Source organism: Haliotis cracherodii, unplaced genomic scaffold (assembly GCF_022045235.1).
Source record: "Haliotis cracherodii isolate W230 unplaced genomic scaffold, xgHalCrac1.p SCAF_16, whole genome shotgun sequence".
NCBI classification, from domain to species: domain Eukaryota; kingdom Metazoa; phylum Mollusca; class Gastropoda; order Lepetellida; family Haliotidae; genus Haliotis; species Haliotis cracherodii.
This window is the reverse complement of record NW_027266271.1, coordinates 21,410,141-21,554,319: the sequence shown is the minus strand read 5'-3', so window position 1 is coordinate 21,554,319 and position 144,179 is coordinate 21,410,141. Positions and strand designations below refer to the sequence as shown.

The 144,179-nt window shown below is 40.2% G+C and overlaps 5 protein-coding genes across 6 annotated transcripts in view; 2 read left to right on the top strand and 3 right to left on the bottom strand.

Annotated features, from left to right (window-relative positions):
* LOC139463472 (sensorin-A-like) overlaps positions 1–15,611 on the top strand; it is a 20,036-nt gene extending 4,425 nt beyond the window's left edge. The window contains exons 2-4 of the mRNA XM_071244744.1: positions 10,821–11,033; positions 12,647–12,735; positions 15,276–15,611. Coding sequence (XP_071100845.1) covers positions 10,837–11,033; positions 12,647–12,735; positions 15,276–15,310 — 321 coding nt within the window. The 5' untranslated portion in view covers positions 10,821–10,836 and the 3' untranslated portion in view covers positions 15,311–15,611. The remainder of the gene's footprint in view (positions 1–10,820; positions 11,034–12,646; positions 12,736–15,275) is intronic.
* A 20,264-nt stretch (positions 15,612–35,875) lies between these two features.
* Positions 35,876–49,385, bottom strand: LOC139463471 (uncharacterized). Its single transcript, XM_071244742.1, has 4 exons — positions 49,280–49,385; positions 38,427–38,634; positions 36,958–37,055; positions 35,876–36,411 (listed from the first exon to the last, which is right to left on the bottom strand). Exons 2-4 carry the CDS (start codon positions 38,624–38,626, stop codon positions 36,365–36,367), a joined length of 345 nt encoding a protein of 114 aa, XP_071100843.1. The 5' UTR covers positions 38,627–38,634; positions 49,280–49,385; the 3' UTR covers positions 35,876–36,364.
* Positions 49,386–68,213: 18,828 nt separating this feature from the next.
* LOC139463469 (uncharacterized) lies at positions 68,214–88,808 on the bottom strand. The gene is made up of 4 exons (XM_071244740.1): positions 88,678–88,808; positions 72,738–72,927; positions 70,098–70,189; positions 68,214–68,690 (listed from the first exon to the last, which is right to left on the bottom strand). Exons 2-4 carry the CDS (start codon positions 72,917–72,919, stop codon positions 68,644–68,646), a joined length of 321 nt encoding a protein of 106 aa, XP_071100841.1. The 5' UTR covers positions 72,920–72,927; positions 88,678–88,808; the 3' UTR covers positions 68,214–68,643.
* Positions 88,809–103,040: 14,232 nt separating this feature from the next.
* Positions 103,041–126,315, top strand: LOC139463470 (uncharacterized). The gene is made up of 4 exons (XM_071244741.1): positions 103,041–103,070; positions 114,435–114,669; positions 114,957–115,048; positions 125,916–126,315. Exons 2-4 carry the CDS (start codon positions 114,452–114,454, stop codon positions 125,963–125,965), a joined length of 360 nt encoding a protein of 119 aa, XP_071100842.1. The 5' UTR covers positions 103,041–103,070; positions 114,435–114,451; the 3' UTR covers positions 125,966–126,315.
* Positions 126,316–131,289: 4,974 nt separating this feature from the next.
* On the bottom strand, positions 131,290–136,975 carry LOC139463467 (uncharacterized). Of its 2 annotated transcripts, none has more exons than XM_071244738.1 (4): positions 136,896–136,975; positions 135,676–135,897; positions 132,744–132,835; positions 131,290–131,595 (listed from the first exon to the last, which is right to left on the bottom strand). In XM_071244738.1, exons 2-4 carry the CDS (start codon positions 135,885–135,887, stop codon positions 131,534–131,536), a joined length of 366 nt encoding a protein of 121 aa, XP_071100839.1. In that variant the 5' UTR covers positions 135,888–135,897; positions 136,896–136,975; the 3' UTR covers positions 131,290–131,533. The 2 variants fall into 2 exon arrangements, with proteins under 2 accessions (XP_071100839.1, XP_071100840.1); XM_071244739.1 differs by having other exon boundaries at positions 135,676–135,917; positions 136,896–136,962.
* Positions 136,976–144,179: the final 7,204 nt, after the last annotated feature.

Below are 144,179 nucleotides of genomic sequence, written 5' to 3'. Positions count from 1 at the left end.
AGGAAGTTACTTAAAACACGTTAACTGTTCCTGTCTAAACTACAGATTCAATGTCTGGAAGAACAGGCGCACACATCAGATAGGAAACAACTCGCGGATCCAGCGGACGGGATTGGGTGCAGCGGGTGGGATGGGGTGCAGGGGGTTCATGGGGATGCAGGGGATGCATCCTCCTTTTGTAAATATAAATTGTCAATGCAAGAGAATAACCAGCCTAGATTTTCTGTCCATTTGGCGTAAAGGTCAAAATACCTGTGGGCGTTCTATGAATGAACCATCGATAATCAGTGATGACACCGGGTGAAAAGGGTAAAGTTGTCCTCCGCTACCAGTAGCAGCCGCCTTTCATACAATTTGGACAGCAGAACTCCTTCCATGCGACGTCAGTCTGTAAAACAAACCAGACAATCCAGTGACACGATAGTACCATTAAACTAATTAGTTGAAACTAATACAAAGGACACTATTCATGGTGACGCAACTAAATAATTTGAATGGTTTCTGAACATTCATGACATCATGAGAATCGATCCACGCAATTGGGATACGATGACATGCATCAGCCAAGTCAGCGAGCCTGACCACCCGATCCCGTTTGTCGCCTTTTACGACAAGCATAGTCGCCTTTTACCATTATGTGATATCAAATGAATGCTTAAATTATGTTTGTTTTTGCTTAACGCCGCACTCAGCAATAATCCAGCTATATGACAGCTTAAATTAAGAATGACTGTTTGAGTGGACATTACGAGTAATCCCTACTCAACTTCAAACGTGTTTTATCTCAGAATACGAAAGAATACAGCTATTACTCCTAATGTTTAGGTTCTTAAACAATACATGACAGGAATGTATTCACAATTTACGGTATAAATAATAATGATATGGCATCTCTGCTAGTTTAGATGAAGGAATTATACAAGTTGAAATAATATAATCTTGAAAAAAATCTTTTCGTTTGATACAAAGAACTTCAAAGCCAATGACAAAACACCACCGTCTTCATTCTCAAGAAACTGGGCTCTCCTCCCACAGCATACAACGTAGTCATCGTTACTGAAATAGACAGATGTCGTTATAACCTCTCTAATGTTCTTAGGTTAGAAAAGGTCGGTGGAGTAATTAGAGAGAAGTACAACCACAGAATTGACGCCATTGCTTTGTGTGTGAAGGAAGGTGTTGGGTGGTAATCGCAGAGTGCCCAAGCCCCAAATCATTGTCTCAGGTCGTGTCGATTCTGGAAACTGCTAAGAGTATAGTTATACCAATATTAATAGCAGACATGAATGGATTTGTCCACTGGAGGCTATAAACGCCGTAGAGTCTACAATTTTACTCTGCATAAACAAAATGATGTCTTGTGGTTATTTCCATACACTGCTCCATCAAAAGAAAATCATTATCTTCAAATAATATGTAACTTGAAATAAGTAATGAAAGTTTTGATGAGCTATGCTGGACAGTGTTATCACGTATTCCAGACATTTATTTAACTTAACTCATTTACCCAATTGTCTTTTTGGAATTATTCTGACCTAAACTGGAGGAATCTTTCGACGTTTTTTGTGAAACCCATTTTGCTTTATGCCTACCGTGATTGTAAATGCAGTATTGATCAAATCAGAAGTATTAAATCACCTATTTCTATCATGTAACTGAAACATTCCTTTGCAATTATTGTAAATACGCATGCCCCATTGATAACAGCGATAATCCTTTCCATCATGAGCACGTGTTTATGAATCATTTACATATTTTTGAAACCGTTATTGTCGATGCCATCGTATTTCGAAGACATAGAAAAACTAATTTATCACGTAATGGGATAGATTTTCCGCATGCTAGTCTCTACACACATAACATTAATCACTGGATGATCTGGTCCAGAATCGATTATTTACAGACCACCGTCATAGAGCTTAATATTGCTGAGTGTGGCGTTAAACAATAAAAAAACAAAAATAAACTAATTTTGCTTGAGTTCAGTCACTAAAAAATACACACAATAAGACAAGTAATTATAATCATATCAATTTATTGATAACTGAAAATTGATACTAAGTATGATAATGAGGGCATTACAGTTTTACAGACTGATAGGGATATAACCAGATATTTCATCAAAACTTTGATCAGGAATTTTAAATTTCAATACATTTTAATTGAAATGAAAATAAAAAAATGAATAAAAAAGTAAAATTCTATTTTGCCTTTCCATAGCCAAACTAAACACCAGTATAATTAATATATTCAAAGAAAAGCGTTTCGAGTTTTGTTATTCTTAACATTTATAGCATAATAATAAGAATATGATCGTAGTAATTTTGTCTTTGACTATATAAAAGTTGAAGGGTTATAAGTTTTGGTCTCGAACATGGTTCTGTTGAAATTGGCTTTAACATCGCGTTCAAGACTGTTTAACTCACGTAGCGATGTAAAACTGCTTGTACCGGTGCAGACTAAAGCCACTTTTATGCAGTGATACTTCACTCTGACACATTATACCGATTCCGTGCCGACCAGTCCTTGTTTTGTCTCGTTAATGCCAAGCCCCAGGCAGGGAAACAGCGAGTACATTCCTTTAAAGTATTTTGGTATGACGCAGCAGGGGGATCGAACCACAAACCTTCCCCTCTCCTCTGTAACGGAAACTCCCGCAAAAACTTCACACTTTATTACTTATTATTTGAAAAATAGCCTATTCCGCAAAATTAATGTCAACCGTACACCTGCTTTAACTCAGGCAGTAATGTGATAGCCGTTAAAGCATAGGCATTATCAGTATGCCTGGTTAGGCTAAACGATATGAAACTATTACTCTCACCGTAAATACTGTCAAAAAATTGTAAAAATAACACTTCTTATTTTAAACCTTTTTACTTTGTGTTTGAAGTTGAATCTATTTCTTCAAGTAGCTTGTTATAGCCATTCTGAGCGACATTATCGACGCCTAGGCGCTAAAGTTTCCTTTAATAAAACTCTCAACATCGCTTTACATTGAGCTTTAATGGAGTACGCTTGTCCGCGCCCTTTACGGATATCTTGTCCTTAAATAAATCGATCTCTGACTCTGAAGCAACAATTTGTGACATAGAAACACAAATCTCAAGTCTTAGTAGAAATTCACATGACTCTTTCCTTCCAAGAACGTTTGATTTGAGAACTTCTCTGTCCACACGTGCCTTTGTACTCCCGCCTACGATTCCGTTCAAAGAATCGTTTGTCATGCCATTGTTGCACAATTCAAAGCTTTGGCGGTGCGTAGATCTAACAGTGGTGTTTAACGCTGATGTTAAACATCAACACTTAAAAGATGGCATGGGTTCTTTAGTTCCAAGGAGTTACCTTGCATGTTACATATTTCAATTTTTGCTTTATACGGCTGACTGGATACTTTTATGAAAAAAATATTTCAATTTAGTTTGTACTATAAGATCAAAGTCTATAGATTCTAATTTCCTCCTTGTTTGAGCAATTGCTAAATTTGACCTTTCCAAGTTAGAGAGAAATAGAGATATAGAAACAGGTATCTTGAAAACTAAAGTTGCCATGATCACTGTACCAACCTTTATATTGCTGAGGTACTATTTGGCTGCAGTATATACGATGCGACTGAAATGCTTTTTTGTTCTCGTGAAGGAAAGAGATGATAAGGACCCCCCCTCCCCCCCTTTGGCTTACAGGATCCTCATGATTTAAGAAATGAGCTAAACCTTTGGAAATTGTTATGAACGTTATCAGAGATGTCAATATGAATGAAAAATATACCTTGTTCTTTACAACACTAGCATGTTTTGGATCAATGTATTTTTTCTTAGTTGATAATGACCACAAACATTAAAAAATATCATCCATGTCACATGGGTGATTTAGTGAGATTTTCTGAAGTGTCACTCATTTTAGTCATTCTTATGTATTCGAGCAATTTAATTTGACCAAGAAGTGTAACTTAAGCTTCGGGTGTATGGACGATCTTATCTCGTTCAATAACTGCAAAATAACCAATTCCCATCCGTTCATTACCAACCTGAACTAGAAATAAAGGAGACCAGTGAGACCGCCTCGTCTGTTTCGTGTCTACATCTATGCATAAAGATTCAGAGTGACAAAACATTCTCCACAAGACAGTATGACAAGTGGGATAACTTCAACTTTCAAATAGTCCACTTTCCCTTCATGTCTAGTAAAACTCCAGCAGCCTTTGGTGTCTACATTTCACAACTTCTGAGTAACGAGCATGCTCTTCCAACGAAGGTTTCAAAGAGCGCCAGACTCTTGCTCAAAGTTGATCAAGGTTACTTATTCATGGCCTTCGCAAGCTTTCCAATCGTTTCATGATAGACACGTGGAAAACATCTCTAAATGTGACGCATCAGTGACAAAAATGATGTCCGATGCAATTCCCTATCGTACCCCCACGTCAGAATGATGAGATCTGATTGGTCCACGTGACCTTGATAAAATACTGTGTAACATAGTCCCGCGTTTGTTTCTCAGGTGAACAATTGACTTGCCTTTGCAAGAGACGAGTACCACCTGGTACCATCACTATTTGATAGTGCTACATAAACACATGCTTTGTGATACAGTCGGAATCGTACAAATAAACTCAGCTTGCTGTATAGACTTCTTATGACTCTAGAAATGTTTTTTTCGCTTTTAATTTGTAAGGAAAAAAGCATCTTTCCGTGAATTTTTAATATAAATAAATTGAACTGAGTCCTGAACCCCAGGTCTAGTTTTCCTTACAATAGCTGAATACAGTAACAAATTCCAGATTTACAGATCATAGATACCGACCGCAGCGTCTTTGAACATGTTGGGCTTTAACACTGCTTTGAACAGTATTCCTGTTATATCATGGAGTGTATCTTGATGTTTGAGGAAATTCCGAAGTAATGCAGGTCTTAGACGAGCACAGGTGTAGTGCTGACAAACCCCAAAAGATGATCGGGGCGAACCGGGATTCGAACCCAAGATCGTAGGTTTCTGGCTCATCTCGGCGAACTGTAGCGCCTTAGAAGACATTGATCAATCGGAAGGGGTGCTGATTGGGATTGTTCACTAGCCAATATATTAGCAAATATCGCCGTTGGCGCTTATTAGAGCGGAGCGCTTATTACGTCGACTACGGTATATTTAATGATTAAAAACGTAATCTACGTCACAAAACAATGTTTGGGTATGTAATTACACACTAAGCGACTCCTGAAACGGAGATCCCTGTCACAAACTAATGTCATAAATGCAGCAAAATGATAAAAGTCCGTATATAAAATCTCCCATTGTAAACTTAACAAAAGCAAACAGGGAAACACGCACATGAAAGAGAAATGTTATGTGATGTTAAAGTAACAAGCACATCAATACACTTTAATGTCCTTAGTGTAAACCATTATCAGAGATTGGCGATGGCTCATTAATTCTAATGGACACACACGTTAAACAAGGCACATGCGAATGAAAAGATCATAGGGGCAGCAACGAAACATCTGACCCGTTTACTTTATGTGCGGAATTGATCAGTTTGTATTTAATTATGAATGAGACATTGTGTAACACTTCACTCATAGTTCCTTGGTTTCAAGTGAATATAAATTTGATGGAGTCAGACTGACGCCTTGCTAAACGGCTTGCCCTCTCTACAAAGCATGAGTGTGGTTTGTAATTCTCGAAGAGATTGGGATATGATTTTTCAAAATGTGAGAAATTGCATTATTGTGAGACAACATTTCAGGGCATAGGGTGAGGTGGTTAGGGTGGCCTTGCGGTTCATGCCTTCGCTGAACTGAAGTCAATTCTCTAACGAAGCTTGATTAATGAGCTCTGATCCTCACACAGAAGACTGGACCTAACAGACATGACATTACCAACAATGTTGGAAGGTTTTTAACCCAATTTCTTGGAAGTCACTCTCTCGGCTATTCAAAAAGTGCTCAAGAGATGCTATCGTTCGAATATAAATGATGTCTGGTTGGAGGTTTCTTGGGCAGGACATGCTTCCCCTTTTCGGGAACACCTGGTGTCATCACTGATTTTCAGTGGTGCATTCATATAATTTCCACAGCTATTTGCCCTTTACGCCAAGTGGGGTCTGGTTTGGTAGAAAATAACGGCTGGTTATTCTCTTGCCTTGACAATTTAGATTCATTTTTGAGAACAGCTTAAAATCCTACGGCGTCAGACCAGGAGAATAAGATGGTGCTGTAAGAGTTCCAAGTCACACTCTTGGATTGCAGTCATGACAATGACTGATTTCTGCGCTGAAGAGTACACCTTTTCTCAGCTTCCCCTGCCTCGTGGTCTTACTGTCATCCCGTAATTGTCTCAAACGTGCAGCTGCGTTTGTTGTGTGGCCATTTGGAAGAAAATCCACCATGACACCCAGAATGCATCCCAGAACGCATCCCAGAACAGTATTTGACAGTCTTTGCCTTCTTTGGTGGTGAAGATGTCAAATGCTTCCACTGTTTTCGTTGTTGTTTGTCAGGAAGTGGTGAACCCAGGTTTCATCCATAGTTGCGAACCGGTACAAGAACCTTCCTGGATCAGCTTCAAACAGAGGTAAATTACCAAGGGACATGTTTTTCTTGGTACGTGTTTTGGAACCCAACGAGCTGATATTCTCTCCATTTCTGTGATAACAGAATGGATTCTCCCTTAGGAAATGCCTGCCGATCAAGCAATATGTCTTTCGGTTATCACCATATGGTTGATTCTCTGGAACATTTCTGTTTGTGACCCCTGCTCATTTTACTGATTTGTCGCAACAATTTGCCAAAATGACTCAAGTTTGATGGATATATAAAATATGTTATGCAATTCCTTATATGTGAGGCTCCGAACTCAACCGTATGTCAATTCTTAAAGTCCCCATTTTGTATGGTCACACAAATGGTTTTCATTCATGTCATTTGCTTATCCTAAGTAATTCTGGTGCTTGTATCAATGTAAAATAGTTTCAAAAGCTATATATATATCCTTTACTGCAGGGGTATCCCTGCTCTACGAAGCATGTTCAGATCTTAAAGAAAGCCATCGACCAATACACAGGGGCTGGAAGACCTTACGTCACACGTGATCTCAATACGCCTCAGTAGAATTCCGCTTTCTCTCACGACAACTAACTCAATTAATTGAATCTATTTGGCAAAAAATGACGTGGGTATAACACACAGTAGCTCTAAAATACCACAATAATGTCAGCCTAGATTGGGGATTAAACTTCGCTTGGAATTAGCGTTCTTTGGCCGACCTTCAGGCTTAAGGCCGTTAAGGATAAGATCGTTATAATGCGCATATCGCAAAGAAGCACGTGGAATGTGCTTACGTTAGAGAGGAATCGTAAGTGAAAATATGTGTTCCCTTGGGAAGTAATACCTGCACAACAAAGTTAAACCGAAGTCCATAATTGTAATGAAATTTCAAATTTCAAGGCAGCCTGTAAGTAATCAGCCTGTAATGACGTTAAAGTGTCCATGGTTACAGCGGACCTACTTTACCTGGTTGAATGGCGTAACTGTGCATGTAGGGATGTACATAGGAATCATAAATATTTGCATGCTTAACACGTAAATACATGCTTAACGGGACCCTCTTAAGGACGTTAGGGTGGTGGGATGATTGGGTGGCAGTATGACGGGGTGCATGGGTGATGGGTAGTCCTATGGTTAAAGGGGAAGTGTACACGCAAAAATCACTTTCTTTCTTTTTCTAAACAAAACGCAATTTTAGAATTAGTTAGTATCTGTGTTTGAAAATATACACTCATTTTTTTTCACAGTGAAAGTAGGAAGCTCACAATAGTACGAAAGTGATATGCCGTTATGAGACCTTCGTTTTACGAGCAAAATAGGCCTGAGTTATCCCCCTTAGATTATGACGTAATTGGTGCCAATTCAACTGGGTCCCTGTCTATTCTCAACGCAAAAGATATCAAGGACCAGTTTGCGGTAAAACAACTTGGTCTACGACACACTCCGGCGCAGTGGTGACTAAGCATAACACAATTCTGGCTGGCATCTGAGATGCTAGAATCACAAAACTGTACCTACACCACGTGAAGCGGCTCTAACAAAGCATGATGACGTCATAATATTTATCAATTGGCACCAATGACGTCATATTGCAAGGGGCATAAGCCATGGTGTTTTTGTTATGGAAATAGAACACTTGGTAAATGTGAAAAATATAAATCGTTTTAGTGCAAAAAATATGTTAATTAAATATGATGTTTTCATATTTTTGTCTATGACACTTCTATGTTAACACTTTTAATGTGGAAAAAGTACAAGAAAAAATGGTTCATTTCCGTGTGAACTTGCCCTTTAAGCGTAAGGCCCGGGTAATTGCCTACATGAGGTTAAGCCGATTTTTGGCGTCCCCCGCCGCCGTCACTTACTCACTCACCATAATAATACTTACACTCGTAGTCATTTTAGATAAATTTATCCAACACATTTTATATAATTATAGCATGTTAAAATCTCGTAGATATTCTAACCAGTATCTACTCGGTGTTAATATGAAGAACTATCGTAGTGATCACTAATCAGGTGAAGTTAAGCAACGTCCGTCTCGGAGAGTAGATGGATGGGTGACCACGTTCAACAGCTTGACTCCTGAGAGTTTCTAGGGCTCCTAGGGTCCGGCCCCAAACTGCTGCACATGTACCACATGTGGTTTCTCCTTTGGCAAGTGACTTTGTTCGAAATGTGCCTCTGTTCACCCAGCAGTGAGTGGTTGTTAACCTTCTAGCGCCTCACAGGCTCCCCAGGGAGCTGAAAATTAAAATCAAGTGCTCATTGATCCATTGACTTGGATAAAAATGTAAGCGCCATGAGCACACGAGCTGGTATGGAGTTTGGCGCCTTACAAACGGATTATTATTATTATTATTATTATTATTATTATTATTATTTAGCATGACGTAGATATTCCTCTCTACGCGATACACTCAAGTTCCGTGAACAGAAAGAGCATGTAAGTGTTGTAATATACAAGCCCTCCCCATATACTTATACTATGCACTGTTGCCTAGAAACAAATATGTCAATCCTGGTTAGAATAGTCTGTGGCCTTTACGTGCTTGAATAAAGATTGATTTATCTATTAATATAATAGCATGGATTTCGCAATAATTTGTCCTTTCGGTATCCATCAAAATAAGAAGTAGATACTAACCATACAATTTATCCGCATATACAATATATCTTCGCTTTTAATTACCGGTTAAATCAAAGCAACAAAACACAAATTTCCTGCAAATATGTCAAAAAGCAGCGTCGATTTTTACGATTCCAACACTAACATGAGAATGTGTTATAGGAATGCGCTCTGATACCATGTGTTCGCGAAAAGGTGGGCGTATTTTGACCCACCTGTTGCATCTGGACACAAACACACGTGAAGGCAAGTCAATTATTCACGGGAATTACGCAAAAGTGAATGTATCCATGAAACGGAGTGATTAACATTCGCGCTCATAATTCCATTATAATGACAATATATACGTGTACAATAAAATACACTTTGACATAATGACAAAAAGCACTTTCACTAAACGTATTCCGAGATGCTTTTAGTAGACACGCCGAGGACTTATACCAGCTTATTACGCCAAAACGTCCCCAATGCGCCTCATATGTTACTGGTCTCACTACATCAAGCAATCACATTAACGTAGGATAATAACTCCGGACATTACACAGACCTGTGGCAAGGTATCGTTGATTATTAAACTCACAGCATGAGAATAACAATGACAGGCAATAAACTTACATTATATATGTTCTCGTGTCCCGCGACACTTCCTCATAACGAGGCGTAGAGGGAGAGGGGTCTTATATTATTTACGCTCTCGTGCGTCGGCGTGACGTCGAAAAGGGAAATAACTATTTCGGTCTTTTTGACTCTACATGGAACAGTTGGTGGGTAACTACTATTTTATTCATTAGTAGCTTTTGATAAGTGTTGGTAGCATGCAGAGAATGGAGATAGCATCGAGTGATCAGTAGGTTTGATACGTGCGTGAATCTGACAGAGCTTTCTAAACTGGCAATATAAACCCCTATGTTTGACGGTGGCTAAAATGAAACAAATTCGATGGGGATGTATTTGATAGGGTTTTGTGGACCTTAAGTTTCCCGTGTTTCTGTTTTCAGTCAAATAACGTTTTGATAACGTTTGTATGTATTTTGTTTTCAAATCCAGTTTTCAAGAGGGTACTTTCTTTTGCCCGGTAGTGTATACAGTGTATAGCTTTTTGTTTGATACTATGCTCCTTACAACACTGATGGTTTTACATTTTGTTCAGTAGGTTATCTCCCATGATAACACCCTTTTTGAATGCTCGATTTGCACCTATTTTGATGCTAAGCCACTTACGCGGTTTGCGTTAAATTAAGAAAAATACTTCATCGATTTACTTCACTTCCCCAAAACGCCCTCCCATCTCCCACCCACCCCTGGCACTCTGCGAGGTTAACCCATCCCACTCACCCATCCAATATGATTGAAATATTGCTGGCAAATCTCTTTTAAATTTCTACATCGTCCGTTTCGGGTAGCTTAGTCCCGGGTTCGATTCTCTAAATGGGTAAAGTTTCTAGCACATTCTTGCTGCCTCCGGGTTGGTAGGGTAGCCAAGTGGTTTAAACTTTAGCTCATCACGCCAAAGGCCCGGGTTTGTCCCCAAATGGATACGTTGTGTGAAGCTCATTTATAGAGTCACCTGCCGTAATGTTGCTGGAATAATGCTAAGTGCGGCGTAAAACTATACTCACTCACTCACTCACTCACTCAAATGCTTTGAAATCTAGTTTCAGATCCATCATCATGGCGTATACGACGTTATTCCTCTTCGCCTGCGTTTGCATTGTATACGTCACAGAGGGAAGATCACTTGACCAATCAGAACGACGCTTGGTAGCGCGTGGCGCCAGGAAACCACGTGCACACTATGGGATTGGCGGGTATCTGTATGGGAAAAGGTCACAGGTCACGGAAGACGATCTACTACAAACAGTTTCAAGGTGATTGCAAGGTTTCTCAGAAGATAAAGCTTATATATACACAGCGGAAGTACTTTAATCCGAGTTTAATCTCCAATACCGTTCCCTGTAAAGAAGATCGGATTAACCGATTTCATCGATTCATTACATAGACCGAGATTATTAGTCGAATGTATTTCTGTATCGTAATTGTCAGACAGACGCGTGAAGATCCGGTGTAGAATAGGTCTTCAGCAACCCAATCTTGCCATAAAAAGCGACTATGCTTGTCGTAAGAGGCAACTAACGATACCGAGTGGTCAGGTTCTCTGACTTTTTTGATGCATGTCATCGTATCCCAATTGCATAGATCGATGCTCATCATGTCAATCACTGGATTGTCTGGTCCAAACCAGTTTAAGAACTAACTGAAATATGTATCAAATGTTAAATTATGTGATCCATGTGAATGTGTGCATAGTATCAGTGGTGGTTACATAGATCATTTCACAACGAGCGGCCGTGATATACAGTGAAACCTCGCTTATCCGGACGGTAGCTTTCGTACTGAAATCATTCGGATTGATACATTCGTGACCAACTCGTGTTATTCCGGGACGAGCCGAATTCTTCTTGCAGGTTACGGAAAGGGGCGAGTGGTGACGAATGGGATTGATACTGTTCGGATTTGCGAGTATTGAAACAGACGGGATCTAGACGGGATAGAATAGGTCCTCAGCAAGTTATGCTGGTTTGCAAGAGGCAACATAATGGATCGAGTGGTCAGGCTCGATGGACTTAGTTTATTGCTTGCCATCGAATCCCGACGGCGTGAATGAGTGAGTGAGTGAGTTTGGTTTAACGCCGCTTTTAACAGTATTCCAGTTATATAACGGCGTGTCAGTTTAATGTGGGAGGAAAGCCCGAAGTGATGCAATTCGGTGAAACCAACGAGCACGGGTATGGTGCTGAAAAACCTAGAAACATAATCGTGGCGAACCGGGGCGATTCGAACCCAGAATCATAGGTTTCTGGCGTGTCCAAGGGACGCAACGCTGCACAGCGAATCGCGGCGCCTTAGACGAATGGGCCACCCGTGCCACCACGGCGTGGATGAGCGTGCAAGGATTAAACCTCGTGGATCCAAATGGATCGGGTAGTCAGGCTTTGTTGATTGCGTATAATCGTTCCCCGCACGGATCGCTCTCCCAATATCAATCACTGGGTTCTCTGGTCTAGAATCGATTATTCACAGGTTGCCATCATTTAGCTGGAATATTTCTGACTTCGGTGTCAAACAACAAACAAACGTATATCGTCCGGTATATACAGGTTTCCTGATTCATATGGCCCGGAGGGGCGGTCGGGTAGCCTTGTGGTTAAAGCGTTCGCTCGTCACGGCGAAGACCCAGGTTCGATTCCCGACATGGTTACAATGTGTGAAGCCCATTTCTGGTGTCCCCCGCCGTGATATTGCTGGAATATTGCTAAAAGCGGCGTAAAACCATTCTCAGTCAGTCAGTCATATGGCCCGGACTAACGAAGGTTTAGTCAACTGTAATATTTCTGTCTGTGACTTAATAAAACACCCCCATTCAATCAAATTTGCATCAAATTTGCATAATTTAATGTAATCAAGTCTGCTTCCACCACAGGCAATACATGACACTACAGGAGGCGGCAAACATCATGCAGAAGGACCACGCCTTTGCCATGCTGGTTGCCAAAAAGATGGATACTGACGGTAAATATCCTTACACAATATCAACAATATCTTGTGGTCTCAACACATATGATTTAAAAGAAGGTTTATTATCGTTGAGCGCATTAAATTGATGTTTGAAATGAAAGCCAGCAAGTCAAAGCTTACATGGAGACGTTGCATCCATCACTGGCCTTGAAATATAGGCTTTCCTTGATGTTAAAAACTAAAGTGGCTCTTACAAGTCAGCAAAACATATATATTAAAAGAAGTTTGCGAGTGATACCGACAGTCTCCGTGGTCAGAGAGTCTGCCCGGAGAGAGAAAGGTTCGACACCCGGCCGCGTCATACCAAAAACACGTTAGATGTTACGGTGCCTGGCTCTTGGTATTAAGGGGATAAAACAAGGGTTGGTCGGCTCGAGACAGTATACTTTGTCCGAGTACGGGATTCATGTCAAACTGAGGCATGGCATCTTATAAATATAGCTTGATAAAACCGGCATTAGTCTTGACTAGTACGAGCACGCACACACACACACACGCACACGCACGCACGCACGCACGCACGCAACTCTCTCTTTGCGTGTCTCTGTCTCTGTGTGTGTCTGTCTCTCCCTTTCTCTATGTGTGTGTCTCTCTCCCTCCCTCTCTCTCTGTGTCTCTCTCTGTCTGTCTCTCTCTCCCCCTCTCTCTCTCTACTGCGTTCCCTATTCCCTGTTTGCAAACGACGCTAGTGCCTTCACAACCATTAAAACATCCTGACTGAACATATCTTCCAAAAGAAGGCGTTATGAGTATAAAACACCGTGACGCTAAAATGTGATAAATATAGTCTAATTTTGGGAATGAGCAGCGCTTGGAATGAACGCTCGATAGTTACCGTTAAACATTGCCTATTTATTATTCTGCAGTCACAGATCAAATGACTGTGTACTCTAGGCAGAGGCACTGTATTCCAGACAATCCCTTTTTGCTCTGGAAATGAAAGTCGCTGACTTCCTTTTTGTCTAAGTGTAACGATAGCATATCAAGTCCAGACACAAACAATAACATTTACACGCTCCTGTAACAGATCGTTATGGAGCGCAAGCACATCTTATTTAGTCTCACTTGGTGTAAAACGTTTTTCGAAAACAGCACATAAAGGTTGACCTGGGTTCGGTACATCTCCCCTACCATTCCTTGGCAAACAATACCGTCCATTGCCACACAAATGTCAAAACAATTAAATTGGACATCATTTGTGAAAAATGATAACCGGCAGTTTGATCCATCCCACATCTTGCTATTTGGCTGTTGGGAGTAACTTTTAGGCGTCAAACATCCAAACACATTGTTCTGAAAATGGGCGATTAAAATCAAATAGAGACATGTGTTCATGTTTATTTGAAATGAATTCAGTGATCAATCGTTTAATATTTTGGGGGTAGGGTAAGAGAGATGGGGTGGTGGTGTGCGCAAGACATATATTTCGTCAGTCAGAGGTTTTGTTTTCAACATACATTTTTCTCAAATATATGACTAAGATCATATTCGCTTGATTTGAACCCACACTCAAATTGTACGCTATAATAATTGACATAAAGGTCTATGTCGATACCCTTGCATACACAGCAGCTGATGCAAGTATAACACTGAAATCAATAATGTGTGCTTAGATCCAAGCCAATTTGGGATGAAATCATTATAATGGATTTGATTACAAGAAACGAGCATGGAAGCTTTATGAAAAACTATTTTCATATTAGGACCAAGAATTATGCTCCTTGTTCTCAACTGCAATCTACGCGAAAACATATGTTTAGTTGCTAATGGATTTGTGCCCAAGGTTAATAGTCATCCCTTGTGAAATGAAGTACGCTCTTTTCTTAAGACGTGAATAATGCTGAATGGGTATCAGGTTTCCAAATGAAAATGAGACACAATCTTGTGATTCTAGATGTACTTAATTAAACTAGATGTTGATAAATAAGTTTCTTATGATCTCAAAGTCGGTACCTAAAAAGATTGAAATGAAGACAGCTGATCTAAATTAAAGCGTTTTTTCTCAGCTAACTGATCTTTTCTGTCATGTGACCTTATGTTGAGAGATAATACAAGGCAATGATAATGGAGTAATTAAATTCAATTGATGAAAGAAGTAAAATCCTTTACCAGGTGTGTATTGATTTATGTAGAAGGCAATTAAATCCAAGCTGACACTGCCATGATATCAACATGCAGACAACAACAAGTTCTGAAGTTCATTGTGACAACATTTGTCGAAGCGTCTAAATATAACACTGTGACCTTTCGTCTATAACATTTATAATAAATCATACATATTGCCTTTATACAGTATACAAGACATATTCATAGGTAAGAAATGTTAAAACGCAGAATGATATTTGCACCAGGATATGCCATGCGTGTACACAATAGATAAAATTCCACTAATGAGCAATAAAGAAGTTTTTGAAAATGTTACTTTGCCATGAAATAGGAACATTAGAGTATATTTAATCTTAGGTTTGAAGTGACACCATAAAAGGGACGATTAATTAACTCAACTGAATACGTGTGTTTTTTTTTTATTGTAGGTGATGGCTTCGTGCAAGTAACGGATCTACTTTAATGACGTCATGAGTAACTGACGTCAGAGCCTGATGACGTCATGAATCAAGGACCCCCTGCGTGCCTTTTATTGCCCTTATGTGTTTGTCATATCTAAGTGCTATGTACTGGCCATGTGATGAGAACAATATCAACTGATACACTGCACTGCTCCTAAATAAGAAAGAACATTTTGTCCGACAAATGATCACGCAGATCATTTCAATGTGAAAATTTCAAAGGCACAGCGGAAAATATTTGGACTGGACGCATCTGCCAGAACGTAACCCACGCAGTGGTAATAAAATTCACTTCGCTCGGAATTCCGTTGTCTCCAGGCTAATCTTTATAACAGGTAAATCAAGGCCTACAACTATGTACATAAACAGAAGCCTCATTCTTAAGGGTCAAATGCAATATTCTTTTTATTCTACAATAATGTTACTTCAAAGTGTATTTGAAATTCGGGCATTTAGAAACACTTGGAAATATTACAGAAAATGATGCTACATATACTTCTAATACTTCTATCTGTAGCATTTGAGAAAGGTATGTTTAAAACATTTATTTTTTTTCTTTTAAGAACCAAAATAAAACATTTATTTGAAATATTATTATCAATTGTCATCACTTTATTGCAATGACTGAAGTAGCAATATGTACTAGTATACGCATTTGGATGAATCATAGAACGACAAAGGATGTGGTCATTGGTGGTTGGTACCTTCTTGCCTTCTCTGGGTAACACATGATGTCGTCTCAATCAGGGATTGACATGAACAAATATTTCTCGAGTAAGACGACGACGAAGAAGAAAATGAAGACGTTTATTCTTTTGAATCACATATTTGTTTGTTGGTTTGTTGTTTAACGCCGCACACAGCAATATTCCAGCTATGTGGCAGCGATCTGTAAATAATCGAGTCTGGACCAGTGATTGACATCATGCGCATCGATCTACGCAATAGGGATACGATGACATGCATCAGCCAAGTACGAGAGCCTGACCACCCGATCACGTTAGTCGCCTTAGACAAGCATGCTCTTGAATCACATAGTCAACATACAGCTCTTGTATAGTCATTTACAAAATACATGAATAAACAGTACAGAATAAATATTATATAAATACTTACACAAATCTGCCTAGATATATGCAGCTATTTGTATCATTAATGGATGGAAATTACATTCCATAAGAAAGATATTTTTTTCTTGAGTTGGGTGTTTACAGAAATATTATGAGGGTTCTTAAGTACGAAAGACTTGGACACTCGATCTTAAGAAGGATGACTTCAAGTTTCCAATTTTCAACTTTCCATTTATGTGTACCAATTTTCATCCAGAGGTCTACGTTTCGCTACGAATATTTAAAAAAGCAATATGTGATTTTTTCTCACAAAGGTTTACAACATTCAACGCCTCAGGAAAAGTTTCAAAAAGGTCTTATAGTGGACATGTGGAGGACATTTTCTTAAAGCATCAGTAACAAAAAGGTTGGGATGTTATCGACAACAATACATTGTCCCCGAAAATACTTGAAAACAAAAATTATGCTTCAGACTGTTGAAAAATATGAATTTGTCTGCCACAAAAATTACATTGTTGCACCATGATCCTTGCACAGTCAGGCTGGTTAGGCTCATCATCAGCTCAGGGCATTTAGTCAGAGCAGTGAATCTACTTCAAGCTATACTACTCGTCACCTACAATAGTTCTACTTCATGTATGAAGCATACATACTCTTCGTGATATATGTAAAAGCGACCCTAACCAAAAGAAACTCAGCAGAGTCAGTTGTACGGTTCCCACTATATGTGTCGAATGAGATGAAAAGGCGAGCGTATCCTGCCCCACCGCTGACACCCGTCACAAACACATGCAAACACGGGAAATATAATTATAGTATAAGTTAAAATATTCAATTGCATCGGACATCAGTTTGGTCACTGATACTTAGAAATGTCCTTCACATGTCAACTTTTGAAAACTTAACTATGACACTGGATGCCGAAACACTGCTCAAGCAACTTTCGAGCAAGAGCAAGTGAATCATAGATCATCAAGGGAAAGCTGACTATTGGAAAGCTGGATTAATCCTGTTGTTATACAGTTTCGTTGGTAGTATTTTTATGCGTTAAATCTAAACATGAAACGGATGACCGGCTTCACAGGTATCTTTTATTTCTAGTTCATGTGAGTGAGTGAGTGAGTGAGTGAGTTGGGTTTAACGCTGCTTTTAACAGTATTCCAGTTATATCGCGGCGTGTCAACTTAATGTGGGAGGAAAGCCCTAAGTGATGCAGGTCTCAGACGTTTACCACTTCGGTGAAACCCACGAGCACGGGTATGGTGCTGACGAACCTAGAAACATAATCGGGGCGAACCAGGATTCGAACCCACAATCATAGGTTTCTGGCGCGCCCAAGGGACGCAACTCTGCACAGCGAATCGCGGCGCCTTAGACCACTGGGCCACCCGTGACCCCTCTAGTTCATGTGAGTTAAGCAGTTGAAGAGAACTTGCTTTTTGACCGTTATTGAATTATGTCAGATTATTGAAATTCCTGAAGTTAAACGTCTTGACCAAATTCCGTTGTTTTGATTTTGCCAATCCGAGCAGAAATTCCGATTTGTTGGCATAAAGAAACAGATCACTAAGGAGGGGACGCAATTGGTGTCCGAAGCTACTTCTTGTCGAAATGTCTAATCCCCAAATTTCACAAATAGGTTATCAATGAGGAAGTCCTACATTTCACATATTTTTTTCTCTAAGTAAACTTCATATAACATGTGCTTTCATTTTTGAGGTTTTGCCGCTGTCAAAATTAAGTTCTTCAAATGCTATCTTCAGATGACGGTGACTTTACCAAAGCAGCTGGTAAATGCATCTTTTCTCAAGGAAGTTCAGAGTTTGTCATCGTAGTCTGAAAATGATTGACATTGTACATTTTGATAAATAGATCAATATAAAATGGTTTAAGAGACCATTAGCATCAAGCGGCCTATGGCAACTATTGGCAAACGAAATGCTATGGAAAAAAGGTACTATCTTCATTCTTAAAAAAAAAAATTCAAAAGATAAGTTAAGATTTGCAAATCAAATTCTGGCAAGATGACAAACAGATTGATACTTGAAACTTCCAATTCTCAATTTTATAACATTACAATATTTTAAGTTTCTTTCCGTCAATATAAAATCGACCAGCTCTGATGTTGTTACACGTCTTTTAACATTAAAAGACAGCAAGCTTATCTATCAAATGTTGTGTTATAAAACGAGTGAACCACTTTGCCACCAAATGGGAATCTAAAGTGGGAGAACCGCTATCAAATGAACACCTCTCCATGTTTTCTATGGTCCAATGAATACAGCATCGTTTGTATCGTTTTTATACAGAATAGGAATATCTACAGACTTTAAGTGAAACTTCTGCAATGACGAATATGAGACGTTGGAGCATCTCTTCTATGACTGTCATCCAGTTTATTTCAGTCATTTGATCAATCAATTTCAAACTTGGTATCAAGCATGTTACTGAATTACTTATTCAAAATTTATAAAACACTATGTGTGCATATCTGTCTGTATGTATGTACGTATAGTGAAACTACACTAATTATCAATCAACAAAAGAATATGATAAGACAAAATTCTTTCATTTAAAAAAAAATCGAACATGGTTGCGACAACGCATCATGTCCAAACAAATGGTCAGGTGTCGCTACATATCTACAAATATATAAATACAACAATCTTCTGCATATCTATATTTCCATCTCCAATCCACTGTCACATCTATCTGACTTTAATTCTTAAAGTCCCCCGCCGTAATATTGCTGGAATATTGCTAAAAACGGCGTAAAAGCATACTCACTCACTCACTCACTCACTCACTCACTCACTCACTTCTTGAAATGTCAAAGACAAGTTCAGATCACGGTGACTAACTACTTCCTTACACGAAGTTAAGGATTTGTCAACGTTAGAAACACATTTAGGTCCAGTCATCTGAGAGTGATAGTCAAAAAATGAACATATATGATATATTATGCCACCTAACATGGCCTATCTTTATCTCACAAGTAGTTGGAGGAACTTGAAGAAGATGGACGCGTTTATGGATAAGAACTTCTTTGTTGATAGTAACGACGTCTCAAGGATAACCACAACACACTGTGAGTAGTTTTCCAGCAATATTACTGCTTCACTTGTTGTACAATGTGGACACCAGAAATGCTTTTCACATATCGTCACCATGTGAGGATTCGAACCGGGTCTTCGGCGTGACGCGCGAACGCTTGAACCACTAGGCTACCTCATCGCTCCAGTATTAAATGATGGACTTCACACGTTTCATGATGACAGAGGTCATGGTAGACAGTGGTATGAGCAATGCGCATATATCTGCTTGGTGTGTGCACACTCCATGAGCCATGAAGTAAAAACATACACATGTTCCCAGGAAGGGACGGAGCCGCTATTCTAACACTAACCAAAACAAGTAAATGTGCTTCATATTCCGTTCAATAAAAAGAAAAGTATTTTGAAATTTAATAAAACACCTTCCATTTCACATTCATGAATACATATCCTCGACTTAAAAGGTCGCTATTCACAATTTGCTGGTGCTTGTTAATTCCGGTGCACAATCTGGATGTTTGCGTGTTTGTTGGGGGCTTGATACTCACACACCTGGTTTTTGAATGTGAACAGTACATAATTGTTGTTAAATGACTTATACTCGTATTTAACTGTACATAACGTTAACGCAATGCCACGACTTGATAAAAATCGCCGGTGTAGACAGCATCTGAGATTCAGAAGACAAAACTTGGACAGTATGGTTGGTTGGTTTGTTGTTTAACGCCGCACTCAGCAATATTCCAGCTATATGACGGCGGTCTGTAAATAATCGAGTCTGGACCAGACAATCCAGTGATTAATATCATGAGCATCGACCCACGCAATTGGGATACGATGACATGCATCAACCAAGTCAGCGAGCCTGACAAACCCGATCCCGTTAGTCGCCTTTTACGACAAGCATGGTCACCTTTTACGGCAAGCATTGGTTGCTGAAGACCTATTCTACCCCAGAATCTTCACAGATGAGTCCAGGTTTCATCTGACAGCTCTGATGGTCGTGCTAGGGGCAACTGATACCCTCAGGGTGCCGTTGTACAAAGCGATCCTTGAGTGAGTGAGTTGGGTTTAACGCCGCTTTTAACATTATTCCAGTTATATCAAGGCGTGTCAGCTTAATGTGGGAGGGAAGCCCGAAGTGATGCAGGTCTCAGACGTTTACCACTTCGGTGAAACCCACCAGCACGGGTATGGTGCTGCCAAACCTGAAAACATAATTGGGGCGAACCGGGGTTCGAACCCACAATCATAGGTTTCTGGCGTTCCCAAGGGACACCAACTCTGCACAGCGAATCGCGGCTCCTTAGACCACTAGGCCATCCGTGCCCCCTACTAAGGTTGAACTTAGTTACTAAGGTTAATCTAAAGGCAAATTTAGTACTGAGGTCGTTTTGTACAACGGCACCTAGGAGAACGTTTTCGCGACAACGCATGGAGAACACAACTCATCATGTTATTTAGAATGTAAATGTCGTACGCTATCGGGACGACACCATTCGAGATCATATGCACGTTCAACCCGTTGTGCATATGCAGGGACGTAACGTCACGTTGCAGCGGCATAATGCCTCCCAGTAACATACTTTTTGAGCCAGCACAACATTGATGTACTGTCAAACCGGAAGTTTCTCCAGGCCTTTCCCCCATAGAACATATCTGGGATGGGATGGGTTGACGCCTACGCCAGGCTCAGAATCAGCCGATAACGCTAAGTCAGTTGGGCCAATCTTTGGTTGTTTGTTTTCAATCATCAATGCGCCGCCACTGTCTCGCTTGTACCAATACAAATGGTAGTCACACCCGATATTGACATTGTTAATTGTTACATTGTCACACCACCCTTCTTTAAGACTAAACCTGGCCAGGCGCTGCAAGAGGAACGGGACAGACCCCCTCAAATCTCTAATAGGGACTCATACTCGGTATGCCTCGTCGTTTAAATGAATGTTTGGCAAATCGTGGCAATATTAGACACTACTGATCCAAAAGCGTCAGCATTGAAATTTCCCATCTTTCCCTATCGTCCTTTAAGATCGTTGGCGGTCATAACCTCTTCTGTCTTACTTCACTTCTGTCTGTAACGTATTCCCAATATGTTAATTATAATCCTACAACTATTACCAGAAACTAGTAATTCTGTCAAGTTTGGAAGTTTTAAGTTATTTCTGAGTATACCCAATAACCTGTGCCACCCGCCTAGTTGCTTCTATTCCCATCCCCGCCACTGTGTTCTCGCTGTTTATCATGATGCGCTCATCTATATATTTATATTTATTGATTGTCTATGTCGAACCGCACTGTCTGTGGTTAAATACTGACTATAAATATGATAGGAACTGTTTTTTTTATCAAATGTCTGTTGCTGGGAGGATGAAATAAAACAAACTCGACAACATATAAGGATTGTTAACTGAACTTGTTTTATTAACCTCAAGAGGTTTGTCACAATCGTAGACACAATCGTAGACATTTTTATTGCTGACAGTTGATACACAGTGATGAGTATATGTTTTCTAAAACCCTGGACGGAGAAATTGATTATTCATGATGTTTATTATACAGAATTTCTAATATAGAGAAACTCATAGTTATCCAATTCTCTGAAACATCTTGACGGAATGCAAATAAACAAAAGCCTTTCTGACCGGAAGGCATGGTACTCGCTACATACCCCAAGGGAGCTAAAAAATACTCACCACTAATGAGAAGAAACAATAAGCGCTACTAAAATATCTTATTTATACACTGATACTGACTACAGTTACAATGAGGAATAACAAGTAAAACAAGTCATATGAAAGCGGTGGTTATCCATTAATCGCATATACCACTAATTATCACTACAGTAAACTACGGTTATAACGAACCCAAATGGACCACTAAATTCAGTTCGTAATAACCGTAGTTCGTTATAAAAACATATAAACAGCATATATGCAACTAATGGCTGGGACTTAAAAAAAAGTTCGTTATATCGTTCAGTTCGTTATAAGCGTGTTCGTTATAAACGTAGTTTACTGTATTTTACTTTTTTTAGCACATGGGAACTGTTTCATCGGATACTCGAAACTGGTTATGATCTGGCGTTGACGTTATATATATATTTTGCAACAAAACCTGTTTCCAAAACCATTATATGAATTATAGTCTAGATTATCCACCGAAACAGATCCCATTTGGCGTCCAGGGCAAAACAGCTGTGAAAATAATATGAATGGACCGCTGAAAATCAGTGATGACACCAGGTGTTCGCAAAAAGGGTAAGCATGGCTTACCGGTAACACCCGCCATTCACACAATTTGCAAAAAAAAGCGACGGCGTCCTGTAAACAAACCAGACAATCAAGTGACTGATGAACCAGAAAATCAAGTTACACGATAATGCATTTACTGCTTTTGCTGAAACTTACAAAAACGATATGATAATGTTGAACTACATGCTGTGTACAAGAGTTTCTGCTGCTAATAAGTAATGAAAAACGTTTTAAGAAATATATTCGTTTTGCAACACAGCGTGGGGCAGTGTTACTGTCTCGGCTCAAACATTTTGTAGCTGCCTGAGCACAGATAAATGCTACTAAGCTCATGACGAAACTCGCGGGTTTCAGTCCACCAGAAGAAACATCGACCCAGTTGTTCAGGTAAATATAAACTGTCAGTGCAAGAGAATAACCAGTCCATACAATCCGCCGAAAGACATTCCATTTGGCGCATAGGACAAAATAGCTGTGAAAATGGACCACTGCCAATCAGTGATGCTACAAGGTTATCACATCCTGCTTTATCGGTAGCACCAGCAATGCACACAGTTTGCATAAATAGTAAACATTTATTGCTTGCGGCGAACATTAGGGCTCCTGCCATGCGACCAAAATGTCATCTCTACGAAAAGCAGAGCCTATGGTTGATTCCAACTATATAAGCACGTGTCTATGAACCACTATTAAACTGGTGTTCGCGAAAAGGCGAGCGCAGCCAAACTGACCGGCGCCACCACATGAAACAACGTGGAAGAGTTTGCTACAAGTTGTTGACACATAAGTGGGTTTCTGTGTACTTTGTAAACTTGTATCATGTGATACATGCATTCCTGATGACTTCTTACAGTGGTGTAGGACGCCACAAATAGATGCGTAGAGTTGCTTCCCTTAGATATAACAGTATCCGCTGCTCTTGCTCGTGTCCATTATAATCCTAAATCCATGTTTTTCCTTGTTCATGAGACATGGGTTGAGCTGTCAACTCAGGTATTAATGTCTCATGTGGAACAAAGATGACGACGACGACGACGACGATGATGATGATGATGATGATGATGATTGTGGTAGGTATTGCGTATTTCGTAGACGCAAAACACTTTCGAGAAAACCCCAACCATGGGTATATATAGTGCGGCCAAAAATCAAGCATCATAATCAGGATGTAACTGAGATTCATCAAACCCGCGTTCAACGGAACTTTGCATCACTGCACCCAACAAGGGCGACATGTTTCTTGGTTTTATTGCTCCGTCGCGTAACCATTCCCCTTGGTGCGTGGATGGAGTGTCTGTCAGGGAAGCTGAAGGTCGGTTGTTCGGTCCCAAGCCGTGTCATCCCCAAGACGTTAAAGGGGCGGTCGGGTAGCCTAGTGGATAGAGCTTTCTCTCGCCACGCCGAAGACCCGGGATCTATTCCCGACATGGGTACAATGTGTGAAGCCCATTTCTGGTTTCCCCCGCCGTGATATTGCTGGAATATTGCTAAAAGCGGCGTAAAACCATACTCACTCACTCACCCCAAACGTTAAAAGATGGAACTTGTTGTTACCCTGCCTGGCGCTTGGCAATAATGCGATAAAGAGACGGTTGTCCAGTTCGGAGTGTAATGTGTATGAGTGGGTATCAATGTTTATCTGCGGCATGGTATTTCACCCCACTTCACCTTTGAGAACTTGTTTGCTTTGAATGGTTATTTACCTTATGTGTAAAGAGAGTCTAACTGATAAATATCCCCATGGGACCAGGCCGTTGTCACTTTTTATGGGTTCTAATGGCACTCAGCCAACGTTGGAAGGCGTGCGAGATAGCAACTGTTTGATAATCTCTTGCCAGTTCAATTTAATGGCGCAGTCGTTGCGGCTAGCATTGGTGATGGTGATGACTCTCAGAAGTGACAAAGTTAATTTGTCCAATCCTATGTGATACGCTACACATGTATGCATGACGGCTAATTCAATAACGTTAACAGCGTGGTTTCCATTGGAATATCAAAGAGTTGTACATCAAAGATGTCTCTTGGGGAAGACGCCAATGTCAAGTTCTGACCACGCGTAACGTTCCGGTAGAGTGAGTAAGTGTAAAGCCGCTTTTGACAGTATTCCAGTTACACGACAGAGTGTCAGCGTAATGTTGGAGGAAAGCCCGAAGTGATGTAGGTCTCAGACGTTTACCACCTCGGTGAAACCCACGAGCACGGGTATGGTGCTGACAAAACTAATCGGGGCGAACCGGGTATTCGAACCCACACGCAGAGGTTTCTGGCGTGCCCAAGGGACGCAGCTTTGCTCAGCGAATTATTGCGCCTTAGACAACTAGGCCCCCCCCTGTGTCCCCCGTTCCGGTAAAGATAGAGCAGCTCGTGTTCTACAGGGGTGAGCGAGTGTCGTTGTCTTATGCCGTTTTAGACCGCCTCCGTGGTCTAGTGGTAGAGCGTCCGCCCGGAGAGTGGAAGGTCCGGGGTTCGATCCCCGAACGCGTCATACCAAAAGACGTTAAAAAATGGTACTTGTTGTTAACCTGTCTGGCGCTCGGCATTAAGGGGCTAAAACAAGGACTGGTCGGCTCGGAGTATATTGTGTCTGAGTGGCGTATTCATGTTAAACTGCGGCATGGTATCAGTGAGCTAGCACTATAAATCGTCATCAGTCCGGACTAGTACAAGCAGACACACACACGAGCATGCACGTCGCTATATGAGTGCAATAATCTTGGACGCGACGTTAAACCCCATATCACCTCACCTTATGCCGTTTTAAACAAAACTTCGTCAAAATCACCATACAGACTGGGCTTCTTTTGTATCCCCGAGGAAGATATTGACCAATAAACAAAACATACTTTTAAATAAATATAATGAACTCGGAATACTAGAGAAGACAATCTATTTTCGCATCGTATTACCAGACGGGGAGTGTTTCATGTCACTACATAACTGTTTTGGGTTAGTACATAACAATTTCACTTCACTTTCGGATTTCACTTTCTGCTCAGGTCACCGGTGTTATAGCTAACAGTTAGGACTGGTGTGTAGGAAAACACGTGACAACTGTAAAGATAGTGTAAGCCTCGTTTTAGGATTAATCAACGTTTGGAATGAACGTTCGATGACTACCTCTAAAATGCTGACATTTGCATTCCCGGCCAGTTTGATTCAAGTCTCCATATTGGTATCTGGTCACTGGCCTATAATGCATAAGAACCTCGCTATCCGTTAATAACTCTCATAATTACACAGGTCACAAGAAGGTGACACAGTCTGGTTCCAAAATACGGGAAATAGTAGAGGGTTAACTATTAGTGAAAAAATATTAATAATGAAAGCGACAAAATGATTTTCATATTTATAGTCCGTTGTCCGATTCCTGCTGAATCATAGCCATGTGTTTATGAATCACTATAAAATAGAGATGGCATCAAGTTTTCGCAAATAGGTGGGCGTATCCTGTCCCACCGGTGACAAACACATGCAAAGGTAAGTCAAGTGTTCACCTGAACACATGGGAATATATATATATATGGTAAAAGTCAAAATAGAGATTTGAGACCCGTGAAGATCAGGGGTAGAATAGGTCTTCAGCAACCCATGCTTGCCCTAAAAGGCGACTATGCTTATCGTAATTACGAGGCCATTATTTACAGACCGCCGTTGTATATCTGGAATATTGCTGAGTGCGGCGTTAAACAAGAACAAACAAAACAAACAAAGTTAGTCGTCTCTTACGACAAGTATAGTCGCATCTTACGACAAGCATAGTCGCCTCCTCCGACAAGCATGGGTTGCTGAAGACCTCCTCTGACCCGGATCTTCACGAGTATCAATGGTGTTTAAACTATTATATGCCCTGAAGTAGTAAAATGCCTTCGATCGGCAACCACAGGCACAAGGCGTCCTTCTTTGAAATATGGAATATGATCGTGACGGCTTCTATATTTCGCTCAACATTACATTATATTCAGTGTTCAAAACCACACTCAAACACATCGGCCACGGGACACCTATAGGCGCGTTTCTATATTGGTAATGTGTAGAGCTAAAATAATCATTTTACGTATGGTTCATCAAATTGCTTTCATGACTATGTTTGTTTGTTGTTTAACGCCGCACTCAGCAATATTACAACTAAAGGACGGCGGTCTGTAAATAATCGAGTCTGGACCAGACAATCCACTGATTGGCATCATGAGAATCGATCCACGCAATTGGGATACGATGACATGCATCAACCAAGTCAGCGAGCCTGACCACCCGATCACGTTAGTCGCCTCTTACGCAAAGTCGCTTTCCTAAGTAAAGGGATCTATGAGGTAAAATGGGCTTTTCATTTTGCTTTAAAGATTGGTCACTTGCATTTGCTTCAAACAAAATGGCGGCGCCTGGTCAAGATGATCTGATCAAGTTATTCAGACACCCAGTGGATTGTAGCAAAACACTCGCACGTGTTGATTAAAAACAAAAAAAAAAGATTTGGAAAATATCTGTCGACGCCCAGTGGACGGTACACATGCTTTGCAAATCCTGCAGTCGCCGAAATCTGCAGTCGCCATGTTGTTTACGAACAGGGTGTCGATTTCGTTGCGCGATTTTGATTGGACTGTGCATAGACTCGCTAGTCCAGCCAAAATATAACTCCTAAATTCCAGCCAAGTTCGGCAAGGGTGGATATTCTTGAGCAATTACAAGGTAGACACATTTTTTTATGGATAACAACTTCTTTAATACTGTAAAAAGCGACGTTTCGGTATAGATCCTTATACCGTTGTCAAGCAAGACTGAATGAGGGACATAGTGCAGAATATATATAGCAAGTGGAGGATTAACAGTAGAGGATTAACAGTAACAACAAGGGCATACATGAGTGGGATAACATAGGTAGGTGTGACAACAAAGGATAATGCTATCACAACACGATGGACAGAAAACACATAGCTAGAAGCCAATGGGGCATGAAGCCAATTACAGGTGATTATTGTTTGATGAGTTCATAGTAGGCGGATGGGATGAAATAGCCTTGATCTCTGTTGATTGATGGCTTGTGGCGGCGAATGTGGACTGCTTCTGTTAGTTTTCTTTTGGTGAAATCATGGAGGTTGTTGGCGAGGATTTGGACGTTGTCCCAGTTCATGATGTGATTGGGACATGTCCAAAAACTACATTTTGTCTCCAAAAGGGGGGAGGGAGACCCCCTGGGCCGCCCTTCTGGATCCGCCAGGGGCGTCTGCCCGGAGGGCGGAAGGTCGGTGGTTCATCTGTAAATACGTTAAAAGATAGTACTTGTCCTTACCCTGCCTGGAGCTAGACATTAAGGGGATAAAACAAGTAGTCAGCATAATGTGTCTGGGTGTGGTTATCGTGTCACTGGATTTTCTGGTTCATCCGTCACTTGACTGTCTGGTTTGTTTACAGGCTCACATGGCAGGAGTACTAATACTTACTTCTTTATGCAAATTGCATGAATGGCGGGTGCTTCCGGTGGGTACACGCTTATCCTTTTCGAAAACACCTGGTGTCATCACTGATTTTCAGTGGTCCATTCATATAATTTCCACCGCTATTTTGCCCTTTGCGCCAAATGGATTCTGTTTCGGCAGAAAATCTAGGCTAGTTATTCTCTTGCATTGACAATTTATATTTACATGTCGAACTGCGGCATGGCCTACCAGCAGCCACACACACACACACGCGCGCCTGCGTTTAACCCCATTTCACCTCAACTCACTTCACTTGATGGGTCAGAGAAACATCATTATCACGAGCCAATTCCGAAGAGCACGTAAAAGATTAAGACTACGCCCGTTCATGATGTTCTCAGCCTCAACGATGAACTGTGCACGTTCCACAAAACCATATGAGCTCTGAGACGATCGTAGCTCCCACACTTTAACACAGATTTACGACAATCGTAGCCCTAAGATCGCTTTGCTGAACAGGCTCCTGGTCTATTTTCTGAATGTCCCAACTCATGGGAATTCCGGGCAGGACCAAAGTTCAGTACCTCATGTTCACGGTAACATCTGGTTTGTTTATTCGTTGTTTGACGCCGCACTCTGCAATGTTCAAGCCATAATACGGCGGTCTGTAAATAATCGAGTCTGGATCCGACCATCAAGTGATTCACATAATGAGCATCGATCTACGCAGCTGAGATACGATGACATACATCAACCAATTCAGCGAATATGACAACTGATTCTGTTAGTCGTCTCTTACGACAAACGTGGGTTGCTGAAAAACAATTCTAACCCGGATCTTATCGTGTCCTAACGTCGTGGATCGTTGCTCATTCTGCCAACCCCTGGTTTGCATTACCTATACTCGATTATTTATAGGCAGCAATGATGTAAATGTTGTATTGCTGACTGCGACGTTACATAACGTTCATTCACTCACTCCGCTATCTGTTCGTCAAAGGGTTGACACTGACTGACAACTGGAAGGTATCATTACCAACCCATGAAATAATTAGTGAAATGCAGCGGAGGCCCGTTTTCCCGGTAACCTCACAATCCGAAAGTGTACTTTTCAATGTAAGGGACATACAACGTCCTACGGTACGGGAGAGCTGGGATAACCCAGTGGTTAAAGCGTTCGGTCGTCACGCTGAAGGCCCGGGTTCGATTTCCCACATGGGTACAATGTGTGAATCCCATTTCTGGCGTCCCCCGCCGTGATATTGCAGGAAAATTTCCAAAACAATGTTCACTCACTCCTACGGTACAGTCAAGGTGAGGTGAAGAGAGGTTTAACATCACCTTCAAGATTCATGTAGCGATGTGCGTGTGCGTGTGCGTGTGCGTGTGCGTGTCTACCAATGCCGATTGTATTGTGCCAGCCCACTGAGATACCATCCCGCAGCTTAACATGAATACTCCACTCAGACACAGTGTACTAACTCCGAACCGACTAGTCCTTGTTTTAGCCCCTTAATGCAGAGCGCTAGACAGGGAAACAACAAGTACCATCTTTCAACGTCTTTCGGTATGACGCGGCCGGGGATCGAACCCCGGACCTTCCGCTCTCCGGGCGGACGCTCTACCACTAGACCAGGGAGGCGGTCCTAATATATTTCGACTGATCAGTAGTTCGTGATAAGCGGGATACTACAATATACACTTTTGCCGAAGATGATGCTATCGGAGCCTCAATGAGACATTAGAGGTTGCAGCGTACACTGTACGTGATTTGTTTGACACATGCACACGTTATTTTACTCTCATGGTTCATTTACAGCTTTGGGTGCAGAATAATGTTGTTTGCTCGACAAGCAGAAGACCGGATTCAATTCCCAACATAGGTACAATAAGTCAAACCATTCTTGGCGATTGCTGAAACTTGTGTATGACAATACTCACTCAAAGAAATGTAATGTATACAAAGACGTTTATGTATATGCTAAGGACAATATTTAAGGGAAGCCCTGTCATTTGAGCTATAAGAATGTTTGTTTATTTGTTTGTTGTTTAACGCCGAATTCAGAAATATTCCAGCTATATGACGGCGGTCTGTAAATAATCGAGTCTGGACCAGACAATCCAGTGATTGACATCATGAGCATCGATCCACGCAATTGGGATACGATGACATGCATCAACCAAGTCAGCGAGCCTGACCACCCGATCCCGTTTGTCGCCTTTTACCACAAGCATAGTCGCCCTTACGGCAAGCATGGGTTCTACCCAAGATCTTCACGGGTCAGCTATAAGAATGAAATGGCCAGCTTTGTTGCACGAGACACAGTTACTGACAGCGGTTTAAACAGGATGACACATCCGGGTTACTTGCATGTGCCAATAAAGGTCACAAGCACTAAGTTCACTGATCGAGTACAGCAAAGGGAACTGTCTCCAAAAGTGAACATGACAGAAAATGAAAACAATGCGCGCAATTGGTATGAAACTGGACACAATAACAGAATGCAGTTACCGGACACTTTGGTAGATCTAAAAGTGTGCTATCCCGACTGATGGAAAGCTACCCTCAAACGGATGGGGTTAAGATTAGGATGGGTAGAAAGACTACTCCCAGGCAGGTATTGTCGCACAACTGCGTCACCAGAACTGAGGTACAACTTCAGGGCAGCCACAGGAATCCGACTTTCGACGTCAACGATATGAAACAAGTTGAAAACTTCGGTTTAAAACCAAGACGTCCTTTCAGAGAAATGCGTAGCAGACGTGCGCCTCGGATAACAATGGGCAAAGCCGCTGGGGATTGTTAACAGCGGCATTGGGCACATACCATGTTTCCTGAAAAATCGAGGTTCTGTTTACCCTTTACAGATGGTATACAACGTGTTTGAGGACGGCGTGGAGAGAGTTACTATCCGACAGCAGTCCAAGAGCATGATGGGTAGGTGTGACAGCATTATGGTCTAGATTGGCATCACTTAAAACAACAGGACGTTTATGACTGGTCAACGTTATGTGGACCACATTTTACGTTCAGTGGTCATCCCAGCTGCCAGTGTGAAGGTCAGAATGTTGAGTTCCAGGATGACAACGCACGTCACCACAGAGGTCGAGTTGCAGTCGACTGTCTAAGGCAGCAAGGTGTCAAAACATTGCCCTGGCAAGCCAGATCTCAAGACAGGTCACGGATTGAACACCTTTGGGTATTTTGGGGTCAAAGGGTTCGCAACCGACCAAAGCTTTCCCAAAATTTGAACATCCTGGGTATGTACATGAAGTATGGCGAAGGATACCACGGGAGACAATCCGGTGTTTGATTTCCAGTATAACGGGAAGATGTCGTATCCGCATTGATGCTCACTGGGCATGGGCCAGATATTGGCTTCATCATGAAGATTAATTTACACACTTCTACAACACAGGTCATTTCTGATTAAATTCTTTGGTTCTTAAATATTGTACCTGGTATATATAAAATGCATAGAAATTCCTTTTTGTATCGCATTTCCGATGTATCCCTCCTGCCTGTGTATATGTCGAATATTGCTACAATTTAGACTCATATATTCAACTAATCAATCGATATAGTTGTTGAACTCTGAATCCGATTGTAATGTGATAGAGGTGTTATAGGAACCCTATCCATTTCTCCAGCAATTCTACAGGTATAGTCACAGATGAGACCAGTGTCCAGGTGTTATAAAGACGAACGCTGTTTTCACGTTATTGTTTTACAAGAAAAACTCCTTTTTACGTATCTTATTTCAGTCGGTAATAGTGTCCAATTTTATGCAAGGATAAACAGCAGTACTAATGTTCTCATGACGGTCTGCAGCTTTTGATTTTGAAACAAGATAATTGTCAAAGTTACCATACACAACGCCAGTACGTTATAATGTTACATGTATTTTGTATACTGTTTCATCTGAATTGAAAAGCTTTTTCGCCTGACCTGATAGAAGTATTGGTTTGCAGACATTCATTCAATACACGTACTTTTGAACAGCTTACCTAAGCATATAAGGGTTATGAAATAATAAATAGTCTTTGTGCACTCTATTCTGATTTAGATTCTGAATTAGTTGTTCTACTAATGTTTCCTTTATCTGCCGTATCCTTCTGTAGTGAAATCTAGATTTCCATACCCATCCATATCTTCCCGTGCTTTTTCCATAGTTATCCGTATTTTCCCGTTCCTAAATCTATATTTACACACCTGTCCTTATCTTCCCATACCTAAATCTGTCTTGAAATACCTATCCTTATCATAACTTACGTAACTGCCTGTCACCATCGCCAGCTCCGTTTATAACAGCCCCTAAGATTTCACCATATGTCAGAGTTGGGTCTTTGTGTTGTTAAACTCCGTTCAAAATGGTCATTGTTTGTTTGTTTGTTATTTAACGCCGCACTCATCAATATTCCAGCTACATGTATATGACGGCGGTCTGTAAATAATCAAGTCTGGACCAGACAATCCAGTGACTGACATCATGAGCATCGATCCACGCAATTGTGATCGATGACATGCATCAACCAAGTCAGCGAGTCTGACGCCCCGATCCCGATCTTAATTTAAAGTTGCACTGTAACGCCTATAATTGCAACCACTTCCGTAGTTTAGTGGATAGAGCACCTGCACGGGGATCGGAAGGTCGGTGTTTCGGCCCCTGGCCGCGTCATATCAAAATAAAAGATAGTACTTGTTGTTACCCTGCCTTGCGCAAGAGAAAACAAGGACTATTCTGAGTCACACACACACACACACACACACTCACACACACACACACACACACACACACAGAGACACGTCGTTAAATACTTGATGCAATCTTGAAAGTGAAGTTAAACTTTAAGTACATTTAATAAATGAAGTTCTTATTTTGAGGTGTGTTAACTGAAGTTTGTGAACAACCATTATTTATAACCTGAATATAATCACCGAGAGCAGTGATACAGATCACAGCCGTTAAGCCAGCAAGGAGTATCGTTACAAAGGAACCAAAAAAAGAAAATAACAACAAAGATTAGAAATATGAGAGAAATACGACTTTAGTACTCAGATTAGGTTCTGTTGAAATGTCGAGCCTATACTTTCCTTTCTAAACTATAAACTGTTTAGATTAACGTATAAATGTATAATGTTTCTGTTCGCTGTCTTTTCGTTTTTTGTATGATTGTACAATTAATGTGTTACTAGGTATATAAAATATAAAACATCAACGTCAGAGAATAATCTGTCTCGATTATCCTACCAAACAGATTACATTCGGTGTAAAAGGCAAACTAGAGGTGAAAATGATATGAATGGATAACTAAAAAAATGTCAACCCGTATACCCTTTTTAACCGACACAGTAATGTTATAACCCTTAAAGAGTAGACATTGAAATAAACTAGATGGCAAAAGAAAGTATAGGTCGAGTTCCATGATCGATAAAAAAATAACAAGATGAGGTTTTGTTGTGAATTATAATATAATCTAGGGAGGGGTAACAAATGATTGATCAACCACAGTTTGAATGAAATTGTGCAATCACAGGTAATGTAAGCTCAAGGTAAACAATGGTGGGGTAGGAAATTTCATTTTCAAAAGTTGTCTGAATTGTCACCCAAAAAATGTCAGACACACTACAAGTTCATTGTCGACACAGTTGCCTTCAATAGCATGTATGACCTCCAGCTGCTTCAATGCATGCTGTGATACGCCGCCTCATTGATGACGTCAGTCTTCTGATGACGTGGACTGGAATCCGTTGCCACTCGTCCCTCAGGGCCTGCTGCAATTATTGTCTGTTGACGGGAGGCTGATGGCGTGCTCTAATCTGTCTCACAAGATGGTCCCACAGATGTTCTATAGGATTCATATCGGGTGAGTGGGCAGGCCAGGGCAAAACGTCAACGTTCTGCTGGGTTAGAAAGTTCCGAGTCAGTCTTGCAGTATGGGGCCTGGCATTGTCGTGTTGAAACAATGTCCCCTGCTGTTGGTTTTGTAAGAACGGAAGCACAACTGGCTGCAACACTTGGTCTCTGCATAGCGTTCAGGTTTCACTGTATAATCACCAAATCAGTCTTCTGACCTCCACAAATACCACCCCACACCATGACACCTCCCCCGCCGAAAGGATGAACCTCTCGAATACACGCAGGAGCCAAACGTTCCCCTCTGCGTCGATAAACTCGTTCTCTGCCGTCATTTCGAAACAAGTTGAACCGACTTTCATCAGTAAATAGCACTCGACGCCAATTTCTCACTTGCTAGCGTCGAACCTGCCTCGCCCATCGCAGTCTTAGGCGTCGATTTTGAGCAGTCAGTACCATTCCTCGAAAAGGACGATACGCTCGGATTCCAGCAGCACGAAATCGTCGTATTACTGTACGTTGGCTAATGGGATGTCCCAACGCTGTTGCTACCGTCGCCGTCGCCGTCGCCGTTACGAATCTGTTTCGCAGGTGAATGAGCCGTATCTGACCGTCTTCCAGTGGTGTTGTCACTCGGGGTCGTCCGGTTCTAGGCCCGTCCTGTGTCCTCCCTGTCTGCCTGTACCGTTGAATCACCCTGGCTACTGTCAATGGTGCACAACCAAACCATCGGACGTGTGTTGCCCCCATTTCGGCCATACCGATGGCTCTCTCTCTCTCCCCCTGCTCCTATGACAGTCGTGGCATTTCTTTTGTGTGCCTTCATCACGTGTGGTTATACCCTGCAGACGAACGCATTTATACAGCTAACACGCACGTGCAGTTTATGCCATAGGCGGGAAACCTGTTTCACCATTTATTTGTCACCGCACGAGCGCCGTCAAAGGTGGCCCGTTCGGGTGAGGTGTTTTTTGGTACCTGTTCCTGGGCAGTCATATTCCCAATCCCTACTTTCCACTAGTTATCGCTGTTTTAAAGAAAATTACAAATTGCCAACCTATACTTTCTTTTGCCGCTTAGTTTACATTGTCAGTGTGCCTGATGAGGCTCAAGAAAATGTTACTATCACCATCAAAGGACTTTAGAAATGAAACACGTCTTTCTTTTGGCCTTTTAACTTAGTGTTTGAGGTTGAATCTATTTCAAGTCGGCTTCATGCCTTGCCGCACTTTAACATGGTTATCCCAGACAGATTATATCAGTCCGAAAGACCAATCCTTGTTTTATCTCCTAAATGCCGACCACTTGACACGGTAACAACAAGTACTATTTATAGACGTCATTTGATAGGACACAGCTAGAGGATCAAACAACCGACCTTCCGCTCGACCACAGAGGCGGTTTCTTCCACTTTGAATATCGGAGGGCCATGGTACTTTATATAAAGCCTTGTTTGCAAATACGACGATTTAAATTTATTTGTTTTTATACCCTTACCTTGGAATCATTTCTTATTTCACAGTCCTGTATTGTTGAACGAAAGAATATGGAAAACTGTACACAATTTACTAACTGTGCCAGACATGAATTTATCCTGACATTGAAAACCAAAAGTACTTGAAAGCGACTTGAAGAGGTCCAAGTTACGTTGATTTGAAACACGACTTGGAGAGGTCCAACTTACATTAATTTGAAATATGATTTGGAGAGGTCCAAGTTACATTAATTTGAAATAAGACTTGGATATGCAAAAGTACATTTGAAAGGTCCAACCTGAATAGATTGGAACAATACCTGGAGAGATCAATCTTTCATGTCTTGGAACAAGACTGCAAACCGCCATTTTGCTTTTTAAGTTTAAAAAGTGTTCTTGGTTCCTCAGAGGATTATGTAAATCACTGTTAGAAATGAATGGAGTACAAAAGAGATTTGGCTGTATACATTTCATTTTATTTTTTCAAAAAGGAAAACAAAAGATTTTTATGAGAACTAACATATGGTATATATATATAAATATATTGATGACAATAGAATGTGATCATCTAAGGCATTGTTTTGCTGCAGATGCTATGTCATAACCTGAACACCTTTATAAGAGCAACAACTACCACCCTGCCACCACAAGTATGTTGGACAAATTGCTGACACGACAGTTTAGCTTTCCAGCTTTCGAAAAACGTTCACACATACTGTGGTGTGTTCTTACAGTTCATACCAGTAGGCGGAGTGAGGTATAATCACAGTTAGAAGAAACACTAGTATGTGTCATTGATACATACATACATTCAGTTTTAATCGATCTAAATTCAAACTAATGTTGCTGAAGCGGGCTCATTCATGCAGACATACAGTCAAGTGCTTCGTATGCGAAACAGCTAATCGTATAAGGCACATCTGGAACCGTCTACTTCATCCTTCTTAAGAACTCCGCTTCGTTTATGAAACCATCACCTTAAGAAAAAACGAGACATCATGTTGCATACATAAGTCTAAACATTGAATAACGCTCAGAACAATTGAAGACATTTGTGATTATATTATTTGTTTTCGTGTTTTTGTGTGTGTACATATGACATTTGCCTGGTGACTGATCCACATAAATCAACTCTAGACTCGAAGGAAAATATTATTTCTAATTTCCAAAAATATGATTAAGTTAATAAATGTCGGTTCGCCCAGATTATGTTTCTTGGTTTGTCAGCACTATACCCGTCCTCGTGTGGTTCACCAAAATAGTAAATGTCTGGTAAACTTCAGGCTTTCCCCCAACATTAAACTGACGCGACGGGATATATAACAGGAATAGTTTTCAAAGCGGCGTTAAACCAAACTCACTCATCCACTTATGTATGACGTACAACGTATGTTTTTTGTCAATTAACGATTGTAAAGTAAATTTCTGAAGTTCAATGTTAATTACACTTAACGTTTCACATTTACAAGTAAAATAGTTGTGGACTGCTTGAGCATTACTTGTTATAAATTGAAAACACAAACCGTTTTGGTCCACAAATTCCCTGACCAAGTAAGATGCTAGTTCTGGATCCTGTGTAAGTTGGAGTACCATTTCTCTAACAGGTATTGGAATTGATGCACTGGAAAGAGAGAGGGTAATATATTAGTGACATGCAGCCAACATGTCACATATGTTTGATGTTAATGATTTACTTCTGTGATTCCAGCAGATAATTAAGACACGTGAAAACACTTGATTCTAGCATGTATACACAGTTATGCATAACATGTACCTGCATGTCTTGACTATATTGCCCAAATTTCACAAAGTTATAAATAATATAAAATCCCAAACAGAGCTCACTTCCATTAATAAAGTTATATATACTCACAGGTCAAGCCAACAACCACTGCCATTTCTTACAAGGTGAGGCTTTAAAAATTGCAGCTTGTTAGTGTCCTTCTATCTCCCTGCCCTAGAGGTGCTTACCCCCTCTACCTTCCCTACGAAAGGGGCGGGGTAATTAAAGTTTCAAGTTGTTAGATCCTTCCCTAAAACAACCCTCTTCTATCTCCCTCCCCTTCAAGTTTTTAGCCCCTCTACCTTCCCTTCAAAAGGGGCGGGGTAATCAAAGTTTCAAGTTGTTAGATCCTTCTATTTTCCTTTCCTTAAACAACCCTCTTCTATCTCCCTCCCCTAGAGATTCTTACCCCCACTACCTTCCCTACAAAAGGGGCGGGGTAAATAACGTTTCAAGGCCGTGTGCGAAATACGCATCAGTCGGAAAGCGCACGTTAAATCTCCAAAGTAAGTAAGTAAGTAACATTTCAAGTTGTTAGACCCTTCCACTTTCCTTCCCTAAAACAACCCTCTTCTATCTCCCTCCCCTTCAAGTGCTTAGCCCCTCTACCTTCCCTTCAAAAGGGGCGGGGTAAATAACGTTTCAAGTTGCTAGACCCTTCCACTTTCCTTCCCTAAAACAACCCTCTTCTATCTCCCTCCCCTAGAGGTTCTTACCCCCACTACCTCCCCTACAAAAGGGGCGGGGTAATTAAAGTTTCAAGTTGTTAGATCCTTCCACTTTCCTTCCCTGAAACAACCCTCTTCTATTTCCCTCCCCTTCAGGTGCTTACCCCCACTACCTTCCCTACAAAAGGGGCGGGGTAAATAAAGTTTCAGCTTATTCGATCCCTTCCCCTTAAGCAACATCTTCTATATCCCCCTCCTCTATAAGGTGACATTACAAGAGAAAGTCCATTTGCTTACGTTTGGAATGGTGTTGGCACAATGTAAACACACAATGTTTCCAAACATCCCAATTCATCTGGTTACATTCGCAAGCATGTCTACTTTAGAATGAAGTTTTGAAATTTCAGCATGTTAGCCCTTCGATATATGTCCTATAGCAAAGCCTGGCGTTGAAGTTTCAGGTTGTTAACCCTTTCCACCTTCCCTCTACAACAAGGTGAGGTTTTCAAGTTTAAACTTGTTAGCAGCAAATGCTTCTTACCTTTGATCAGAAGGGGTGAGTAGCATAGCGGACAGCCAATCAGGTCGCTGCTTGAAGAGGTCATTAGCGATGTTCCCCCCTGACCTTTTGAACCCCCAGTTTTGCCTATATGCACTCCCTGATTTGAAGGCACCACATGCTCGTTGAACCCCCATCGTGATGACCAGTGCAAGACAGCCTAAAACTAGAGTTAACTGCATCGTCGGGTCTGAAACATAAGAACCGCCTGTAAAATATGTTACACTGCATTTCGCATAAGCTGGTGGAAAATGGGGTTTAATATGCAAAGGCTGGTCAAAGTGTTCCCCTGAATAAACACGGGAACATATCGTCCAATTAGAGAATTTCATCAGACATAGGTTGGGTCACTGATGCTTTAAAGTTGGAAATATGCACTCCACATAAAACCCTTTGAAAGATTTACTATAGCATTGGAATATTGCAACCCTGCAACGTTTCAGCAAGATTCGTATGACGCCCTTTGAAATTGTTGTAGAAAGCGTATGTTCAATTGGACCGAAAAGTAGACATGAAGCTGAATGAAGCCCCAAATACATGTTAAATTTCAGTAGTTCCAAATATTACATCTCATACTGATAGGTTATGAAGGCAGCGCCATAATTAACATCAGTATTTTCTCATTAACTAATGACAAAATAAGATTTGTTTAGCAAATAAAATGCAGGATGCAGAATGCTGTATTCAGTTTTCGGAGAGAGAGAGAGAGAGAGAAAGAGAGAGAGAGAGAGAGAGAGAGAGAGAGAGAGAGAGAGAGAGAGAGAGAGAGAGAGAGAGAGTGAGACACACACAGAGTCATACAGACATTCCACTATGCTATACTATGATTCATCCAATCACGCACACAGACACACAGACATAGAGACACACACAGAAACATACATTCAATTATGACGGTGCTACTATCCAATGATTCGTCCAATTACACACATACGGACACACAGGGAGACACCTGCATTTACACACACAGACAGACATTCCATTATACTATCTAATGATTCATCCAATTACATACAGACATACAGACAGACAAACACATTCACGTCACTGTCTGTTAACATGTACAATATATTGTAAAATATGTAGTTCATAATTTTGTCATTTGCTCCTTTTATATTAGAACAAACATCTGCTGGCACTTATGCTGTAATCAATATTAACATGTTTTAAAAGCGACCCGACCCAATAAGGTAATCAAATATTTAAAATGTATTAGCTTTCAGTGCACAAACGTTTAAAAGTTATATGAAATACAAACGTGAATACCCTGTAGTATACACCTCGTGCCACGCTGTTTAATCTCCATGACCACCTTTCAATACCCAATACAAGGATGAACCCAATTTATATTCGCTCCACTAAGCAAACAATGTTAAGTGATTGGTGTTATTCAAAAAGCCAGGAATCACTTATGCGAAGACTATAACGGGCCACGAGAGCAATCAACGATGCATCAATACATAAATCTTCATATTTCACACTTTGCCATTTGTAGTTTGCAGCAGCTTAACTGAATGAAAACAGCCATTATAAAATCTGCGATATTAAAAACAACATCAGAAATCCATTTTGGATGAGTATTAATTATTTTTTGAAAATTGTTGAAAATACCGTCGACAATGAGGTGATACGAGTAACTACTGAAGACCAAGAATATCAACGGATGTAGAGGTTGTAAAATTTGTTACGTTTTTAACGAACATTATTTTGGACAACAAAATGCTCAGTTTAATTGTACGGTCCAACACATTGTCAGTGAATGCCCATCTTTGGAACACACACAGCATCTTAAGCGACATGATGGAATGGCTCGATCCTTTTATTACTGTCTTTGCCATGCTTGTTTGTGGTTTGGACACAGAGGCCCATCCATGGTACGACCCACAATATGTAGAGGGTGTCATTGATAAATACTATTCTCTGGAATAGGCCCTTATACACCCTCAGACCTATCCAGATCAACACACACGACCTTGTCCATTTTGATAAAAACAATATATGCATTTATATCATTGAATTTTCTGCCCCTTTTGACACTAATGTGATTGACAAGATTCAGGCAAAAACATGGAAATGTGCAGACCTCGCTTTCGAAATGTCACGCATGCATCCCATGTACCAAGCTGGCAGACTCCGGGATCCTCATTGTCTTAGGTTTTGTACCTCCCAATCTGTTGACCGACACTGGGAGAGTACCCAGGTTTGCTGCTAGTAATACAGCCCTTCTGACAATCTGGGTAATGCAAAAGGCTGCTCTTTTGGGGAGTCTTCACATTCTCGAAAATGTTCTGGGTGGGTTCGATTAGCCTTCGTTTCATGGGAGAAGTCCCATTCGCTGTCTGGGCTGCGTGCAGAGGGGGCAAGTACCTAAAGCTGATGATGAGCCTGACTGCCAGGATCACCGAAAAAAAGTACGATAATCTGTACTTAACTAAAAAAGTGTTATCCTAAATATCACATGTGTTACATTTGACCACTTTCTAAAGTGGCATTGCATGTTCACAGTAGTCCAGCTATATGACGGGTGTCTGTATATATGCAGTCAAGACAGAGCTTGATAATGACTGTGAGTATCGATCCACGATCAATAATGGTGGCAATCATGGTGTTTATCTATCAACTTCCATAGTCCAAAAGGTTTTGCATAGCTATGATTAAAACTGTACAGCAATTCAGTTCTGCCTCCGATGTTTGACTGATGTAGGTATGTCCAATCATTATGTAAACTGGTTTATGTCATATTCCTGACATTTGCCTTCATTATCGATTGAAACCTATATGTACTTTCCATCTATCATTTTCTCTCGCGAACAAACTTCCTCATTTTGACGATCCTTTGACATCATGTCTTTCGTCAAATTGACACGACATGGACAGCTATCTCAGAGAAATTGTGAAAAAAGCTTTATTTATTACCGACGACGTTCATTGAAAGGCATGCACGGCCCCTTCCCTGCATATTAGCGCGCTAGTTTAGTAAAAATAATTATATCACAAAGATGTCCAATTGACGTGAGAAGGTCTGCTTAGCGTCACAAGCCGAGGACGATTACCACATCTGTGAACTTTCTGATGAACCAAGGATCATAATGCCAGAGAATTCTGATCATCGGATCCTGGAAAGCTAAGGGACACTACTCTACACATTGAATTGGTCCAATTATGTTCAAAAGCGATGCCCGCTTACCAAATGCTGTCCTTCGGGATATCACGTGAGGAGAGGTGAAATGGGGTTCAACGTCGCGTCCAAGATTATCGAAATTGCATATAGCGACGTGTAATGCTGGTTTTATAGTGCTCTTCCACTGAGATACTATGCCGCACTGTAAAAAGGACACTCCACACACATACTGACTCCGAGCCGACCAACTCTTGTCGTATGCCCTTAATGGCGATCGCCAGGCATCAGTTATGATGCGGCAAATGGATCGAACTACCGACTTTCCGCTCTCAGGGCAGGCGCCCTGTCCAGTAGACCACGGATCCGTTCTGGGGATATAATGAACTCTATCTACCTTAAATATTAAGGCAACATGAAGGCAACTACTATTAAAAATGAAGTCCATCTTCTAACACCACCAAAATATGCTAATTATATCATCTTTAAAAATTTCATGTTTAAAAAGATATTGCGAAAAAAACATTAATTATGACCTTGCTAGTTTTCAGCTGGCTCATATCTACACTTTAGGTGCCAGTTTGCACAAAAATTGGGAAATTGTAAATCCTTTCTGGAAAGATACCCTTATAGCCTGGAGTGACTTTATGCAATCATATGACTTTGAAGACTTAGAAAAAGCAGAAATTGCTTCCCAACCCATATGGTTAAACCATTATTTAGGAGAACCAGTATTAATTTTTAATGACTGGTTTAAAAAAGGTATAGTTACGATAAAAGACTTGTATGATGAAAACAGATGGATCCCTTTCCCACGTTTACAACAACTTTATGATCTTAAAGGGACTTTTCTCGACTATAACCGTATGTTTTTTAATTTTCCAAGAAGTTGGAGACAAAATATTGATAAAAATCTACATTCCTCTTCTAATCTCACAGTATCTCCTTGGATTTATGATCTTACACGTTCTATTAAAGGAACAAAAGTGTTTTATAATAAACTGATAGGGAATTCCCTCCCTCTCCCTAAATCTTGTTTGAAATGGGAAAATCAGTTGGGATGTTCTTTTCCATGGAATCAAATATTCAGTGTATATTGCCATGGGTTAAGGGACACAAAACTCATGGATTTCCAGTTTAGATTTATTCATAAAGTAATATTTACTAAACGTGAGTTATTAAGAATGAAACTTATTGATAACGATGAGTGTTCTATGTGTCATACTCACAAAAAAATGTTTTTCATGTTTATATTGAATGTCATGTTGTTAAGAATTTCTGGTCAGATTTCTGTATTTACTTGACTCATATCTTGCATAGAAAAATCCTTATAACTGACAACGAGCTCCTCTTTGGTACCTCTGATGTATTAATCAACCATTTGATTGTAGCTGCTAAAAGATTTATCTTTGTCCAGTGTATTAAGAATGAAAAGGTTGACTTTGTTGCTTTTAAGAACACAATAAGAAGTATTTATGACGTTGAATATCATATTGCACGTAGGAATAACGACTTCTCTGCCTTTAATAGAAAATGGGCTTTGTTTACTCAAACTGTAAAATAACTTATTCACTTGATGTTTGCAACATAATTTGTTGTACCATAAATACCGCATCTTCTTAATTGTATACATAAATATGCCTTCATCTATAACATGATGTGGATTATGCCTTCATCTGTACCATGATGTGGATTATGCCTTCATCTGTACCATGATGTGGATTATGCCTTAGGCCTCCTCTGTACCATATCCTTTTGAGAAGAACCTGTATTCATAAAGCTGTATTGCTTTCCGAGTGCATATGTATCCTGTGTATATGACTGAATAAAAATTTATAAAAAAAATAAAAAAATATGCTAATTAAAGTTGGAGGAAATTGTTATTTCTGAACCATCACCATGGAGTATTTTTCATGTGGCACAAAATAGTGCAAAACTGATAAACTGATAATTGATCCTGAATTCAAGTCTAACGTTACAGCAAAAAATATACTGCACAAAACCTTTCGAAGATCTGTCATGTCAAACTAAAAACGTTATTGAAGACATTCAATGTACACTTTGTGTATTGATTTACGCTATTTAACATGTATTATAACCTTTAGACAAAGAATAAGAGAACGAATGTTATGAATGTAGCTGTCGTTCATGTACATTTACAATACCGGGGCGTTGCATCAGAACGGACCATCTGATCACAATGGAATTTTTCATCATGCATGTAATGCACGTGATGCACGTGCACACAGAAGCCCAAGTGTGTGCGCCCATAAAGGAACAATCACTGACGCAACTGATCTAAGCATACACTTAATTGCTTCCGAGACAGTATCTCAATGAACATACCAAATGGCGAATTGTGGTTCGATAAAAAGCGGGTACGTCGATATCCCAAGCTGCCCAAATGTTTGGCAAAACTAAACAGTGTAATTTATCGACTTTGGGTGGGGTTGCAATGGACGTGGCAGTCCCAAAAAACGACACCCAGACAAGATTGTCTCATCAAATTAATTGCACTACGCAAGTGATTCAAATCTACTCCTGTTATCAATAGCGAATTCCGTACAAAAACAGGTCGGCGAACTTAAACAGTTGCCGTTAAGAACCGGCTCTATGCAGCCCGCCTGACAGCAAGGTGTCCTGTGGAGGGTGTGACCCCGACAGCTTAGCATAGACGACAACACCAGGGACGGACTGTGCGCCGATGGCTTTACAGCATGTTGACAGACAAATCAAGGTGTTGCCTCCGATTCACAGATGGTAGAAAACGTTGTTAGCGACGTAGTGGCGAGCGGTAACCCAGGACACCAATTCTTGATCATGGATGAGGTATCACACATGACAGGCGAATGATTTGATTATTGTGAATGGTTATTTGACTGGCCAGCGATATGTTGACGAAATACTGCGTCCTGTCCTTGTTCCATTTCCAAATAATATCGGCAGACCTTTTGAACTGCTAGATGACAATACCAGACTAGATCGTGCAAAAGTTGCCACCGATTATCTCCGACAAGAAGGCACAGAGACATTGGACTGGCCCGAGAAGTCCCCTGACATCTCCCCAGTAGGGCAACTGTGAGATGTTCTCGGGCGGAGATTGTACGCCAGAAACACAGTACCCACCCACGTAGCCCAACAGGCAGAATGGCGGGCTATACCATGCATATGGGCAACCATACGCATGTTAATCACTAATAAGCCCAGTGGTTAAAGCGTTCGCTCGTCACGCCGATGACCCGGGTTCGATTCCAGACATGGGTACAATGTGTGATGCCCATTAGTAGTATAGGTAGTGGGGGTTCTGCCGCAAGTCCACTGGAGCCAGATTTTTATACCTATACTGCTACTACAGGGGGATTTTTTTATGTGTAAACGCTGATGCGATTTAACGATAGTCATAAGTCATATTAAAAGAAGCATCAATATTAATTAATAATGAATAAAATTTACTATAGCCCACGAGGATATTGGAAAGGTATAGGAGCAAAAAAAAAAAAATTAGCCACCGCGGCTAAGGTATCTAAAGATGTGACCAAGGATTGGGTAAAGAAACAAGCGATGCGCCAAATATACTTACCAGCACCGCGTTATATACCGAGGAAGAAGTTTGTTAGTTTTACAACGAATGAAGTTCATCAGGCTGACCTCTTGTTTCTTACCAAAGATAAGGTAAGACGCAAAACGTATAAATACGCTTTAACCGTAGTGGATGTGCCTAGTCGATACAAAGAGGCTGAGCCATTAACCTCGAAAGATTCAACAGAAGTAGCTTATGCACTGAGCCGCATATATAAACGCGGACAATTAAAATTGCCTAAGCCATTTCAAGTAGATCCTGGTCGCGAGTTTATGGGATCGGTTACTAAACTGTTAACAAAGCACGATGTCGAAATCAGGCGTGGTGAAAAAGAGGCCCAACGTAGTCAAGCTATCGTTGAAAGATTTAACAGGACATTAGCGGAACGTTTGTTTGGCTATCAGTATGGGATCGAAATGAAATCCGAGCGATTGAGATCATCCGAATGGGTGACACGATTATCAGCGCTGAATAATGAAGTAACGAGATTAATCGGGAAGAAACCATCAGATGTGATTAAAATGAAATCTGTGACTTCCGAATTTTCAGCACCGAGGAGAGGCAAAGAACATAAACTTCTGGATAGAGTAAGCGTAAGATATTTATAAAAGCCCGGTGAACTCGAAGGAGTCCTATGTCGCGCAGCCGATCCGATTTGGTCCTTTAAGACATATAACGTTAGTCGATTGGTTATGAAAGAAGGAGAGCCTATTCTTTATTATCTTAAAGATGGGCCGTGCATGGCATTTGTACGAGAAGAGTTGCTCATAGTTCCAGACGATACAGTATTGCGACCATAACCATAAGCATTACCACAAGGTATATATTATATCAGTGATGTCAAACCAACCAAATACGATCATCAATTTTTCTTTCCAATTACCGAGAAGAGTATATAGTCTGGTCTTCTAGTAAAATGAACGAATAACTTAGTAAAAATGTTGAATATCACTTCGTTAAAAATAATCGTATACCTATGAATAAAAATAATAGAGAATATTTTCATTACAATTTAGTTTAGCCTTATGACTATCGTTAAATCGCATCTGCGTTTTACACACACAAAAATCCCCCTGTAGTAGCAGGATAGGTATATACATCTGGCTCCAGTGGAGTTGGGGCAGAACCCCCATTACTTATACTACTCCATTTCTGGTGTTCCCCGCCGTGATATTGCTTGAATATTGCTAAAAGCGGCGTAAAACCATACTTACTCACTTATCACTAATATGCCATCAAGGCGTCGTCAATATGTCGACAAAAATGGTGGACACACCAGATATTGATCTCCGTGCTCGAAAATAATTTTACAGACATTTATCGTCATTACCTCTTCACTATCATTTCATCCGTCCCCCTATTCTCTGTCGGTTGTAACTTAATTGAATATGAACACCAGTCAACCAGCTCAGATCTGTCATCAACAGAAAATATTTCCAATTGTGTACACTAACATTTCAATTCTCACTCAATCCGTCGTATGGAAGTAAAGACATTAGCGAAAATATACCATTAATCTATTAGCATTGTATGCAGATGGGCTTATAGGATGTGTACTAACAAAACAAAACAGAACCTTTGGAAGTCGTTCTAACCGACGAACTGCCAACGATAATGTAGTTAGACGTCTACGCAGTCATGGTCACATGAAAGAACGAAGGTTAAAAGATGTCGTTGCTTTGGAAGAGTTGTTGCCCTTCCTTCTATAAACACTGGGACTGAACAAGGTACAAACATCACGATACTCTCTGTCGTTGAAAGAAATCAAACGACTTCACTAACTTTTGCCAATGAATGGGCCCACAAACAGTAAGTATGGACTAGCTTATCGCCCTTCCTTTTGAAACGTTTGTCCAAACTACAGATTACTCTACTTAAAAAAATACCGACTGTTTTCCCAATTGTCTCCCAATATTTCAGAGACAAACAACATGTTCCAATACAAACCCCTTATAATCGAAGTTGAATCATAGGAACGTGTTGCAGAACGCGGATGTAAACCCAACTACTTGTGGCTGCACAGGTTAAACATACTGCCACCAATCTCTTGGTCATAAAGGTCACCGGTAACCTATCTTATGTTGACAAGAACCTTCGCCATTTATTCAAATATAACACACACTATCGTGAACAGCCTTCTTTCAACTGTAATTAAAACATTAAAAGCATTATGTATTTGGTCGAAATGAGTCAAATATAATATGAACCTGTTGATTCTCTTTCGGAGTAGGTTAAATCAGTTGTTGTTATTGGTAGAATGCACAACCTAAATATGAGAAAAAAAAGAATTGGAGTAAACCTATTCTGCCTCCAACAGCTGTCATCCAAAGTCATGAAACATTTGTAGACTAGACCTGATACACATATTCGTTTCATGTAACAACCACTACATTATTTGTTTGATCACATACCGTGGCATAAGTGACACATCAAATAATGCCACATGAAAGACCAGTATATCAACTGAGGAGGACATCTACCAAAGCCACCCATCGTTGCTATCGATTTTTGGCTTAAGTCTAAGGGCATTACCATGAGCACAATACTGTTTCCATCCGAACTGATCTGTTTGTTTACAAAAGTCAACTTTCCCTTTTCCTTGTGCGATACAACAGCAGCTCCAGCTTTTGTCGTATACATTTCACATCTTTTGAGGTACAATTAAGCATCTCTTTCTATAGATATTTCAAAGAGAGTCAGTCATACGACTCTTCTTAAACAATTGTTTGATCAGGACTACACCACTCAAAGTTTTGGTAAAGTTTCCCAAATGTTTTATGATGTACCATTTGTTCCCGTATAATATTGTCGCAGTCGTACATTGGACTCGGTTTTCAACAGGGATTTCTGTCAAACATGAAAGCAAATGCCATCTGAAGTTTATTGAGAAAACAATACGTAAAATACTGGACTTCTTCATTGATACCATCTACGTAATAGTTGGGGTAAGACATTAAGGCAAGACATAGGCAAATTGTGCTCCCCTTCTTGCGGATCTGTTTCTTTCTGCTTATGGATCAGAAATTCTGTTCGAATTGGCAAAGTCAAAACAAGGTAATTTGGCCAAGAAGTGTAACTTAAGCTTCAGGTATATCGATGATCTGATATCGTTCAATAACAATCAAATAGCCAATTCCCTTCACCCACCTGAACTAGGAATAAAGGAGACCAGTTATACCGCCTCATCTGTTTCATAATTATATCTTTGCATAAAGATTCAGAGTGAAAAAACGCTTTCAACCAGACTGTATGACAAGAGGCACGACTTCAACTTTCCAATAGTCAACTTTCCCTTCATTCCGGGCAATATTTCAGCAGCCCCAGCCTTTGGTATTTACATTTCGCAGCCTTAGAGATACCATCGAGCATGCTCTTTCTACCAAGATTTCAAAGAGCGTCATACGACTCTTGCTCAGAAGTTGTTAGATCAAGGTAACAACATTCAAGGCCTCAGTAAAGCTTTCTATGGTAGACGCCCAGTGAAATCAATGAAATCTGTTTCGGCAGATAATCGAGACTGATTATCTTCTGCCGTTGACGTTTAATATTTAATTTACATTAAGGTATTAATTTTTGAATTACACATGGTGCCTGATTAGTACTCCGACAGTTTAGATCTTGCCAATCATCCCAAATCGTCACCATGACCACCACACTGGCCACTCTTGAATGAGTATTCATAAACTACGACCCTCCGCTTCACACATTAGTAACATAAAACTAATAACATCTATACTTCAAAATCGCGAACAAAGTCAATTTGGAGTTTATGACCACCCAATATAAATGGTCATTTAATCCGGTGCATCGGTGTCATGCTGGTGACTGATGCTGATTGCTTCAGCGATGACTGGATAGCCGTCCTGATTATCGGACGACTGCTGGGAGCCAAATGTTACCGCCCTGTATAGTGACATCGCTCAGCATGCACATGCACGGACCATCCAGCTTTACGTACTGTTACTTACTGGTCTGACCGGATGGGAGCCCAGTGGGGAAATATCTCTCTGATAATAAGCAATGTTTTGGCCGTAATGACTATTTGGTAATGGCATTATTTGGAACATTGGGCAAATGGTCCATCGTGTTTTAAAAGAATAGAATTTGAATCATATGTATAACGCAACCAGCTCTTACCTTCAGTGTACCTGGCTTGTTGGTATCTCCTGGCAATCGGAACAATGAGGAAGAATGAAAACGTGCGCAGGTTTTAAACCAATTTGGACAAAAGTAGGAGACGAGTGAATGATTCTGAATTATTAATAGATATGAGACATAATGGTTTCATTTTCGCATGTCGTTAAGGCGACTTCCTGTTGAAGTCATTATGCAGCGACAACTGTGAATGAGATGATATGTCGCACAACTCTAGGGAATGATTGCTACGTGGGACGATTGCAATATTAGGTAGAGGAACTCGCAGAAAACGAGAAAACATCCATAGGATATTTAATGAGTTGCAGCTAATTCCCATGGTACAAATTGAGAGGGAATGGGTTTGATGATGACAAGAGTGCCTGCGTTATTTGATTGACAAATACATCATATCCTCTTCAGTCTGAATGCTTTATCCGAAGATACAATAAATTTGAATGCATGTCATATTTCCATCAAATCTATAGAACACAAATTTTTGAATTTATTAAATGGTTACAAATAAAAGTTTGCTATTGGAAATCGACAGCCATACACGGGGAGGGTCTTGATTCCTGAGACATGAGGACATAAAAAACATTTATCCCTGGAAATGTCATGCTTGTTGATATGAAAGATTAAAAGGTAATAAACATTCAGAACAAATTATCCTTCTCTTTTAAAAAAGCTAAGCAACTCATGACCTACAAGTATAATACTAATTACTCACACACCCAACGTTGTTGACGTCATTCACCTTTCATTGTTGACGTAAAGTCTAATGACGTCGCAGTGGATAATGTACGTTTGAATGTAAATGCATGTTGAAGCCAAACATCCTTGTTTGTCAATGATGGAACTGGAACTGGATGAAGGTTACAACACTCCAGGCCTCAGTAAAGCTTTCAAATAGTTTTATGGTAGACATTTGAGGACATAACCAAATTCCACGCATCCGTGACAAAAATATTTTGTCTTGTACCAAATGTTCCCATGGTTTTTCAGGTGAACAATTGACTTGCCTTTAGATGTGTTGGTGACGGGTGCCACCGGTAGGGCAGGATACGCTCACCTTTTCGCGAACACCTGGTATCATTACTATTTGATAGTTATTCATAAACACATGCACATGATATAATCGGCATCGTGCAATCGACTTTGCTTTGTGTAGATATTTGTATTGGCTATGGAAATGGTTTTGTCGCTTTATTTACAGGATTGACTAATCAAATAGCAAGATTTTAAGAGGAGTAATGATGAAAACGTTTACCAAAACCGAGTGAATTGGAAAAGCACAAGTATGGGGCAAACAAAGCAATAGTCTCTACTAATCTGGGATTCCACGTTCAGTGGGTCCAAAGGGTTAATTCCGGATTCAGGATGAACGTATTCAACTATGATTACTGCATATGTTTCCTTTAACGCCACACACAACAATATTCCATCTATATAACGGCGGTTGGAAATAATCGAGTCTAGACATGACGAACCAGTGACTGGTATTGTGAACACCCCAGTGACTGGTATGGTGAACACGGGTCCACGCTGTCGGGGTTCGCTTAGGACAAATTCTAACCGGAAGTCCTCACGATGGCTTAAGGTAAAAACATAGAGTACCAACAGCCAGTTGCCCTGCTAAGAATATAAACCCACGAACAAGGATATCTGCATGTATTGTGGCACGTTAAATAATCCCCGTGGAAGAAGGGTGAGACAGGGTTGGATTCGCGTGATCTACTTACCCTCACAGACAGTTCATGGAACACAAATATAAATATAAATCAGAAGCAAGTACATGTATACAATACTGAAGACTTCTTCTGTATCATTCTGAGCTTCTTTCTTATATATATTATGAAGACATTTTAACCCCAAAGCATATTTAAATATGTTCATTTCAGAGACTAAATGTCAGTTTGATAATGTCATTGTCTGAGCTCCTTTCTGTTATGTATTAAAAGATCATTTAACTAAAAAACCCTATATTTTCATTTTCATGTCAAAGTGTTTGAACACCGAGAGGGAAGTCACTATTATCATTTCGTTATCATTAACAAAACTGTATTCGCCTTTTATCTAAGGGAAAGTAGCAATACAAAATTTAGCAATCATGTTAATTACGTTATTTCAAATGGCAACTACTGTCCGCTTGCTATTAAATAATATCGATGAATTGCAATGTATTTGGAGAAAAATAGAAATGTATGTAGGAAACTAATTTGCAGAGGTTGATGAATGCCGTGCTCCATGTCATATTCGAATTTTGAAAAAGTGATTGTTTGCACATGTAACCAAATATATGTAATACATCCGTAGGGTCATACAAAAAGAGATTAAAAAGGTACAGAAAAGTACTTGTCTGTATATTGGTTGCTTCCATTTTATGTGGACTAGTACAAGCGCATACACACACACGCGCACACACACATAAATATTTCACGTCACCTCACCAATGACACATATTTGCATTTAGAAAAAAGGTTATTGCTTTGATCTTATTTATCTTGTGCTTTTCTGATTGTTTTTTTTTTATGGAAGCTGTTGAGTTTATCATAACGAATCAAAGTTTGTGTTTTGAGATGGCTCCTACCCGTGTTACTCCTCAAACGGACCAGCTGTTTCTGTTTATCTGTTGATCTACAGACTTGAATCACGCTCCACATATTTATTGATGGCATACAATTATTTGCCGCATTCGCTTGCGAAAGATATAAATCACCCTGAGCTGAAAAATCATTCAAACCTAGCGTGGATCTGATCACAGGGGCTTGTTACGCCAAAAAATAGTAGCTACAAGATATATAGTCACACACACACACACACACACACACACACACACACACACACACACACACACACACACACACACACACACACACACACACACACACACACACACACACACATATATATATATATATACTATATACAAGGACAGAGATGTAATGAGGCCAACTCACCAAGTTCGTTCGAGGACAACATTCAACAATGTCAGCTGTAAATATCCCTATAAAACTATGCACTCCTATCATGCCAATTCATTTAGCTACACAATGAGACATAGATGAAGACAATCGAAGCCGTACTTTGGGAGCTGGCGTTTTCAGAAACTCAAAATACCGTGGTTTTTCGATTCCGAGCCAAAATCCCTGTGTTTATTTGGTCGTGTACACAATTACCACGCGCCAAAAAACATTGAATATATGGCACCTGTCAGCCCGCCCTTCGTCATTCTTTGCGCGACACATAAACCCGATGGAATAATGAGATTAGGTGCATCTGTTCGTCTCAGTTAGCCCATTGCCGTGCAACGTCCGCCATAGACGACCTTGGCCTTGACATACCCCGCACTCAAAAAAGTCGCGCCATTCATGTAGTTTAAAGGTGTAGAGGAGAAAAATTCTTCGTGAATAATTTATTTATAGCCAATCAGATGGCTGGCTGTTTTTCGGGGAATGTCTAGGCCAAAAGCGTCTATGGCGGACTGGGCATAGCATCTATATTTTTTTAGATATTGTAGGGGCCGTCACCATAGGCCTGTTGGTATCATAACCGTCATACTGAAACTGTCAGCGTTCAGGATTTGTGTTGTTTCCTCCACATCACAAACAATGTGATCATTTGCATAGTCAATGCACGAGTAGCACGGTTTGCAATCATATTAATCAATAACCCAGAAGGACGACAATGAACTCCTCAAACAAACCTTACTTTTAGAAAACCTCATGGCGATGTGACGTAGTATTTATTTAACCTAATGCATCTGTAAGGGATAATGACAATAATAAACCTCTCTTCACCCAAGTCTTAATTAAGTTACACATTCTCATAAACAGAGGTGCAGATCAATAGGATTAAATCACATACTTGCCAAACTTTGTAAGAATATAATACATGTTCTTAAATATATATAACCCTGAGAGCGTTGTTTACCAAGAATTCAGACGTTAGGGTGTCAGCCCACGTCATTGCCAGCACGTTCAGGATGTCTGTGACGGCGCCCACTTCCTCCAATCGTCGTTTTGCCTGCTATTGTGGGACATTGTCGCCAATACTGGGCGTTCATTTGTTAAATGGTTTGGAATGATCGTATGAAATAGAACTCCTATACTGATTTGGGTCATAGAAGGTGATACACAGATGCTATTTCACAGATGTGATACATTCTTTCGCGAACACCTGATGTCGATACTGATTTTCAGTACTGTTATAATATTTATCACTATTTGGCTTTACGCTGAATGGAATCTGTTTCGGTAGATAATCTAGGCTGATTCTGCTTGCCGTTTTGAATTTGAATGAATTTGAACTTGATAAAATCCGACCCCGATGGAGACATGGCAAGTAACTGATAGTTGTCACTTAGACGTGTATATATCTAAGTGTCATTTTAATACTGTGTCAATAAAGACAGATTTATGACATATATATTCTTTATTCTTACAATGCGAGGTAAGGTGATTAAGAAATGGATAAGACTTGGTTATATCTACTATGCAAATGAACACATGTTATGTGTATGTGTATCAGCGACAGAGAATAAGCTTGATTATCCGATGAAACTGATTCCGTTTGGCGTAAAAGTCAACAAGGAGGCGAAATGTATATGTATGGTTCATTGAAAATCAGGGATGACACCAGGTGTTACAGGGAGGCAAATGAATCCTCGTGACGAACCCGGTAGAAACAAGATGGATGATTGCAGGGTATAGTTACATGCTAACCTTTTTCGCAAGCACCTATAGCTAGTGTCATCCCTGATTTTCAGTGACCTAATCATTTAACGTTCATGGCTATTTTGCCTTTACTCCCTATGGAATCTGTTTTGGCGGATAATTGAGACTAACTAATCTTTATCACTGACGTTTTATATTAAAAATAGAAAAATGAAAGTAGAACTATTTTTTATAGTAATATCGCCAGTCTGAATACGTGGCGCAGCTTCTTTGCGACTGACAGTGGTAAAGTTGCTTTGCTTTGATCGACATCACATATGGAACACATAGAACTTCAGACGCCAATCAGGAAGGCGTTCAATTTTTAATTTACAAAACAATTATCTCCAGGTTGACATAATGCAACCATGTCCTTCTGTGTATGTCTCCTTGCAAAGACAGTACTGGATGACATGCATTTCAACCTTCAGCAAATTATATAAAATATGTTATAACACACAGCGTGTACACACACAACTGGCCATATAGAGACTAATGGCACTCCTAAAGACCGTTGCGGAGTGATATTGGAGCTGTCCGCTAACACATCAGTGTATGATAGATGATATAAAACTATTGCCGAGTACGCCAAGACGCTATGATGTGAGGTACACCTGTAACATGACGAGGCGGAAGGGGATTAACCAGGAACTACAGTTTTCATGATGATATCTTAACTGATATTTTTTTAGCAGTTAAACATTTCTATGAATTGAGACATATTTGATTATTTGCTCTATTTACATGGACTATGCAATTTTCGAAAATAATAAAAATATGAAGATTCATCACCATCGTACCCCATATATAATATATGAACATAATTCATATCACATATTAATATCGCGAACACCAAAATTATGGTCACTACTTTGCCTTCTACTCTCAATGGAATCTGTTTCGTCGGATAATCGAAATTGACTTAGCGTTCACGTTTTCATATGGTGGAGTACGATGCCACGCTCCATCGCATCACCATTTCTTCATACAAGCGAGTGAGTGAGAATGATATTACGCTGCTTTTATTAATATTCAGCAATATCACGGCGGGGGGCACCAGAAATGAGCTTTACATTGTGTACCCATGTGGAGAATCGAACCCAGGTTTTTCGCGTGACGCGAGAACACTTTGGCCACTAGGCTACCCTACCGCCCCTCACTAAAAGTGACTACAACATGTGGATGATAAAGATATCATAACATCCGTACCGGAATCCTACCGAGCATGCTTACTTGGGGTAGGAATCTATGTAATACAGAGCTCCTGACCCCGTTCAGTAAAACCAGTACTGCACGCACGCTCATAAGATAATATGAATGTAATACGCTCTCTGAATGTAACTGCTGTCACAGGTGGCTCATTCATACAGGCGTAATTCGTTATGCATAACTTCGTCTGTTTGGCGTTGAAGAAATTATCTCGGATCCTGGGTTCGATTCCCGTTTTGCCCTGATTATGTTTCTCGGTTTGTCAGCATGCCTGTGTTCGTGGGTGTCAATAAAATTGAAGTATTCAGACTTTCCAAGCTGACACGTAGTACATTAACTGGACTACTTTTCATAGCGATATTGAACCCAACTAGATACGGTATGTAAAAGTTGACAACAGACAGATTTAAGCTGACAGATGGACAGGCCAGAATTGTATTTTGGGGAGCATGTTTTGGAAATAATATGAACTACAGAGCAAGTCGAGTTTTTCACACCTGTAAACAGCGTCCCCTTTGATGTTTGGTTCAGATCTGGAACAGGTAAACCAGCGTTGATCCTCCAAGTACAATATCAAATACAGATGTTTTATTTTCATAATTTGTGTATTTTTCGAGAGCATTTACACAGTTTTGCATGACAAAATATTCACAGAAATAAAGCATGACAGCTTATAGTCTCTAAAGCAATTAATGACGGAAGTGTACTTTGTTAGCTTTTAAGATTCAGTGAGCTCCTTCTGTATTAATTGTAATGTTGGTGGATAGTATAAAATGATTCGTTTTGATAAAATAATTATAAGGTTTAAAGGATTGTTATTTTAAAATAAAGAACATTTTCTTTTGATAGTATTACCAGGTTTTGCATTTGATTTTGCGCGATATCTAAATTTCCATATCTGGATGGAGCTCACTTTGTTACATTCCCAAAATATATGTATAACATCTTCCGTTTCATTAGAACTGTAGCTACAACTGTCTACGTATCCCACATCTTCGCAAGGTTGGATTGAAAGCCAGGAGACAGCATTTGTTGGTGTACTAGCGTTCACAGCAGGAATCTGCGACAATGGAGACGAGGATGGTTTAGGGATGAATCACGTTTATCTCGTACAAAGACGGGTTTGCAATATTCTACTTGACGTCACCACTGACCATCTGCACGTCATTCGCGTGTTATTAAATCCATATGGACAAACCATATAGACAAATTTTGTCTGAATTTTCATGTTTCACAAAAATGATGATCATTCCCTTTCATGCTTTAAAACAAGCCCATTAACTGTTGAATTTATCAGCTACGCATTAAATGTTTTGGAGAGCATATTTTCTGCATCACACGTTGGGACTTTTAATTCAACTTAAACAAAAGAAAATTTGCGAAATACATGTACAGCCCATGGCTAATCGCATGTGCCCTCTTGGACGTAAACCATATAGAAGAAATCAATATACAATTCATCTTGTAAACGTCACACCCAATGAGATACACACACAGGTATACGACAAACACAGTAACAATTTCGTGACAATCCCACATATTTCTAAGTGCAATCGAAATAATATTGTCACAATACTTCTTAAACAGTATCCTCTACACCTAGATGTCTGATTGGTCAATGTCGTTACATTGTGACCTCCGTCTGGGTGGGAATGTGTGTTTTGGTCAGTAATTGCCTCTCCATAGTTGTAAATTCATCCCACGTGGTCCCCCTTCTGCAACCCCCATCACTTACGGACGCGTGAGATGTCCCCCGCCATCAGTGTAGTGTCAATACCAGCGATCAAGGTTCAATGTGAAATTAAGAATGCGCCCTGTTGCAATTGTTTGTCGCACGACCGCGGACGCACTAGCGTAAAATCATATCCCTTCGGGCCAGGAGTTAAGTCGCTATGCTTTCAATATTAAGTTTCACGCTTTGTTAGGTGTATTGACTGTTCATTTGAAGTGTAAATCGAGTAAGGAAACGCTCACTTCCCCTTGTTTTGCCACAAGTCATTGTGCATTACGCTGAAGGCTATATAGTTTTCAGTGTCGACATTAACTTGAGAAGCAGAGCTGCAGGATTCATCAGGTAGGGCGATAATTTACTTTCGTCATGACAACGTATAGACATAAACTTGCATTAGCTGTGAAGGAGCTTTCTCCTCTTTCAAAACTGATATCTTAATGTGACACGATTCTCAAAATGATTAATCAATGGATGTATGGACACATTATGAATCACCAAATTGAAAAGCGTGTTTCTTTGATATCAAAACGGGTATTCGCATTCATTACTTTAAAGTGTTGGAAACTTAAATTTACTTAAATTTAGGTGTTGAACCGCTTTCATGATAGTAGCTTGTGTGAATGTGTATATATATTTACAACTGACAAAAATATGTGAAAAACCTATTCAACATTCACGGATAACGTCAAAATCAGCTCAATTTGGTGAAATATACAACATACAAATTGTTTTTTTGAAACAATTATACTTTTTTATTCCAGTTAACAAAGATTAATGGTTAACTGGTATAACGTCTATATACAAACAAGTTCCCTAAAGAAGGCGTTGAAAGAGCCAGATTAATATTTTTCAGATCCTTGATCAGCTAGCATTTACTCCTAAATCATACCCTCACTAATGAAGACATAATTGTCATTACAACCAATAATCCGGCGCTTGTCGATTACACGCTGCGTAATACGTTTGATTTGAGTAACGTTTAATAACTTTTAACTTTTTTAACTTTTATACAGATATTTTGTATATATGATTTATATTATGTCAGTAAATGAAGCAATGTACAATGATAGCCACTTTGAATGTAAGAAATATGCGGGAACTATATAATGATTACTTAACTGTGATATTTACATGTAATATTATTGATTTACAACATCAAAATGGATTCCGAAATTAATACAGATTATAGAGGACTTAGACTTGTTGTACTATTAACAAAGTATTAAATATACAAGCAGTTTAACAATATTATTAAAGGAATACATATAGTAGAAATATAGTGATAAATAATTCATATTAATTAAAATAAAAATATGTTTTACACATTAAATTGATGAAAATATTTAAACATTGAATCATTTTGTTCTTAATTACGTGTCACATATTGCAGCAGTACACAGAAGTAAATAAAATGTGTTACATATCATGTATGTAGCACTTTGTTAAACCGCAAGGACGAGTAGTCAGCGAAACCACATTAATCTGATCAGACACGAGTGCAGTGTATTGTTGGGTGCCGCAAAACTTTACTTTTATATACAAATTTTGGCGGCTGCTACTGGTAGAGCAGGACACGCTTAATCTTCTGGTGAACACCTGGTGTCCTCACTGATTTTCAGTGATCCATTCATATATTTTTCACCGCTATTTTGCCTTAAGCTCAATAGAATCTGTTTCGGTGGATAATCGAGACTGGTTATTCTCTGGCGTTGACGTTTTATGTTTACATGTAAGACATGGTGAATTATTTCGTAATTTCATTCCCCATTTGTGATGTAAGCAATTCGAAAGTTAAAGAAAATTGATACGGCTTTATTTACCTATTGTGCAAATAATGTCATCACGCTACTCCGGTCTGTCTTGAAGAGTGCTTCACTTTGTTCACGGCTGGACTGATCAATCATTATTTTGATATCAGTTGTTCAAGTGACAAGGTGGCACTCGTTGGCCACTACGGTCTTTGCCCTTCATCATAAGTATGATGGGTTGATGAACATTACCTTTCCAGTTCCACACTCTTAGCTATGGTGCCGGGAGAGCTGTGCTTTAGACGTTGGTTCCTTAGTTATAAATAATGTGTATTAAGATTGCATTCGCATATTGTTTTGGGCATTGAAAATAAATATCGGTTAATTCCTTCCTGTACTCATATCCCTGTAAACTGTCTACTTTGTTTTCATCTGCTGTCATAGACATTTTGTACTGGAACCGGGTTGTGGCAACAGTGCAGATTAATACAGTTAGTATAATAAGCCTACCTACCATAGTACCAAATACAACTGCAATTGTTACCGTATTTGAGTCATGGGCCTGGTCTACAGTCGAAGGATTTTTGTGTTTCTCCTGACATGAACCATTTGCTCCTCAGACCAAGACTCGATGAATTTCCCCACATTCATTTTCTATAATATAGCAGAGTTCGAGGCAAACCACAATCGTTTCGCTCATTTTGCCAATGGTTACTGTCATTCAGCAACGTTCATGATATGTTACGTTTCGGCACATTAATAATGAGCTTGACACACATAGTGAATCGAACCTAGACGAACCATGGCTTTAACAAATAGCGCCCACACCCCTCTTGCCAGAGTAGATAACATTGGAAGAGAATGTCTTGATCACTGAGGCTGAGAACTGATTTTGAATAGTGTCTGCCACATTTCAAGCTGTTTCAAATCTGCTCCTTCAAATCTTCACATTTCTTACAACACATATATTCTCAGTCATTTATCAATTAGATTCTTAGTCTCTTCGATGCCTAATAAAAACGACAAAACCTTTTTCCCAGCCACAAAAAGTCTCTGCTAAAAGCAGAGTCCATTGTTCGATTCCGACGACATGTACATTATTTTCATGTGTTTATGAAACACCATTAAGTAGTGATAATACCAGTTGCTCTTGATATGGTATTACTTCCCATCGGTGGAAGCCGTCACAAACATCTGATAAGGCAAGACAATTGTGGACTTGAAAAAACACAGGAGCATATGGTAAACGTCAAAATAAGGAACTGCATCATATCTGTCACTGTTGACAATTTGGAAATGTCCTCCACATGTCTACCACAAAACATTTTGAAAGCTTTACTTAGGCCTCAGCTGCTATCACCCAGATCAAACAACTTTGGAAGAAGAGTCAAAAGTTGTGATATTTAGATACCGAAGGAAGGACTTGCTGGAATATCAATTTCATAGATAATTTAGCTTCACTGGTGGACATTGGCGGAACATTGCTAAAATTGACGTAAGACGTCCTCATTTGCCTGGCTCTTGTACACCTCACAAATATTTATTCTTTCCATTAAAAAATATTGAAACACTATACCGATTACGTGTAACCTGGTTTGAGCTCATTTTCAACACACGGCGTCAATACGCGCAGCAGACCGCCTCCGGGGTCTGATGAAGTCTGCCCGGGGAGTTGAAGGTCGAGGGTTCGATCTCTGGCCGCATCACACCAAAAATATGGTACTTGTTGTTACCCTGCCTGGCACTCGGCATTAAGGGGCTTATACAGGGACTGAGTCAGTGCAATGTGTCTTGGGGGGGGGGGGGGGGGTGCATTGATGTAACATTGCGGCATGGTTTCTAAGTGGGCTTGCACTATAAATTATTCGGCATTACCCCTGACTAGTAGCTACAAACACGCACACACACACGCACACACGCACGCACGCACGCACACGCACACGCACACACACACTGACTTGGTTGATGCATGTCAATGTCAATCACTGTATTGCCTTGATTATTTACAGACCGCCGTCATATAGATGGAATATTGCTGAGTGCGGCGTTAAACAACAAGCAAATAAACAAACCGATTTCAGAAATCTATCACATGAACCAATTTAACAAATGTATGACATGTACCAATTGAACAAATGTATCACGTGTATCAATTGAACAAATGTATCACGTGTACCAATTGATCAAATGTTTCACGTGCACGAATTGAACAAATGTATCACGTGTACCCACTGAACAAATGTACCACGTGTACCAATTGAACAAATGTATCACGTGTACCAATTGAACAAATGTATCACGTGCACCAACTGAACAAATGTATCACGTGTACCAATTGAACAAATGCATCACGTGTACCAACTGAACAAACGTATCACGTGTACCAATTGAACAAATGTATCACGTGTACCAATTGAACAAATGTATCACATGTATCAATTGAAGAAACGTATCACGTGTATCAATTGAACAAATGTATCACGTGTATCAACTGAACAAATGCATCACGTGTATCAATTAAACGAATGTATCACGTGTACCCACTGAACAAATGTATCATGTGTACCCACTGAACAAATGTATCATGTGTACCCACTGAACAAATGTATCACGTGTACCCACTGAACAAATGTATCACGTGTACCCACTGAACAAATGTATCATGTGTACCCACTGAACAAATGTATCACGTGTAGCAATTGAACAAATGTATCACGTGTACCAATTAAAAAAAATGTATCACATGTACCAATTTAACAAATGTATCACGTGTACCCACTGAACAAATGTATCACGTGTACCAATTGAACAAATGTATCACGTGTACCAATTGAACAAATGTATCACGTGTATCCGCTGAACAAATGTATCACCTGTACCAATTGAACAAATGTATCACGTGTAGCAATTAATCGAGTGCATCACATATCTCAGAGACCTGTAAATACTCGAGTCTGAACCCTACAGACCGGTGATTTACTTTACATACTATTTAATACATTATTTTACACGTCCAACACTGTCGGGATATTATTACACGGAATCAACCAAGTCACCAAGCCTGACCACCCGTTCGTTTAGTCGTTTAGACAACTGAGGACCTATTCCAACAAGGAATCTCACGGTGGCGTGTTGAAACATCAGACGATTCAATGCACTTTCGCCCTAGACTTCAGATGATAATTTCCCACATCATTAATCAACGCAAGGCGTTTGCAAAGTTTGTTTTTCTTGGGAGAAAACTACACACAACCATCAGTACAATGAGCAGATATAAAAACCGATTGTGATCTCACACGGAAGAAGCCTACTTGATGATCTCCTGTTTCTTTGAGGTCACGCAAGCACTATCCGCCCTCTTCGTGTATCTACCTTTATTGACCTCAAGATAAATGTCTCATTATTAACTCAAACATAATCATCTCGATATCGCTTTTTCAATGATACAGTTAAGATGAATGTCAGTTATTCTGAAATGTTTGCTATTTGCTTAAAAAACCTAATTCGTATGATAATAAACAAGCAAGGGTAATGGCATGCAAATATGAATACGGCAGCATAAAATATTCATTGTTCCAATGTTTCTCAATATTGAAGACAATTTTGAAGATTAAAGAGCCCCATTATAATTGAAAGGCTATAAGCTAAAAGGAACATTATTCCATTATTTTTGAAAAAGATATTAATGTAACTCGCATAATGCGCAAACGTGTATTTGGTGTTGATCTCATAGCTAACGTATGACGTCACAGATGTTAATTTCAGGAAATAGATTGTTTGTTTCAAACTTATCAGTAGCATCGCTGTAACACTGTATTGGCGAGTTAATAGATGGACAACATCTCGCATATCTGGTCAACAAATACAGCGACAAAACCGTTTCCATATCCAAAGGAAATCTCTGCATAAAGCACAGTCTATTGTACAAGTCTGACTATGTCATGAGCATGTGTTTATGAATCACTATCAAACAGTAATACCACCAGGCGAAAAGGCGAGCGCACCCCGCCCTACCGGCAGCGCCCACCACAAACACACGCAAAGTGAAGCCAACCGCCCACTTGAAGAAAACGCTCACTTATATGTACAATGTATTAAAAGTCCTGTTGCCTTGTATAAAAACAACAACCTTTTTTCAGATTCATTACAATTTCGAGAACACAATATTTCCACTGATCAATGCATATAATTTTCCCGAAGTTTGGCCTTTAACGCCCAATGGAAACTGTTCCGGCAGATCATCGAGACCGAATATTCTATGGTGATGACGTTGTATGTTCACGCAATCTGCATTAAGAGGTTCAGTGGATGGATGTATATTGTTCCAACAGGCATATTCGCAAGAAAACAAACAAGATCGTTAAATGCAAGTGCACATCTCTGTAATTATATGTGATGGGTGAGTTTTGTGATTACACTATCAACCCATTTATTATCAGTACAAAAAAGACAAAGACTCTGACCCAAGACAAAGGAAGGTTCAAATGTATAGCACCATCTAACACGGTCTAATCACGCTTTTAACCCGCATTTATATCAATAATTAAACTAATATTCATACCCATCAATGTAATCATACGCCTTGGCGTGAACGATGTGTTGCCCGTGTTTAATAATTAAGCACGAGGCGTCCATTGATCCAGCGTATTTAGCGTTGAGGAGGGCAAAGGTTTTCATTTCAATTTTCGTCTCGTTATTTCGATGATCTGTAAACAGGTTGGTGTTTTTCATGTGTCAAGTAGGATGGGAAAAGACAACAAACATCTTAGAATCAATAACACGCCACGAAACCTTGTCAAATGACCTAAATGGTTACAAACACGACGTTGTATTATCATTTACCGTGGAGAAATAACTACGCATGGTGTCTTTTGTGCGTTTCTTTGAGGGTATGTATCAATTATTTTCGTTGCAGATGACGGGTGTTTTTAAAAGTCTTTGAAGTTTTTAGCAAGCCGTTATCACAAAGTGGTTTTGAATCGAAAACATGAAGTCTCTCCCGGATTTAGTTTGGAATCCCAAAATAATCACTTTGAGAAATTCAGTGGTTCTTTAAATTATATTTTTTGACATGATGAAGAAATGTACTGAAACTACATTGTATAATCTACATGTATCTCAGTCTGTTATCCGTGTAACTCTGTTTAGGTCGTCATCTTGTTAATAGAATTTTCTATCTAATTTAAAACCAAAGCAAATTTGATATACACCAAGTTCCTGCCACACCGACACTTTTTCTGACCCCAAAGAAGGCTTCTGTTGAAAGAAATCATTATTATTCTGCACTCCATCTTCGGTCTATATTGCAAACTAGCAAATGTCACATTCATATATGTTGAAATATAAAGCTGCATGGAACTATGTAAAAACAAACCAGTCGTGTCTGAAATGTGAGGAGATATGTTTTCAGTATTTCTAATCAATACATGATATGTTTTGAAATCGGAAAGAGCAGGTCCATCTGACTCAACATTCTACATAAAACAGGATAAACCCTAATGGCTGACAAGCCTTCGTGATATTATATCCATGCTGAGGTACTTTCTCTCACGATGATAGATACAACAGGTTTCAATGCACAACAAAGTCGACGTGAATCATATCACTCAAAGGAGGATCCAAAGGGGGTGGGGGGTGGGGGGGGGGGGGGGGGGGGGGGGTGATTGGTGGTGGTGGGGGGGGGGGGGGGGGTGGTGGTTCCCCTCCCCCTTTTAAAAACCAAATGCATTTTGTTGTAGGTAGTCAAATTATTTTAGAGGGGATTTTGATATTTTGGACGCCTTCCATTTAAAACTGCATTGTCAGTTGTGGGTCGAAGGGTTACCTTGCCGCCACTGACCGCTGTGCATGCTTGAGCCCTTAGGCGTACCAGAAGAAAATGCATTGGGTTCGAATCCCAGTCGCCATGAATGTGTTTCTAGGTTTATCAGCACCATATCTTAGATCATATTTCACCCAAGTGGTAAACATCTGAGAATTGCATCAATTCGGTGTTTCCTCCCACATCAAACTGACAGGTCGTGAATTAAATGGAATTTTGTTCAAACCGGAATTGAAACTACTCACTCATTGTTAATATGTTCTTCCCATTTACCTTGTTTTTTTGTAAGAATTTGTTTTCTGCGATGAATGCAAAATACTGTACAGTCATTAAGGTGATAACAAATCTAAACAGCTGTTGAAGAGCCATCTGAACGTATTATCATTATTCTTTAGTAGTGAGAAAAAGTCATGCTTTTTAATGCCCCCTGAATTCGGGTTAGAAGTTTTGGTCCCTAGCAATCTGTGAATATATCGGGTGATCAAGCTCAGTGACTTGGTTGATTGCGTGTCATGGTACCCCACCAAAAGGGGACATTGTTGAGAATCTCAATTACTGTTTTATCTGGTCCAGACACTGTTACACAGCCATTCGTGATACAGCTGTAATGTTGGTGAGTGCGATACAAACAAACAAAAGTCCGAGTCATATCAACATATAAGCCCAGCATATGCCACAACTACATACAGTAAACTACGTTAATATCGAACACGCTTGTAACGAACTGACGGATATAACGATCATATTTTGGTCCCGGCCAGTTGCTGTGTATATATGCTGTACACATGCTTATAACGAACTACGGTTATAACGAACTTAAATTAGTTTGAGTTCGTTATAACCGTAGTTTATTGTATACACTATTAAAGAGCGACAACTTCTTACTCCATTTTGTAACGGTAGGTAGAAGGAACATAAACCTTCCATGTCTCCCTGTATCACTCATTCCACGCTGACGACTTCTGTTTCAAATGAAATAGTTACAGTCGGTGAATCTCATAATTGTAATGAAAGTGACCTTTAAAGGAGCTTCACATGTGTCTACCTTAATGAACGATGCACTATTGCCAATAAGAAATGATTTGGTGTACGAAGGTGCGTGATTTGAGGCAATTATCGTGTATTGACCGTAACATTTTACCTTGTTAGAAAGGTGTGTAGTCGGTCAGTAGTATCTACTACAATTGTAAATTGATGCTGATAATCTACTTTGTGCTCAGAATGACGCCATATACGGTAAGAAGGTAATACGTGTTTTCAGCTATTTCTTATCAAACAATCATCAACCTTTGGATCTTATGCCCCAAAGAAGCACTCAAGCACACCTATCCTTTGTCTAATCGCTACCTTGGGAAATTCTTGGAAGTCAGTGCCGGAAGGAAATGACCAAGGGGATCCCCATAAGTCAAGAACACTATTTAGTACAAAATCGCATGTCCTACACCAATGCTTCTATGGTTAAATCCATTTGGTAAAATGTTTCATACCAAATCGTAGGAAAACGCAAACCACATATAATTATCTCAATGACATATCTGTTTTGACAGTCCTAACTCAGATAATCTTACAACAACAGGGTGGCCAGTCCTGATGCGAGACATGCGCCATGTAACGTATGATAAGCCCAGATGGAAACAGTGACTTAAGTATTGACCGGTTTTCCTGAATGTATTTGGACACTGAAAAGGGTAACTTGAAAGTTCTATTGATTGCAACTGAGAGGCGATCATATGACAGTGGAGACCCTGTGACTGGATGCCATCGATATCCCACGCTCCTATCTGACATCTTATAGCTTTACCTGTTAGGTAGATCTCGCGACTTGCCGTGAACCAGTAAGGAGACAGGACGCACAGGTGAGGAAGGTTTCTTTCATTTGAGACATATTTCTTATTTCCAGGATTTGTACATGTCGATAGTATAGGCATCAGTTTAAGGTAAGACCAAAGTTACTTACAGTAATAAGAGGAAGTGGTGCAGGATGTCGTTTGAAATATGATATTTATACTGATTGCAGGTGCACGTCGCTTATAAAGATATGGTATACTTTGGTGTCATTTGATATTTATTCCTTTTCGCGAACGAGAGACTTAAAAAATACTAATCTATACGATTGTATTTTTTGTCCCAACCAACGACGGATGATAAAACTATAATAACACAATATATGTGTTTTTGTTTGTCTGTTAAGTTGACGTCTTACCGTTTACTGACTGCATTCGTGCTTTGATCCCCCGAGAATAGGGCATATCTTGTGTAAAAAAAATGAAGTTGATTGAAGTATTTGCTCAGGATTGAATAAGTTGTTTCAGTGGTGCCATGTTGAAACATGTTTGAGTTTCTAAGGATATAATGTGTATACTTTCTTAATCGTGTTGGCAAATGACTCTAGCGCTCTAGAAATATGATAAACGCATCTTACATCACACAAAATGAGATGTAATTTACATTAATGGTACAAATGATATAACACGCATATAATTCATAAATAATTAATCAGATACTCTATATCCATTACACAGAACCCACTTTTGAAGTAGCATCAAATTAGAGATGCCATGCTTATGCCTTTTACCCCCAATGGCAATCTGTTTCGACTGATAAACGAGACTGTTTATTCTCTTGCGGTGAAGGTTCATGTTATATTTGATTAAAACATTTTCAGCATTACGGGCGAATTTGTATCCTGATAGGTTAAACCGTAAGTCCACGATATGTTATACGCTACATGATACCTTTTCAATGGAGCATTACTCTCGGATAAAGTTCATTTGACACAGCAGGTTACAACAGTCAACTTTCACTTTACGTCAAGCAATATTCCAACAGCTTCATCCTTTGGATTCTACATTTCACAACATCTTTGGTACAATCGACCATGCGCTTTCCACGAAGATTTTAACAGCATCATGAGGCTCTTGCTTAAACAGTGTTTGATCATGGTCACAGAATCCAGGCCTAAGTAAAACGTTTTGAATAAGATATATGGGAGATATTTCCAAATTTTACGCATTAATGACAAAAATGATGCCCTACTTGTACCATATGTTCCAGTTTGTTTTCAGGTAAGAATTATTGGTTTAAAATTGACTTGCCGTTGCATGGGTTTGTGACGGGTGCAACCGGTGGGGCAGGATAGTAATTGAGTGAGTGAGTGAGTATGGTTTTACGCCGCTTTTAGCAATATTCCAGCAATATCACGGCTGGGGACACCAGAAATGGGCTTCACATATTGTACCCATCTCGGGAATCGAGCCCGGATGACGAGCGAACGCTTTAACCACCAGGCTATCCGACCGCCCCTAAATAGTAATTGATAAACACATACTTATAATGTAGTCGGAATCGTAAATCGTTTTTTGTCAATACCATCCGTCTAAATTGTAGATCCGCATCACCAGATATGTGAGTACCAAGCCTGTACTGTATAGACTCTCTAGGAAGTAGATGTGATTGGTAAATGTTTTTGCAGTCATGCCCCATGTCCGAAGAGATAACGTGGATGCAATCAATTTTACATATGAGCGTCCTTTGAGTAATGGCAAGTAAATAAAAGCGTCGATACCATTCCCATAACCATAAGAAATATATGCTGGTTTAGAGTTCGACTACACCATAAGCATGTGAATCCGTATCAAATAGGGATATACCTACATACATCATTTACAACATACATCACTTTACAATAAGGTTAAAACAAAGTAACGGAAACTATCGACCAAATTTCTTTATTCGTGTTTTCACTACAAATGGTAATAGTTAATGCTGAAGGTACCATCAAATAAAATTTACCGTTATTATCAAACGGGTATATGTTAGATTGCCTCATATGGATTTTCAACAATTTTCTATGTAGACAACAAAATTTACTTCTATAAAGCAATACTATGTACTCCAAATCCCATACAGTAAATGTAAGAAATATAATTTTATGGAATATGTAAAGTCTGTTTTTTTAAGCGGATACTGTCCGGGTTAGAATGGGCAGGGTTTTCGTGTAGAAAGGGGGATGAGACTGATTGCTTACAGTCAGACTCGATGGTCTTTTAAGTATAAAAAGTCCATCGGCTATGTCTTGCGATTTCACATATTTTCTCCGAATATACATAGTGGCGTCACATTATATCTGCGTTACGTGAGTGTCATTTCCAAAGATCCATCAGTTCTTCTTCGCTTATTAGTCCGTCTCCTGGAAACAAAGACATGTCATCAGAAGGGCTGAATGATACATAGATTAAATGCTCACTAGTACAGTAAACTACGTTTATAACGAACACGCTTGTCACGAACTGAAGGATATAACGAACTGTTTTTTATGTCCCGGCCATTTGCTGTATTTAAGCTTATAACGGACTTCGGTTATAACGAACTAAAATTAGTCCCTGAGTTCGTTATAACCATAGTATCATTCGTGAGCTGACAATGAATTGTATTAAAGATGGATCTTATGGTATCTTAATAAAGTATTACCTGCTTATCGATAGAAGTGTTTTCTTCATGTTTGTGTGTTCCGTTTTTGGAAACGACTTATATTAGGATTTGAAAGGGATTTTGTTTTCGTAATAACCATTGTTCGTTTTATTCATAAATATATACAGCATATATGCAACACAAAGCCGGGACTAAAACATAAGTTCGTTATATCTGACAGTTCGTTATAAACGTAGTTTCCTGAATAGAAATTCTCTGTAACAGTAAACTAGCTGTATGCAAGAACTTTTATTCAATATTTCAATTTACTTTGGCTCATTACATGACTTACTTTACATTTTGCAAGAGTTTGGATAATTTTGGCAAATAATGTTCCTCCGCTTTCTGACAACTGACTCGGCCTGTGATTAAAGCACGTTCGTAGGTTTCACAAAGCACTCGGGTTCGATATCCCACATGGGCACAATGCTTTGAGCCATTGTAGGTATCCCCGTCGTGATATTGCTGTGTTAATGCTAAAAACGACGTAAATGTATATTAACGCACTTATAACCGGGTGGTTCGGTGGTCGTTTTTGCAAATGTAGCCCACCTATTGTTTCATGAGATTGTTGTAATGCCATTTTTCATTTACAACTATTTCAATCATGCACCAAGAGAGAAAGCAAAAATAATTCCCGCTTATAAAATACTTCATTTTCACCTGCAAATTGTTTTCAAGACATAATGTTTAACGTTCATTTTCTCAGTAAAACGTAGTTTTAATCTTAATAATCCTGAAATCAGGACTTCCAGTTTCCGGAAAGGCTTCGTGCTGCTCCAATGGACACAAGATACCTTCATTTGTCAATAACATCAATTGCAATAAATTTAAAATTAACAGGGGTACTTTGTAATAATAACATTAGAAAACAACACAAGCACAGAAGCATAAAATGAATGGAACATATAACTAACTACCTTTGCATGTAAATCAATTTAAGTATAATTATAACCCCGGTGTTATCGAAATAGAGCTTTCAACAGCCAAATGATCAAAAACCAATAAAGGCGAACTGATTTTAGCGTAACTATAATATGCGATTTTAAACTGCATCGTAAAGTACTTGTAGGCAAGACAAAGAAATAAACTGGAATGCATGACAGAAGGTATTGTCTTGAAGTACCGTCTCTATCCACGAAGCGCTGGACTAATGCTTTGGCCATTGCCGGGACTTGTGATATCAGATCGGCCACGTCCTCCACAGTTACGTCAGATCTGTTAGAAAAAAAAGGAAAAGGAAAGATTTTAAACATTTACTTAGATCAACACCAAAGTTCCCCTCGTTTGCGTTCACCTAATGGACGTGATTGGGGACGTTTGTTAACGCAGTACGTTTCGCGGACATGACGCGAACATTCCGCGTCCCGGCCGCGATCATGTGAAGGTTTGTTTTGAACAGTAGTGTAACTACCTCGCGACACAGACGTTACAGAAAAACTGATAAATGGTATATGGATCGTAATACGGAAACACCACATAGAGTCCTCCTGATTTTATGTTTACTTGTGTTGAAGGTGGTGGGATGACAAAAGGGTTTAATATAATAAAAATCATTGCACTTATATAGCGACATGCATGCACGTGTTTTTGTGTGTGTGAGCGTGTGGCTGCTTGTACTAGTCAGGACTAATACCTTGTAATAGTGCTAGCCCATTGAGATATTATGACGCAGTTTAACACGAATACCCACTCAGACACAGTATACTGACTCTGATTGACCAGTCCTTGTTTTAGCCCCTTAATGCCGAGAGCCAGGCAGGGTAACAGAAACCTCTAACGTCATTTGGAATGATGTGGCCGAGATCGAACCCCCGACCTTACGCGCTACGGACAGACGTTCCATGGACTAGACCACGGCATCGCTTGTGTAAAAGACCAGATAGCAAAATCCTCTTTTAGCTTGCCACATTCAAGGCATCATAAAATATGGGTCCTTCTAGTTCATCTTCATGTCATTATGACGGTATTTGTATCGATTACGGTCCATTTATTGAATACAAAATACATCACGGAAAAAAATCACATTTATTGTTTCGGTGTTTAATAGGTTAATGAAAAACACTTAAAATTCAAATTTCCTATAAGAAATCGAAGCCAGATTTTTTAGGAAATAAATTGAGAATTACCTGACATGATGTGTAATTAAAATGTACATTGGCTATGAGACACTTGTATCCTAAGCCGAAGAGCGATCTTGAAGTTGTTAGCGTACTGCTGGCGTTTGCAACCATGTTAAACGGGCACTAAGGACTGAGAGATGACCACTTTACATTCAAATCATGATACAAATAATCAGAAGGTTGTCAATTTAAAGATTCACTTTACCGAACAAATCGCTTTATTCGCGCACAAGCTGAAGATGCTGAATTCAAGCAAGTGCCCGGAATGTGTATCAGTTGAGTCTCCAGAGACATATATGATCAAACTTTAACTGAATAGTCACAAAAGGTAAAGTATGTTCTTGTATTTAATATGCCGTATCTATCATAGCATGACGTTTCCTTGGTTGTTTGGTGAAGTTTACAGCATTCAAGTGCTCAGTAAAGCTTTCAAAAGGTTTTATGGTCTGCATTTGGACGACATTTCCAAATCTGGAGCATCAGTTACTTTGACGTGTACCACATGTACCCATGTTTTATTGGTTTACAATTGACTTGCTTTTGCATGTGTTTGTGACGCGTGTCACTGATGGAGCAGGATACACTCACCTTTTCGATAACACCTGATATCATCACCATGTGATTATGATTCATTAACACATGCCGATGATAAAGCCAGAATCGCACACTCGACTCTGTTTTTAGCAGAGAATCCTTATGAATATGGAATACGCTTTGTCGCTTTTATTTACTGTTGAACCCAAAGGTTCGTTGTGTAAACCGAAATAGTAAACTAAGCAATATGGTAAACAATTCGATGACACGATTCACGCCAAGGAAAAGCCTAAATTAGAACTCGAATCACGATAACTCGATTTCGGTTAAAGCGATGTAACAATTTTGCCCCGTCATCATCTTTAAGGGCACTGTGGTTTAATTCGGTAAATTGAAAACGTCAACGCCAGAAAATAATAAGTCTTGAATATCTGCAGGAACAGATTCATTGGAGCGAAAAAGACAAAATAGCAAGGAAAATAATGTGTATCAATAATTGAAAATCAGTGATGACACTATGATTATTGTGTTCACTGATCCAACTAATGGATAACACCCCATGCTGATTCGGGAGCAGATCAGGTCCCTTGTTACCCCTAGTCCCGAGTAATGGGGATCGACCCGTGAAGATCCGGGGTAGAATAGCTCTTCAGCAACCGATGCTGGCTGTGAAAGGCGACTGTGCTTGTCGTAAGAGGTATCGGGTGGTCAGGATCGCTGACTTGGTTGATGCATGTCATTGTATCCCAATTGCGTGGATCCATGCTCATGATCTCAATCACTGTATTTTCTGGTCAAGACTCGATTATTTACAGATCGCCGTCATATAGCTGGAATATTGCTGAGTGCGGCGTTAAACAACAAAGAAACAAATTTAAGGGGATCAGATGGACACCTGAGGATCGGCTGGCTACACTGTATTACAGAGCGGAAGGTGCGTCATCGTGCCCGGATCGGCGCTCATGCAGTCAACCACTGCATTGCCTGGCCAAGACTGTATATCCCGTCCTCCTTGATGCAACGGAACTTTAAAGGTTTGGGCGTACAGAAATATTTGCTTTCACACTAAATAGTGACTATTAATCATACATAATGCGAAGACTACGCACCGATCTGGTGGAGACAGCAATGCGCTCAGGGACTGCATGTCGCGCTTCTTGTATGGTTGTCTTCCCGCAGCGTTGTCCCAGAATGCAGCACGTGTTTCCGTGGAGTCTGTCGGCTTGATGAGACATTGAGACAAAGCAGCAACGGCGAACACGTACGCCAACATTCGGCTCCACTCAAGCATTCTGGTAACTGAAACAAGAATGCAAAATAATAATTGACTTACTGAAAGTAAGTAAGTAAGTAAGTAAGTAAGTAATGTTCACAAAACCAAATCTGTGCAAGTTGGGAACTCGTAATGATAAGATCGTTAAGTCCGTGTGCACGTGATGCTGTTATTGGTACAACGCAGAAACTACAAAAGAGGAAACAGAATTGGAATAAACCCATTCTTAGCATCAAAACATTAATTGTTTCATTAAAGAACTTGGTATAAGTGACATGTATAGCATGCATTTGGCATGTATAAAGCCTGTACTGCGATCTATATGGCCAGTATGTTAACTTAAGAAGAAACAAACGCATCGGTGCTATCAACTTGTGACTAGGCTTTAAAACCTGAAGACATGTCAATTCCTCCTTTGTACCCGTGCTCGTGGGTTTCACCTAAGTGGTAAACGTCTGAGACCTGCATCACTTCGGGCTTTCCTGCGACATTAAGCTTACACGCCGTGATATAACTGGAATACTGTTAAAAGCGGCGTAAAACACAACTCACTCACTGACTCCTCCTTTGAGACAAGTGGAGTTCATGCTATATTGATTCCCAATAGCTCAAATGTCAAAACATTGATGTTTCAACTTTGTACACCACTATCCCACACGACAACCTTAAGGAACATTATTCCGATATAGTATCATTCCCGTGTTTTAGGGTGGATTATGAACTTGCCTTTGTATGTGTTTTGTCTGGTGCTACCGGTGGGGTACTATACGCTCACCTTTTCGCGAACTCTTGATATAATCCCTCTTTGCAAGTGATTTGTAAACCCGTGGTTATGATATAGTAAAATAAATATATTGTCATTTAGGGTATAGAATTATTCAAAGGACATTACATGTAGTTGAACGTTCCTGCACTCCCACTGACCTTTTGCATCGTGGTCTCTCATTCAGTTTATTCAGGTCTTAAATCCTGTACGTCCCGCTGTTAACTTATGATACGTTTACACGTCCGTGGTGTACATATTGTCGAGGAAAAACATGATTTCTAATAAGAATATTGTACAATATTTATCAAATAAATAACGCGCCTATAATTGCTTCAGCCGTGTTGACGTATAGTATCATCCTCATCAGCCTAACCGACATCCTCCTCCTCCTCCTCCTCCTCCTGTTCCTCCTCCTCCTCCTCATCATCATCATCAACATCCTCTGCAGTGAAGTCGTTAGATACGACGTCAACGATGATATATGTATTAACAATGCTGCATGGCGCGTGAATTATTACTAGTATTACAATTATATATTTTTTCCTCAACTCGCTTAACGTAAACTATATGGATTATAATGAACTACGTTGCATTATATCCGGAAGAATCCATCCAAAGGGTAACTGCTGATAGACGCTGTATCACCTGCTGTAAAGCGGACACTACGTTTACACATGCATGAACAAGTATAAGCATATCCGTCTTGTTGATGTCGACCAAACTGACAAGCACAACGTAATCGAGAACAAACATTATGAACGGTTGAGGTCAAATGGGGTTTAACGTCACGTTAAAGATTGTTTCAGTTATACCGCGATGTGCATCCACGTGTGTGTACCAGCCCTGGCTTATGCCAGTTTGAGATACATGTACCCTGTATCAGTTTTAACATGGATACCCCACTTAGACACACTATACTGACGCCAAGTTTGCCAGTTTGTTGTATCCCCTTATAGCCGAACGTCGGGCAAGGTAACAACAAGTACCAGCTTTAAACGTCCTTTGGTATGACGCGGCCAAGGGATCGAAACTCGACCTTACGTTATCCGGACAGACGGTCTCTACACAAGACTACGGAACTATGGAATACTATGAACTGTGGTTAGGATAACTGACTTTGTAAAGCACGGTATGGCATTTGTCATGGTTACCGGACATATTTTGTTAGAAATAGCAGTCTGTTGTCATCGTTGTGTTGCCGACCAAGACCCTGAATTGCCTGTTTCAAAATTACACAACGAAAGCGGCAATACAGAATTCTAAGTAATTCGTGCTGCTTTTCTCCGAAAATTTACATTTTTATATCAATGATTGATTGGAAAAGAGAATCTGAGTAAAATGTTCCCGATATCAAATGTAGCAAACGTTTAATTCTATTCATTTTCCAAATACTGTGCTAATATTTTAACTTCTTTACATATCCATACAAAAACATAATATATTATATGTATACTGAGTCAAATTAAAAACTTCACATTTTTAAAAGTAATCCCATATATGATATACAACGGACAAATGTATCAGAGAAGGTATTTTTTAATCATTAATGTCCAAAGAAGGATTTTAATTAATGGTTGTAACCATAATTTGTTCCAAGCACCTACGGTATTCGGTAATAACATCAACAGTTTAAATCATAAGTCCCAAGCACGAGAATCTGATGGCGTGTTTCAGTAGCGTGTATGGCCACCATGTGCGTTGACAACTGCCACACAACGCCTCCACATGGACCTTGTGATGCTTGTGAAGAGATGATTGGGAAGACAACGCCATTGTTGCTGCAAAATGGTGCCAAGATCTTGCAAATTCTGTGGTTGGTTCTGGAGAGTTCACAGACGGCCAGTCCATGACGTTGACTCCCGCATTCCGAAGGAAATTCCTTGTCAAAATTGCTGTGTGGGGTCTGGCATTGTCGTGTTGGAAGATCAAACCGGGTCCATGTGCTGCCATAAAATGCAGAAGTTCTGGTGCCAGTACCTGGTCGCGGTAAGCAGCAGCGTTGAGGTTGCCACGGATGACAAGAAGCCTGGAACGTGCATTGCCACAGAAAGCACCCCACACCATGACACTTCCGCCTCGAAATCTGTCAACTTCCTGTACACAACACTGGGCGTAACGTTCATGACGGCGCCTCCAAACCCTCGCCCTACCATCAGCAAATCGAAGATTAAATCGGGATTCATCACTGAGGACGACTTGATTTCCAATTCCTCTGAGTCCATCGTAAGTGTCGCTGTGCCCACAATTGTCGTTGACGTCTGTGTAATTGAGTCAGAATCGGCCCGCAGTATGGCCGTCGTGCTTGAAGGTGAGCGATTCTCAGACGGTTTCGAACAGTTTGCGCACTCAGTCTACCCCTAAACAGTTCATTTCTGGTTGATGTAGCCGTCAAAAATCGGTTACGGGGGTGACGTAATACAATCTGACGATCCTCTGCATGTGACATCACACGTGGTCAACCTGGCCGAGGGCGATCGGCGGTGGTACCCGTTTGCTGTAGACGCGTCTGTAAATCATAAACAATCCGTCGACTACAACCCATCATCCTTGCGACTTCAGCTACGGACGTTCCCGTCTGCAATATGCCGATGGCACGTTCACGTTGCACATTTGAAAGGCGTGGCATGACAAATGGCCGTAAAGACTTTTGTTTTCTTGTGTTTTCCTTTTTTTGTTAATGACTGCTAGCAAGTATGGCTGAAAACACGTGCGGTATTATGGCCACGTGACCAGTTGCACGGGAAAAACCACTTTTGCCACTATAGTGCTGTGCACATGATTTTGATCGATTCACCTGCACAAAACGGGTGTTATCTGAAGACAATACGTGGCCATTACTGTTTAAATACACAATAAGGGCCCACAATGATAACTGGTCAAAATGTTAAAATTTTAGGATTGTGAAGTTTTTAATTTGGTTCAGTATATTTTAACCTGCTCATTGGGCAGTCAAAATGCCAAATCATGGTTATTCTACATTGCTGTCTTTTAACCTTTCGCCGACATTTTCTTTGCCTTTATTTCGGATACTGGGCAGAGTGCATTCTCTCCAATATCAACCTGTCGATTGTGGCTCATTCTTATCAGCACTTTATGTACCCTCTATGACAATTCTGACCTAACAACAGAAAACTGATAAAAAAAAGTTTGCTTAAAAACACGTGACACTGACCTCGAACACTGACAGCCATATGAAAACTATAGGCCTGTCACATGATCAGTATTTACTTCGTCTGCTAGAAAACAACATGGCGTCTGCGAGCGGCAATATACTTTCGGTCGATATTTCTTTCGAACAAGGTCAAAGCTCCGATGGGGTCAGGTTCGAGCGTCCTTGTCATCGCATTGTGACCTGGCTGAGAGCAGTTATTAGATAATTACCAATCGAATACAGCGATTCGATTACAGCGAATCGCGGCGCCTTTGACGACTGGGCCACTCGTGGCCCCGAAAATCAGTAATGACAACAGGTGTTCGCGAAAAGGGTAAACATACCCTGCCCTTCCAGTAGCACCCTCCACTCTCACAATTTGTATAAAAAATAAGCGTTTGTTTCTGCCTTACGCCGCACAGTTGCAATCCTCTTCTGCATTTGTCGTTCCGATAGCTTAACGACATTCGCATTGCTTCTCCTTAAGTAATATAGCTGGCAATGACAATACGGAAACCCGTCAAATAAGAAAAATCTCTCCATCTGCTTGAGTGCTATGAGATTAAAGTCGTGTTTTATGTGACAGAAACATCCTTTTGCGGATCAATAGAATTAAGTCTCGTCAAAGCGACGACCCGAAATGCCGTTTGTAAATCAGACCATTGTCAACCAAGCCTTCAGTAATTTATCGTTGAAATTGGATGCAATAATAATTTACGTAATAGATCAAAGTTTCTTCCAAATAATGTACGTTCGGGCACGTACTTTAGTGTAGATAACTCCAGCTATGTTAAAGTTGCACATAAAGCCACAATGCGTCACCTTGGCAGATATGTCGGTAGTTTATTGCTTTAGAAAAATAGATTGTAGGCTTTGAGTATTAGAATTCACGTTCTCTAACATTTTGATACTGATGCTGACGCTGTAACAGTAGAACACAAACGTATACAGAAATAAAATGTGTTTCGAGTTAACTGTTTTTTAGCTATTGTTACGACCACTGTTATATCACAAGGGTTTCAAATTATCACGCGAGAAGAGAACCATTAAAAACATAGATACGAATATACATTTAATCACCCGCACCAGTCTTTTCAGGTGGTCACTGATCCTGTAATATGAATCTTGAAGTATCGTAAAGACTTTGACTCTTATTGATGCACAACAGGAATAGCTCCTTAGTCTATCCTTTAAAATGTCCTTATGATTCAAGCCCACTTTTACGATGTTAGCACTTTGAGTGAGCCTGCGTTTCAAGCGCTTATTGAATGTAATTATGGTAGTTGTGATCAGCAATGCAATATTAATGTTGTCGTCATTCCTTCGAATCGTTGTCGAAGAGAATGCATTCGCTCCCACCTGGAATAAGGGGTATATAAGTATGCATATCGAAAGCAGTTACTTGATCATACTCCCTATTTCAGACAATTTTTGGGAAGTTGCCTTGTTATATTGTGAACTGTGTCAATGTCAGTTTTTGGCTTTAACCTTTTAAGATGATGCTTTGCTATGAACAGCCTAAGATATTCTTACATGTACACATTTGTGGTAAGCAGCAGTAGGTTATTCCAAATGTATCGACGTGGTGCCAGTATAAAGCTCAGCTAAACCTGCATTATGTCGGTAAAAAGTTTAGCTACACCTACATGATATCGGTAAATAGCTTAAGATACACCTACGTGATGTCGGTAAATAGCTTAAGATACACCGACATGATGTCAGTAAAAAGCTTAAGATACACCTACATGATGCCAGTAAAAAGCTCAGCTACACCTACATGATGTCAGTAAAAAGCTTAAGATACACCTACATGATGTCGGTAAAAAGCTTAAGATAAACCTACATGATGTCCGTAAAAGGCATAAGATACACCTACGTGATGTCCGTAAAAAGCATAAGATACACCTACATGATGTCAGTAAAAAGCTTAAGATACACCTACATGATGTCCGTAAAAAGCATAAGATACACCTACATGATGTCAGTAAAAAGCTTAAGATACACCTACATGATGTCCGTAAAAAGCTTAAGATACAGCTACATGATGTCAGTAAAAAGCATAAGATACACCTACATGATGTCAGTAAATAGCATTAGATACACCTACATGATGTCCGTAAACAGCTCAGCTACACCTACATGATGTCAGTAAAAAGCTTAAGATACACCTACATGATGTCAGTAATAAGCTTAAGATACACCTACATGATGTCAGTAAAAAGCTTAAGATACACCTACATGATGTCAGTAAAAAGCATTAGATACACCTACATGATGTCAGTAAAAAGCTCAGCTACACCTACATGATGTCAGTAAAAAGCTTAAGATACACCTACATGATTTCGGTAAAAAGCTTAAGATAAACCTACATGATGTCGGTAAAATGCTTAAGATAAACCTACATGATGTCCGTAAAAAGCATAAAATACACCTACGTGATGTCAGTAAAAAGCATAAGATACACCTACATGATGTCAGTAAAAAGCTTAAGATACACCTACATGATGTCCGTAAAAAGCATAAGATGCACCTACATGATGTCCGTAAAAAGCATAAGATACACCTACATGATGTCAGTAAAGAGCTTAAGATACACCTACATGATGTCAGTAAAAAGCTTAAGATACACCTACATGATGTCAGTAAAAAGCTTAAGATACACCTACATGATGTCAGTAAAAAGCATAAGATACACCTACATGATGTCAGTAAATAGCATTAGATACACCTACATGATGTCAGTAAAAAGCTCAGCTACACCTACATGATGTCAGTAAAAAGCTTAAGATACACCTACATGATGTTCGTAAAAAGCTCAGCTACACCTACGTGATGTCAGTAAAAAGCTTAAGATACACCTACATGATGTCAGTTAAAAGCATTAGATACACCTACATGATGTCAGTAAAAAGCTCAGCTACACCTACATGATGTCAGTAAAAAGCATAAGATACACCTACATGATGTCCGTAAAAAGCTTAAGATACACCTACATGATGTCAGTAAAAAGCATTAGATACACCTACATGATGTCAGTAAAAAGCTCAGCTACACCTACATGATGTCAGTAAAAAGCATTAGATACACCTACATGATGTCAGTAAAAATCTTAAGGTACACCTACATGATGTCAGTAAAAATTTTAAGATACACCTACATGATGTCAATAAAAAGCATAAGATACACCTACATGATGTCCGTAAAAAGCTTAAGATACACCTACATGATGTCAGTAAAAAGCTTAAGATACACCTACATGATGTCCGTAAAAAGCATAAGATGCACCTACATGATGTCCGTAAAAAGCATAAGATACACCTACATGATGTCAGTAAAGAGCTTAAGATACACCTACATGATGTCAGTAAAAAGCATAAGATACACCTACATGATGTCAGTAAAAAGCATAAGATACACCTACATGATGTCAGTAAATAGCATTAGATACACCTACATGATGTCAGTAAAAAGCTCAGCTACACCTACATGATGTCAGTAAAAAGCTTAAGATACACCTACATGATGTTCGTAAAAAGCTCAGCTACACCTACGTGATGTCAGTAAAAAGCTTAAGATACACCTACATGATGTCAGTTAAAAGCATTAGATACACCTACATGATGTCAGTAAAAAGCTCAGCTACACCTACATGATGTCAGTAAAAAGCATAAGATACACCTACATGATGTCCGTAAAAAGCTTAAGATACACCTACATGATGTCAGTAAAAAGCATTAGATACACCTACATGATGTCAGTAAAAAGCTCAGCTACACCTACATGATGTCAGTAAAAAGCATTAGATACACCTACATGATGTCAGTAAAAATCTTAAGGTACACCTACATGATGTCAGTAAAAATTTTAAGATACACCTACATGATGTCAATAAAAAGCATAAGATACACCTACATGATGTCCGTAAAAAGCTTAAGATACACCCACATGATGTCAGTAAAAAGCATAAGATACACCTACATGATGTCAGTAAAAAACATAAGATACACCTACATGATGTCAGTAAAGAGCTTAAGATACACCTACATGATGCCAGTAAAAGCATAAGATACACCTACATGATGTCAGTAAAGAGCTTAAGATACACCTACATGATGTCAGTAAAAAGCTTAAGATACACCTACATGATGTCAGTAAAAAGCATAAGATACACCTACATGATGTCAGTAAAAAGCTTAAGATACACCCACATGATGTCAGTAAAAAGCATAAGATACACCTACATGATGTCAGTAAAAAACATAAGATACACCTACATGATGTCAGTAAAGAGCTTAAGATACACCTACATGATGCCAGTAAAAGCATAAGATACACCTACATGATGTCAGTAAAATTCTTAAGATACACCTACATGATGTACGTAAAAAGCATAAGATACACCTACATGATGTCAGTAAAAAGCTTAAGATACACCTACTTTATGTCAGTAAAAAGCATAAGATACACCTACATGATGTCAGTAAATAACTTAAATACACCTACATGATGTCAGTAAAAAGCTTAAGATACACCTACATGATGTCAGTAAAAAGCATTAGATACACCTACATGATGTCAGTAAAGAGCTTAAGATACACCTACATGATGTCCGTAAAAAGCTCAGCTACACCTACATGATGTCAGTAAAAAGCTTAAGATACACCTACATGATGTCAGTAAATAACTGAAATACACCTACATGATGTCAGTAAAAAGCATAAGATACACCTACATGATGTCAGTAAAAAGCATAAGATACACCTACATGATGTCAGTAAAAAGCTTAAGATACACCTACTTGATGTTAGTAAAAAGCTTAAGATACACCTACATGATGTCAGTAAAGAGCTTAAGGTACGCCTACTTGATGTCAGTAAAAAGCTTAGGTACACTTACATGATGTCAGTATAAAGCTTAAGGTAAGTCTACATGATGCCAGTAGAAAGCTTAAGGATTAATGACTAAATACAACTACATACACCTGCATGTACGTAATACATCCTGGATTTGTTTCCTAATATGGTTGAGATCACATCTGGTAATGGTAAGGATGAGCCAAGTTTTTTTAAATCAACACCTTTGTCTTTAAGACATTGTAAAACTTTACAACCTACGACAGAAATATCACAGCTGACCCCCACCTCGCCGATCGGTCACTAACGCAAAGCGCCAGACAAAAGCTCACTTGCGTTTTTCCTGAATGGGCTGAATATCGATTGATATTCTGGCATGTATCCATGTATTTAAGTGACACAAGGGATGAGAAGCATGTGTGATAGTCATGTTGGCTCCATCACTGATCATTTATAAATCCCACCTCGCTAAGACCTTCGCCAACATCGCCATACATGTTCCGGTAAACCATTTCACATTAATTTCATTAAGGGTGAAATCGAAGGTGCAACGAAAGAGTATTTGATACTAATAGCGCGATATCCCACGCATGTTTTATGCAGCAACAAATCCAAAACACGTACTCCAATTTTCGTATTAGCTTTGTTGCGGAGGGCAGTTTTAACCCGTCGAGAGCGCAGAGCAAGAGTTGAAACCTTATGTTCGGCGGATGATAATAGACAGGCTGATTATTTACATCATTCTCAAATATGTGCAGATCTAGATTGAAGAGATCGATATTTTATGTGTGAAATAAATATTTATTTTGACCGAGTCCATCTTAACTTAAATGTCGTTGGAATGTAAAGTGCGATCCTTGTGAAACATGTTCCTACTTGTGATTTTCATGATGTCAGATGCTATTAATTCTGTGGTTATTAGGGCTGAGAACTTTTACACGATAACAGAAATCATGACTACCGTCCGAACGTGTCATGTTCATTTTCATCGAACACACTTCTTGCTGTCAATTACCAAATAATATTAGGGCGCGTTGCCTGGGTGTGTGCAGTGTCCAGTGTGTAAGTTGGGCATGTTGGTGGCTTGTGTGAGCTTGGCGTGTGAGTCGCGTGTGTGAGCTGGGCGTGTGGGTCGCATGTGTGAGTTGGTCGTGTGGGTCGCGTGTGTGCGCTAGGCGTGTGGGTCACTTGTGAGAGCTGGGCGTGTGGGCCGCGTGTTTGAGCTGGACGTGTGGGTGGCGTGTGTGCGCTAGGCGTGTGGGTCGCGTGTGTGAGTTGGGCCTGTGGTTCGCGTGTGTGGGCCGGGCTTGTGAGTCACGTGTGTAAGCTAGGCGTGTGGGTCGCGTGTGTGAATTGGGTATGTGGGTCGAGTGTGTGAGCTGGGCTTGTGACTCACGTGTGTGAGTTGGGCGTGTGGGTCGCGTGCGTGAGCCGGGCTTGTGAGTCACGTGTGTGAGCTAGGTGCGTGGGTCGCCTGTGTGAGTTGGGTATGTGGGTCGCGTGTGTGAGCTGGGCTTGCGAGTTGCGTGTGTGAGCTGGCCTTGTGAGTCACGTGTGTGAACTAGGCGTGTGGGTCGCGTGTGTGAGTTGGGCTTGTGGGTCACTTGTGACAGCTTGACGTGTGTGTCGCGTTTGTGAGTTGGGCGTGTGGGTCGCGTGTGTGAGCTGGCCTTGTGAGTCACGTGTGTGAACTAGGCGTGTGGGTCGCGTGTTTGAGTTGGGCTTGTGGGTCACTTGTGAGAGCTTGACATGTGAGTCGCGTGTGTAAGTTGGGCGTGTGGGTCGCGTGTGTGAGCTGGCCTTGTGAGTCACGTGTTTGAACTAGGCGTGTGGGTCGCGTGTGTGAGCTGATCTTGTGGAAAGCTGGGCGTGTGGATCGAGGATGTCAGCTTGGAATGTGTTCTGCGTGTGTGCCGCGTGTGTTAACTGGGCGTGCGTGTCGCGTGCTTGAGCTTAGCGCACGCACACGCACACACACGTGCATAATCGTTGTAATAAAAGTACAATAATCTAGAATGCATCCTTAAACCCCTTCAGGAAACTTCAGTCACAGTAAATGTGGCTGTTCAAACCAAACGTATTTACTCTCCCTGAACCATAAGAGAACAGGTCGCCTTAAGAGCCACGTGACCAGACCATATGATTTTCCAAACGGGGACTGATCAGGGGTTAAAGCCGTGGTATTGCTGTCTGTCATTTCCAGTCATTTCAATCATCATATTCCCATTTGTTCCTGACGCAGATGAGATTTCACGACCATCATCCAGTCGCCAGCTGTTTCATAGTCAATTCAATGCCCTTAGCTGTCGGAAAGCGGTGCTATGTACATTTCTCGGTAAACGCTATTCGTTCTAAATTCAATATAGAGCACTGGCTTTGATACAATGGCAGGGCAGATACCCTAGAGAATTGTTGCGGATTTCGCATGAAATAATACCTTATGACTATTGACTGTATACAGTGTCAATATGCATATAGACACAGACGGAATATCATGTTCCAAACTGCTATCTTTGTACATGAACGTTATGAGCTGATACCAACACTAACGCAGTCTTGTTTCTTGTGGCTTACATGATATCATTAGGTGGATTAAGCAACACATATTGCTCACAACAGAATGTGATGTCTGACATTGTATAAGCTCCGATACAACGTTTTAGAAAATAATATTTCGTTAATGTTGTAAAAACGTATCACCAAATGTAAAAACAAGCCTTCTTACTTATAGTATCCGCGATCACCTATAACGCTGTCGAATGTATGAGTGTTTAATATGTTTAAATAATAGGAGGGGAGGGGGAATGGACAACCCTGTAGCTCTCCTCTCGATCCGCATATGCTAAATATAAGGTTCTATTTTAAGATGACAACCATTCAAATTTCTGCCAAAGCTTTTTTAAAAAGTGGAAGTTCTTTTTAAATTAATAAAATAGTCAATTTAATATTCTTTTTTCGCGGGTATCACCGAAGTGGTAACCGTCTGAGACCTGCATCATTTCGGGCTTTCCTCTCACATTACTGTTAAAAGCGGCGTTAAACCCAACTCACTCACTCACTCACCTCCTCTAGGTCCGCGTACACTGCCATGTATAATGATAATATCACTAAAATATCAGTCAACACAATTGAATCATTTAGCCACAGGCTTGAATGCCACAAGGTGCCATCTTCGGGTGGCCGACAAACTCTTAAAGGGGAGCTAGGAGGTGACAAATGAGCAGTCCCAGCAAGTTTGATTCTAGCCGTTTAAACATAATTTTCTTTGTCTCGTACTCAATATTATGATGTACAACAATATATACAAATTGAACAGTTGCCTAATTGCATAGAAACAATGCATTATGTTCACACAAGGCACTTAATATAACTTCGGTTCCGGTAGTGAAGTGGGCACATGACCCAGGGCAGTGTGATCCTTTAATGATTATTTTATTCGTCACATCAGGGGTAGTAATTCATCTAATGACACTCGCGACCTGTGGTATTATTACAGATTCGTCACAGTTAACATATTCTGCATGTTATAGGCCTGAATTCAATGGAGTTTCCTCAAACCAGGTAGAGATGTTTTTCCTTAGCTTTCACCTACAGTATCAGTAGTGTGTGCTTTTTGCACATGAGACGAGGCATAGAGGTAATTGAAGTATTGATATGATATGAACAAAACTTAGACGGATTATTTGCAACATCTGTAACAACGATTTTCCCCACTCGTACATCATGAGTCCCAATAATCAAGGGATGACAGAAAATGTTCTGGGACAAACATGGAAAAATTTGACCTGAAGACATAAAATTATGTATTTTTCACCATTATCCGCAATGATTCACTTTTGCCAACGTTATAGGGGAATTTTATTCAGTTTCGAAGAAGTCCTTCTCTTGGTTGTTCAGAAGTTCTCCACGGCTGCTTTGACATCATATTTCGATTAGAATGGGTTCCGGCTTGAGCTTTCTTCATGTTTGGGAACAGATGCCATCTGACAGAGCCGGTCAGGGAAATAAGGTGAGTGCTGAAGGTGTTCAAAGCCACACCCCTGCATTGTCGAGATGGACGAGCACACCTTTTCTCAGATTCAAACGTCCCTTGGTTTCAAGTTCATCCCGTAATCACCTTAAAGGCGCAGTATAATATTTTCCGTTTATTTCCTGACCTTTTGGAAGATAATCTACCACGATGACACCTTCGGCATCCGAGAACAGGTGGGCCATAACCTTTCCAGCTGATGGGAGAGTCTTTTCGTTCTTTGGTGGTTATAACAGATGTCTCCAATCTTTTGACTGTTGTTTTAAACCCAGGTTTCCTCCATCGTCACAAATCGTTGCATGGTTCAGCTTCTAACAGAGCTAGAGTACCACGCGACGTGGGTTTGGTGAGTTTTTGATCAGATGGCGGAAGCTTTGGGTAATGCATACTGAACTAGCAGCATGACGCTCATTCATTCGGCGGTCGGTCATCTCCATATTGTGGATTCTCTGGAGTTCTGGTTGTGCTGACCGTCACAGGCCTTCCAGGCCCGAGATCGTCTTCAAGACTCTCTCTGCCACGTTTAAACTCTGCTCTCCACCTCTGTACGGTGTCATAGGAAGAGGCATCCTTCCCATCTGTTGTACGTGTTTTGCAAGTACTTGATCACTCCACGTTCCTCAAGTTTGTCCACATTCCAAACGTGATAGACCCCCTACTTATTTTACTGGACATTTATTTTGTTCCATTGCCTCAAGTTATTTTGTGTCTATACCTGTATGATATCATGTACTGTTCACAACATTTCTCTCCAGATCGAAGAATATACTTTGACATTTTGAAAACATGGGATACCGTATCTCTTCAAGGTGAGATGAGGTGAAATGGGGTTTAACGTCGCGTCCTAGATTATAGCACTTATATAGCGACGTGCATGCATGTGTGCGTGTGGCTGCTTGTAATAGTGCTAGCCCATTGAGATACCATGCCGCAGTTTAACATAAATACCCTCTTAGACACAGTATACTGACTCCGAGCCGACCAGTCCTTGTTATAGCCCCTTATTGCCGAGCGCCAGACAGGGTAACAACAATTACCATCTTTTAACGTCTTGGCGGACGCTCTACCTCTAGACCACGGACTATACATCTATAATATGTGAATATATCAAAATACAATTGAACTATATTACTAAATCTGTACAATACTACCTTTATGCGTTATTACTTTGATAACATTTAGTCAATACAACGGTGTTCTGGAATGACAAGAACTAAAATGAACAAATGAGTGCTTTTAAGTATGAAGTTCTTAGATTCGCTCACATCCAGTTCTGGCATTACAATGAAAAATGGCATAAATGAACCGGTGTCTGGGGAAGATTTATTGCCTGTTACACTGAAATGCTATGAAATCCTACTTGGAGGCGAAGCAATCCGTTCCACTGCTTGGCTTAGCTCTGCCATTCAACGTATTTCAAACTGAGTCAAATACACCAACTCACATATACACTAACATTTTAAAATGAAGAGAAACGAGATGTGAATTTGTTTTCACCCAGCATCAATTAAATTCACATGAACGTGAAGAAACTTAGGATTTAAAGAATAGATGTTTCCAACATACAATATTCTAGTTGATGTAAGAATGCTAAAAAGGGATTGCCAATTAATAAGTTATAAAGCCGTTTTCATTTAGAACCTACTGACTGGTGAACATTGCCTTACCTAAACTGTTCTATAAATATGTGTTTGATACGAGCTCGCACGACACGAATTAATGTTTGGCGATGGCATGACAAATTAAAATTAGTTTTTCAGCGTCTGAATCACAGGTGTAAACAAGAAAGCTAAATATCAAATTCTGTGGCTTATAATATTCTCGGCACTTTATTCTAAAGGACTGCCAATATTATTATGTTGTCCGTAAGGCTCTGTTCAAATAAAAGCAACAAACACATTTAAAAGCTTTGACGCAGATGCACTTAAATATCCAGCGTCCATCGAAATGCGAATAGAAATCACAAAACAAAGTAAATAAGTTTGTTCTTTAATATTTACCACATTATAGCAGGAGATGTTATAAATCAGTTTCCAGGCGAATTTTAACTAAATTAATGTTTTAGAATATTCAACGGAGCTGATCGACAAGAGATGTTGCGAAAAAATAGCATTTCTCGGCTAACCTACTCTTTTCGACGTGAGACGGCAGAAAACGTTTCTCAAACGTTAGAGCACCTTTATCGTCTTAAACGGCTTGGATGACAACCGAGTTCGACGGCATCCATGTATGGTAGAGTTGGTAAAATATAATTAACATGTAAGTAATGACTGACATTTCAGTGGTTTATTGTTTTGTTTATGTTTTTTGTCATGGTAACTACAAACTGTTAACAATGACTGTTCTGGCGTCATATGGTCACATTACGTTATTAATGATGGACTCCAGGGCAACCTCCTCACATTTTTGCAATAGCTCGCAATATTGCCGATGCGACGATAAACATGATAACTGACTCACTCCAGAATGATAATAATAATTTAGTACCCTGACTGAAACTGTTTGGGATTAACAAACCGCGGTTGTGCCAATTTCAATTACCCAGAATAAATTATCACACATGATTTTGAAGATAATATTTTAAAATTGACTTTTTAATTTCATTTCAATCTTTAAAGAGTTATCTTTTGTATTGTAAAAGAAGAAATTGTATTTTACAACCATAGTATCATTGTTTTTCCAGAAGGCCGGCCACATATATAAGTTAATCCATGTAAAAAGGACTATACCAATCTTTTAAAAAAACAATTAAGTGATACATTTTGGCTAGAAATCTGTAGATGTACGTGCATTTAACAAAAAAAATGTACAATAACAGATTGGATTTACCATGGCCAAAAAACTTCAATTCGCTCAGTTCTTCACCCGGATTCCTAACATCCTAAAATAATTTCCTTGATATATTATTCTCTGAAATTTGTACAAGTCCTCGAGCGTATATACATATTTAAAAGAAATGTACTGCTTCGAACTCACCTGTAGGCTGGACTGAAAATTGGATGCGGAGAAAGCTTGTCAGTGTTTTCTCATGGATCTAGCGTTGTAGTATAAGGACCCTTCTCAAGTCCATAGGCTCATGAGCTTCAAGGAAACAATGAGGGGTTCGTGTACATTTGGTAGAGATGCATGGAGCGGGTGAATAATTTATAGGAGCAAATGTGCATTCAGTAGGAGTAGTACTTGGGAACATATCTTAACCCTTCCCACGTCAAACGTCGAGATATTCATGCGCCGTCCGAAAATATTTCTAATTCATGTCTAATTAACTGATGAACTACTGAGAGATGGCGAGAGGCCAATACATTCCAAAGATTGCTCAATTAAGGTGGTAAGGTTTCACAAATATACACATGTGTATGTATCTATCTTCCAAACCTTTTATTAACATATACCCAAATGTACAAACTTTAAGATTATCAGCAAAATGTAAAAATTGGAAAAAAATAATGTACCTACATTTTTAATAGATTGTGAACAAAACATGACTGACGATTTGCGAACTTTCAGCTATGTAGGGGGCGGTCGGGTAGCCTAGTGGTTAAAACGTTCGCTCGTTACACCGAAAACGCTGGTTCGATTCCCGACATGGGTACCATGTGTGAAGCCCATTTCTGGTTTCCCCCGCAGTGATATTGCTGGAATATTGCTAAAAGCGGCGTAAAACCATACTCACTCACTCAGATATGCAGTGTAAAACATAACAATCCGACAGAAATGATAAAGTTAAAATGACAATAAAATAGCCTTGGTCCGTCAGAACTGTACCCGTTCTTGTGGGTTTCGCCATTTGTGAACATGTACGGCCTGCACACGGGAACACGCAGTGATATTACCATATTATTACGAATGGTTACTACTACTACTACTACCATTACTACTACTACTACTACCATCCAGGCCAACAAACCCGATCTTGTCCTTTTTGATAAAGCCAATGAAATCATTTTAATTTATTGAATTTACTGTCCTTTTTGACACTAATGTGATAAACAAGATTGAGGAAAAACATGGCAAAAATGCCGAGCTCGCTTTCGAAATGTCACGCTTGCATCCCAAGTACCAAGTTGTCCGGCTCCCCATTGTTCTCCGTGCCTTAGGTTTGGTACCTCTCAATATGTTGACTGACATTGTGAGAGTACCCGGGTTTGCTGCCAGGAATACAGCCCTTCTGACAATCTGGGTAATGCAGAAGGCTGTTGTGTTGGGGAGTCTTCACATTCTCCGAAAATTTCTGGGTGGGTTTGACTAGGCAGCGCTTCCTGGGAGAAGTCCCATTCGCTGTCTGGGCTGCGTGTAGAGGGGGCAAGGGCCCTGAGCTGATGATGAGCCTAACCAGCCTGACTGTGCCAGGATTACCCAAACCCTCTTTGCTGCATTTAAAAAAAATTTAATCTGTAAATACTAATAATAATATGAAAAATTATTATTTAAGCCAAACTTATTGTTTCAATCTGTGTTCACAAAGAGAACCTCCACATTTACCAGCGAATGGGCAAGAACTCGACACTTAAAATTACGTTTTGATGCGTAAATGTACCAATGACAAATAAACATTTTTGTATTTTATATGTTTCCGAAGTCAGAGGATGTTTAACTCAACAAGGGAAGGGGTAGGAGGGTTAACTTATGTGAACTCCTGTCATCGCAATTTGTAGTAATGAGAATGCTGGATAGAGCATTTACCAGCACGAGTTCTCCGTCCCGTGGCACAAGAGCTGCTGCTGATGTTGCTAACAATGTCCGCGTGCTGTTCCCGACTGAGCGAGATAAAGGAGGAAGGTTCCTCTAATTGAATTAGCGTATAATTGTTTTGTGAGACATGTGTATAAAGGAGCACCCTGCGTTGGCACATTGTAGTTATACGTGGGAGGCAAATTGATGACTTGATATTCACAATGTCGTATTTGAAATGGACAATAAAAGCGACAAAACCTTTTCCATAAAGATAAAAAAATATCCATTGTAGATTCCGACTATCATAAGCATAGTCAAATAGTGATGATACCACGTTTTGCGAAATCCTGTCCCATCGATGGCACCGCTCAGACGCATATGAAGGCAAGTTTTTTGTTTTTTTGTTTTTGTTTTTGTTTTTGCTCAGCTGAACAGACCCGTGAAATCCGGGGTGGAATAGATCTTCAGCAACCCATGCTTGCCGTAAAAGGCGACTAACGGGATTGGGTGATCAGGCTTGCTGACTTTTTTGATGCATGTCATCGATCCTAATTGCGTGGATCGATGCTCATGATGTCAATCAGTGGATTGTCTAGTCCAGACTCGATTATCTACATACCGCCGTCATATAACTGGAATATTGCTGAGTGCGGCGTTAAACAACAAACTACAAAAACAAAGTTCAGTTGAACAAACACTGGAACATATGGTACAAGTCGAAATAGGGAATCGCAGCAGACATTTTGGTCACCGATGAGTCTAATTTGGCAATGCCCTCTACCATATGTCTACCATAAAAGGCTTTACTAAGGCCGTGCATGTTACAGATCTGATCAAACAACGTTTGAGCAATAGTTACATGACACTATTTGAAATCTTCGAAGAAAGAGTATGCGCAGTTGTACCTCAAAATTTGTGAAATGACGGTGAGGTGAGGTGAGGTGAGGTGAGATGGGGTTTAACGTCGCGTCCAAGATTATTGCACTTACATAGCGACGTGCATGTACGTGTGTGTGTTTGTGTGGCTGCTTGTACTAGTCCGGACTGATGTCGATTTATAGTGCTAGCTCACAGAGATACCATGCCGCAGTTAAACATGAATACCCCACTCCGACACAGTACATTGACTCCGAGCCGACCAGTCCTTGTTTTAGCCCTTAATGCCGAGCGCAAGACAGGATAACAACAATTACCATCTTTTAACGTCTTTTGGTATGGCCGTCGGAGATCGAACCCCGGACCTTCCGCTCTCCGGGCGGACGCTCTACCACTAGACCACGGAGGCGGTCTTTGAAATGAAGACTGGAATAATGCTCGACGTATTAGGAGAGTTGATTATTGGAAAGTTGAAGTCATATAGTTTTGTGGAGATTGTTTTGTCACTCCGAATCCTAGTGTATATATCTCAATAGGAATCAGAATAGGCCATTAATCTCTTTTATTTGGACTTCATGTGAGCAAAACAGTGAAAGAGAATTAGCTGTTTCGCCGTTCTCAACTGATATCAGATTATCGATATACTTGAAACTTTAGAGGATTTACATAGAGGAAAAGTTGACTGTTGGAAAGTTGAAGTTCTCCATCTTGTCATAAAGTCTGGGTTTGAATCCCGATTCGACCCGATTATGTTTCAAGGTTTGTCAGCACCATACCCGTGCTCGTAGGTTTCAGCGAAGTGGTAATCGTGAGACCTGCATCACTTCGGGCTTTCCTCTCATATTAAGCTGACACGCCGTGATATAACTGGAATACTGTTAAAAGCGGCGTAAACTCAACTCACTCACTCACTAAGAAAATCTTGTGGATAGTTTTTGTGTCACCCTGGATCTTTATGCATTGATCTTGTTATAAAAAATGTTAAATGTTACAAAATTTAGATTTACATAATATTCTTCAATCTCAAACAAATAGTGTACTAAAAGTGATTGAAAATAGAGGACGTTATTGAAATTTTCAAATTCACTGTCTTCAACTCTCAGTAACATTGCGCTTATGAAAATACATGCAGATCGAAATATATTAATCTGTATTTGCAGTAGACACATGTTCTAACAGACATGAACAGCAATGGCGTTAACGTGAAATTCAGCTACGTCATCAACTAATCAACGACGCCGTATGTTTCCATGACAACAGAAGCGTTTAGTTAGTAGAATGAATAGAGAAATGAACTATAAAATGGTTTCCCGTCAGAGGCTAATAACATTTAAGATTAATAATGAAGAGTCATTGGTAACTCTCTGCCGAATACTGTGAATGGTCATGCACATTATAACGTCCTGAAGCTGTAAGAAACTTTTAGAACAAGGAGACTTATCGAAAATGATCAAGCATATATGGTTCCAGAGTTTATGGGAGGCTTGGAAGGGACCATATTTGTCTGGAAGTATCAATAGAGTACACTCTTTGGAACAGTCAGATTCTACAGTAATCAGCTTAGATTCTACAAAAGTCAGAAGTGTATTAAAGTAAGACGAGTTCTATGGATGAACAACTTCTTTATTACAATTAGCACTAATTGTAATTAAGAAGTTGTTCATCCATAGAACTCTTCTTACTTCATCACTCCAACTTCTAAATGCCACTGAAAGAAGTCAGAAGTGTATTGGTGAATCGACTGAAAACGAATGAGGATACTACTACTACTACTACTACTACTACTACTACTACTACTACTACTACTACTACTACTACTACTAAAGTCAAGCCGTTTCGTGACAGGTATAGGGTCAGTTGTGCACTTTGTGATAAATTCAAGAAACTTGGCACAGTTGTAGGTTATGATATTCCAAATAATTTAAGATATGTCTAAATATACGGCTATATGTCAGCCGTATATTTAGTATACATAATTGCATCGCAACATACAATTTATCTTGAAAAGGTAATCTAAAGTTTGAGAGAATCTTTATGACTTATCTCATTAAAGCCCCTTACATAGCTACAATGTAATGGTTTGGTTAGCTAGTTACAATTAATTCGATCACAGTCGCAACCGCATTTGCAAAGTGGTTCACAAATCGACTGTGTCATTCACGCCTTGCTCTGCTCCCCTGTTGGCATGACCTAGAAGCTTGTGGTAGTGTAGTCCACAAAGGCTCGTAGCCATGTGCCACTGATCTTACACATTCCCACTCATTCACGCCTTGCTCTGCTACCCCATAACTACCCGGAAACTGTTGGCATGACCTAGAAGCTTGTGGTAGTGTAGTCCACAAAGGCTCGTAGCCATGTGCTACTGATCTTATACATTCCCACTCATTCACGCCTTGCTCTGCTACCCCATAACTACCCGGAAACTGTTGGCATGACCTAGCAGCTTGTGGTAGTGTAGTCCACGAAGGCTCGTAGCCATGTGCTACTGATCTTACACATTCCAACTCATTCACGCCTTGCTCTGCTACCCCATAACTACCCGGAAACTGTTGGCATGACCTAGCAGCTTGTGGTAGTGTAGTCCACAAAGGCTCTTAGCCATGTGCTACTGATCTTACACATTCCCACTCATTCACGCCTTGCTCTGCTACCCCATAACTACCCGGAAACTGTTGGCATGACCTAGAAGCTTGTGGTAGTGTAGTCCACAAAGGCTCTTAGCCATGTGCCACTGATCTTATACATCCCCCCTCATTCACGCCTTGCTCTGCTCCCCTATACCTACCCGGAAACTGTTGGCATGACCTAGAAGCTTGTGGTAGTGTTGCCCAAAAAGGCTCACATCCATTTGCTACTGATCTTACACATCCCCTCTCATTCGGGAAGGTATGTGTCGGCCTCTAGACTTCGCCCCAAGTCGTGGCCAGTTTGAAATGCAGCTCTATGAGTGCGTGAGTGAGTTAGTATGGTTTTACGCCGCTTTTAGCAATATTCCAGCAATATCTTCGGCGGGGGACACCAGAAATGGGCTTCATACATTGTACCCATTTCGGGAATCGAACCCTGGTCTTCGGTGTGACGAGCGAACGCTTTAACCACTAGGCTACCCGACCGCCCCGCAGCTCTTTGAAGGAGGAATGACATCAATTCATTTACCTCTCTTATTAAATATATATTTGCGTGCCTCATCTACTCTTGTCAGACGCTGACCCGATCATACATTAAGACAACAAAACGCTCCATGACTTTCCTCATGTTCTTCTCATCCTGTTCGGCTGGTACATCACTACATGTGACTGCAAGCCGCTGTTGCTTCATCATACAAATTCCATGTTTCCCACGCTGTGGAACGTTGGATGCTTCCATTGATGCACGCCCAGTTTATATTTTACACTTATATTTATATGTTTCTAGTAGATGTGTATGTCAATCGTCTATTACGTCTATTGCGTGTTTTCAAGGTCTCAGTAAAGCTTTCAAAAAGTTATGTGGTAGACATGTAGAGGGAATTTCCTAATTTGACGCATCAGTGACAAAAATCATGTCCGATGCAATTCCCTATTTTGACTTGTACCATACGTTCCCATGTTTTTCAGGTGAACACTTGACTTGCCTTTGCATGTTTTTGTGACGGGTACCCCTGGTGGGACTGGAAACGCTCACCTTTTTGCGAACACCTGGTATTCACATGCTCATGATAGAGTCGGGAGTGTACAATCGACTCTGCTTTATGCAGATATTTCTATTGGATATGGTTTTGTCGATTTATTTCTTGAACCAGTCGGTAATAACAAAAACGCCCTTGGCCATGGCATTCCCTTACATTTCAAGACATGGCATGTACATAACTCCATTCCATGATCATAAAATTGTCTGCTAAAAGCAAGTGTACCATTCTTACTACAACATAAGCATGTGTTCATATGAATCAAAAAGTGATGATATCAGGTGTTCGCGCAAAGGTGAGCATATCAGTTCCCAACAGTCAGCGGCAACCGTCACAAACACATGCAAAGGCAACTGTGCACCTTAAAAAAACACGGGAGCAAAATTTTATGGTACAAGTCAAATTAGGGAATTGCATCGAACATTGTTTTTGTCACTGATACATCAATTTGACAGTAATGGCTCTCTTCCGTCGAAAGCCCAGTTTAGAATAATAATTATTCAATCATGTGCTACGTATATGTTTCATAGATCTAATCCAACTCTTTTGTTGCTGTGACCCAAAAGGTCTCTCGTCTGAACATTTCAATATCAATGTAAACTTTTTGACCAAAGTATGAGGACAGTGTCTGTAGCTTCCAGTCACGTATTGATCATTTTCATCTTCGCGATCACAATAGCGATGTTTGTATAATTGCAACCAGCCTCGGATCTTTTCTACAGATGCATTTAAAATCGCTAAGTGCAAAACAAGATATCGAAAGGGATATTTACAATCACCTTGAAATATGACTGGATAAAATTTGCGTAAATAAATTGTAAGTGTTATATAGCAGACTTTAGAACCGACAAAGGTTGTTAGCAGTATTCAAACATTTCCAAAGTATGAGTAACATTTCAATTTAGTCCCTGACGAATTTGAGAAAAAACAAAATATGAGAAAATCAAATCAAGCAGCGAAATGCAACATCTGCAAAGTTACCTCGTGTTAGTCCCAGCAAGTCAATAGCATACCATTATAGTATCAATATAAACTACTCAAAAGAAGTTAAGGATCACCCGATTCTTTCATAATGGTAAAGTTAATCTGTCATGACATGAGAGATCAACTAAAGTAATAGGAAAGAATCAGGTGATCTTTAACTTCTTTTGAGTAGTATACGAACTAAGGATCTTCTCTGACTGCATGGACATGAAGTTGAACATTGTAGATACACAGATCTTTAAGCCTTGTGATATTTATGAATAAACGATCACTGCCCTGGGCGCTGACAGTAACAGAACGTTACAAGCCCACAACGAAATCGGGATAGTATGGATAATGGTTTGTTCTTCATGTTATATGATGTTACCAACATGAAAAAGCAATAAATATATATAAATTGCATGAATGATAATTGAAGGCATTATGTTATTCTTTTCTCCAAGTCCTATTAAGTTTGTTAAATCTTCTTTAATGTAAATTATATTGAGGAGATAGCTTAATGCAATCCATAATCGCTTACACTAATGTACTAGAATGCGTTCAATTTGAATATTATGCTTCGAAATATTCATCGTGTACAGCTACGAACTAGAAAGCGGCATGCACGGATAGCCGTGGCTGGAGAATCTGGAACCTGTGTTCAACAACAAACGAACCCATCCTTCGACTCTCTGATATGATTATATATCATTAGTAAATATTAGAAATAATAAATGCAATTGATTTTAATATGTACCATTAGACAAACAGTAATGATGAGATAGTACAGTCACTCCCTCAAGTTATAGTTTCATTTTACCCGAACCAATTAATGATTAAATATGAAAACCACTCCTATTTCCTTTTGACGACTGTGGGAATGCTCCCCTACGATTTCGTTCCTCATTGGAATAATCGTTAGGATTGTAAGACCACTCGTTGTGGTACTAATATTATTTGACAGGAGTAATACAGAATAATGCAAAATATTTTGATGCTATTTATCAAACAAAAGTGAATGAATTGTCATATCAAACTTTAGTGAACCTGCGTTCTGTTCTTCTGATCATCGCGTTCTCAGGTACAGAATAGCTCTCGATGACCTGAATGAGTAAGAACGAAATCTTCTTTATGAACATTTCTTGTCGAACTTGCAAAACGGACGTTAAACCATCTTGCATATCATACGTGTTTTCAACGTTATAATTTCTTAACCTTAGTAAACCCTGTAACTTTAAGTTATTAAATATCTCCAAATGAATCAGACGCAGTCTTTTCAGTCGTTAGCAAGAGTAGGGAGAAGAATTCTGCACGACATGCCTTCGATTCAAGACTGTACAATTTCTTAATGCATCTGGCTACAAGTTTAAGTACTCGTCAAGCGGGAGTGATGAATATAAAGAAGTCGTGTAAAGTCCTAATGCTAAACTTTAAAGAGTCGCTTGGGTCGAAACTTTATACTCTTCAGAGTGGAGGAAAGAAGCTGTTATTTTTGGCGCTGCGCTAACGTCGATACTTAGGACGAATCGCCCTTCCTTCCAACGACCAAGCGATAGTCTAAAATGTACTCCCTCGATGCCAGTGGAATAGGACGTTGTGTAGACGGAAACTACATGCACATGTACAGCAACCCGTGAAGATCCGGGGTGGAATAGGTCTTCAGAAACCCATGCTTGCCGTAAAAGGCGACCATGCTTGTCGGAAGAGGCGACTAACGGAATCGGGAGGTCAATCTCCACGACTTGGTTGATGAATGTCATCGATTCCAATTGCTTAGATCGATGGTCCTGATGTCAGTTACTGTATTGCCTGGTCCAGACTCGATTATTTACAGACCCCGTCATGTAGCTGGAATATTGCTGAGTGCGGCATTTAACAACAAACAAACAAGCAAACATACAAAAACATGTACAGTATAATATCGGCTATAGAACATCGAAATATTGTTCATTTGCAATGGGCTGGGGCTTCGGGATGTGGTACATTCTCAGGCAAATAACTTTATTCGATATATATCTATGCTCACCCAGTGAATAGATACCTCGTGGGATGAGATGTGGAATGATAATATTCCAGCGCCTCACAGGTAGCTTGAGTTGTATCCTCCCCAAGAGACCTGACAACGTAAATCGTGTACACACTGATCCATTGACCGGGGTGATAATGTAGCTCTTTGAACATGCTTGATCATTATATATTATGCAAAATATTTTTAAATATAATTTTTATTTTTCTGTTGCGTTTTACATGATTTGCATAGATCCTTGCTGTTTAAAGAGGGGATGACGACTTGGCCATTATCATTATTAGTAGTAAATGCATAAATGACCCACGCTGTCGAACACAAAATCAACAGATCACACTATGTGACCATCCAATCCCCGATTCCTTGGTCTGCTCGAGGGACACTGGCCAATCCTTCGGGGGAATCCCCACGGGGATCTCTTGTAGGAAATCATTCATAGATAATTCCCACATCCTCCATGAAAATATCACTATTGCGTTCATTGGTGTTTGCCAACCTTTGATATTTTCTGAATACAGTCGCATCCGGACCGGCCTTGTCATATTCTTTCCTATATTGTGACATGCTGGGTTCGTGAATAACACCATGTTACAGCGTAATCTAGTTGACGGGTGCACTGCAGTCGGTCCGTAACAAACAATGAACAGTACTGTGAGAGCGGAACATTAAGCATGGAGGCATGGTTGCTTTAATCACGACATGGCAACCAGATGGAGCCAATGGTCGTTAAGTCGTATAGCGATGAACTTTGGCGACATGGAACAATGACAGACATATGGCAAGAGATATAACACTCAGTATGGCAACATACAGATGTTCAGACTATTGTTGTGTTGTCACTGGGATCCTAAGGGACAAATAAACATATGAATTGACGGTTGTGAATTATTGATCATTCAGATAATGTCATTATTGTATAAAGTTTCAAAGCATGATATCCGAACTGAGATTAAGCTATAATTACATGGAGCGTTTTTCACATTTATTCAGCACTTTTATATCCATTAATCAATTGATGTATATTTGGATGCATGTGACAGAATCATAATGGTTTGAAATATAAATGCCCGGCAAAAGAGAGTACAGTAGACTACGGTTATAACGAACTTAAAGGGACTAATTTTCGTTCGTTATAACCGTAGTTCGTTATAAACATGTATACAGAATAACTACAGCACATAGTCGGGACCAAAAAAGTAAGTTCGTTATATCCGTAGTTCGTTATAAACGTGTTCGTTATAACCATAGTTTACTGTATGCAATTGGATGCGACCAATAAATTTCAGACGTAATCAAAACTTTAACAGATTTAAATCAGAACCTAAGGTACAAAGCACACCCGTATCAAATACATCACCATTGGATAACCATTTCTTGTTTGTGTAATTTTTATTCACCATCAAACTTGGGTGTATACTTTCTCTTTCCCGGCAATCTTTTTACGGTGTTGCTTTTTAAGTCCAAGAATACCTGACATATTATGTAAGGGTGGTGCATCAGACGACTGTTACAAGTAAGGTATATGTGGATGTGTTCATAACCAGTATTTAACACAGCACTTCACAATATTCCAGGCTTACAAAGGCGGCCTGTAATTGAGTCTCGACCAGACAATACAGTGATTGATATTATGAACAACGATCAACGCCATCGGGGTAGGTTGACACGCCACCAACCAAGTCACCGAGCCTGACCACCAATCCTTTCAATCACCTCTTACGACCAGCAGTGGTTGTTAGGGACAAATCCTAACCGGAATTCCTGTTTACAGCTCACCGTGATATAGTTGAAATACATCTTCCCGAGGCAAGGGGGTTAACTGACTATACAAATCCAGTTTCCACCTTTGCATGACTAGGCTGGAATTATGAAGTTAGAGTTTGGCTGGACTAGGGAGTCTATGCACAACCCAATCAAATCGCCTAACGAAATCGACATCAAGTTCGTAAACCCCTGGCCACGTCTTACCAAAATGGTCCTTGATGTTGCCCTGGTTGGCGCTTAAGATTAAGGTGGTACAATAAGGACTAAGTGTCCGAGTGGAGTATCCATGTTTAGCTATAAAACCGGCATAGGTCTAGACAACACCCCCACTCCACCCACCTGCCACACATCCTCCCCACCCCCTCACATCCTCCCCACCCCCACACACCCTCCCCACTCCACCCACCCGCCACACATCCTCCCCAACCCCACACATCCTCCCCACTCCAACCCTCCCACACTCAGGCTTGATTTCTATGTCCATATATGATACTTATTACACTGCCTGACGCAGTATTTGTACCTCAGTGGGAGTGGATGTGGGTGTTGGTGGGTGTGCCTTTGGGGGTGGGGGATGGGGGAAGAGCAGTCCATTCGACGCATGTTGTTGACGGCGCTTATTCCGATTCTTTACGAGAGACAATTCAAACATAAGTTAATCAATCTAAACAAATGCATATTCAATAATATTAATTCTAAACTTAATTTCGCAGCAAATGCTTGTATGTATGTAGATGTTGGTCAATGGAGCAAAAGATGTAGATAAAAAAGTTCGGTTGGGAAAAAATGGTGGTCTTGGACCCCTCTGCTCATTCAGGCTTGCACAAGCGTGTAAATGTGTCGCTATATAATTGCTTTAATCTCGAACGCGACGCTAAACCCCATTTCACCTCACCTCACCTCACCTGATCAATTCTCAAAAGTGTAACTCCTTGTAACTCAAAAATATTCTTTTGAAGGTCGAGTTATCACCATTTGACTATACCGACATTGCTTCCTTTTTAATCGTATATGTAATATCACTTCTACATTTAGCAGGGACTAATCGAAACATAACATGCAAATATTGTTTTTTATGTTGTGATCAATACGGTTCTGAAGTGATTCCACATTAGCGGAAAACAAGAGAGAATTCTCCGATCAGGAATATCCGCTTACTGCGCCAGACCGGAAGCAGACATGCACTCTGGGTAATAGCACTCTTGAAATTGAAGTACGGAAATTGCCTGTTTTCCCGTTCCAACAATTATTCAATAAGAGTTCTATTTAGACAATTGACACTCTCAATATTTTTATGGATGTGTGAAACGCTGTTGATTTGCATGACAATAAACTGACCCACCCAAATCCGCCGTCACACAGTAAAACGCTGCGTCTGGGATGAATAATTAAATATCTCGTTTAGCACTAGTTGTAAAGGCTCGCATTGTCAACATGCATCGTAGTTTCGGGTTGGAGTTTGATTAACACCTTTCCGGTGATGCTATAATTTTAGGCAGTTACAAAAGTATTTTATTAACTCTCTCCTGGAGTGATATCAAATTGACCACGTTCACTTGTGTTTGACAGCAAGCAACTGACAATGACGTTATCTTTGGAAAGGTTTTCTCCGATTGAATACTATTCCCGATCTGATCTTCAGATAGGTATTCGATCTCATTCGTCATGAACCTTACGAACAATGTATTTGACTTCCCCGCATTCACAATTTGAGGGGGGTGGTCGGGTAGCCTAGTGGTTAAAGCGTTCGCCCGTCACGCCGAAGACCCGGGTTCGATTCCCGACATGGGTACAATGTGTGAAGCCCATTTCTGGTGTTCCCCGCCGTGATATTGCTGGAATATTGCTAAAAGCGGCGTAAAACCATACTTACTCACTTATCACTAATATGCCATTAAGGCGTCGTCAATATGTCGACAAAAATGGTGGAAACCATATTGATCTCCACGCTCGAAAATAATTTTTCAGACATTTATCGTCATTACCTCTTCACTATCATTTCATCCGTTCCCTTATTCTCTGTCGGTTGTAATATAATTGAATTTGAACACCAGTCAACCAGCTCAGTCAACCAGCTCAGTCAACTCACTCACTCACTCACTTTTTGAGGAGAAAGGGGATGAGACGAAGGCAACGGAAGCCGATGGTTGGTGTAAAACAACTGATATAAACGCTATAGCAGAAACAGTCATAATATATATTTGATATAGGTAAACAGTATTTATATTAGTTTGGTATAACGCCTTACATTTCAGTTAGGAACTGACCATATATTAGTCTAGGGTGTGAAGGCGAGTAAGGTCGTCATACGCATCCGTGACAAAAATGATGTCCGATGCAATTCCCTGTTTTGACTTGTATTATGTGTTCCCGTGTTTAATCAGGTAAACAATTGACCCGCTCTTGCTCGATATTGTGACGGGTACCAACGGTGGGGCAGGATACGCTCACGTTTTCGCGACCGATAGTCATAAGCGGGGCGAATCCAGGACTAAAACCTACAGTTAGCGGATCCCGACACAGCGCGACCGCCTCTAAGGCTTGTTGGAGATATAACTTCTGTGGGATGAATACTATCGCTACATTCCTTGAGTTTATTGACGTCCTTCATTGTATATTTCCAGTGTTGCTTGACAAGCAACAACGAGGCGGCTTAATTGATCAGGTGGTCAGGCTCGGAGATGTGTGAGGCTCATAATATCAATCACTTGTTTGTCTTTTCCAAACGCGATTATTTACAGGCCGATGTCATACTGTTGGAATATTGCGTTAGTGCGGCGTCAAAAAGACAGAGAAAACAAATAAAGATTGAGATACATTGATGCTAGATAGAAGCTGACAAAAACACCTTACCCAAATATCTGCCCGGACAAGTCAAATGTTTACCTGAAAAATCACGGAAACATATTGTACAATTCAAAAACAGAATTACATCTGACATCATTTTGGTCACCGATGCATCAAATTTGGAATGTCCTCCGCATGTCTACCACAACACTTTTTAAAAGGTTTACAAAAGCCTTAATTGTTCTAACTCTGATCAAACACCTTTTGAGCAAGAACTTTCAAACCACCCACAGGGTGCCCCAAAGAACCGATTATCTCTTCGCAAACAGTGAGCATTGAAATTTATAAAACTATGGACAACCAGTATTGTGTTTCAGAGTTATGTCCACGATCCCGGCGGGTAATATTTGGAAATATATTAAATATTAATATGATCAGTGATTGCAATTTTCGAAGAATGGCAGGATAGGGGAGATGCCATCAGACACTGACCATTAAAGCTTTTAAGAGGAACATACGGTGTTCTGAATCATGCATAAATATCACGTCAATTCCCCCTTCCCTCAGACAGCAATACGTAATTTGAGAGGAACGTCACTTGGGACATTGAAGGTAGGAGGGCAATATGTCATTCTTGTATGTCACGAGTCAAGCTATCCTTTCAGAAGAGTTCTCGCATACCACAATATTAATTTAAACTAATTTGCTGCTTTCTTCAAAGACCTAACTTCAAAATAGTCATTGCTCCACATGCATCTTGAAACTGATATGTAAACATATTTGAGGATCGAGTTTAATGTGTGTTAGGAAACCAACCAGTTCGAGGAAATTCCCTGGTCGTGAGTGATGAGTATGCACCTTAGGTGTTGTTAGTGTCAAAAGAACACATCCAGACATGGTCATTAGATAATTGGTCATGTATATTTCTCTTGTAAAATCGATAACTCCGTAGTCAGTTTGCTGCTTGAAGTCTCTCGAGTCCTGCCATAGTGGGGAGGTGGGTAGCTGAGTGGTTCAAGCTTTAACTCGTCACGCCGGACACCCGGGTTCGATTCACATGAATAATATGTGAAGCCCGTTTTTGTGAGATCCACCGGGATTTTGACGTGCTTATGCTAAAAACGGCGTAAAACCATTCTCACTCATGACACTCAGGGACTTGTTTTGGGGCGCGGATCTTGTCTTATTCATAGAAATATTGTGCGAACCAAACCGTGCAGATGTAGAGATAAAAGGTTTTGAGTTTGTTATGAGATAATCTAGAGTAGGTGAGATGAAGGTGTGAATAGATAACACCAAGCGAAACATCTTAGTTAGGTTGCCCCCCGCTCCGTCAAAATGCGCGGGGGCATACCGAGTGCAATAATTGAATGTTACAAGTTGTTTACACTAATATATTATTAATTACATGTGATAATGCTTCGTTGTATAGTATCGTTTGATGCCAGCTGGTGCATCAGGTCATGTAGGTTCTTGTCTCATCAGTCAAGGTACGGTGTGGTCATATCATATCTAGTGCATCAAGTCATGTAGGTTCTTGTCTCATCAGTCAAAGTACGGTGTGGTCATATCATATCTAGTGCCTCAGGTCATGTAGGTTCTTGTCTTATCAATCAAGGTACGGTGTGGTCATATCATATCTAGTGCATCATGTATGTTCTTGCCTCAACAGTCAGTGTTCTGTGTGGTCATAATTAGTGCAGTAAGTCATATAGGTTCCTGTCCTGTGTGGTCATATCTAGTGCATCAAGTCATGTAGGTTCTTGTCTTATCTGTCAGTGTACACTGTGGTTATGTCTAGTGCATCAAGTCGTGTGGGTTCTTGTCTCACCTGTCAGTGAACGATGTGGTTATATCTAGTGCATCAAGTCACGTAGGTTTTGTCTCATCAGTCAGTGTGCGGTGTGGTCATATCTAGTGCATCAAGTCACGTAGGTTCTTGTCTCATCAGTCAGCGTACGTAGTATTTATATCTCTTGTATCAAGTCACGTAGGTTCTTGTCTCATCAGTCAGCGTACGTAGTGTTTATATCTCTTGTATCAAGTCACGTAGGTTCTTGTCTCATCAGTCAGTGTACAGTGTGTTCCTATCATATCGATTGCATCAGTCAGTATAACGTATGGTTTTATCTGTTGCATCAACTCATGTAGATGTTTGTCTCATCAGTCAGTGTACGGTGTGGTCATATCTAGTGCATCAAGTCATGTAGGCTCTTTTCTCATCTGTCAGTGTACGATGTGTTTATATCTATTGTATCAAGTCATGTAGGTTCTTGTCTCATCTGTCATTGAACGATGTGTTTATATCTCTTGTATTAAGTCACGTAGGTTCTTGTCTCATCTGTCAGTTTACGGTGTGGCTATATCTAGTGCATCAAGTCACGTAGGTTCTTGTTTCATCAGTCAATGAACGATGTGATTATATCTCTTGTATCAAGTCACGTAGGTTCTTGTCTCATCTGTCATTGAACGATGTGTTTATATGTCTTGTATCAAGTCGCGTAGGTTCTTGTCTCATCTGTCGTTGAACGATGTGTTTATATGTCTTGTATCAAGTCACGTAGGTTCTTGTCTCATCTGTCAATGAACGATGTGGTTATATGTCTTGTATCAAGTCACGTAGGTTCTTGTCTCATCTGTCATTGAACGATGTGGTTATATGTCTTGTATCAAGTCACGTAGGTTCTTGTCTCATCTGTCATTGAACGATGTGTTTATATGTCTTGTATCAAGTCACGTAGGTTCTTGTCTCATCAGTCAGTGTACAGTGTGGTCCTATCATATCGATTGCATCAGTCAGTATAACGTATGGTTTTATCTGTTGCATCAACTCATGTAGATGTTTGTCTCATCAGTCAGTGTGCGGTGTGGTCATATCTAGTGCATCAAGTCATGTAGGCTCTTTTCTCATCTGTCAGTGTACGATGTGTTTATATCTATTGTATCAAGTCATGTAGGTTCTTGTCTCATCTGTCAGTTTACGGTGTGGCTATATCTAGTGCCTCAAGTCACGTAGGTTCTTGTTTCATCAGTCAATGAACGATGTGGTTATATCTCTTGTATCAAGTCACGTAGGTTCTTGTCTCATCTGTCATTGAACGATGTGTTTATATGTCTTGTATCAAGTCACGTAGGTTCTTGTCTCATCTGTCAGTGAACGATGTGGTTATATGTCTTGTATCAAGTCACGTAGGTTCTTGTCTCATCTGTCAATGAACGATGTGGTTATATGTCTTGTATCAAGTCACGTAGGCTCTTGTCTCATCAGTCAGCGTACGTAGTGTTTATATGTCTTGTATCAAGTCACGTAGGTTCTTGTCTCATCAGTCAGTGTACAGTGTGGTCATATCATATCGATTGCATCAGTCAGTATAACGTATGGTTTTATCTGTTGCATCAACTCATGTAGATGTTTGTCTCATCTGTCAGTGTACGGTGTGGTTATATCTATTGTACCAAGTCATGTAGGTTCTTGTCTCATCTGTCAGTGTACGGTGTGGTTATATCTAGTGCATCAAGTCATGTAGGTTCTTGTCTCATCTGTCAGTGCACGGTGTGGTTATATCTAGTGTATCAAGTCACGTAGGTTCTTGTCTCTTCTGTCAGTGTACGGAAGAGTCATTTTTAGTACATTAAAGTGGGTAGATCCTTGTCTAATCTCTAAGTATACATAACTAGTACATCAAGGTGTGTTCATCCTTGTCTGATCTCTGAGTGTACATAACTAGTACATCAAGCCGTGTACATCCTTGTCTAATATCTGAGTGTACATAACTAGTACATCAAGCCGTGTACATCCTTGTCTAATATCTGAGTGTACATAACTAATACATCAAGGCGTGTTCATCCTTGTCTGATCTCTGAGTGTACATAACTAGTACATCAAGATGTGTTGATCCTTGTCTAATCTCTCAGTGCACATAACTACAGTAAAGTACGGTTATAACGAACTCAAAGGGACTACTAATTTTAGTTCGTTATAACCGTAGTTCGTTATAAACATATATACAGCTAATTACAGCAAATAGTCGTGACCAAAAAGTAAGTTGGTCATATCCGTTAGTTCGTTATAAGCGTGTTCGTTATAACCGTAGTTTACTGTAGTACATCAAGGCATGTAGATCCTTGTCTAATCTCTCAGTCTACAGAACTGGTACATCAAGGCGTGTACATCCTTGTCTAATCTCTGAGTGTACATAACTGGTACATCAAGGCGAGTTCATCCTTGTCTAATCTCTGAGTGTACATAACTGGTACATCAAGGCGAGTTCATCCTTGTCTAATCTCTGAGTGTACAGAACTGGTACATCAAGGCGAGTTCATCCTTGTCTAATCTCTGAGTGTACATAACTGGTACATCAAGGCGTGTACATCCTTGTCTAATCTCTGAGTCTACAGAACTGGTACATCAAGGCGAGTTCATCCTTGTCTAATCTCTGAGTGTACAGAACTGGTACATCAAGGCGAGTTCATCCTTGTCTAATCTCTGAGTGTACATAACTGGTACATCAAGGCGTGTACATCCTTGTCTAATCTCTGAGTCTACAGAACTGGTACATCAAGGCGAGTTCATCCTTGTCTAATCTCTGAGTGTACATAACTGGTACATCAAGGCGAGTTCATCCTTGTCTAATCTCTGAGTGTACATAACTGGCACATCAAGGCGTGTACATCCTTGTCTAATCTCTGAGTGTACATAACTAGTACATCAAGCCGTGTACATCCTTGTCTAATATCTGAGTGTACATAACTAGTACATCAAGGCGAGTTCATCCTTGTCTAATCTCTGAGTGTACATAACTGGCACATCAAGGCGTGTACATCCTTGTCTAATCTCTGAGTGTACATAACTGGTACATCAAGGCGAGTTCATCCTTGTCTAATCTCTGAGTGTACATAACTGGTACATCAAGATGTGTACATCCTTGTCTAATATCTGAGTGTACATAACTAGTACATCAAGGCGAGTTCATCCTTGTCTAATCTCTGAGTGTACATAACTGGCACATCAAGGCGTGTACATCCTTGTCTAATCTCTGAGTGTACATAACTGGTACATCAAGGCGAGTTCATCCTTGTCTAATCTCTCAGTCTACATAACTGGTACATCAAGGCGTGTACATCCTTGTCTAATCTCTGAGTGTACATAACTATTACATCAAGATGCGTAGATTCTTGTCTAATCTCTGAGTGTACATAACTAGTACATCAAGGTGATGTGGTGTGGTGTATGTTTGTGTATGTGCGTGCGTGTGTGCGTGCGTGCATGCGTGCGCGTGTGTGTGTGTGTGTGTTATTAATTGTGTGTACTAATATAGCATGTGACTTTCTATTTTCATGAAAATGGGAAACGATGTTAAAATGAAACTCATCACCAATCGCGGTTTTCATAATTCACAGAGTCCTGTATAATCAATACATGTTCCTTCCACTTGCCGGTTTCTATTGGGGTGGGGGCACGGGTGGCCCAGACGTCTAAGGCGCCGCAATCTGCTAAGCAGAGTTGCGTCCCCTGGGCACGCCAGAAACCTATGATTGTAGGTTTGAATCCCAGTTCACCCCGATTATGTTTCTAGTTTGTCAGAACCATATCCGTGCTCGTGGGTTTCACCGAAGTGGTAAACATCTAAGACCTGCATCACTTCGAGCTTTCTTCCCACATTAAGCTGACACGCCGTGATATAACTGGAATACTGTTAAAAGCGGCGTTTAACCCAACTCACTCACACACTCATTCTATTGGGGGTTATCTATGGGTGTGAGGCGTTTAACCCAACTCACTCACACACTCATTCTATTGGAGGTTATCTATGGGTGTGAGGTACGGCTATAGCTGGTCGTGCCAGTGCATGCAGATTCATTTTCCAGGACCTGCTTTAATATGTGGTCATGTAGCGAGGGAATCAAATCGAGGGAGTCAGCATATCTCCTCATCCGCTATTGGTGCACGGCATGCGGGCTCACTTCCATCGCACCGTGTAAGCTTTAAGGGATGTACACGGCTTCGACGTAGAAGTTGTAGATATATAACATACCGTTCACTACAATCAGCACATCGGGACAATCACAGAAGTATGCGACATACTGATATATTTAAGTCCTTCCTATAACTTGATCTCTTTTACAACTTTCAACAGTACAGTTAGGGGCGGTGGGGTAGCCTAGCGGTTGAAGCGCTCGCTCATCGCACCTAAGACCCGGGTTCGATTCCCCAAGTGGGTACAGTGTGTGAAGGCAATTTCCCCCACCGTGTTATTGCTGGAATATTGCTAAAAGCAGCGTAAAACAAAACTCACTCAACAGTACAGGTACTGGGAGAGAGGGTACATGACATGAGAGTGGATGAAACAGCCCGACAGGCCTCTCTGTTGATAGTGAGTTGGTCAAAACCGGTAGTGTAGGTCACTGTACGGCAAGTCCGGCATCTGCACACAATGTTGAATGCATAATAATAGTTCCTATCATTGGATACAATTCCTGATTTTCAGAGCTACATTGAAACATATCATGAAACAATTTAATTCGTTACATGTATCAGTTGACATTAGGATAGAAAATGATCTCCGGGGTGTTTAGAAGGTGTTCAATTAGGGTGTACACCAAGAGGGAGAGAGCCAGAACGGTAGGGTCACAGCGGGGCAATCCAAAGAGTAAGGAATCAAACATGTATTTACCCATAGATATTTGCGATTCCAGTCAGTAGTTAGATAGAGACGACCCGTCTTGGAATGCCCGTTCCAATATCAGTGAGTGAGTGAGTGAGTATGATTTTACGCCGCTTTCAGCACGGCGGGGGGGGGCACGAGAAATGAGGAGCAATGGCAAAGTGTAGGTCTTCGCATATGTTTGCCATGGGGAGAAACTTGACTTCGAAAAGAAATGGTTCGAGCAAAATATTGTAACCATGCCCTTCAGCTTGACGTGCGAACGCTTTAACCACTAGGCTACCCTACGCCTCGGTGAGGGTTGTCTTAATATATAGGAAATGTCATAGATAACAACACATTGAAACCAGTAACACAATGGAAACTCGACTCCCGACAGGTACTGATTTGGAACGTGTATAAATACAGCGACATTTGTTCTTTACGTTTTGAGGGGATTTCACTGGATGGTTATTTTTCATATATGGTAAATCGAAGCCTGCACTTGCTAAAATTCCATTTTTGCATGTCCAAATATATATGACACATAGTCCTAGATATGTATCACCGTGTACATTTTTCTACACAAGATGTACACGGTGAGGGGCGTTGGGAGTAGTTAGTGGTTAAAGCATTTGCTCGTCACGCCGAAGGCCCGGGTTCAATTCCCTACATGAGCACAATGTGTGAACCCCATTTCTGATCTCCCCTGCCGTGATTTTGCTAGAATATTGCTATAAGCGGCGTAACACCCATTTGTGTAGTTTTAGTTCTTCAGTGTGTGTTGTTAGCGTGTGGTCAGTCCAGTAGCATGGACTTCATATGAGACTTCCTTCTCCCTTTCATAAAAGCGACAAAACCACTTCTATAATCATAAGAAACCCCTGCTAAAAGCAGAGTCCATTGGACCCGTGAAGATTCCTGGGTATAATAGGTCTTCAGCAACCCGGGATCGGGTGGTCAGGCTCGCTGACTAGGTTGATACATGTCATCGATCCTAATTGAGTGATTCGATGCTCATGATATCAATCACTGGATTGTCTGGCCCAGACTCGATTATTTACAGACCGCCGTCATATAGCTGGAATATTGCTGAGTGCGGCGTTAAACAACAAACAAACCAACCAACGAAAAGAGTCCATTGTAGGATTCCGACTTTATCATAAGGATGTGCTTATGTGTTAAATGTATGTGCCGCTTTTATTCAAAAATCACCAAGTCTATCAGATACGTATGATATCAGGTGTTAGCAAGAGGATGAGCGTATCCTGCTACACAAGTGACACCCGATCGATAAGATTAAGGTTCCTGAATCTCCATGGAAAAATTATGCAGTTAAATTGAATAGTTCTTGATGGGTATCAAACCGTACATGTATATATGCACTTCGTCCGGGTTAATCTAAATATTCATATACGGTCGTAAAGAAAGACGCAATTCATTATGATACCCGACGTTTAGGAATCTTGCCTTAGTCGTGCCAGAACCCTACATGAATGTTCATGGGTTCGAATCTACGATTTGAACTGATGATGTTCTTTGGTCTGTCAGCACCATACCCACAGCCGTTTCACCCCGAATCTCCTGACAATGTTTAAACTCCTAGAAACATATATGATCAGGGCCAAACTGGGATTCGAATCCACGATCAGAGGTTTTGCGCACGCCTTAGGGATGCAACCTTTCATAGGGTTTAGACGAATTGACCACCCGTGCCCTTTAATTACTACCATCCGAATAATACTGTCCCTTAATTTATCAAAATATCTACATACAACTGCCCCAGTGTATCAAAATTAATAACCACCCGCATGCCACTGACCCTTGATTTATCAAATGACCATCATTGACCAACCCCAACTGCAACGTACGTCACTGTCAACACCCACACACGCTACCATACAGGGGGGGGGGACAGGTTCATCATACATCCAGTTAAGGCGTCGGGAACTTTTCAAAAGGACGGAAAAATGCTGTCAGCTATTTTGGGCACGAGACGATGGAAGCGTGAGGCTTTCGTAAATTTTCGACAAATGAAGTGTTAATAACGAAAGAAGATGCCTTTTTCAGATAAAAAAAGTAGCTGATCAAGTTAATTTGTGTTTTTCACCAATCACAGTCTTGATCAAGCTCATAAATAGATCGGAACACCGCGCGTATTAAGTTTCTCTAATTATATCAATATTTTTATCAACATCTTATCCTATAAATTGATTGAAGTTTTGTAAAGTTTGCTCTTTGGATGCCAGATTACATGTTATTACTTAATGTGTTTTGTCATTAGTTAAACTGACATTTCACTTCAAAGAATATTTATGGTTGATTAATTGTGAACTAATTAAGTGATTCTAAGGAAGAGAATATATGGATGTCAACTGCTTTTAATCTGCGGAACACAACGTTTCGGACTATATGCTTACTCATTCATCAGGTGAATGCATGCCATGAGGCAGAGAGCATATATACTGAACCGCAAAAGAAACGTCACCATGGATATATCTATGAGAAACCTTATTTCTCCTAACACTGTAAGCATACTTTGAGACATATTAAAACGATGAAACTTGGCAAAACTGATCATCAAGGTTGCAATTAAAGTGTCAAATGTTCGTAAAGTGAAACACAACACAAGTCTCTGAGAAAATGGCGTCACAAGTATCTCGTGTGTCCGCTATGTGCATTGATGTCTGCCGTGCAACGTCGATACATGGAATGAATGAGGCGGTTGATGAAGGACATAGGCACTTGAGCCCACACTCTGAGTAACGCCTGATGCATTTCCTGCTGCAGTTGTCGGCCTTAGTCGGAGGTCATTCAGCCGCTTTTGAATCTCGTCCCACAGGTGATCAATGGGATGTAAATAAGGACTGAGGGCAGACCACTGCATGGTTCTGATGCCATTCTGCCAAGTCTCTTGTTGCTCTCGCAGTGTAGGCACAGGCGTTATCATGCTGAAACTCGTGGTTGCGGTGACGTGCCAAATGAGGTATGGCGTGTGGTCTCAAAACTTGATCAATGCACCGATGCTGTGGCACCATTGCCTCTCCCTGGACCGATGTTCTGGAAGACCACAGGGCCGACCCTCTGTGCAAGACCAATATTCCATCCCGCAGCATGATGCTCGGACCATGAGCTTCTCTCAACAACACAATCATCCGAATAACGTTCCCCACGGCGTCACCAGACTCTCTCTCTCTCTCTCTCTCTCTCTCTCTCTCTCTCTGCCATCTGCTGTTGAGATACAGTAACGGCTCACGTCTGAGAAAAGGACTCTTCTCCACTGCTGGTGCTGTGTTGCCAACTGAAGACGGTCCCGGCGATGAAGTGGTGTCAGAATTGGTCCTCGGTGTGGCCTGTGACAGTGGAGGTGCCTGCTTGTCAATCGTCGACGCACGGTGTCCGCACAAATGTTTCCCTGGTGTGTCCCCGGGTGGTGACCCTTGGACGTCGACTAGGTGGTCGGTCATCTGTAGTGTTGGTGGTCTGGTACCGTTGCTGGATCCTGTATATGGTCCTTACGTGGACTTGAAATGCTTTGGCTACTTGCCGGGCAGTTTGTCCAGCTTGCAATCGTCCAAGGGCTTGATGTCGCTGATTTCTTGTCAATCTTGGCATGTGGTAGCAACAATTACGAATCAATGTAATCTGATCTCGATGGATTTTTATAGGGCAAGAAATGGGGGAACGCATGTGCATTTCAATTTGCACGGAACTCACGTGCATCGGGTTACCATGGCCGTTGCCGTGAAGCATTTGGGCGATCGGTTTTATTGTCATTTGCTTTGGTTTTTTTTATCATGACAAACATTACTCAGGTACTTAAATGACAACTTTTCATTCAATGTTACTTTGTGTGACGTTTCTTTTGCGGTTCAGTGTATATGTACATGCAAAGACAACAATGTTAATAAGATAACAAAAGGTGGAAAATAACTAAGGGTAGAAACTAACAAGGGAAGCCAATAGATGATTGGCGCTGATAGGTGATTAGAAATAAACAATGGAAGCAAACACTTTAGAGTAATTAGCGCTGAAAGTATGGAAGCCAGTACTTAAGTTATCGTAGATAACTAATAGGTAATGGACACTGGGCAAACGGGAAGTCGGGGGTAATGAGCACTGATAGGTGAAAGAATGGACATAGCAAATGGGCAAATTGAAGCCAGCTAGGTAATTAGCACCGACAGAGATCAAAGCAATAAGTCCCAAGCACTAGGCAGATAGGTTCCCTGGTCACGATTCTACTGATGTCAATGGATTCTTGTAGTTTATAGTAGAATTTGGTTCGTTGTCAGTGTGAGGACCGATCTAAAAGAGTCTGCCGTAAAATCAATAGATGTGCTCGATGTAGAAGGCGTCGGTGTTGTGCTAGAGTACGAGGGTGCTTTTGGTGATCATCATTAGATATCATTTCACAAAATGCAAACAATAATAAGTCAGGACCCGCTCAGGTGGACCTGGGTGACTCATTTAGGCATGATCCGCTGGTCAGGTGGACCAGCATGACTCGACGGTTTAAGGAGCCATAGATCACATTGCAAGGATTCGCTGGTTAAGTGGACTCGAGTAACTCGGCGGTTTAAAGAGCCATAGATCACTAAGCCTGAATTCGCAGATCAGGTGAACCCGGGTGACGGCGGTTTAAAGAGCCACAGATCACGTATCCAGATCATATGAACCAAGGTGACTCGGTTGTGTAAGGAGACCTCACTTGTATAACCAGGATCCGATGGAAGTATCAAGTCCATCCTCAACGCTTTGATCAGTTTAGCGTCAACGATGCTTTTTCGTACGTCTAGAGTATCACAAGATGAAAACTACACACGTTACCTCATTTACCTACAATGCATACCACTTATTTAATGTCAAAAACCGAAGTGCGATGACGAAACACGAACGTATCTTGTTTCGTGAGCTGTATAACGGAATCGGATTAAAAAATGATCACACCACTCCATAAATAATCTTTCAAGAAACGAAATACCTGCATGTAAGGGCACTTTCTCGAAAACAATATTACGTTTTAATTCGCTAAGAACACATACTCACACACATTATTCTATTTTCTGTTATTAGATGCTGATGCCTGTTAAACATGAAACGGAACACTATGATATTCAATTTTCAGCTTCATGAACCAATAACTAAGCAAGTATCATTTTACAAAACAAAAGCGAGCCTTTCAAAGGTTCCTCATACACGCTGCCCACTTGTATTACTTGGTTTTTATGATAATGTCTAATCTTATATTTGGTAGATCATTTGCCTACGCGCTAAATGCCAGACACTGATGAGTATTATTGATCAAAAACATATTGTCTCATTCTTTCAGGCAGAGGTATTGAAGCTATGAAGATCATACTTGCCCTCACGATCGCCACCGTTATCTCCCTTGTTGATTCGAACGAGGAGTTAGGGACAGATGATGACAGAGACAAGAGAAGTTCTACACTCGACCGAATGCCTTTACACTATGGAAAGAGAATTCCTTCCAGATCGCTTCGGTCCGTCTTAGACAGAATGTCAGTTGGGTATGGAAAAAGGGATTCAAATGGAGGATATGAAAGGTAAGATTTAATCTAATGTATTATTGTACGTTGGAGCCAAGTTTAGATGGGGGTTTGAAGAAGATTTGCAGTTAAAAGGTCTCCGTCCCTACAAAAAAAGTTTAGATCTATTTGTTATGTTCTGACGCCAATTCAAATATGGTTTAAACGGCATTCGATGAGGATTTGCAATTGGGGCAGAAAATTAAATAGCCGGTGCCTTTCCCGCGAATAGAAATAGTGGGAACTAATTTTAAATGATTGTAACATCTCTATGTACAGTGATATTAATCACGTTCTACTTAAAGGGTACTAACGACGGTGGAGGATTTGGCAGCTATGATTTCTTCACACCCAGACTTGGCACAGAGGTTTGTTCGGAACTTCATTGATACAAATGGTAAGCTGAAACTTTCATGTCTGTTTTCTCAGCGGTGTAGTCAATGGTTCCTCTTGTAATAAGAAACGAGTTAGCGTCTCATAAGTTCTCTTAACCTTCTCTGCGGTTCAGGCAATGGTTTCTCCTGTAATACCTAACGAGTAAAAGTCCAATTTCTTCTCTTAACCTTCTCGGCGGTTTTAGTCAATGGTTTCTCCTGTAATAGCAAACGAGTTAACGTCCAATTTGTGCTCCTTACTTTCATAGCGTTGCGTCAATGGTTCCTGCTTACTTACTTACTTACTTACTTTGGAGATTTAACGTGCGCTTTCCGACTGATGCGTATTTCGCACACGGGCCCGGCCAGGCCATTTAATGTGTTTCCGAAAGGGGCGAGGGTGGTCTGTGCAACCCAAGAGGGGGCTTTAGGGGCTGCTTATATAGAATTTGGGAATTTTGAGATTTGGAATAGATGCTGATGGGGTTGGGGAGGAGAACTAAGGGAGCTGGGTATGGTGGATGATTGTTTGTTTATGTGATTTTGATTTGGTAGGTTATTATGGTTTTAGATGCGTTTTATTAGTTCCGTTTTTATTAAGAATACGCCTAAGGCCTTGAAGTTTTCTAGTTTATTTTGTGGGTTTAGTATTGCTTCTAGAGTGAGAGCCTTGTTTAGATTGAGGGTGGTTTGTAATGCGGTTCGATGTGTTAGGTAGTGTGTGCAGTGGATGAGTGCGTGTTCTGGGGTTTCTGGTTGTTTGCAGTGTGGGCAGTTACCTGTAGTGTGTTTTTTAAAATTTTTTAGGTGGTTATTTAGGTTGGTGTGTCCTGTTTGGAGTTTAGTGATTACTCTCTCGATTTTTTTTGATGGATGGAGAATTTTTGGTTTGGTTAGTGGTTTGCTGAGCACTCTTTTGATTTTGCTATTTGAGTTTAGATATAGGTTATGCCATTTTTTTGTGATTTTTTGTTTGTTTACACTTTTAATTTCTGATTTTGAGATGGGTAAGTTTAAGCTTATTTCTGGGATTTTAAGGGATAGTTTAGCTGCTTTATCGGCGTTTTCATTACCGTATATTCCTACGTGGGCGGGTATCCACAAGAAGGTTATTTGTTTGCCTGCTTTTGTTAGGTCGTTGGAGCTTTTAAGTATTTGATTTATTAATTTAGGTCGGTTTTTGGTATTTTTGTTTTGGAGGGCTTGTAGTCCACTTAGGGAGTCAGTAAGTATTAGGATTTTTTGGTTGTTTTTGGATTCTTGATTGTGGAGGGCTGAGGCCATGCCCATTAGTTCGGCCGTGAATATTGATTGGTTATTTGGGAGTCGGAAGGATTGTGTGGTTTTAGTTGGTTGTGTGGTATGGACTCCGAAACCCGTGTGTTTGGAGGTCGGATCTGAGGATCCGTCCGTGTAAATGTGACACCAATTTGGCCAATTTTTGTGTATGTATGCTAGTGTGGTAGTTTTAGCTATGTTTGGGTCGGTTTGTTTATTTATTTGGCTAGCTAGTGTTGTGTCTATTTTGGGTATTTTAAGTTTAGGGGTGAAGATATTTGATTGTTTGCAGTTTTGTTTAAGATTTTTAATTTGGTGTTCATTTAGGTAGTTTGTTATTCTTTGGGATATTGGGGTAAGTAAGGGGTGTTTACGAGCTAGAGCTTGGTTTTTAGGGCTGATGTTTTGGTTTATTAAGTTTTGGATGAGAGGGTTTGATTGGGACGCGGCCCAGAAATTTAAGCTTAGCTGTTCCCTGCGTAGACTTAGTGGCATTTCTCCTGTTAAGGCCTGAAGTGAGGTGTAGGAGGTGCCATGTTGGGTGCGTGTAATGAGTTTGAGAGCCTGATATTGTATTGAGTCAAGTTTTTTGGATAGAGAGTTGTTTAGGGTGTTGTATATGGCGCAGCCGTAGTCTAGTTTTGATCTAATTAGGGATATGTAGAGAGAGAGGAGAGTATCTTTGGAGGCTCCCCAGTTAGAGCCAGTTAGGCATCTTAGGGTGTTTAGGTCTTTACTGCATTTAGTTGTTAGGTTTTGGATGTGAGCATCCCAGGTGAGATGTTCATCGAAAATAAGTCCTAAGAATTTGGTTTGTTTTTGAAATTTGATTGTTTGGTTGTTTAGCTGGAGGATTGGGGAGGCGGGTTTCATGTTTTTATGTTTGAATACTATTCCTGTTGTTTTTTCTGAGTTAAGGGAGAAGCCCCATTTGTCAGCCCATTGTTGTATTTTATTAAGAGATTTTTGGAGTAGATTTGTGGCCATTTTCATGCTTTTAGTGCGGATCCAGATGGCTCCATCATCCGCGAATTTTGATGTGTTTACTATAGGGGATAGACCCTCGAATAGATCGTTTATCATTATATTGAAGAGGGTGGGGCTGAGGATACTGCCCTGTGGAGTGCCATTTTCTAGGGGACATTGGTCCGATAGAGTTTGGTCTATACACACGGTTATTTTACGATTGTTTAGGAAGTCCTGGATGTAGTTTATTATCTGACCTTTGAGTCCTATTTTTTTAAGTTTTTGTATTAGCCCATCGTGCCATACCATGTCGAAAGCTTTAGAGAAGTCTAAGAAGATGCCTGTGGTATATTGTTTATTTAGTTGTCCTGTCTTAATATCTTGTTCTAGTCGGGCGAGGTTATCTAGGGTTGAGCGGCCAGGAGTGAAACCGCTTTGATCTGGGTGTATGGTGTTATTTTGGGTTAAGTAATGTTGTAATCTATTTTTAGCCATTGATTCCATTACTTTACATAAGTTTGAAGTTAGGGATATTGGTCTATATGAGTTAGCTTGATTAGCTGGTTTATTAGGTTTAGGGATTGGTATGACTAGGGCCTGTTTCCAGGGTGTAGGAACCTGTCCGTTTAGGTAGATGAGATTGTATAGTTTGAGTAGTGCCTGGAGCAGTTTTAGGGGGAGTTTTTTAATTATTTGGTAAGAGGTTAGGTCTAATCCTGGGGCTGTGCCCTTTTTCCTGTTTTGGATTACGTAGAGGAGCTCCTCCATTGTGTAGGGTTGATTTATTTCTAGATTGTTATTGTTTGGTTCTTTTGTGGGTTTGTTTTCTGTTTTAAGTTTATCTTGGAATTTTTGGCTGAAGTTGCTGTTACTGCTAACGGCCGAAAAGTGGTTGGCGAGATTATTTGCTTTTTGGGCGGGGTTGGTTGAGTTGTTAATGTTAGGGTTTTTTTTATGTCGTTTTAAGCCTCTAATGGCGTGGATTTTGCGCCAGACCGTTCTGGCATCTGTACGGTTATTTATACCTTCGCAGAATTTTTTCCAGTCTCTACTTTTGGCTATTTGGACTAGTTTTTGAACCTGGTGGTTTAGTTCGTGGGCTATGTTTAAATATTTGTAGTCGCGTTTTGCTTTATTGAAGGCTGATTTACGTTTTCGTCTAGTCTGTTCTATTTCCTCATTCCACCATGGTACCGTCGGTTTGCCTGTCTTAGATACTTTGAAGGGGATGGAGGTTTTTGCTGCGTTTATTATATAGTCTGTTATGTTTTTACAATAGGTTTCTGGATCATTATTTTCTATTTCGTTTAAGTTAGCTTCGTTGCAGATATCTTGGAATTGGTCCCAGTTAGCTTTGTTGTAATGGAATTTTGGTTCTTGGTTTTCTGTTTGGATTGGTACGTTTGTATTTCCTATGGTTATGTTTATGGGGAAGTGGTCGCTACCTAGCGGGACGTCGTGCACTTCCCATTGAGTGCTTTGGGCTAGATCTGCGGTGCATATGGTTAGGTCGATAGCCGACATTTTTTGGTTTATCTTATCGTACCTCGTGGGTTGGTTGCTATTAAGGAGTACTAGGTCGTTTGTTTCTATCCATTCGGAGATTAATTTGCCATGAGTATCTATTTTATCATCTATGCTCCATGTAGGATGGTGAGCGTTAAAGTCTCCTAGGAATATAGTAGATTTATCGCTTATTTTGAGTAGTTTGTTTAGATCCTCAGGTTGGACTTTTTGTTCCGCCCAGTGGTAAATATTTATGATGTTTATGTTTCGGTTATTTAATGTGATTTTAATGCCGTTGGCTTCTAGGTTTGGCGTGTCTATTTTTATTTCTTCGTAATTTATATCTTCCCTGATAAATATGATTAGTCCTCCTGCGGCTCTTCTTGTTTTCGGTTTAGCTCTGTCAGTTCTAACTGAGTTGTAGTTAGGTAGTGTGAATTTCGATTTTTTTGAGAATTTGGTTTCCTGTATACAAGCAATGTGAGGGCCTTTATTTAGTTTAAATTTAGTTTTTAGTTCATGGCCGTGGGAGGTGAGTCCGTTGGCGTTCCACTGAAAAATATTTAGTCCTTCGAATATTGGGTTCGGGTGATTGGTGATTTAGTTTTTAGTTTTTATTTTATTCGGTGAGTTCTTTTAGATGGAGGTTAAAGAGGAAGAAGGGAAGATCGGTTAATTTTAGATTGAAAGCTACTTTGTGGAAGGATTCCATACTAGCTTTTGGTGAGTTTTGACTATGCATATATGCTAGGAGTAAGGTGAGGTTATTTAGGTTTGGGGTGTTGGCTGGTTGGGAAGTTTGGTTTGTTTTAGTTGGAGTAGTGTCTATTGTTTCCTCAGTAGTGGAGAAATCTTCGTCATGGGTTGGATTAGGTTTAGCTGGTTGAGTTTCCATGGGGGAGGCATGTGATGTGGAGGGTTGTGAAGGTGTTGGCGGGATGGGTGTAGCTGATGTTTTCTTAGTGTTTGTGTTTTGTTGTTGTGCTTGCTTGTGGGAGAGCGTTGTTGCCATATGGGCTGTAGGGTGCTTGGATGAGGGTCGTGTTGTGGTGGTCATTTTGAGGTTTGTTTTGCATGCGGGGGTTGATGTTTTGGGAGGGTTCGTGGTTGGTTGAGTGGCTGCTTGTGTGTGTGAGGTGGGTGCGGTTTCTCGGTAGGGGTCCCAGACAGAGCTGTCGGTTATGGGTGTGGTGTTTGTTTGTGGGATGGTGTTTGGGTGTGGTGTAGGGAGGAGTGGTTTAGATGCAGGTGTAGCAAATTTTCGTGTTTGGATTTTAGCCGTTTCTATGTTTATGTGTTTGTTGGCCTGCTGGGTGAGTGTGTGTCTGTGTGGGCATTGGTTTGAAAGTGAAGTGTGTTGGGTGGATTTGCAGTGGATGCACCAGGGTGTGCATGTGCCTGGGCAGTCTGTTTGTGCGCATTTTTTACATTTAGTTTTAGGGTAGGTGCATTGGGAAGCAGTGTGGTTGTATTTGAGGCACTTTGAACATTGCTTAACCTGCTTTATATAGGGTTTGACTTCTAAGTTTGTGTGGGCTCCGAAGGATATGTGTTTGGGGGCTTCAGGGAATTTAGCGGTTTTTTTAAAGTTGATTATGACAATGGAGGTTGGGACCGTTTTTCCGTTTCTAGTTGAGGTTATTCTGCGCGTGCTGGTGATTAGGGGTTGAGGGTTTTGGTCTTGGTTTATGTTAGCTTCTAGAGAGTATAATTGTAAGTCCTCAGTTGTTTCCCTTGGGTTAACCCTTATTACGCCTCGTGTATATTGTTGCCAATTAGGTGTTTGTTTGATTACCGTGACGTGGAATATTTGAGTTATTTTATTTGCTGCGTTGTAAGATTCTCGGTTAGGAAAGATTATCTGGTATCCTTTGTTGGCTTTTTTAATATTGTTGTAATTTATTTTTTGTCTTTTGAACCAAAGTCCTATTTTGTCTGCCGAAAGTTCTAGTGAGAGAGTGGTGCCTGAGCCTGCTGAGAAGAAGTAGAGGGCGAAGGTGGTGAGGAAGGCGGCCGGGGAGGGTGTTGGCGATGGAGGTGGAGTGGATGTGTCGAGTTTGCGTTTTTTGGTGTTTTGTGGTGGCGAGTTAGCTGGTTTGGTTGGGGTGGTGTATGTCGTGTTTTCGCCATACTCGGTCGGGACGATGTTTTCGAGTGACCTCCCAGAAGTGTTGTGCGCTTCCGCAGGCATGGGTGAGTAAGGAGCTGGAATGTCTGCGAGTGTGGCGTTGCGGGTGTCAGTCATATTGTTTGGGTGTTGTGTTGGAGAGCGTGTGTTGTGGTGAGTGGTGGTGGTTTTGGGGAGGTGAGTTGGTTTGTTGTTTTTACTTGGTGATTTGTGTTTAGGAGGCGGAGGAGGTTGCGGTGGTTATTTGTTGTTGGTTTTAGTAGGAGGGTTTGGGAAATGGATTATTTATTGAAGATTAAGTTTGATTCTGGAAGGCTGGGATAAGGTGAGACAAGTGGAAAGCGGGGATTAAGAGATATTTAGTCGAAGGAGTGGAGGTATGTGAGTGGTGGGCGTGGGTGGTGAGTAGGAAAGAGCGAGCGTTGTGTTTAGGAGAAGGGGGGATTAGGTGTTTTTTGCTTTTAGGAGTTGGGTCAAAGGGTGTGTTTGAGTGGTGGGCGTGGGTGTGAGTAGAAATGAGTGCGAGCTGTGTTAGGGAGATTGGGTAGGATAAGGTGTTGGTTATTTAGTGTTGTTGTTTTTTAAGGATTTAGGGGTTTTATGATTAATTCGGTGAGAGTGATTTTAAGAGTATGTGAATAAGGATAACGTGATAATTACCGATGATGGAGTTTCCTTGGCTGGCTATCAGGCAATGCTCTGTGCTGGCTTGGGAAGTGTTGCTCGCTGGGAGTACAAACTGCAACTGATTGTCTGGCCAAGACTCGTTTATTTTCAAACCGCTGTCCTGTAGCTGGAACACTGCTAGGTTCGGCGTTAAACAACAAACAAACAAACGGTGAGAGTGATTGTAAGAGTATGTGAATAAGGCTGAAAGGATGACGTGATAATTACCGATGTTGGAGTTCTCCTTGGCTGGCTATCAGGCAATGCTCTGTGCTGGCTTGGGAGGTGTTGCTCGCTTGGGGTACAAACTGCAACTGTTCCTGCTAAGGAGCAAACGAGTTAAAGGCACATAACGTCCTATGATCAGTAAATGCACTGTATTGTCACTGAAGTTTTCTGGCCCACCACTTGATTGTCTGCTTTATTTACAGGCCGCCGTCGCATGGCAGAACTGTTGTGCGACGTCAGGCAAAAAACAAACCCTTACTTTTTTTTTTATGGAAATTGAGTGACTGGCGGATGATACAGCAGGGCAGGACATACTTACCATTTTCGAAACAGCTGGTGTCATCACTAACTTTCCGTTCAAATATTTTTTTATCTCTACTTTGCCTTTCTAGTTTGTTTCGGCTGAAAATCCTGACTGGATATTCTCTGGCGTTGACGTGTTATATCCCTGTAACCTCCTTATATGAAAAAAGACTTTCGATAAAGTTTTTCTACAATGATGGGGTTTTATTAGGCCTGGGTAATCTATCCCCAAACTGATATATATAGAAAAACATAACAAAAAAGAAGCATGATTTCAAAGCTTTGAATAGCTCTGCAGATAAAGATATACGAGGTGACTTCACAGTAACTTTTAAAATAAATTAAAGAACAAACTCACTTCTGAAACCAAATCGAGTAACTTTTTCTTACATATACCAATAGTAAATCATGAACTCCATTTTCGGTATAACCCTAGGCCTCCCTTTAATATTTCTTTTGTCAAATAAAAACCTTAGGCACTTGATACGTGGTCACGTTGATCAAATATTCCGCCCGGAACTAACGGCAATAAACGAATTATGGATCTCATAGATTATTTTCATTGCCAGAAAATACATGAACGAGACAGAACAGGCCATCCATAATTGTTTGACGTTCATGTTTTGATTCACCACAATAATCAATTTCCCCCCTACAACTTGATAACAGCGTTACGGTGCCATATCGGAAGCATTGATAGCAATGGCAAGCAGTTTCAGTTGTGTCTCTGCGTTTTCAGAAGGTGTATTAAACTATTTAGCTGACTACCCCCGAGAAAGGTCAAGTGAAATGCCAGTGAAAGACTTTTATCAATAGGAAAAACCTTTTAAGTTTGAATTCAAAACAAACACCAAGTTTCAGAATTTAAAGTCTTGGTATACAGTGGGATAACGATTTTGTTACTAACTCATTTTAAACCATATTAAGCATGTAGCTGTTCACACTGTCCTGGATGTAATGCGATCTTCGACTCGGGTAACATGTATTGCTACACTTATGGGGAAAACGTAATGGAGTTCACGTTCACGTTACTGTTCGTAGCTCGGTCAAAGGGACTGCTGAACACTTAATTCTGAGTGATGCTTGTGTTAAATTAGTCTTTGTATTTCTGTTCAGTAAACGTTTCTTTATGCATTTCATTGATGTACTAGTGTGTTTTGGGAGTTATAACACAACAAGGTGTCTGAAGCTGAAGTTAGGGTAGGTTTTAACACTTTATTTATTGTCGATCATAATCACACAATCGTGAAGCAACTTCCTTGCTTCTTACTATTAGGCGACAACTGCCCTATGTATTTTACAGTGATAGAAATGAGAAATGTGTCAGAATGATGGAGGAGTGTCAGGACAATTGGTAAAACTCGAGAGTTAAACATCTGAAGTTTGCTGAGAAGACAATCTGAAATGCTGGACTTCCTCATAGATGACGCCAATATGAAATTAGGGGATAGGACGTTTAGGAAAAAAGTAGGCATCCCCATGGGCACCAATTGTGCTCACCTTCTTGCTGAACAGTTTTTGTGTGCATATGTATTGGTATTTCCGCTCGGATCGGGCAAGGGAATTTGGGAAAGAAGTTTACTTATGTAATTAGCTTCAGGTATATCCATGATCTGTTATCGTTTACTGATCGTCAATATAGATAATTCCCTTCTAGTGTGACAAAAAACTCTTCCCGAGACTGTATCACAAGAGGGACGACTGCCTTGATGGGGCCTCCTTCCCGAGGCAAGGGAGTTAACTGACTATAGAAGTCCAGTTTCCACCGTTGCTGAACTAGTCTGGAATTTCGTTGCTCGGTGATGGCGCCACCAAAGGCTATTACGAGTTATGCCAACATTCTTTGCAAATCCTGCAGTCGACCGAAACCTGCACGTTGAAACTCATGTTGATTACGAACCGGATGTATAGTTCTTTACTCGATTTTGATTGGACTATGCATAGACTCGTTTGTCCAGCCAAAATGTAACACCGGAATTCCAGTTTTGTTCGGTAAGGACGGAAACTGGACTTTTATAAAGTTAGTTAACTCCCCTGCCTCAGGAAGATGTGATGGGGCAGGACACGCTGACAGTTTCGCGAACACCTAGTATCTTCACTTTTTGATAGTGATTCATCAACACATGCTCATGATATAGTCGGAATCGTACAATGGACTCGTTTATGTATTTTGCCGCTTATATTTAACTTTCTAATAGTCAACTTTCCCTTTATGTCAAGTAATATTGAAGCAGCTCCATCTTTTGATATCTACATTTTACAACTTCTAAAGTACAATTTGACATGCTCTGTCTACGAACATTACAAAGAGTGATATACGATTATGTACAAAATTTTCCAAATTTGACGCATCTGATCTGACAAAACTGAGTTCTGATGCAGTTCGTTATTTTGACTTGTACCAACATATGTTGCCATGTTTTTTTCAAGCGAACTATTGACTCTCCTTTGCATGCGTTCGTGACGGGTGCCACCTTTTCGCGAACACTTGGTATAATCACTAATTGATAGTGATTCACTATATAGTCAGAATCTTACAATGGCTAATAGGAGATATTTCTTATGATTATAGAAAGTATTTTTTCGATTATATTTTGGTTTATCGCAGGTCTTAACACTTATGCTAATAGTAATAATAATTAGAATACTAATAGCATGAAAGACAGTGTACAATAATATAGTGTCATAATATATATAATTACGACCATCTGTATCCAGTTATATTTAGAAATAATCTTTACTGTAAATTGTGAACTTGTTTTTCTTATATATGTTACTGGGAATATGTATAATCAGGGAATATGTATAATCCCTGACATTTTCAGGGAATATATTTAATGTCTGATTCACACACTGAAAGTATAAGAATCCGTTCGAAATTTTAATGAAGATCTTAAATCTGTGTCTGAATAAGATTCAATAAGATTCGATCAGAACTTAAAACATTGTGTAATGAATGCATCAGTCGAAAACTATTTTGTTTTGGAAAAGTAAATGACAGTTAAGAGCACTGCTGAAGATTAAACGTCGTGGTTCTGTGAATTTCATTTTGAACAGTCCCAATCTTTTCGTATCAGTTTTGTCTGAAGTTTAATCAGCCTCTCTTTCTTTCACGTGTGACCGTGATCCGCCGATGGTGTGTTTCCATCCTAGTTCTAATCCAAAATTAGGACCTTTGGTCAGTCAGCATATTTTATGATTTTATCATATTTTTGATTTTCAATTGAAAATATCTTAAGTTATATTATATCCACAAAAAGAGTTTAACTGGTGCTTAGTCAGCCCTAAAAAAATACTTCTACATAGTTATGTGTTTAAAACTAATTTGGATTTAATTTTTTAAAATAAAAATATATCGTATAATGCACAACTGTTTTTTATTATCTTATACATTTGATCTTTGTAAATCAATAAGTATGCTTTTTTTGGCACAAATTTAAAACATTTCAAATATGATAGGGGGCCATGTGGCAGCAAACTCCAGTTTCATTGAACCAATTTATTTTTACACAATTAGCCAGCCACAGATTGCTTTTTGCAAACTGTCGCTTATATAAATGAGAGATTCTTATTCAATTGAATAAAAACAAACTCGGTATATTTTATTTTGCCCCCCAGTTTACACGACAACTACACCTCTTTGTTATGACTACCATAATGCTTGAGTAAATAGTTTTAATGAATATTTCGTTACCATTGTGTGTGGCAAATACACGTTTCAATATCGCGAGATCTTGGGATTCGCAGAGACATATACCAGGAGATCTCTTGGGTCTCTATTGTTGTGGTTTGACTGTTCTGCTCTTCGTTTCCAGGTGATGGACTTGTCAGTGTGAGTGAGCTGAGCGGAGAAGGACTGATGTGAATGTTATAGCGCGGGGCCATAGTTCCATCAGACAACGACGTCACGCTCTCTGCGAGTAAATACAAGCTTATCCTAGGGCAGAATCTGTACTCATTGCACACCACGGTTAAACAACCCTCCTGATATTTCATTAATTGATAAGACTCGGAACAGATTAATTTCTAACTATACACTATTTCGAATGTCAGTTGTGTCTCGACGATAGTTTGTTTGTGCAAGAATATGTTAATGTATTTACCCATGGCAACAGTGGAACCATCCCCGATGGAAGGGGACTGTGAATAAAGTCAACATGGCTGAAATGTAAATAACAAATGTCGCATTTATTCAGTCCCCCACAAGAAATAAACATTTTGTATGTGAAACTGTTTTTGTCTGTATTGAAATATTAGTGAGTGAGTGAGTGAGTTTGCCGCTGCTTTTTACCGTTTTCCAGTTATATCACGGCGTGCAAGCATACTTTTGGGAGGAAAGCAGGTCTTAGACGTTTACCACTTTGGTGAAACCCACGAGCACGGGTATAGTGCTGAGAAACCTAAAGGCATGGTTAGGGCGAAGTGAGTGAGTGAGTGAGGTGTTACGCCGCAGTTACAATCAGTCCAGCAATTTCACGGAGGATGACACCAGAAATAGGCTTCATCTATTGTTGGAAATGGAACGAACTTAACAAGTAGGCTACCCAACCACCCATTATTGAATTACGATAAACAGTCATTATTGTGTACTGTGTAATTGCCAGTGAGTATAGTAAACTACGTTTATAACGAACACGATTATAACGAATTGAGGGTTAAAACGAACTCTTCATTTTGCTCCCGTCCATTTGCTGTATATATGCTATGTATATGCTGTATATATGCTCATTGCCAACTCCGGTTATAGCGAACTAATATTAGTAGTCCCTTCGAGTTCGTTACAACCGTAGTTTACTTTGGATTTGTGTGTTTGTTTGCTGTTTAACGCCGCACAATATTCCAAATATAAGACGTCGGTCTGTATATAATGGAGTCTGAGTTTGACATCAGCATCCATGCACTTAATTAATTAGGATACGATAACATGCAATCAACCAGGTCACCGAGCCTGACCGCCTGATTCATTCAGACGTCTCTTACAAAAGCACAGATTGCTTGAAATTGCTATATTCCTACCCGGAATTCTCACGGGTCCTAATTCAGTTCTGGAGAGCACTTCTTGTATATTGCAACTCGTACAAAATCCCAAGCACACAGAGGTCGTTAACATTAACTAGTAATAGGGTACGTATTGTGCAGACAAAGGATCATTACTGGGGCAAATTGTTTGATTCTAGCCGTATCCTAGTACGGTTAAAGTTAAAAATAATGTTAATGTGCTATTTTCGGCAACTGACAACTTGCGATAATCCTCCTGATGAAATAGTGAGTGCGTGGTAGAGTGAGTGAGTGAATGAGGGAGTGAGTGAAAGTAAGGGGGTGGGATGAGTTTGTGAGTGAGTGAGGAGTTAAGCATCATTCAAGCATCATCCCGGAGGGGGACACCAGAAACGGGTTTCACATATTTTTGGGTATCGAATTCGTACAACAATTAGGCTACCCAAACTCCCATTATTTTATGAAGATAAACTGCCTGGCAAAAGAAAGTATACCCTTACACAATCACAATTATTTTTTTTGTAGTGTGAAATTGCGACCTCCATGCACGTTCACTGTTGTGAGATGCTCATTGTTATGAGGCACGTAATATCGCCTATGATACCCGTATCGAATACATAATCATCGGATGGCCTTTTCTGGTTTGTTACATTTTAGCCTCTATCAAACATATATGTATAGTATTTTTACTTTCTTTTGTCTGGCAGTTTAGTTAAGTGCGAAGCATCTGGCCTGAACACTACACTGACAAACAATCTCATGTTACAGTTGGATAGAAAAGAAAGTTGATGCTAAATACGAAGTAGCCTTCCTAAGTAGCTGCTCCGTTATTTCGTTCAGTAATCATATTTCAAGTTTATCAGTTAATTTCGTTGAATTCTGCAAACCGATATCTATAGACGTGTACTAAACTTCTTATATGTGCGAAACAAACACTAGATGGAACCAAGAATGATAATTTTCCAAAACGTTTGAAGCAGTTGACGCCGTTTGATGACGTCGGTGCCAACCATGGTGAGGTCATTGAATAGTTTAATGAAATCATACATTACCATTAACTGAAAATGATATCATGAGTGTTTGTTATGTGTCAGTAGTGACTGATGCTTTTCTATAGAGAACATGGTTATCGGGTGATTTGGTTTATGGAGAAATATCATTTATGCTTCTGTTTGATTGGCATTGTTTTGTTTGTTTACGCCCGGTCCTTAGCAACGCCATATTATACAGTGCGATGTCGTAAATAATAAATATGAATAACTTTAAGTGGCCAAACCTGCCGGGCGATGTCTCATTTTGCGATTGTCAAACAAAAACGTTTCTATATATTTTCAAGAACTGCCTAAAGAGGCAATATGAAGAATATTTTACTCGTTTATATATTTTTTTCACCTGTGAAGTTAGGTTGGAATATGTTGCCAAGGTTTTGGTTGATTCGTTAAGAGCAGATGACCCTATAACCTCCGTTATCTGATGGATGTATACCCCGAGCCTTTGGTGAGGTGAGGTGAAATTGGGTTCAAGGTTGGTGCACCTATTTCGCGACGCGCATGCACTCTGTGTGTGTGTGTGTGTGTGTGTGTGTGTGTGTGTGTGTGTGTGTGTGTGTGTGTGTGTGTGTGTGTGTGTGTGTGTGTCCGTGTGTGTGTCTGCTTGTACTAGTCAGACCCACTCAGACACAGTATACTGACTCCGAGCGGACCAGCCCTTTTTTTTGTCCCTTAATGCCAAGCGCCAGACAGGGAAACAACAAGTGCCATCTTTTTATGTCTTTCGGTATGACGCGACCGGGGATCGAGCCGGGCGGATGCTCTACCACTAGACAACGGAGGCCTTCAGTGGCACGGTGAGGTAGCCAAGTGATTAAAGCTTTGGCTCGAACGGTGGTTGTAGAATGGGCATCAATCTTAATTCTACCCTTCGGCTTTGGAAAAAAGGTCATACTAAAGGATGTGACTTGAGATTATTTACTTTCATCTGTCCATATTAGATGCTTCCTTAATGGTAAGATAACATTCACTCATGTTTGGAGCCCACAAAACACAAAACAAGTTTCATGCCACTAGGGTAGCGATCGGGATTGACTTGGATCTGGGAGAACTGATATTTCGATATAGCAGAGTTTGGTTTAACCAGATTGGACTATATTAAAACCGCGAACACATACAAAAGCACACACGTGCTTCACGCCATACTACTTGAGGACAAATCTGACAATATGTTTCCATGACTTTTGGGAAATATATATGTTTTTAAACCGTACCCTAAAAATTCAACCATACCCCATACCACGCCCTACCACAACCCCGGAATATCAATTGGCCCATTCCCGTAGCACTGGTCAAATTGACATTTGCTTAGCGATCATTTCAAACAATGGTTCTCAGTATTGAGTGAAGTTAATGATTACATTGGCAAGACTTGAACGAGCATTGACTAGTACAATCGCAATGGCATGAACTTAAATGATATAATTTTAAAGCATAGTCCAAACACCGAACTATTTTGTAAACCAAAAGAGTCAATTGGCGTAATGATGTATCACACCAATAACAATATATCATCATTTATGAATGATCATTAATGAATGTCAATTGCAATAACCTTCATTTATGACCCTTCGTGATGAAATGTAATGTTCGTTTGGAAGTTCAAATTGGTTACATCTCGCCTCCACCTTTAGTAGGCGTGTGAGATTGGCTAAACGGTATGTGAGGAAGTTCGGCATATGTTAAGTGCATGAAGCTAATCGTTTATCCCTTTGGTAAAACCCACGAGCACGGTCATTGTGCTGACAACTTTGAAGCAAGGAACTTCAGCGTCTTTAAGCACTGGCCGCCACGCAACGATGGCAAAAACGACTGATATACAAACAAATATATCCGGTAACCATAACAACGGAAATGTCATGCAGTGCTTTACCAAGTCAAATTACCTAACCATAGTTCATATTATTGTGACCGCCTCCATAGCCTAGTGGACAGAGCGTCTGCCCAGAGAGCGGAAGGTCGGTTGTTCGATACCCTGACCTGTTGAACGTCACCAGAAGACGCTAAAAGATGGTAATATTATTACTCTGCCTGGTGTTTGGCATTAATGGAATAAAACAAGGAATGGTCAGTTTGGAGTATCCATGATATCTCAGTGGGCTAGCACTATAAAACCGGCATATGTACGGACTAGCACAAGCAAGCACACACACGCGCATGTCCGCCGCTATATTAATGCAATAATCTTGAACGAAACATGAAACCCCATTTCACATAATCTCGGCTTCATCTCACCTCGTATTTCTGGGGGGCCAGGGTGGTCCAGTCGTCTAAGGCGCTGCGATTCACTGTGCAGAGTTGCGTCCCTTGGGTACGCCAGAAACCTATGATTGTTGGTTCGAATCCCAGTTCGCCCCGATTATGTTTCTAGGTTTGCTAGCACCATACCCGTGCTCGTAGGTTTCACCGAAGTAGTAAACGTCTGACACCTGCATCACATCGGGCTTTCCTCCCACATTAAGCTGACACGCAGCGATATAACTGGAATACAGTTAAAAGCGGCGTTGAACCCAACTCACTCACTCACTACATGGACACACCACCCCGTTTTACCCCCAGGCAGGGTGCCAACTTTAAACGTCTTTTGATGCGGCCAGGAGATCGAACAAACAACCTTCCGCTCTCTGAGCGGACGATCTATACATTAGACCACACGGCTTCAACCTTTAAGATATAGGTTTGTCATTTGTCGTATAGAGCAACAAACAATATCGTTAGTAAGTGTTTATACTAGTATGCAGTAATGTTTCGTCGACCTGGTGACCATCTTAAATCATCTAATTAACAGCAGTTCGAGAGAAGCGGATATTCAATATTATATTGATCGATAGTCTTTCGAGACCATAAGGTTATAAATGGAGTCGAGTTAAGGTTAATTGTGTAATATACATGTAGTGACTTTATGCTGTAAATGAGATCAACATTTTTTAGAGTGAGTGAGTGAGTAAGAAGGACAAAAAGTACCCGGGCATTTGGCGTGACGAGCCTCGGGGCCCCAACGACACGTCACGTTAACTTAGTTTTTACCGCATATATCATACGTTTTCATTTTTGATGTAAAAACTTATCTTTGAAATTTGAAATCAACCATAAGCATATTGAAAATAGACAAATAAACCAATATATTAGGAAAATAGTCATTTATTTGCATGATAGGAGAAAAGAAAGACTTCATGGTGTGTTCACAACACCGTCTGTACGAATGTATACGGTATCATTGTACGCATACTTTGCATGTGATGGTCGAAATACAATATAAATCCTCAAAGAATCCAATGATGTCATTTGTTGAAATGCGTAGCACCATTCTGTGATAGTTTATAGATAAGTGTTATCGTGCTGTTTCTACCCAATGTAACAGTTCTAACAAAACAGGCTTCACGATCCTATTGATACTGAATTCTCTTCTTCAGCTGCGACATCTCTTCCTCGTCGATCAAGTCATCACCTGAGAAGAAACGTATTGGTTAAATCATGCAAAGTAATCAGATCGTGACTGAGAGTATCAGCTTACGCTAACTCTTCTTTTAACAGCGTCTCGCATGTATCAGGGCTTGTCGGTTTTTATGGGAGGAAAGCTCAAATGACGCAGCTCAAGTGAATGAGTATGGTTTTACGCCGCTTGTAGGAATATTCCAGGAACATCCTGACAGGGGCACCAGAAATGGTCTTCCCACATTGTACCCTAATAAAGAATCGAACCTTGGATTCGGGGTGACGAGGGAACGCTCTAACTACTAGGCTATCCACCGCAGCTCAAAGACGTTTACAAATTTTGTCAAACCCAAGGGGTTGGGTATGACGCTGGCAAGTCAATAGGACTAATTTGTTGATAAAATAGATGACATCCATTAAAAAAATAACTTTTTTGGATAACAGCTGCTTTTTTGTTTGTTAAACTTTTCAGGACTACTTCTTGCCTCTCCGTCAGATGAATACTGATGATGAAGGTATTACAAACAATAAAGAAGTTACTATCTATAACACAGGGGCAAATATTTCGTCCTCAGGTCTTACAAAAACATAAATCGTCTTAAATGCTGTATGCGAAGAATGATAGTGTTCTGTGGGTAAATAAAAATATTTGGCTTCTCCTGCATAACAAATTATATGTCTTGAAGCACTGTCTGCAATTGTATTATGCCTGAAATAAACCAGCTCCCTAAAAAGTCTGAACCTAATAGAAGCATCTGCATAATGGCTTAAATGGCGTTCTTCTGTAAAAATGTAATGTGAAATATTTCCAAGACATTACGCACTGGTATATCGGGTGTCGATATATTTCAATCGTTATCCTTATAGTTTTACCTATCAAGCCTATGAAAGCTGATCAAATTTCATCTTAAGTCATCAACGTATATCATTAAAGTATTTGTTTCATTATCTGTTTAATACATTCAATAACATGATGCCATGGTGTAAAGAAAAGGTATGAGACATATAAATCTGGCTCATAACAAATGCATCAGTGTTTGGTTATCAATGATATTTGATATTCTGTTTCCAAACGAATATATAAAACATCTGTGAAATATATTTAATTTTATAACAACATATCGTGTAGCACCGATCTATGTGTCATTTTGCGAACCTTACCATTTCGGTCAATGTACGCTCTGATGATTCCTGCCAGAAGTCTTGGAGAACCAGACACCAGCTCCCGCATTTCCTCAGTAGTGTACAGAGGCCTATTTATAACATTAAGAGAAATATTAAAGGCATGGCATGTGAAGGTGTGCCTATAAAAGGACAACCTCATCTAACCGATCTGGTAATTGTAAAGTATTAAAGTTTGAATGACTTATGTATTCGCTTTTAAGTTAGACCATCACGCTTGATTCATTTACGCTCATTTTACTAATAGTCATTTGACACTTTTCCTCAAGAAGTAAAACATGTTAGGCCTTCTAAAACTGTTCTTCGTTTTAAAAGCCTACCCATGGTACGTCACAAGATTCGTGTCGATTGGTTTATGCGGAGTGATGTAAAGAGACAGCAATTTCATTAATTTTTGAAAAACGTAGAAAGTCATAATTTATTAGCCATGGACGGCATAACAGTGAAAGGAAAGACGTGTACAAGTATGTGAAACCCACACTGGCACGGTTCTGACAATTCAAGAATCATGATCATGGCGAATCTAGTAAATATATAATAAGTCAACACTACCATTTCACCTGGAAAATTTTCAAATTTCAGTCGGAATTGTACGGATAAAATTACATGAAATTTCTACATATTAGATAAACAACGCACCAATGCGAACAAAATAGATATATTTAAGACGAACAGCTTTGCACATAATAACTTTGAATAGTTTTTATCATAATAAATTTGCAAAACCTTTGCAAACTTCAGTTCTTTTTGTCAAATGAGCTTCCAATATTTGAAACATGACAGAGAAGAGAAGTAGCTGTCCAACAATTGCAACTACAGTAAACCTCGGTTATAACGAACTCAAAGGGACTTCTAATTTTAGTTCGTTATAACCGTAGTTCGTTATAAGCATATATACAGCATAACTACAGCAAATAGTCGGGACCAAAAAGTAAGTTCGTTATATCCGTCAGTTCGTTATAAGCGAGTTCGTTATAACCGTAGTTGACTGTACATCATTACACTAATGTACACAGATCACACTATACGGTGTGTAATCATTATGCAACGCAGGACGTGTCTGTGCGTACAGGATATGTTATCATGATCATCCTTGGTTTAGCTTTTAGCGGAATATCAAAAGGCAGTATGTGTCACTTACAAACCTTGCTTGAAGGGAACTTTAAGACAAGCGTTTGAGAAAAAGGTCGACAAAATATACCCCCCCCAAAAAATTAATTTCATCATAGAATGAGGTCTAGACTATTCTTTCCTTTTGACTCTGCGGATATGAAGAAAACAATTAAAGCTTAATTTCAAGAAATTATTTTTTTTTTTATTTAGACATTTGCTGAACTGCAGATACATGTACAGCCTTTCAATTCTGCGAGGTCATAATATGGAAATACTGTGTTTCACCTTTTTGACTCTTACATTTAAAGAACAACACATTTTGCCACACAAATTATCTGTAGATAGTAGCAGAATACTTGAAACCATTTGCACCGACACTCGGCACAATACAGTAGTTATAGTGCTAAATACGAAGTCATTACGTACATGAACTCGTCGCATAGCTTACGATGTTGTTACTTTGTATATTGGATATGCCAAACATATGTATTTGCAGTAAGTCGATGTGCATGACGAACACATAGGACACATAATGTGGTCCATATTATCCAAGTTCTCGAGGATGGCGAACATGTTTTTGCTTGCCTGTATGGGTGTCATCGTACTTCGACGGCAGGGATTGGTGATCATGCTATCGACCACTAGTCTGCCTGAAAAAGGCTCGATTTCTTACAGGCCAGAGTAATAAAACTCGGATATATTGAAAACTGCGGCTTTATAAGAAAGTGACAAAGATTGAAGAACAACAGGTCGAGGCCCACCCAATGCGTTCCACGGCCTGTCCCCCTGGGTTACACGAATACAAACACAGGTAGGTTTTGCATGGGCGTCATACGTCACGTCGTTGTTGTCTTCGCCGATGATGTTAATCACGTGGAAGGTAACGTCTGTTGGTAATTTATTCACAAAGCAGCAAAGTCATTCAGAATACATAATGAACTGTTCTAAGGTCGCTTGTATTGCTGCACCTAGCAACTGCTTGTTTTTGAAACTTTAAGCTAAACCTACATACCACTGCACCAATGTGTTATCCGTCAGACAAAACAATATAATCAAACTTGGTACGGTTGGTCATCAAAGGTATGAATCACAAACAAATGACACTGAGTGATCGTCCATGCGTGGAATGTTATAGAAATTATTTTGATAGATGTTCATTTGATGAAAGGTTTTTGCTTGCCAGTGAGTCAAGACATGTTATTCTCTCCTTGGCTGCGACGGTTCAAAACAGAGAAGTTTCCTTCAAGAAGAAATCAAAGCTGGGGAATTTATGTCTAAACCATTTCGAATTTTTATTCCGACATTGTATTGTTCTTTTGGGATCTAGAGTTCATCCGTAAATAACGAGAGTGATAATTATCAATGAGAATACAAATCAACACTTCACCATAATGGTCTCATAGACAACGTAACAATCTGCTTTGCTCAACGAAACCGACGTTTGTATGTAAATCACTAACAATAGGTAGCCAAGAGCTTCTCGCGACTGAAACATGTACAGCCGAACCATATGGTTTTGAACTCGGATGTGTTGAATTCTCGGTTTTGTCGAACTCCGAGCCCGGTCCCGGCAAACTCTCAATATATTTATCACTATTTTAACCCGGATATGTCGAAATGGACCTTTCAGTTAATATTATATACATGTTATTTACATAACATACACGATGGTGTGCCTTCTGGTGTTGTCTGATGGCTAGGTCAGAAGGATTTGTCAAACCCCGGATAGGTCGAACCAGGAGTTCGAGACAACGGGGTTCAAGTGTACTTTAAATGCTCTATGTCTACACGATCTTACCTTATTTTACCATTCATTCCCTCCATTTCCGTTGAGCTTCTTTTCCCATAAAATCGCCCCATCCTGTCAAATATTGTCGACCGTTTTGCTTCCACTGAGGACAGGCTGCTGAATAAATCCGACCCCTCGCGGACATCTCTGCGGAATGATTGTGACAATGATACCAATGTTGCAAACACAACACAGGCCTGGAGGGAGCGCCGAAACTGCATGGTGCTGTGTCTGTAAAGTAAATAATCCGACTGAAACATTTGAAAATGAAAAAAGTACATAGTTTCGGCTTTTGCAAAATCAAAACAGGGAAATTGGCCAAGAAGTTTAACTGAAACTTAAGTATAACCAGTCATCCGGAATCGCATCAATGTCTAATATGATGCACAATGTAAGTCCCTATTTTTGCTTGTGTTATATGTTCCCGTTTCTTTTTTCAGCAGAAAACGTGACTAGCCTGTGCATGTGTTTGTGATCCGTTCACCATTTTTCGAACGCCTGATATCATCATTGTTTGATAGTGATTCATAAACACATACTCATGGTACAGACAGAATCGAGGAACAGACAATGCTTTCAGAAATTTCTTATGAATATGAAAAGGGTTTTGTCGCCTATTGTGATGGATGCCACCAATGGGGCAGGATATGCTTACCGTTTCGCGAACACCTGATATCATAATTTGTTATCGTGATTCATAAACACATGTTATTGATATATTCGGACTCGAACAGTAGTCGCTTTTAATAAATCACTATCAAATGGTAACGATACTAGGATTTCGCGAAAAGGTGAGCATATCCTCCCCCACCGGTGACAATAAATTCAAACAAGTTGCTCTAAGAAATTAATAAAAACAGAAATTGCTTTGAAAATACATTTTTGGGATACACTTTCATGAGCACAAAAGCGTTTAAAAGTAATCCAAACAATAAGATCACAAGAATGAAAATGGAGTGCGGTTACCATGATTTGTTTACAAACTCCAAACGATCTGAACGCAGGAATATAATAAAACGTAAAACTGCTTTGCAATATTTTTTATGGGTGCATTGTTATAGTGAGCGAATGTAATAAACAGAAATCCAATGACTTTGAACAATGGAATGGAAAAGTGTCGTAATATGGATTAAATTGACAAAACAGTACCGCGCCCCAAGTAGACAATTAAAAGTGAAAGGTATGTGTACATGCCATAAATGAATAGAGTGATGAACCTAGTCTCTTACTTGTTTCCAGCAGAGTAAAGCAGCGTTGTTGATGAAAGCCTGCAATCACCCTGACGCGAGAACAACTGTGAGGTTGACCGCTGTAGTCTGTATTTACTGTCTACCTGAGTTATGAATTATTTACTGCTGTGGGTGGCAACTTCCCCACACCTGAGTGGAATGTACGCCAGGCAGGAACCGGTGAATCCCTCCTACTCTAGTATTGATCCTTGGGTGACAATGGTAATTGCATGCACTCTTCCAATGGGAACAAGTGGCTGAACATGATGAAGCAAGACCATAAAGAGCCACTGGAGTATAACCATTCATCCGGGATCGCATTCTATTACGTTAGCACTGGGCAAATGACGACATTCTACTCCCATTTTCCAAGAATGTAAAACCGTTGGTTGACGTTTTTCGGGGAAATGTGTCGAATTTCAGTGCGTCATGTACAACTCTGAACAATGAAACATAAAACATTTATCAAAAACAAATCGTGAATTTTTGGTTGTTAAATCTGCAAGATAAGGTGTTTTACTATCTTTATCGTTTATATCTCTATTATTGGCCCGTCAAGAAACAACATCTCAGCTCAATTCACGTAGATGCGTAGATCAGCGTAGGCGGGTAAATGTGCGTGTGCATGATCACATTTTTAGAAACTGATCGAGATATCTATACTTCATCATTGGATAGAAGGCTAAGAACATCACGAGAACAGATATTACGCATTGTCCATACTTCATTTGCGTCAATGTACGAGATTGTGGCAATTAACAAACACAAGGGACAGCATGATCTAATAATTGCTTACATGTAGTTTAGCTATCCCACAAATATACGCGACTGAAAACATAAAGCTCTATTCGGGTATGAGCAAATATGAGTATTTCTTAAATAGAATTATGTGATTGGCGGGTGCTACTGGTAGAGCAAGGTATGTTTACCCTTTATGGGAACACCTAGTGTCATCACTGATTTTCAGTGATCCAATCATTTTATCTCCATCACTGTTTTGCCTTTTACGCTCCATTGAATCTGTTTCGGTAGAGACCGCCTCCGTGGTCTAATGGTAGAGCGTCCGCCCGGAGAGCTGAAGGTCCGGGGTCCTGATGTTAAAAGATGGTACTTGTTGTTACCCTGTCTGGCGCTCGGCATTAAGGGGTAATACAAGGACTGGTCGGCTCGGAGTCAGTATACTGTGTCTGAGTGGGGTTTTCATGTTAAACTGCGGCATGGTATCTCAGTGAGCTAGCACTATAAATCGGCATCAGTTCGGACTGGTACAAGCAGCCACACAAACACACACACGTACATGCACGTCGCTATATAAGTGCAATAATCTTGGACGCGACTTTAAACCCCATTTCACCTCACCACACCTGTTTCGGTAGATATACGAGACCGATTTTTCTCTGGCGTTGATGTTTTGAATAGTGATGGAAATTATATGAATGGACCAAACACTCAAAACAATTTCATTTCGAAATTAACTTCCTGTGGTTAAGAAGGTATGAACACTCTATGTAAAGTTCCTGCCCACGTTGAAACACCTGTTGCATGTAGTGTCACCTTAGACAAATGACTTTATATGCCTCTGTTCACTCACGATTAAATGGAAACCCGGCAGGATGAGATGTTAACTGTTAATCTACGAGCGACGTATAGACAGCTTTCGTTGTGTACTCACCAGGAAGCTGAGAATGGAATTCGAGAGCACACTGATTCATTGACCGGTGCAATGGTGCACGCTGTCAGCATACTCTAGTGTATGTGGCTCATTATAAATACATTTCTTCTTCTTCTTCTGGATCGGTCTGATAGCTTAGTAGTTAAAGCGTTCTCTCGTCACGCCGAAGACCCAGGTTCGATTCCCCACACGGTTACAATGTGTGAAGCCCAGTTCTTGTGTCCCCCGCCGTGATATTGCTGGAATATTGCTAAAAGCGGCGTAAAACGTTCACTCACTCACTTCTTCTTCTTCCAGCATGCCATATGTATTAAATGCCTCTGAATGTCAAACGTAAAATTTCGGGAATGACTTAATCATTAGGCCTTTGAACGTACAACCTTGACAAAAAACTCTGTATTGGCTTTCATAAACTTTTATAAAAATATGCATGCTCTAATGTACATTGAGAAATGTAGATGTCAGACGCATGAGTTTGAAATGAGTGAGTGAGTATTGTTTTTACGCCGCTTTTAGCAATATTCCAGCAATATCACGGCGGGGGACACCAGAAATGGGCTTCACACAATGTACCCATGTCAGGAATCCAACCCGGGTCTTCGGCGTGACGAGCGAACGCTTTAACCACTAGGCTACCCAACCGCCCCTAGAGTTTGAAATAAAGGGGAAATTCACGATTTGAAAAACGAACTCATCATGTCACACAGCTTGTTACTGAGGTTGCCCTTAGTTTGAATTTCAATGCACAGATCCAACTAAGACACTGAATATGCTTGTTGTGTCCACCTTCACCTCCATCAGTATGGATATTCATAAATGACCCATGTTACTTTGGTTTCTAATGCTGAAGGCCGTTACTTGGATAATGGAGGCTTACGATGCTTTTAGGGCATCCCATTTCTACTATTCATGATTATTAACACATAATGACGATTATTCCAATAACATAGGCAATCATATTTGCTGGTAACATAACAATGGTACAGCGACACCCCATTATTCAGGTCAAGGCTATAATGAGACGAGTACTTAATATATTTCCTCACTGTGGTAACGGCACGAACATAACATTCCTTACAAGCGTGATGGTGACGATGATGATGATGATGATGATGATGATGATCTCATCAATTTGACATCTAATCAATGCATACTTTATTAATTCTCATGATCGTGATTGCAGTGGCGATACTATTATATGTCAGCATTATTTATATCCTGTATTGTAACAGAAGAGGTTAATATGGTTATAGTGGACCAAAGGTTGACCTGTGATTGATTAGCTTTGCCACTGATGGGTTGGTATGGTCGCCACTTTGAGTATGGTCTATTGTTTTAGGGGCTTGGACGTGTGACAGAGCCAGGGGTCGGGTTGGTATGCTCGCCACATTGAGTATGGTGTATTGTTTTAGAGACTTGGACGTGTGACAGAGCCAGGGGTCGGGTTGGTATGCTCGCCACATTGAGTATGGTGTATTGTTTTAGAGGCTTGGACGTTTGACAGAGCCAGGGGTCGGGTTGGTATGCTCGCCACATTGAGTATAGTGTATTGTTTTAGAGGCTTGGACGTGTGACAGAGCCAGGGGTCGGGTTGGTATGCTCGCCACATTGAGTATGGTGTATTGTTTTAGAGGCTTGGAGATGTGACAGAGATAGGGGTCGGGTTGGTATGCTCGCCACATTGAGTATGGTGTATTGTTTTAGAGGCTTGGACGTGTGACAGAGCCAGGGGTCGGGTTGGTATGGTCGCCACATTGAGTATGGTGTATTGTTTTAGAGGCTTGGACGTGTGACAGAGCCAGGGGTCGGGTTGGTATGCTCGCCACATTGAGTATGGGGTATTGTTTTAGAGGCTTGGAGATGTGACAGAGCTAGGGGTCGGGTTGGTATGCTCGCCACATTGAGTATGGTGTATTGTTTTAGAGGCTTGGACGTGTGACAGAGCCAGGGGTCGGGTTGGTATGCTCGCCACATTGAGTATGGTGTATTGTTTTAGAGGCTTGGAGATGTGACAGAGCTAGGGGTCGGGTTGGTATGCTCGCCACATTGAGTATGGGGTATTGTTTTAGAGGCTTGGACGTGTGACAGAGCCAGGGGTCGGGTTGGTATGGTCGCCACATTGAGTATGGTGTATTGTTTTAGAGGCTTGGAGATGTGACAGAGCTAGGGGTCGGGTTGGTATGCTCGCCACATTGAGTATGGTGTATTGTTTTAGAGGCTTGGAGATGTGACAGAGCTAGGGGTCAGGTAGGGGTCGGGTTGTGCATACCTACTCCCAGGCGTTAGAGTTGAGAGAGTTGCTCATGAGAGCTGAGACGGGTCCAGGACGGACGTCTCAAGCTTACTAGGCCCCTGTTTTGACCATGCCGGTCTGTTAGATTCCACCCAGTGGGATCGTGTGATGTATTCGGCCATGTCGGTCATTTGTCAGAGAGAGGATAGCGGAGTGAGTGAGTGAATGTTTTTACGCCGCTATTAGCAATATTCCAGCAATATCATGGCGGGAGACACGAGAACTGGGCTTCACACATTGTACCCGTGTGGGGAATCGAACCTGGGCCTTCGACGTGACGAGTGAACGCATAAACCACAAGGCTATCCTATCGCCCCTACTGGAAAGTGTAACTGTGATTTGAGAAAAATTGAGTCTATGCACAATATGTCGTTGGCTAAAGGAACTGTGATCTGAATATGTTTGTGACCAGCGCAGGATCCAGCTTGTGTCCGATTGGTGGAGTTTCTGTATCCCGTTGAATATTCACTTATTTTGCTTTGCCACATGTATGTTAGTTTGCCAGATTGTATTCGCAATTGTGTTAATTTTGAATAATTGTAGGTTTTGGTAAAAATTAAATATTCTTAATACAGTAAACTACGGTTATAACGAACATAAAGGGACCACTAATTTTAGTTCGTTATAACCGTAGTTCGTTATAAGCATATATACAGCATAATACAGCAGATAGTTTGGACAAAAAAGTAAGTTCGTTGTATCCGTCAGTTCGTTATAAGCGTGTTCGTTATAAACGTAGTTTACTGTAGTGAAAATGAGTTGGATCCTTCCTTTTGTTACTTTAGACACTCGTAACAATACCCATACCTAGTGTGCCTGGATGTGACAATAACAGTATCCGCCACAGGTGTGATTCATCAAGGCGATGATGATGATGATGATGATGATGATGATGATGATGATGATGATGATGCAAACTAGACAAGACAATACCCGTGAAGATCCGGGTTAGAAAAGGTCTTCAGCAACCCTTGCTTGCCGTAAAAGGCGACTATGCTTGTCGTAAGGGGCGACCAACGAGATCGGGTTGTCAGGTCGCTGACTTGGTTGATGCATGTCATCGTATCCCAAACTGCGTAGGCCAATGCTCATTACATCAATCACTGGATTGTCTGTTTTTTTGGGTGTCTTTTTTGTTTTTACATATTATAAATGTATTTGCATAACAGCTTCATCAATCACCTTAACATTAGCACTTTAATGATGTGAAATTAAACGTTTACAAGCCACTAATTGAGAACACAACACCATGCTCACATTAAGACATTTCACACAGAAACATCAATGCATTATAACATTTCAACAAGACAGGCATGACTGAGTAAGCGCACATCAACCAAATATGTCACTGAATGAAACATTGGTGATTTTTTTATGACTCGATTATGTACAGACTGCCTTCATATAGCTTTAAAGTTGATGAGTGAGGCGTTAAACAACAAACAAACAAAGACAAGACCAAAAAACATTTATTAAGACTCTAAAACCATCAAGCATCGACACAGACTCATGTGAATTCGCCCGACGTACGAGAAACGTATCAATTAATTACAGTCAGGAAAGTAGTCTGTTATAATTTGATTTGGAGTAGCCAATCACTGACTTGAATTAGATCTCACATATGTGTTTTATACCAGTTATCTCAAATGGGTTTCTCACCCGTATTTAAAAACCCAATTTCATTACTGCTTATGCTTTACCCGTACAAACAGAAAAAAAACTACAGTTTATGGGTCACGGTGATTTTGAGAGTATTGAACAATTCTTATTGGTACACGCAAAAAAACTTCCTAGTTTTGGCGAGACTTCCTGATTGTTATCGTGTTTTGTTTAACTTGATTTGGAAGCTGCTGCCAGAACAATATGAGTACTTGTAAATTAAAGTCCGTGTGCGTCGGGCCCCGGGGACCATGAACGCAGGACAGCTTCAGAGCCAGCGCTGTAATGTTTGACATTTCATCAATATGGTTGTGATGGAACCATTTATCAACGAGCAAACACTGCTAGCAGACAGCAGATTGGTAAATGCGATAAGAACATAAAGGAGGAGTTGGTCAGTAATTTATCATGTTCTCGCTTCATGTTTGACGTGAAGCTGGGCAGGTTATTTGCTCTCAGCGCATCCAATTTGTTTGCGTGTGTTTTTATATATATTTCGTGACAAAATGATGACACAAAGGGAATGTGAAATGAATTATTGAATAAATCCTATGGCATGGATGTGTTAGCAGAAGACATCAAGCTGGTATTTTATCAGCACATTACAAGTGTAAATCGCCACTTATAACAGAGATAGCATGTACTAAGATATGTCTATTTAAAACGTCAACGCCAGAGATTTGAATTGTGTGACAGGCATTACTTAGAAGTTGACGGATGACAAATTAGACACCATTTATGGAAAACAACTGTTGTCAAGCAAGACAGTCTTGCTTGACAACGGATTAAGGATCTATAAAGAAACGTCAACTTTACGGTATTAAAGAAGTTATTATAAATGGTGTCTACTTTGCCAGAGAATTGGCTTATATGCTTTACAGACACAGAATTTGGTGACTTTGTTTACAGACATCGCATCATGCAGGTTCGGTGGTCGCTCCGGGTCGGTGTTGTGTTTGTGGCATTGATATCATTGTCACAATCATTCAGCGGAGATGTCCCCGAGGGGTCATATAATTATTCCGTAGCCAAACCTCCGTGGAAGCAAAAGGGTGGGAAAATATTTGACAGGAGGGGCCGATTTTATGGGAAAGGTTCCACAGAAATGAAGAGAATGAATGGTAAAACGAGGTAAGATGATGATGTTAACATAGCGTATTTAAAGTAGAGTCGAACCCCGTCGTCTCGAACACGTGGGGATCCTATAAATAGTTCGACATATCAGGGGTTTGATTCCATCTTATAACCGTCTGACCTTGCCACCAAGAAATATTTAACCTTTATATAATATTAACTAAGCCATCTATTTCGACATAAAATAGTATTTCGCCTTAACCCAGAATTCGACATATCCGAGTTCGAAACAACAGGGTTCGAAAGCAGATGTATTTCAATCGCGAGAAGATTTAACAGAGTTCACTGTGTACACAAGCAAGCACGTGTTCTCTTGGGGAATGCGTATTTTTACATTGTCTATTTAAGAAATAATATGTACAGACACTTCAAGGATGTTACTCAAAATAACAATACAATGTCAAGAAAACTCTATATAAGATAGGCATAAATTTTTATGAACTTTGGTCGTGATTTCTTTACGTTGAAAGAAACTGTCCCACATCATGCGCAGCCCAGGAGGTTACGTGTTGTGAATCTCAGACGA

Excerpts from the sequence above, each read along its gene's own strand:
- LOC139463471 (XM_071244742.1), bottom strand. The coding sequence starts at position 38,626 with ATGCAGTTAACTCTAGTTTTAGGCTGTCTTGCACTGGTCATCACGATG. Across the intron at positions 37,056-38,426 it reads CTCACCCCTTCTGATCAAAG|TGCATCAATTCCAATACCTG; the intron begins GTAAGAAGCATT and ends CTCTCTTTCCAG. Across the intron at positions 36,412-36,957 it reads GGAATTTGTGGACCAAAACG|GTGATGGTTTCATAAACGAA; the intron begins GTTTGTGTTTTC and ends TTTTTTCTTAAG.
- LOC139463469 (XM_071244740.1), bottom strand. The coding sequence starts at position 72,919 with ATGCTTGAGTGGAGCCGAATGTTGGCGTACGTGTTCGCCGTTGCTGCT. Across the intron at positions 70,190-72,737 it reads TTGCTGTCTCCACCAGATCG|ATCTGACGTAACTGTGGAGG; the intron begins GTGCGTAGTCTT and ends TTTTTCTAACAG. Across the intron at positions 68,691-70,097 it reads GCGCTTCGTGGATAGAGACG|GAGACGGACTAATAAGCGAA; the intron begins GTACTTCAAGAC and ends CTTTGTTTCCAG.
- LOC139463470 (XM_071244741.1), top strand. The coding sequence starts at position 114,452 with ATGAAGATCATACTTGCCCTCACGATCGCCACCGTTATCTCCCTTGTT. Across the intron at positions 114,670-114,956 it reads TCAAATGGAGGATATGAAAG|GGTACTAACGACGGTGGAGG; the intron begins GTAAGATTTAAT and ends TTCTACTTAAAG. Across the intron at positions 115,049-125,915 it reads GAACTTCATTGATACAAATG|GTGATGGACTTGTCAGTGTG; the intron begins GTAAGCTGAAAC and ends CTTCGTTTCCAG.
- LOC139463467 (XM_071244738.1), bottom strand. The coding sequence starts at position 135,887 with ATGCAGTTTCGGCGCTCCCTCCAGGCCTGTGTTGTGTTTGCAACATTG. Across the intron at positions 132,836-135,675 it reads GGAATGAATGGTAAAATAAG|GCCTCTGTACACTACTGAGG; the intron begins GTAAGATCGTGT and ends TGTTATAAATAG. Across the intron at positions 131,596-132,743 it reads AGCGTACATTGACCGAAATG|GTGATGACTTGATCGACGAG; the intron begins GTAAGGTTCGCA and ends GTTTCTTCTCAG.